General features: G+C 40.3%; 3 protein-coding genes and 1 long non-coding RNA gene across 5 annotated transcripts in view; 3 read left to right on the top strand and 1 right to left on the bottom strand.

The window, feature by feature from the left end:
* SLC34A2 (solute carrier family 34 member 2) overlaps window positions 1-7,667 on the top strand; it is a 17,927-nt gene extending 10,260 nt beyond the window's left edge. The window contains exons 8-13 of the mRNA XM_066549177.1: window positions 303-398; window positions 3,144-3,264; window positions 3,984-4,151; window positions 5,473-5,589; window positions 5,678-5,802; window positions 7,092-7,667. Of these exons, the coding sequence (XP_066405274.1) occupies window positions 303-398; window positions 3,144-3,264; window positions 3,984-4,151; window positions 5,473-5,589; window positions 5,678-5,802; window positions 7,092-7,667 (1,203 nt within the window). The remainder of the gene's footprint in view (window positions 1-302; window positions 399-3,143; window positions 3,265-3,983; window positions 4,152-5,472; window positions 5,590-5,677; window positions 5,803-7,091) is intronic.
* An 18,299-nt stretch (window positions 7,668-25,966) lies between these two features.
* On the bottom strand, window positions 25,967-55,208 carry SEL1L3 (SEL1L family member 3). 2 transcript variants are annotated; one of them, XM_066548527.1, is made up of 23 exons: window positions 54,669-55,208; window positions 52,988-53,114; window positions 50,091-50,212; window positions 48,642-48,757; window positions 47,837-47,892; window positions 46,705-46,837; window positions 45,946-46,078; window positions 45,099-45,245; window positions 44,465-44,670; window positions 42,746-42,925; window positions 41,525-41,644; window positions 40,788-40,928; window positions 39,652-39,714; window positions 38,057-38,233; window positions 36,416-36,543; window positions 35,673-35,756; window positions 33,367-33,457; window positions 33,171-33,255; window positions 31,384-31,493; window positions 29,982-30,109; window positions 28,152-28,254; window positions 27,985-28,057; window positions 25,967-27,257 (listed from the first exon to the last, which is right to left on the bottom strand). In XM_066548527.1, the coding sequence occupies exons 1-23, from the start codon at window positions 55,165-55,167 to the stop codon at window positions 27,088-27,090; spliced, it is 3,192 nt and encodes a 1,063-aa protein (XP_066404624.1). In that variant the 5' UTR covers window positions 55,168-55,208; the 3' UTR covers window positions 25,967-27,087. The 2 variants fall into 2 exon arrangements, with proteins under 2 accessions (XP_066404624.1, XP_066404625.1); XM_066548528.1 differs by having other exon boundaries at window positions 25,967-27,197; window positions 54,669-55,206.
* A 4,746-nt stretch (window positions 55,209-59,954) lies between these two features.
* On the top strand, window positions 59,955-65,533 carry SMIM20 (small integral membrane protein 20). The gene is made up of 3 exons (XM_066548529.1): window positions 59,955-60,102; window positions 63,752-63,808; window positions 65,098-65,533. Exons 1-3 carry the CDS (start codon window positions 59,994-59,996, stop codon window positions 65,133-65,135), a joined length of 204 nt encoding a protein of 67 aa, XP_066404626.1. The 5' UTR covers window positions 59,955-59,993; the 3' UTR covers window positions 65,136-65,533.
* An 8,164-nt stretch (window positions 65,534-73,697) lies between these two features.
* On the top strand, window positions 73,698-94,631 carry LOC136556127 (uncharacterized). Its single transcript, XR_010783579.1, has 2 exons — window positions 73,698-73,780; window positions 93,989-94,631. It is a non-coding gene; the product is annotated as an uncharacterized lncRNA (long non-coding RNA).
* The last annotated feature ends 47,514 nt before the right edge of the window (window positions 94,632-142,145 follow it).

Here is a 142,145-nt window from a genome sequence, read left to right as displayed (position 1 = left end):
AAGTGACAGTAAATACAGTCAGGGAGTTGTGTCAGAGCAGCTGATTAAACAGAAAGGATGAGATGAGGTAGTGGATGATGTGGGGAGAATGAGACAAAGCATTTGTTCATGTACAGTTGTACTTTTTTTTTCTGGGACTAACCCCCCTCCTACCTGTTGGGCAGGAGTTCCAGCACTGGAGTCATGCAGATTTTACATGGTTGAGCTTTCAAGGGGGCTTATTTGAGTAGAGCTGAACAGAAGTATGTGATATAAGCTGGAAATAAAGCATTTTTAAAAATCTTTTTATTCTTCCTTTTAAGCTTGATAAATCAGTAATAAATGCAATTGCCACTAATGATGAATCAGCAAAAAACAAAAGCCTGGTAAAGATCTGGTGTGTCACTGAAACCAATGTGGTGAGTATCATGTTAAATTAATTGTCAGGTACCTCAGGAAATATATTACTGATCTGTAGCTGATGCTCCTTATCACAGGATTGTGAAATTAGATTTTTTAATGAGGGTGGGGTTTTTATCAGCAGAAAAAAGAATGAAAAAAATTTAATGCAGTTTTTTTTAATGCTCCACTTAAACCAAGCATGGTCACCAGTGGTGACCTTGACCTGGCTGCTTTCAGTACTGTGCAGGACCTTGCCTATCAGAACTGGTGGATTGGTGCCAAGCCTTTTACTCCTTTCAAACCCAAATGCCTTTAAACTCTGATCAGGGAGTCCTACCAACTCCCTGAAAGTGGAAAAAGTCTGCACCGTAGGCCAGAGAAAAGATCGTTTCAACCACCATTCATCTGCTGATCTAATCAGCTTCAGTTTGACGTGTGTTGGGGTGATCTGGTGGCCGCTGGCTGCTCGCAGCCTTCTTGGAAAACTGCCCTTGGACAAAGCCTCCATGGGCTGTGTCCTGCTCCTCTCCACCCAAGCAGCCCTACAGCTTGGAGGAATCTCTTGCCCAGACCAACACCAATGAGTATTTTGGCAAACTATGGAGCTGAGTGTTTGGTTTGCATCGTTCAGCTAACCAACAATTACAGCATTAAATATCCTTTGATTCTCTAATTAGACTATTCTGCCTGCTGGCACATATAGAAAAGTAATTCCTGAAGTCCTGAGGCAGAAAATACTCAAGGAGTCCTTAAGTATTTCAGCCTCCACAGGTTGTGGAGGTTGAAATTCCGTGCCCAGCTGCTATTGAATGACGCTGTGGCTGGGCAGTGAAACGCTACCTGCGGAGATGGAGCCGGGGCAGAGCCGTGCTCACCCGGTCCCTGCTCGCGTTACAGCCCCGGGTGTGTCTGGGGCTGCGGAGCCCAGCCCGGTGCCCCTCGCTGCCCCGGCAGGCCCAGCCTGAGCTCAGCTGCACAGCCCTGAGCCCCTGAGCCCTGCACAAGACAAGAAACTACATGGAAAGAGCAGGCCAAGGGAAATGTTTATTTCTAGACCCGCTTTTTTCTGTGTTGCCTGTATTTTGGCTGGGTACCTGCTGCTCAAGCCTACAGTCAAATGACAAAAACATGTCAAACCCCTAGAATTTTGACTTGACCTTGGTGGGGAAAAAGGAAAATAATTTAAATTATTGCATTCCTGTGACCGTGTTTGCAGGGCTCTGAGGATGAGGGAAGAGACAAGGATTGACTCCATGTTTCAGAAGGCTTGATTTATTATATTATGATATATATTATATTAAAACTATACTAAAAGAATAGAAGAGAGGATTTCATCAGAAGGCTAGCTAAGAATAGAAATAAAAGGAATGAATAACAAAGGCATGTGGCTAGGACAGAGTCCGAGCCACCTGGACTGTGATTGGCCATTAATTAGGAACAACCTCATGAGACCAATCACAGATCCAGCAGATAACCATTGTTTACATTTTGTTCCTGAGGCCTCTCAGCTTCTCAGGAGGAAAAATCCTAAGGAAAGGATTTTTCAGAAAATATCATGGCTACATATTCCTACTGGGTTAAACTAATTTCTAGCAAAAATTGTTAAACAGACTCATGGCCAGGATAAATACATGCAGACCCCATATGTTTAAAGCAAAACAAACATTTTGATCTAGTGATGCTGCTTTGAAACTAAGATGCTTGAAAAAAAAAATTCAAGGTGAGAAACAAGACTGTGTTGTGTTTGTAAAGGTTTACCAGGTATGGGGTGCCTGGAGCCCAGGTGCTCCCTGGAGATGTGGGGGCACCAGATCCACTCCCAGTTTTGCCCACCTGCATCATCTGGAGAGAGGTACAAATGCAGGTGTTTGTAGGCAGTGCCCAGCAAAGAAATATGATTTCTCTTCCCCCATTTCTGCAAAAGAAAATCACTCAGGGATTTTGGAAAGATGCCTTGTGTTCAGGAGCATGGTTCAGAGTCCGTTTGGCTGTCAGCTGCTCTTGTGTGGAAGCACAGCTCAGTCAGCAAGCTGTTCCTTAGTCTGCATAATGACTTACAGACCTGGTGTCAGAATGCAGCATGTCTGGCCTAAGAGAGCTTATAAGGAAGCTTTTATTGTGGTGTACATGGAAATTCAGTAATTTGGTAATGGTAATCATAGTGCTTGTAATGAGCTCTTAGCCCTTGGACATGACAATTAAAGTAGTAGCAGCACTTCTGTTTCTACTGACATGGAAATTGAGGCACAGAAAATCAGCTGGAGCCCTTCGTGCTCATCCAGCAAGAGAGGCTGTACTCGTGTTGTAGCATTCTGACTCACAGTCCTGTAGTACTCATCAGACCATGAACTGCATTGAGATGTCAGGAAAGAGATCTTTCTTTCATCAAGAAAGCTGTGGCAGTGGCTGGAAAAGGAATGTCACTGTCCCACAACTGCAGCCAAACATGAACCTCACTCCTCAAAAACTGTCATCAGTAGTTAAGTTCCTCAGCTATTAGTGGATTGGTGCTGTGGTTATTAAAATGTAGAAGATTTTGGGAATATTTTAATCTTTACATGTTGTACTGATTGACATGGGTAACAGCATAATAATTTGTTTTAAGAATGCAAAATGTTACCATGCCATTAATGTGGTGCCAGCTTACAATTCTGACTTTTTAGCTGATGAATCTTGGTTGTAGTAAAATTTGAAAATTCTACATGAGCTCTTATAAAGGATTATAGGTGACTGAACTCTCTGCTTTGTCTGGCAATCTTTAGACACTGCAGAATGTCACAATTCCACCTTCCGAAAACTGCACATCTCCTGACTTCTGCTGGACTGCAGGAAATGTGACATGGACCCTCAAGAATATAACTGAAACAGACTATATCAGTAAATGTAAGTAGTAGAACTCCTCCTCTGCAATATATTTACAGAAGTATATATCTTTCTAATGGTGCTAACAGCCCCCTTCTGAGGTGGATCCAGGAGCCCTCGCCAGTGTGGGGACACATGGCACTGCTGCAGGTGCTGCCTGAGGAGCCTGTGCTCTGCTGTGGCTGCACAGCTGGAGTTACAGCAGCATCATGGTATCTGGCTGCAGGTGGATCTCTTTCCATGCTGCCTGATACCAGTCATTGAGGTTTCAGTATCATGTCACCCTCGATGTTCAGATGGCTTGGAGCTACGGTTACTTTGCTGTCATGGTTGCTAGGATATCCCATCCCTATGCATGCCCTGCAGGACTTTGAACTGCCCTGCTCAGGCATGCAGACACCTCTGGGAAAAGCTGACCCACTGTGCAGCTTGGAGCACCCCAAAAGTTTCTCCTGCCCTTGTGTTCCTCTCCCTTACACATGGTCACCTGGCTCCTGCCTGCCCCATAGGGGTGCCCACTGTGCATTTTGTAAGCATGGCAGTAGAAGCACCTCTCCTGCCTCACTCAGACATGGCTTTTGTGGAGGAGGGAAGGCGGCATTTTCCATCTTTGCATCAACCCCTCAAGCTGTGTTTGCTTTGGTTCAATTTTCTTAGGGAAGCGAACGAAAACCAGCGGTGGGCTTAGGATCACAGGCAAAAATGTGGGTAGGCTAATTCATTTTCCTTTTCTTTTTCAGGCCAACACATCTTTGTCAACTCAGACCTGCCTGATCTTGGTATCGGGCTCATCCTTCTGGCTTTGTCCCTGCTTGTTCTCTGCTCCTGTTTGATAATGATCGTTAAGCTATTAAACTCTGTGCTTAAAGGACAAGTGGCCAGCGTTATCAAGAAGACAATCAACACGGGTAACTATCTGCTTTTCCTGAGGATTGTTTTTAGGAATGACAAGGACACTGAGCATGTTTATTGATGTCTCCTGTTCTGAAAGACATTATGGAATATTTTAAAGAAAATACTATTGAATGAAAATCATGCACACTGCCCAACATTTTTTCTTCCAAGTATTTTTTTTCTTTAATTTAAAAATCTTTTAGTGAACAGCTTGATTGAGAAATGCAGCAGATTAACAGCATTAGAGACCAAAGTCCAGGCTCTGTTTCTAGATGTATAATCATTAGCTGTTAGAAATGTAGATCTCCCATCCTCAAAAGATAGCACCAAAGTGCTGAGATTGTGATTGCCTGCTCTGGCACAGGGCCTGCATATTCCTTCTAAAGTTGAAAAAAGATTCATGATCTTATCCTGTGCTGCTGCCTAACCCTCTCTTCAGCAGGATAAGGCAGCCTTGAATGGTGGTGTTTTTCTGTCTTTCCCTGTGTTGTCCAGCTGGTTTTTTTAAGCCTGGATCCATTGAGTGCAAATGTTCTGGGTTTTTTTCACCAGGCTGCTTTTCCTTCATATTCTCTTTAATGGAGAGATTAGGAAGTGTAGCAGAGAAAAGCAGTCCTGGCACAGATCTCAGGCTGTGGTTGAAGTGAGGGTACACAGAAATACAGAAGGCAACAAAGTGGTCCCCATGCTGTCTTCTCCTGGGCAAAGAACACTGCCCAAATTAAAAACAAGGGGTAGAAAGAAAACAGCTACTGCTTATTTAATTTGGGATCTTCTCTGTATTCCTCTGTGTCTTCCCAGCTGATTAAGTCCTCACTTCTCAGCTCTCTCCATAAATCTGTAGACTACAGGGGACATTTGTGCCTTGTTTCTCTATCAGTGTAGTTAGCTGTTCTCTGCAAGAGTTAACAAGTACATTTTTAGGGGATAATCCACTTGGAACTAGTTAGAGCAAACAACTTGGTTCTCTCAGGAGTTTTCTGAAGATCTGATCGGAGTGCCTGGTTGCTGAAACCAAGGCTCTCAAAACACCCAGAAGGTTTTGTGTTGACCTCTGAGGAAACATTTCTGGTACCTAATTGTATCACAACACACATGCCACCCTGGGTCAGGACAAATGTCTACCTAGTCTGGTATCCATCTCAAAGTGTATCCAGTGGTGTAGAAGGCACACAGCAAACAGGATAAATCAAAGTAGTAGAACTGGCCCCAAATCGTCATTTGAGACCCAACATGCAAACAATACATCTACATTTTAACAGTATTCCCTGCTGTGTTATTGCTACATGGATCACTCTGTTATGCTAACAGCAATGTTGTCCCTCTATTTTTTAGATTTTCCATTTCCTTTTACTTGGCTCGCTGGATACCTGGCTATGCTCGCAGGGGCTGGTATGACCTTCGTTGTCCAAAGCAGTTCTGTTTTCACATCTGCTATTACACCCCTTGTTGGTAAGTTGTAAATACTGTGCTCTTTATCCCCATGTTTCATCTTCTCCATCATCCTGAAGCCAACCCAGTCATGTTTCTTTTCTCGTAGGCATTGGTGTCATAAGCATTGAGCGCTCTTACCCCCTCACCTTGGGAGCCAACATTGGCACAACCACAACAGCTATACTTGCAGCTTTGGCAAGTCCTGGGAGTACATTAAAATATTCATTACAGGTCAGTATAAAACCATGCTTTCTTGACTTCATTTAGAAGTTGTAAGTTTTCTGAAGAAAAACCTGACAAAAGTGATGCAAATGTGCTGTTCATGTTGTGCCTGATTTTGTCTGTGCTATTAATAACAATGCATTTACTTCAACTGCTAGACCAAAGAGGTTGCATTAAAAATTCCCAGAATATCAATATATAGCTAATCTTGCTTTTATAAATTCTCTTGATCTGCATGAATTGATTCAGAACTGGGACAGGGGAGGTCACTTGACCCCTGAGCGTGGGGTCTTTTTTCTGCTTGGAGTTCAGTGCCCACATGCTGAGAACCTCTGAGGGTTATTGATTTCTGTAAGCTCTCTTCTCAGGGTCCAAAGTCAGTGAATTGATTGTACAGGGACTCCTGTAACCTAAGTGAAGGTTGCACAATCCTTAAGCTGGCAAGCTCTCTATCTACCCAACATTGCTATGAGCATCATGGCATCTATTTTTCTCCTTGTAAACATATTTTGACTGGGTTTTATTGAATTCCTTTTTGCCTCAAACTATTTAAAAAGTAGGAAGCCTGGCTTTGACTCCCATTTTCCACCCAGTAAAGAACCTGGCAGCAAATAACATTTGAATGAATGCTTTACAATTAAGAGTGAAAAGATAATGACGTTTCCTTGGTGAATAGGATGAATGTCTTTACTAGCTAAAATAAATCAAGAAAATTGCAGAAGTCATTTTATTGTCCTCAGGCAACAGATGTAATCATGAGAAGATGCTATCTTGATAAAGCTCAGATTTCATGATAACATACTGGTTTTATAATGTCCTTTATAAATAAACACCTGTACTTTCATATTTACTTTAGTCTGATAACAGTTACAAAATTAAAATAGGATAAGGTGAGCAGAGAATGTACTGTTTTGTTCAATATATGCTTATTCTGTCTAAGTGACTCCTGTAAGCTTTAGCAAGTCTCTGGCTTTTAATGCTAATTTTTGTTTAAAAAATTTTTGAAGTATGTGAATCAAAGGATTGTAAAGATCCAAAGACAAAGTCCCCTTCCAGGAATCTCCTCAGTGCCCTATAAACTTATAGCTAATTTTCTGTAAAATCCAAGTTTGTACCATTAAAAATTTCTCTGTAGCCAGTGTGCAATATCAAATTTACGTTTCCCATGTTTTCATTGAAAATTTCTGGATGTAGAACCCAATGGTTCCCACACCTTGACAACAGTACTGTTTCCTGAGAGCTGGAAGTAATTATGATGTGGGTAGGAGTATTTAATGGTGGTTTGTTTTTGCTTTCAGATTGCCTTGTGCCACTTTTTCTTCAATGTCTCTGGGATAATTCTGTTTTATCCAATACCTTATACCCGCCTGCCAATCCGCATGAGCAAGACCTTGGGAAATATAACAGCCCAGTACAGATGGTTTGCTATATTTTATCTTCTCCTCTGTTTCTTTCTGTTACCTTTGTTTGTATTTGCTCTGTCACTGGCAGGCTGGGGAGTCCTTTTGGGTGTTTGCCTTCCCCTGTTTCTTCTTTTTATTGCTGTGGTTGTAATTAATGTTATGCAGAAAAGGCGACCTCATTCACTGCCTGAGAAGCTCCAAAACTGGGATTTCCTACCTGTGTGGATGCACTCCCTAGAGCCCTGGGACAATATGCTTATGGCTTCCCTTGCTTTTTGTGGGAAACACTGCTGTGGCTTCTGCAAGTGTTGCAAAGTCAATGCTGAACAGGAGGGTGCCAAAGACAAGCAGCTAAAAACTATGGAAGTTTATGAAAACACCATGGCAATGGCTGATGATGAAAGAGGTGGAAGAAGGGCACCAGCAGTAGCTTGTGTTGACAAAACAGGCACGAACAACACAGCCTTATAGTATTGGATCCATGCATATTAGCAGAGATACAGCACAGGACAGCCAGGCTCATCAAAACCACCTTGGACCTTGCACTGAGGACAGAGTGAACATTTTGTTAGGTTTCTGAAGCCAGTGATACATCAACCATCAAGGAAGGGAGTCAAACAAGCTTGACAGAGTCCCTAGAAAACCTATGCTCAGTTGCAAAGCTGATGACAGATTTGCTCACAGAGGATCTACTATGTCGTACCTTCCTCCAATGTTATCAGTAGCAAACAAAAGAAATCCTGATGTAGTCCCATGAAGAGAGAGATGAAAATGGCAATCAATTAAAACTTAAAAAAACCCAATAAATAATGCACTTCTAGAACAGCCTTTCTGACCTACTGATTCAGCAGAAATTACATCATAATACCGAAGAAGTCCTTGAAATTTAAAAGAAAAAAAAAGGGGGGGGGGGGTTGGAAGTAAAAAAAAAGGGAAGAAAAAAAAAGGGAATCCTAGTGTTTTCATTGGCCTGTCTGCAGTGGTCAAAATGGAAAACAGTAGAATAGACAAAATCTATCCTATGTGTGTGAAGGAAAATGAAATGCTGGGACATCCTTCAGAAGCTCTTGGAGTCCTACTCTGACATAAGAGTGTACCTAAGCCCATTTGGAGCCCTCTCTGTCTCCTCTAACAGTGGGGACAGAAGCTATAACCTTTTGTTATCTCAGGCTAAAGACCACAGAGGTAATTGCTGCTCTCTCTGCCTGCTGAATGCTAAGAACTGTGTATGGAGACATTGGGTTGCTACCAAAGGTCTTGGCTGACTGAGGATGTGATTGTGTGACCATTCCTCTCTCCAGATGGTCCTCTGCAGTCCTGTCCACCATGTAATCCCACAGCTATGGACTGGTGCAGGAAGGAGGACAAGTAGGAGAGGAGGGAGCCGTGCCAGCCTGGGCTGATGCCAGGAGATCTGTGTGCAGCTGTGGCTGCATTTGCCTGAGCCACAAAAGGAGTTTTCAGGGTAGCAGTGGAGAATGACTTTAGACCTACAACAGAGGGAGCCTGCAGAGTAGATTGTGGCTAGCACAGGGAATCTGGCAACGTTTACTGGAGCCAAAGGGGCTTTCACCACCCCTTTGTGCTCTGAACCACCCTACTTGGAAATAATGTGAATTTTACTGGCAATTGTATGTAGCAATCCAAATCCCAAATAAAATCCATAAGGAGCGTAGTCACTACAATGCCTAGCAAGTCCATGGGTAGTGCAATACTTGACAGGGAGCTGCTTGTGCTCAAATTTTACCTTAGTGATGTTTTAGTAAATGCTTGTGAGACTGCTCTGAATCATGGGCTGACAGAAGGCATAATTTCAGAGTCAGAAGAAGAACATTTCAAAGATGCACTCAGTCCTTCTGCTGGTTTTCAACAGCTTAGATATTACTGAGTATGGGACAATATCTGAAGTCCAATCACTAATGTTCAAAAAAAAAATTAGATGGCTGAGTGTAAACCAAGTGTCATTTAAAGCCCATTTAAGTGGCTGAATTTTAAATTAAATGTGTAATGAAAATGCTGAGAAGACCCTTAGTGCAACAAAGCTACTCAGTGCTGCTAGAACACAATTACTTCTGAATAGTTGTTTTTTGCAGAGCTTGGAATTCAGTAGGTTAAATTCAGCAATCAAGTAAATACATACATTTTAGAAGTGAAAATTGTTTTCATTTACTATTTTAGCTAACAGTAAAACTGGCAAAATATGTGTTTGCAAATTGCATTCAAACTGAGATTCTAACTTTCTGTAATTGTGAGCCAGTGACAAAATGCCTAGAATCAGAGTGAAATTCCAAAAACATCTAGTTTTGGTATAGTTCTGCTCTTTTGGAGTGTAGTACCAAACAGCAGAATTATGTCAAATGTTCTTTTTATTTTCCTTATGCTTCATATAGTTGAAAAAATTTTGTCAGCATCTCATTTTTAAAGTGGAATTTTTATATTTTCAATAATTCTTCTTCATTTTATTCTCACAATTCTGGATACTTTTGGAATCTGTTTCTTTAAATCCCAATGTGCATTTCCCATGCCCTGTTTCTTTGGGAAAATATGAGAAAAATATCCAGAATTGTTTTCAAGTTATCTTACGTTTCCATTGACCACCCATCGAAAGAGGAAACATTTTAGTCTACTTTTACTCATTTCTTAAACAACATGCACCTTATTTTGCTTCTTGAATTGAAGCCTTCAAGAGCAGTGATAATAACTGTGGGAAAGCAATTCTTGCAAACGAGTCAGGGTAATAATTGTCAGGCATATCAGTACTTTATGGTTCCTCTCCGTAACGTCTCCTCTCCTTGCTCCAGGTCATACCATGCCATTGTGTTAAGCAGATTCCAAGGAGTACTTCTGTTTAATACAGCATGATTTGTCCTGGTACACTCACCCCCACACTCTTTCTAAAAGATATTTACTCTTTATTTATAATTGTTTGAGTGTACAGAATTTTTCATAACTTATAGAGAAAACGGCTGGTGATTGTGTTATATATTACATATTTGAAAACTATGCAATGTTTATCTATAAAAATGTAAAAAGGCACTACTGTATATTTTGTAATATAACTTTTCAATTGTTTGTAACTGTGTATACTGTGTATTATGGAGACTGTTGGCTCCATCAATAGGTTACTTAAAGATTGTTGGTAATGCAGAGACAGATTTCTTAAAGACACAAAACAATTATAGACTTTCATAATCGGCTTAATGCACAAGGATATAAAACACTATGTTTCTAAAAGATTCGAATTTTCTGTAATGAGAAATTTTGGAAATACAATGTTTCTAAAATACTTTTTTAAACTCTTAAACACTTTATCTTTTACCTGTTTCAAGGACAGTGTATGTCTTTATATTTTGTCATGAACGTTCATCTTGTCTGTCCTCATGCATTGAATGTAAAAATAAAGAGAAGTTAAAAAAATTATTTTCGTAATATCTATTTATATACATATCATGGAATCTTGCAGAAAAATAAGTATTCAGACAAAGTCTAGCCTGAGCTGATGAATTGTGCAAGAAATGAGAAGGTTTTTTTAGCACTGAGCACTAAAGAAAAGCACCTGTGTGTCCAATATTTTCATATGAATGAGGGATTTTCATGTGGAGAAAAATAAAAAAAAATGCTCCGTGCAACTGTGTGGGTCAAGGTATTTTCGGCAGAGTGCTACAGACTGTCCTTAGTGAAGGCAAGCATGTAAGAGCAAAGCCAATGCTATTGTGGCAACAGGATGCATGACAAGTCACCACAAACTATGTGTCACTGTACCAGGCTCAGATGCTTCCTGTATTCTCTGGCAAACAGAGTGTCTCTGTAATGCTCTTTATACCCTGTGGTCTGAGTGATGTCTGGCTTATAACTGGCAAAAATATCCATCTTACTCTTTTTTTTTTAATCACATATGACCTATGGAGGTTAAAATTAGCCAGACAAAGAGAAATAAAAAGTGCTCTTTAAATGTGTTAAAGAGCATTGGAAATGTTATTAGACTTCCTAATTATGAGCTCAACATTAGCTGAGGAACCAGCCCCAAAAGCACCTCTCATTCCCAATTACACCATGCTTTATTGAAATGAAGATAGCAGAAGTATTTCTTATAACACCAATATTAATGCACTAAGGTATAAACTGGATTCTTCTGAAAGTGCAGTAAACACTCTAGGCCCATGATTTAAATCTTAGAGCTTCTTACACTCGTGCATAAATACTGTAATTTACCACCTTCTATGACTCTCTGTCTGTGGGGAATCAAAGCACACCCAGGACACAGGCACATGTTGTGCCACCCACCTCTCTGTTTCCAAACTGCCTGGGACAAAGTTCATCAATGCCTATCACTATTTAACCAATACCAGTTAAGTCATGGAGCTCTGCACTCATCAGAATCTTTCAAAATGTGCAAACAATGCTTCAGCTCATTGCCTGTTCTCTGTCCTCTTCCCCTCTGCTTGCAACTTCACCATGTTGTCCACAGTTCCTTTTGGTGCTCCTCTGTTTTTTTGGTCTCTGCTGAAGTGCCACATTTGCTTCCCCCAGTTTCAAGCTCTTTATAACACTGCATTGAACTGCACCAGAAGAACTGTACTACTGTGCAGCGTTCTGGTCAGTCTGAAATGCTGCTTGAATGCTCCATCATCTCTACCTTCACCTCACCATGTGGTGGTGGGCACCCAGCCAGGCCCTTTGGACAGCCCTCACTGTGCCATTGGGAAAGGCTGTTCTCTGATTTACAGTAGATTGTTTGGGGGTGCAAGCTGGCGTGGTGCCACTGGCTGGGCCAGCACACAATCAATAGCACAGGATCCCATCAGGTCTTTTCAGAATAAATAGTGAACAGTGTGAAGCACAAATCCACTGTTTCAAGAGCTGCCTTGGCAAGGATACCACACAAGTACCAGGGAATGCCAGGCCACGTTTCTGTTGCATCATCTCAGTGGGCTGTGCTTCCATGCAAGCACTCTGTCTGCATTCGGAAATTTTTCACTGTCTAGTGGCCTCTCCTGGTGTTGCCACATGCCAGAGGCATGACACTGGAAGTGTAAACCCACTCATGATATTTTTACAGAATATTTTTTGGATCTTACTCCCTTTATGACAATTCTACTACAAAGATCTATATGGGAGAACTGAGTGTTCACTTTGCATATGGGATAGTAACAACACAGATTTAATGGAGTTGTCCCTAAGCAGGTCTTCCCTAACAGCTAAGATCTGAGTGTTTCAAGAAGACACCAAGAGAAGCAGAGCAAAAGCTAGAATTAAACTGTCCCAAGCATTGTATCTTACTCAGCACCTGATGAAATTCCCTAATTGCCATTTACACTTTTGGTGTATGAATCTTTTTACATGGCTCAACGTCTAAGGACACATTACCATGACATAAACAATCAGGGTAATTACAGGAGCAGATCTTTTGCAACCAACACCACAGCTGATAGACTGGGGTTTTTTTACACAATGCAAAATGCATAAATTATAGGACATGCAAACAATTTGTGGACCAAATGCTGCCCTTGGTGAGGCAATACATGGCCATAATTGACATTAGGAAAACTGGTGCTCATGTGAGTGAGGAAAACATTAAGCCTTATTTTAACTGACTAATGCAATGGCCTCAGGCACTGGATCTCAAATGGTTACCAGCTTGAAGGCTGGGTCTGGTTCTGCTACATAGTACAAACAAATGATATTGACTCTTGTTTCTTGCTTCCTGCTGTTATATCATCCGAAAATATATTCTTAAAGATACTTATCAATGCAATTTCCCTGTCTTCCTCAAACAGTGTGCTAGAACAGTCTCAAACACTTCCCAGCAGAATGGGATGCATATGGCTCCTCTCACCCCCAAGGTGCAGAGCACCCTTTGGCCTGTGCTTGAGGATGGGCATGACACAAGGAGTGTTTCTGAAGAAAATGACAGTACAATGGCTCAAATCACAGCCTTGTATGCTGAAAGTGGAAAGAAACTGAGTCTGAGTATATCCTGGGGAAATTTACTTAGCTGCCTTTGGCCAGGCTGGGCATGTCATCACTGCCCTCAGAGCTCACACTTCTATCCATGGACAGGGGAAAGAAGAAGTCCCAAGCAGCACATTGTATCTCAGGTGGGACCCCATCTCTGCCTTCAGCCCTTTGTGCCTGTGACAGCTCTTCTTCCTTCCCCTCAAACATATCAACACAGCTAAACCAAGGAATCCCCAAGCTGATGTTCACCCAGCTTTGGAAAAGGAGGGGCAGGGAATGATGTTTTGTTTTGTCTCCTCCCTCTATCACCTTGCAAGCTTGGGTTGCTGGGGATTGAGGAATCACAGATCAGGAGTGGGGCTGGAGGAACAGAGCTCCGAAACAGGCCAGGATTTCCAGGGGTGGGATGATGTGGGATTGATACTGGGGCTGGGTGGCTGGCTGGACCTGATGGTTAAATGACTGCATGTACATGGCAGCAGGCAGAGAGCACTTTGCATCCATCAGCAGCAATTTCAACACCGCCTTGAAACACAGGGAAAGGAATGAGATTTACTTCCCTTGGAGTAAAACAAAATGCCTGGTGAGCCAAGCAAGGCATCCTAAGCCCAGATGCATGGAGCTGGCAGTCCTTCTCTAAGAACCCCATGGTTATGGATGTGATGGGGCAGCTCCAGTCCACCCCTCCTAGTCAGGTGACCACCAGCCATGGATTCACAATCTCAGCAAAGCCCTAAATAAGATAGGCTGAAAGCATTTGCTGAGATACTGTGAGAAAGCAGCTCAGTGTTCAGTGGCACCCCATCCCAGGGGGCTCATCTGGGACTCTGCTGGGGAGGGAGGGATGGAGGAGACCTCCCTCCCTCTGCAGGACAGCAGCCAGGCCACTTCACCTGGGTTGTGCACACACATGGAGTGCTGTGTGCAAGAAATTCAGGTGGGTACACTTAGGACAGATGCTGGCAGCTGGAAGAATGACCCATGAGGGAAAGTAACCAGACTATAACCAGTGGCTATAAAACTGAGATATTACAGCTAGGAAAACAATGCTGTTGAAACCAGTAACTGAAAAAGAGTCTGAGAGATTGATCTGTGGATCATTCAAGGACATCATAAGCCCCTTCAGAGAATGAGGGGTCTGGTTCTTGGTGAATTTGGAGATTCTGATTAAGTGGTCTTCTACTGTTGCAATGAGCTCTCCTGTGGTGGATACCAACATTGCCTGAGAGCACCACACAGAGTCTTCCTCTATTAGTAAAACTAACTTCTTGCCAAGTCATATTCCGCTGCCCCTCTTGGATGTGAGTCAGAGGGATAATACCTGACAGGCAACTTTTAGAGCTTTTAAGATGTCTTGACCACGTGTAACAGGTGATTTGAATAAATTACATTGAGGCACAGCTTAGTGTAAAGCTTTTGGGCTTTCTTACACCATGTGCAGCAGTACCTTGCCAGGGAGGCTTGTCACACCATACACAGGCAGGAATGTTTGAAGTTACATTTACTCAGCCTTTGTCACTTTTAATTAAAACACAGTTCCAGGACAACCCATTGGGTAACTTTTGAGCAAGAGTAATTAACAAGATTTTTGGTCAATGAAAATGTTCCCACAGAGACACTATAGATGTTGTCACAGAAGGTGTTTTGGGGGTCAAAATCTCAAGCTAGTAGGAGCTGGAAGGACTACTCAGCCAGAGCATCCGCAAAGGCAAAACAAAACCCCTGGGTGCATTAGGGTGTTTGTAGGGCAGTGAAGACTTGAATGATGCAGCAGGATACAGGAGCCAGGTCTGCTTTTTGGGGTTGTCCACATACTCACCCCATCAGCCTGGTGGAGCTGTTGGGTCTTCAGGACACCCTGGTTCTTGGGGTTTGGACACCAGGGCTTGGGGCTGGCTCAGACACAGAGATCAGTGGGGGCTCCCCCCTCTTTTGTTCAGTCATATATCTAAGCCAAAATGTCAAATAAATGAGTTTTACAAAATGCTCTGTTCCTCATTTATTGCTTTCACATCAAATTTTATATTTAAAAGGCTTAGCAGCCTTTTAAAGATGACAAGGGAGACTGGATGGCAGAATTCCTGTAGCACACATAGAGCATTTTCAATGAAGCATACTCAGGTTAATGGAGAATATCACTGAGCTGAGAATGGATTTCACATCTCACCAGTAGAAAGGGCCATTCCAGCACCATCTGTTGACACATCCTGGCAATTCTCCTCATTGCAAATCCCAGAGGAATTTAAAATTTCCTCACCTGGGCCAGGTGCCTTGCTCACCTCAGGAGGAGGTATTGACCTCAGCCTCTGCAGGGCACAATTTTCAAGGCCTGCCTATGCCTGAATGTGCATGCTGTATGATGGGCAGTAGGATAACTGGTGCTGGGTAAGATATCACAAGCAATCAAAATTGTTTTTTATTTTTTAATGATCACATGTGTTTCCATACATGGAAATAAAATTAAGTTGAAATGAAAAATAATGAAGTAGCCTCCAAAATGTTACTTTATATCTATAGGATTACAAACAAATGCCGTTCAAGATGGGCTGGAAAACTTTTTTCCCGCTGAAAGTTTCAAGTACCTTTTCAGCTCAAAAAGGATGAGAAAAATTGCTTTAGAAAAAGAAAGTATCGGAAACAGCTAAATCAAAGTTCCTGGGGCACAGCTGGGGAAGCTTAAAAGCAAAATAAAGGGTTTGAAAACAGCTGAAAAGCAACTGAAGAAAAACAACTCTTGTTAGGGGCAATCAGATTTAGGCTTGCTGGTATGAGAGAGGATCAGCTCTGTATTTGTGTGTCTGAGGTTTTGCTTGTGGTGGGCAAGGTTGGTCTTGGAGACACATGGTCTAAAACTGTGGCTGTTTAATGAGCAGGTAAGTGTTCAATTTTTTTATAGTTTGGGTTCAAACCTGTTACTTGGTTTGAACCCACAGTATTATAACAGGAAGGAAAAAGGTTTCTATTCAGAGAACTTTCTTGAGCCAGAGGAGATGTGAGGGAAGTTTTTTCTTGGGGATGTCAGAAATATTGTGAAGGATGTACTCATTGAGGATCTTTTTGTTGACTTTTATTGTAGCACTGTTATTCTTTCCTTTCTCTTCCCCAGTCATGAGTTAACTTGTGTGGAGGTTTAAATGCAGTCAAAACTTGCTCTGTTGGCTGTGTGGTGGGTGTGATGGGACAATAGTTGTTGATTATTTATTATGTCTGTAGGAGAGAAAGAAGTCTAGTCTTTCTGCAAAAATATCCTATTTCTATCAGAAACAGTCCTTCTGGTTTTGTATGATATTTCATCTGATGTCAAAGGAGCAATCTAATTCTTCACCTTTTTTTGTTGGTGGCGCACAAATCCTGAGGATACTGTTATGTGTGCTCCTAGCAAACAGAGGTCTTGAAGGAGGATACTGAGAGAATGATTCTATTATGGAGGTATTATTATTAATGGAGGTAAAATGAATTTGTATTGCAATGTAGATTACACATCTCATGAACTTATGCCACCTGTGCCAATATATGTATATTGGGGTGGACTACCCTTCAGTGCTTGAGATTTATGCTGGGGCTGGTGACACAAAAACTATGGCAAAAATATGGAAAATTTACAGGGTACAAGCAGCAGACCCCAGTTCAGCCATGTCCTGGACCAGTTATGGATGTTCAGACTCGGAGATTGCTGCTCAACATCAGCAATCTGACATGGCTTGTGAATTCAAGCTGGGTTCAAGAGCTGTCACAGTCTGGACTTCACCCATTGCTGTTGGCTGAAAGGGGACCATTATCTCCTCACTAAGAGTAGAGATCAACTTTCTAATGGCATGTGGGATAGTCCATGCAAGGATGAATCACTCTGGGACTACTTTGTCTTCTGCTACACAGATGTTTCCTGGAGAACATGCTAAGATCTTCTGTGCTGTTATAAACAAAGTCACTGTAATTACCAGAGAAATACAATGAAGACCAAGAGAATTGCTCTTCTTTTTCTGTATAGAAGAGTGATAGAGACTGTAAAAGACTCCAGAATATTCTCAGGACTCCAGTGACTGTGGAGTTGGGGGTTTTTTTATGTGTCCTTTTTTCCTTTTGTTTTTCCATTACTTTCATTTATTTATTATTCACAGTCAAACAAAAATTGCTTTCTTTTACAACTACTCTCAATTTAAAGCACAAAACTCTGGTTTCATTTGTTGTGCTGGTTCTGGCTGAGTTAATTTTCTTTATAGTAGCTAGTATGGGGCCATGTTTTGGACTTTTGCAGAAAACAGTGTTGACAATATGAAAATGTTTGTGTTATTGCCAAGCAGTGCCTACATGGTGTAAAAGCCTTTTCTGCCCCTCACCCCATCCCACCAGTGAGGAACCTGGGAGTGCACAATGAGTTGAGAGGTGACACAGCTGGGACAGCTGACCCCAGCTGACTCAAGGGAGAGTCCATCATACTGAGCACATGGAGCTGGGGAAAGGAGGAAAGGGAGACATTTGGAGTGATGGTGTTTGTCTTTCCAAGTCACTGTTACGTGTGATGGAGCTCTGCTGTCCTGGGGGTGTCTGAACACCTCCCTGCCCATGGGAGCATTGAAAGCATTCCTTGATTCCTTGTTTTGCTTTGCCTGTACACAGGCCTTTTGCTTTACCTGTTGAACTGTCTTTATTTCAATACACAAATATCCTCAGTTTCATTCTTCCAATTCCCTCCTCCTATCCTGGAGGAGTGCATGTGAGTGAGTGGCTTAGTCAGCTGCTGGGGTTAAGCCATGTCATGTGTCAAGGAGATCAAGGGTGAGATAAATATCTAAGATAGTTTAGATCAATTATTCTTTAGTGAAGTAGCATTATTTTGTGTATCTACAAAAACTGCATCTTGAATTTCTTTCTCCTGGCATGTATTTGTTAACACCAGTGCAAACATTTAAATGTTTCAAAGAAAACACCTTAATCAGAGTAAGTAAAAGAACCAATTGCAGGTATCTTAGATATTTGCAGAAGAGGTCTTTATTAAACTCCCATCATCACCCCTTCAAATAGTTCTGGAATTATATGAGACAGGGGTAGATTTCTAAATCTACAAGGCACAGGATAGATATCTAAATTTCTGCTTTCATCTGCTAGTGGTAGTCGGGTAAGTGGGTGCCTGGAGAATTCAAATGTTATGGTTTTTATTGGCAGACTTATGGCCATAAAAATAATTTACTGTATCACAAAAGAATGTAAATAGTCCTGGAATAACAGCATGGGGGCACAAGGTAAATAGGCAGGGGACAAGGCAGGGGTTTGTGAGATAATTCAATTAGAAAGAAAGAACCAAACTGTCATATGGGGTAGCAAAGCTTGCTTGGAATGGTGCATAGGTATTTTTTTAATTGAAATGCTGAACAAGGTGGTTTCTATCTATCATATCAGCAACAGAGTGTAACCAACTCTGTCATGCACTATCCCTCTGTGGGGTTGTTAGTATCCAAGTGCCAAGGATATCCTGGCACCGGATATTTGAGATATGAAAATGAGGCTTTTTATCTCCTTTTAACACTGTAAAAGCACAGAGGGTATGTTTGCAGAGCACACTAAGGCAGTGTCATGCAGGATAGAAGATAGGAGAGATCTAAAAACAGGCTGAGCAGCAAGGCTGCTGCCTGACAGCCTCTGGCTCCTGGCACCAAGGGCTCACACAGGCACTTGCCGTGGTTATCTCTGCATGGCTGTCACTCCTCTGGTGGGTTTTGGCCTCTGTCAGGACATGCTTTTAATTAGTGTAGATAACCACTTTTAATCTTCTTAATTTAAATTGGTTATCTGAAGAATGTGGCAATTACTCTAAGCCTTGGAATATTTGGATTCATGTCACTAACCTATGGCAGCTTCTCAGGTCAGAAAATCAACTCTTAAATATTGGCCTACTAGTGCTTCTGAAGGCTGCTGATGATATGATAAAAACTTGATGGGGGTCAGACACAGCTGAGCAGTAAAGACTTAAAAAGATCTAGAGGAAAAATTTCTGATCAGAGAATGGGTAGAGTTGGAAGAGACCAGAGTTGTTTGGTTATCTGGTCCAACTTCCCTGTTCAGGCAGGATTACCCTAGAGCACGTGGCACAGGATTGCATCTAGGCAGTTCTTGAATATTTCCAGTGACAGAGACTCTAAGACCTCTCTGGGCAGCCTGTTCCAGTGCTCTGTCACTCACACAGTGGAGTTCTTCCTCATGTTCAGGTGGAACTTCCTGTGCATCAGTTTCTGCCCACTGTCTCTGGTCCTGTTGCTTGGCTCCACTGAGCAGAGCCTGGCTCCATCCTCCTGCCACCCCCCCTTCAGGTACTGACAGACATTGATGAGCTCCCCTCCCAGTTGTGTCTTCTCAAGGCTGAACAGGCCCAGCTCCCTCAGCCTGTCCTCACAACAGAGATGTTCCAGTCCCTTCAGCATCTTTGTCACCCTCCTCTGGGCCTGTTCCAGGAGCTCCATGTCTCTCTTGTACTGAGGAGCCCAGAACTGGACACAGAACTCCAGATGAGCTTCACCAGGGCTGAGTAGAGGGGCAGGATCACCTCCCTCAGCCTGTTGGCAATGCTCTCCCTAATGCACCCCAGGGTACCGCAGGCCCTCCTGGCCACAAGGGCACTGCTGGCTCAAGGACACTTGGTGTCCACCAGGTCCTTCTTTGCAGAGCTGCTTTCCAGCAGTTTGGCCCCAAGCGTGTGCTGGTCCCTGGGGTTATTCTTCCCCAGGTGCAGGACCCTGCATTTGTCTTTGTTGAATTTTAGATGGTTCTTTTCTGCCCAACTCCCCAACCTGTTGAGGTGAGAGACAGCATCAAAAGCTTTGCTGAAGCTCAAGTAGAAAACATCCACTGCTTTTCCCCTCATCCATCCAAGGAGTTGTTTCATCATAGGAAGCAAGCAGGTTAGCCAAGCATGATTTATCTTTACTGAGTCCATGCTGACTGCTCCTGATCACCTCTGTGTCATCCATGTGGATAGAGATCCTCCAGAACAGAGGTGCTCCATCATTTCTCTGGGGTTGAGGTGAGAGGCTAACTAGCTGGTAGTTCCTGGGTCCTCCTCCTTGCCATTTTTGAAGACTGGGGAGACATTTGCTTTCTTGCAGTCCTCAGACTCCTCTCCTGATCTCCACGACCTTTCAAAGATGATCACGGGAGGCCTTGCTATGGTGTCTGCCAGCTCTCCCAGAACTCGTGGATACATCCAGTCAGTGCTCATGGACTTGTGGATGTCAAGTTCACCTGGCTGTTCTCTAACTCATTCTCCTTGAAAGGAAAGTGTTCTTTCCATGATTCCCTTACCTTGGTCTCCTGGGTCAGAGATTCCTGAGGGCTAGTCTTGTCAGTGAAGGCTGATGTAAAGATGATGTTTGGTAGCTCTGCCTGCTCTGCATCCTCTTTTACCAGAGTCCTTCTTCATTTAGTGACAGGCACACATTATCCTTTGTTTTCCTTTCATTATTCATGTATTTGAAGAAGCCTTTCTTGTCCTTCACATCCTAGGCCAGATTTGATATCAGATGGGCCTTGACCTTCCTGGTCTCAGTCCCATGTACTCTGAAAATATCCCTATATTAATTCAGAGTGGCCCAACCCTGCTTCCATCTCAAGTATGTTTCCTGCTCACGCTTGAGTAAAGACAGGAGTTCTTTAAACATTCACACAGGTCCCTTCACACCTTTGCCTGACTTCTTGCTCATTGAGAGGCACTGCTCTTGAGTTTGGAGGCAGTCATCCTTGGCTATAACCAGCTCTCTTGAACCCCATTTCCTGCCTGTTGCGTGCCTGTTTCCAGGGGATTCTTCCAAGAACATCCCTGAAGAGGCTAAAGTTAGGTCTCTTGAAGCCCAGAGTTGCAATCTTGCTTCCTGCCCTGTCTCGTCCTTGCCCGGTACTGAACTCCATGGTCACTGCAGCCAAGGCTGCCCCCAGCCTTCTCATCTCCAACCTTGGAGGCCTTCCCTGTTTGTTAGGATGAGGCTGAGAAGCACACTATTCCTTGTGGGAGCTCCACTACCTGTGTCAGGAAGCTGTTATCAGTGCTTTCCAGGAAACTCCTGGATGGGCTGTGTGTGTTTTGCTCTGTGGCTTCTCCAGCTGATGTCAGGGTAGTTAAACTCACTCACAGGAACTAGTGTCTGTGATTTTGAGACTACTTACAGCTGCCAGTAGAATGCCTCACCCATTTCCTTCTCCTGATCAGACTACCTGGTCCTCTGCAACTTCTAATATTTGTTTAATGAACTAGCCTAGAGTTTTCTGCATTGGAGTAGGTGTATCTGGGTTTCCCCTACTGGTATTGTAACCAACTGAACTGCAAAGGTTAACTTGTTTTCTGGGACTAGTGTACTGTGTTCAACTCAAAAATTAAACTGGAAAGGCTATCCATGTGCAACTGGAGCTGGCTTGGAAGAGCAATGCAGGACTGATGAGAGATGAAAGCCTCTAAACCTTGTCACTTGGGTAGGACAGAAGACAGAGCTGATAGGGGACAAGGAGTGTTATTGCCACTACTAACTCTGCAGAGCAGAAGGGGAAAACTACAATTTGGTCTTCATGAAACAAGACAAAACATGAGTGGAGACACTAATTCTCATTCCAACTAGTCAGTACTGGTGTTTTTCGGAAGGACTGCCCTCTGTTCTACAAACACAGGCTGAGCACACTTCTCTCAAGAAAGCAAGACTTCAAAACAGCTCTGACCACGCTAGGGCTGCTGGAAGGCTCACACTGATCAACAGGCTGGTGAAACTGGAAGAACTAATCTCAATCATTGCTTGGGGGTGGAATGGAGCCTTTTATGGCCTGTAAGAGAGGCAAAGAGTCTTGGTTCATCTGCACAACTAAACTGAACAAGGTCTGGAGGATATGCATTGGCACTGGGTTATGATTATCTTAGCTATTTGGGGGTGTGCTGCTTGACCTAGCTCAAGCCCATTTGAGAAGAATCCTCCTAGACAATGGCTGGGCACCATCTGGGGGCTTTAAGGACCAAGACTGGTCCAAGAAGCAACAGATGAGATAAATGGGATAAATGGGAAAAGGTTAACTCATCACAACCAAACAGCAGAGCCTGGCCTTGGTTAGTTTATCATTACTAGTCTATCCAGGGAGATTTGCTTATAACTTGCACTAGCACTATTGCTGCGTAAATCAATTTCTCAGCACATGCTCTAATGGACAGGCAGGTATCTCAGTTCCTGCCTTGGCACACTATAAAAAAAGGGTGCTAGGTTTGCTAATGGACTTGTGCTTTTCCTGCTCACCTGGCATAACCGATAAGAACAAATAGCAATGCTAGGCATTAGGAGCTTTCTAGACAGTTCGCGAGTGATTAAGGAGAGGTCAGTGTGGACAAACGAAAGAAACAACAAGAATCAAAAAATGCAGACTGGGGGGGGAAGCAAGGTCAAGGAATACGCTAACAGAAAGATCCCTGAACAGTTATAAACAAAGCTGTTGTAGCCAGTTTTCTTCTAAGGTGCCCAAAGGTGGATGGGTATCTGATAGCACTTGTCAAATAACTCAAGTCCCTTAAGTCAACAGGCACTCAGCACTGTTGGTGCAACTTCAGTTTGGAACATCAGTGCCTCAGAATATCTGATCTGCTGCAGGTGATTTGGCTTCTGTTTGGTTGTGGTTTTTGGTTTTTTTTTTTCTTGCTTACTGTAACTGTTACATAAATATATACTGTAATAATGCAAGTACCTTTTCCATTCCATTTGGGTTACTCATGTCTCCTTATCTGGTCAGATTTTCTAATTAGCTATAGACTCACTTTCCTTATCACAAATATAATGAAGTCTCCTGGCACAGGAATTAATTATTTAGATAAATAATGAGGCTGTGATGCATTTCCAACACACCTATATTCCAGATGCTGCGTTTTCTTTATTTACAATTTTCTGTTGACTATTTCGTAATTGTTCTTGTCACCTACGTCTTAGAAGACAGCATAAGAAATTGCTCCATGATCAGATTCCATTTGATATTCTTTAGTTTTCTTACCCTTGGGCTTTTTCTTAAAAAAATCCAGCCTTTTATTTTTGTTCTCTTCCTACATGCAAGTCTTTTAACAGAGTTCCCACATTTATGGGAGGAAGGCAAGAGTCTGGATGGAATTCCTCTTCCAAAGCTTATTCAACTTGTTTCATGTCTTTGTGCTATCTTTCATTCGGGATAAGGGTCAACAGCCAGTGTTAAATATCATAGTCCATTAGTCAATGGGGGCAGCTTACACAGACAAGAATCTACTATAAATCAATTCTCTTCACAGATAATCCATGTTTCACATGTGGTTTTTAAACATCATCTATGCTCTTCCAGAAGCTCAAATGGGAATATAAAAATACCAGCAAGGGGTGTGTTTATAATATGTAATCAGTATACCAGGATTAATTCACAAGTGTCCCCTCTATCACTAAATATTGACATTGATATTGCAAGGTATTAATATAGAACTTTAAGTCTGTCCTCATGCTTATTTATTGGGATGCAAAGCTCTTCACTGTTATCTTCTGGGAAGCAACACCATGCAGCCAGTGGTCAGCCACCCCTATATGCATGCCCCCCACATTTGGTGCTGTCCTGCTACTACCCTACCATGTGATTCAGAGCTGAGCAAACTTCTCAGCATAGATACAAATCTTTCATAACTGGTCTGAATTGTTTTCTTCATAAAGCTGTAGTTGGTAACTACTCAGAACTGCTCAACATTGACTTCTTTTTCTTAACTTATCTTCACCTATCTGATTCTCCCTTCTTCCCACAGAGCTTTGATACATTGCAGGCAGCAACCTCTCTCCTGTCACTTTCTGTAACACACAAATCCATTTACTTGGTGTAAATTGTATTCATTTTAGATAAGTTGGCACCTATTTTGTAAATAACCCTTCTGAAATTCTTTCTTGTCCATAATTTATTTGCTAGAGGTGATTCTGAGCAGAACCAAGGGAGAAAGAAAAATGATCAGCACTTACTCTGCCTTATGCATGACCCGTGTTGTCAGATGGCTGGACTTCTATCAAATATGTATAGACAAACTATATAGAGCAGTTCAGCTCTACAGCTGTGATTTATTATTTCCTTATTCCCACCCTGAACACTCAATATGGGCTGCAGAAACTATAAACTTCAGTGATCATATTTCAATTTATGAAAAATTATTCTTGATGCAGCAACTCTTTTTCCCTTCTCTCCCTGCTTTCCTTGTGGATATAGCAAACTATGTAGCTGCTTTGTGTAAAGAACCATTCTCCTTCTCACTGGGAATTGGCTGATTCTCTAGGTTGCCAATAGCCCCCTGGCTTTTATAAGAAGTGAAGGACAATAATGTAACTAATATTATTTTAGCCTTCAGGATTGCCAGTTTATTGTGAAGAGCTGCTTATCTTAAAATAATTTGGTAGAACTTCTGATGTAATAGGCAACAATGCACAAAGATGGAACTATTAACTGCTGGCGTCACGAAATATATTGCAGCTTCAGCAATTGCCTTCTGAAATATAGATGTTGAATTGTGTTTCTGGCAGAACTCTTCAAATTAGTTAATTACTAGAGTTCAGAACATGGGCTTTAGTGAGGAAAACAGAGTGAGCTGGAGTGCTAATACTTAACTCTGACCTGTGTTTACACAATCTACACCACTGCTGCTTGGAGAACTCCCAGATTGCAACACATGGGCTGCAATCACACCACCACGGACAAACTCCTATGGGATTAGTATTCACCAGGGGCTTCGATTTTGCTACATGTGACATTTGTAGCAAAACACACCTTTACTGTGTAGCTAACTATAAGCAAGGTTTGCCTTATGCAGGCCCAAATAGTATTTTGTGAATATCTAACTGCGCATGCCATTTGCTACCTAACCTGACACTGTGCCTATGTTGTGACATTTGTCTGCTTGTCTTCAAGGGCTACTGACTTTCTGCAGGGCTTCTGGGTTTACCATCTAAACCTGCTCCAGTTTTAATACAGATGCACTGTCTTCTTTTATTAGGTGACAAAAATACAGCTGAGAGGGCTCTTGAGATAGCCATATCTTTAGGAATGTTCAGGAATTTGATATAATTTAATGTGTTAAGGAATTTGATATAATCAAATTTAGCTGCACAAGTTTTTGCAACTCAAAAACAGACTCAAAAATAACGGGGACCATTTGCAATGGATATCAAATACACATAATCTAACTCCAGTGAGTACAATAGTTTAGTATGTAAAAGTCAAGCTCCTTTCTAACGCATTAGAATATCCACCTATATATAAAAAGAACAAAGTATGTATCTACAACTGTACTAAGAACAAAAAGTATTCTTTGCACAGTTCTTGGTCAAATAAAAACTTGGTAACTTGGTAACGTGACACAAAATTTACTTTCTCAGAGGGAGGGGGAGGAGCTTCAACATCTTCAATTTTATCCCATGACTTGTCAAGGGAGCTGCTGCCTCAAAGCATCAACTCTTCTCTCAACAGTTTTGAATTTTCAGTTTTCTGCAAGCAAAACATGCCTTGATGATATGTATGTATAGACATTTATATATAAATATAAAAATCTTTCTTGAAGGTCAAAGATTTTTTTCCTTTTAAATCATTCTTTTCTTACTGAAACCTCCTAAGCCTTGCTCTTTTGTTTTGAAAAACAAAACAAAATATTCCAGGTTTGCTCTGTAAGAAGACTGTATTCCTCAGAGAAAGTGAAAGCTGATTGTCTCATTTGAAGCTAAGAAAACAGACATGTAAATAATGATCTTGAGAGATGGCACAGCAAGACAGTATTTCATCCAAGAGGTGGCTTAAAAGAAATTCCTCCACATACATGCTGAATTAAAAAAATATTTTTATTTACAAGAGTAAATAATGTAGTGCAAGGCAAGTGGATTTAACCCTCAATAATGCATAGATTGATGCAATTTATAGTCTGAGATCTACATTATTTTGCAGAGGTGACTGCACACCTGCTGTAAAGGTTAGACCCTTCCTACAGCTGCTTTACAGACAGCTTTAAATCAGACAGAAGGTATTTGCACTCTGTATGTGTTATCTGTATGTCCCATCCAACATTTATCAAATACACTGTCACTTAAATATGTGTCTTTTAGAGTCATTATAGAACATGAAATAAATCCTTGCCAGTGTTATCTACAGAAGAATACAAAAATAATTTTTTTGTTCACTTTGTGTTATCTGATCACACTTAAATATTCTTTTATTTATTCATTGGGGAGCTACTTTCTCTAATCAGTGGCTCTTGGCAGGAAGAGAAATATTTTGTTGTGTCCACCAGGAAATGTGGATGCTTGTAAAACTTTGACTAAAACTTAGTGATCATAACTAATATGTTATGACCACATTGAAAATATTCCTGGTGTGTTTTCTTTCAAAACAAAATACTTTCCACATTGAAAAATCAGCATGGAATATAAAATGCCAAAAAAACTCATTTTTACCATTGCATGTACTGAAGTCCTGGCAGGTTTCCATGGAACTTGGAAAGTATTGGTGACTGGGTTTTGCTTTTATGTAATTTCAGTGATTCAGACTTGGAAAACTGCAAATTTCACCAATAAATAAGCTCAATACAGTAAAAGCAATTTAATAAGAGATTAGATGTGTAAGTAAAACCTCATTAAAACCTGTGGGATGTTTGCTTATTTTTCAATTAGGTACAGACTTTGAAGGTTTCCTTCAGGTCCTTCCATGACATACAGTATGATCATGTGTTGGGTATAGTGAGATAATCTGCATCATCTCTTTGGATTTAAATAAATTATAGGGATGGTTTTCCTCTGTAGTGGAGAAGTCAGATCAGTGAACTTCCCTACAACGTCAGCTGTTGGACTGCATTATTAATGCCATGTACAGGCTTGGTTGCCAGTTCTTAGATTTGTAGTTGTTCTTATCCTGTCTTCCCAGTGGATGTCAACCTTAAGAAAACTGCACTTCAGCTGGTGACTAGAGGACTCTGAGGGTTTGACTCCTGCTGTGATAAATCATTTGAAACAGTAGGTTCATCTTGCTGTACTGCTCTGGTAGCATCCTCACTGTCATTCCCTAAGGAAGAAGGGACATCATGTGACAATGGTTCTGATCTTCTTCCAGGAGAATTAAAAGCTTCAGAAGAATGCCAAAAGAAATTATTTAAGAAAACTCCACTGTGTCTAGGAAGTCTACTAATCAATATTTAATTATTATGTGGATGTAAAATTACATATAAAGATATTATTCAAAGGTTTGGAAATACTGAAAGAAGAATATCTCTAACTATATACTTTATAAATTTGTTGCATGATTCCCAAGTTACATAAATTAATAGCTGGTAAGAAAAGAAAGCAGGATTTCACAATTATTACAACAGGTTCTGTAAATCCTGACTGAATGCATTTGCTGATTCTGTTACTGGTGTCAAGAGTCTGAACTGACTCTTACTAAGTTACTCAAATGTACCAGCTCTTGGAACCTCACTTTTTCTCCCACCTTGCATCTGAAGAAATCCAATCCTATGAAACAGGAAACACACTTTGACTACAGATTGCAGCGACTACATAGGGAATCAGTGTCATATCATTACTGTTGAGAGATGGGGAATAATCACATGCAGTTAGGGTTTTTATTAAGAATCTCCTTTAGCAAGAGAAGTTCTTCAGAAACCAGCAGGTTTAAAGTTATGCTTTGCTTCATCTACTCCTTTTTAATGATCAAAAAAATGACTTATGTGTTAAAGTAGCTACTGCTCAGAGGTACTTCTATCAAATCTAGATTTCTGCTTTCATTTTTGAAGGTTTTACTGGCCTAAAAAGATCACTCCTCTTTCTTCAATTTTACTATGACACATACTTACCAGATAAAGACTGAAAAGACTGCACTGCAAATGCAACAAGAATCGATAAAAGAAAGGTTCCCATGAAGTAGATCTGTGACAATAATTTTAAAAATATAGTTAGAGCAGTGCAAAGCCAAGCTAGAGTTCCAAACAAACTGTCCATGTAATAAAGGAGCAATACATACCAGAGTAGAGTGTAAAACATTGTTCCAGAGAACTCTCATGTAAAAATAAAGCAATGCTAATGAACATGGGCTAATTGATTCTTGGTTACTATTATTCCAGCACCTACAGCAAGAAGATAAAAACAACTAATTAGTCCTCCTCCACAATTTTGTGGCATCAATCATCTGGGGCTCTCAAATGAGTTTGCAGAACCAGTAATTCAGAAAAACAAATGAATATCATCATCACTTTCTCACAGATGGTGAAGTAAAAATTCAGAAAGATACCTTAAAGCTTAAACTTATAAGCACAGAGTACCTTACCCTAGAAGTGTGTCTTTTTATTTTCTTACTAGTCAACGATGGGTCTAAGCATCCAGGCTACACTTTCAAAGCAGTCACAGACCATCTCTGACTAATTTGAGTCAACAGCAGAAGGACTTGATTTAAAAATACATATAAAAAATTTAGTTGCCTACACAGAATACTGGTGCCAAAACTCCTTTAGAGACAATGCTGTCTAATAGAATGAAGTCAGACCTTGAAGAGTGTTCTAGGTGACTTGCACAAAGTACCCACCTCAGCTCACCTGTGGGGTGAGCTGAGCAGCTTTCTTATTCTATCAAATAGGACTTCATCAACCAGGGGAGTTTAGACAGCTAAATCACAGGCATCTATTTTAAGCTTCAACTGATTCTTTTCTACAAAGCTAAGGGAGGGAGTGATGATGCATATATATAGATATATACCTTTTCTGCATAAATTTTGTTATAAATATACACATAATTTAGTTATACATAGACTATGTGTATATATATATATATATATATATATATAAGTATAGAAAAGTATGTGCCCTTTTGGACAAAATTGTATGATGGAAAAACCCTTCAGTGCTGTCAACTCTGGAATTACTCTCCTAGCAAAGCAGGTGGATTCAGCCCAAGTGAAGGCAGAATTCAGACTCCAGCTTACAATCCCAGATGGTCCACAACCCCTATGTATCTGACTAGCAGTTTCATGTTCATTGGAAGCAATTTAGGGTACAAGTTCAGTCTAACTGCAGTGAAGAACAATTTCAGCAGATTGTTGGTGAAGAGACAAATGAGGTTTCAACGTTGGTGTCATCTCCACCCTTCTGGGTTCATTGAGTAGCAAAACAGATGATAAACCACACACTCATCCTTCACAGCCTCATGTATTGACCATTAGCTCCTGCTTCTTCAAATATTTGAAAGGCAATTCCACAAATTCACCAAATATTGTGTAAACTTCACATTCCCACTGTGCCTTCCAACACCTGTGGCTTTACCTGGGTAAAGGAAACTCAAGTTCTGTACTGGAACCAGAGGACACTACGTGGTTTGTCCATGAATAGTGCTGGCACAGGTCATTCAGGCAGCAGACCTGTAACATTCTCAGATATCTAACATTCTGTGACACAACATCTGTGCCAGCCTGGACATATTTGCAGAATCAATAGGGAGGATTTTTATTATCCCAGTTACACATTTTCGAGTTGTGTATTAAATTATGCTACATTTAGAATTGAACTATTGGTTTGGACTGCATACAAATCACCAGTGCCTAACTTAGGAAATGAAATATATTGAACTGGAAAAGACCTCCTGGATTATTGAATCCAGTCCCTGCTATTTTAGGTAACTACATATAATCAGGCAAAAACTGAAATATAATTAGGGAATTTAAGAATTTCAAGTATGTTGACTGTATCCTGCCTTAAATCACAAAAGTGAACAAAGTTAATAATTAAAGGAGGTGCTGTCCTCCAGAGTAAATGTTATTCACGTGGAAAACCAGAAGATGCTGATTAATGCAAAACAGACTCACCTGTAATACAGCTCCTGAAGAAGTGATGTATTACTAGAATGCAATGCTTGATCAATTTCCAAGTGATCCAGAATGTAGGATGGTATGGAGTTGCCCTCTTCCATGACAAGAGCCAAATTGAAGAAACCCTAACAGGAAAAAAATGCACACGTTTGAAACATTAAATTTTCATATCTGTATTTAAGCACCAAGTATCTAAATAATTATAACTGTCTTCCCTAAATTTGTTTAGTATAATGTGATATTCATTGAATAATTATGAGAGCCTTTTCTCCTAACCATACACTCAGGTAAGTACTGAAAATGCCAAAGAAGCATTCAGATGTTGTGACATTCTTTTCTTAGCTCCTATCTTTTTCCAGATGGTTTCTTTCTTATTTTGAATTGCTCTTTAAGTCCAGTCACCATATGAAACTGTAATTTTTTCTCCTAGGGAAATACAGAGTGAAAGCAGAAATGGATTTCTATTCTGTTACTGTTCAATTCCCCTTCACATAGCTCCACAGATCAACAGAATCTGAATAGTGAAATTGAGAGCAGAAATTTCCTCAGATAAGTCCTTTATCTTATGGTTTTGCTTATTTGGACAAGTCTTAGGCAACCCTGTGTCTCTTCAGAGTCATGAAGATGAACACACATGAGACATTTTACAGGATTCCCCATCACTTCGACTTTCATACTTTAAAGTAACTATTTATGCATCTCTTCTTTCTTTTGCTAGTTTAGCAGTGATGTTTTGTGCCAATAACCTCAAAACAAAACCCACCCATGCTACCTTTGTAGTTCACATACAAGAGACCATCTGAGGATATTGCCATAGGGACAGGGAGAACAGAATATTGTACCCAGGACACTTCAGGAGGGCCTGAGTACAAGAAACTCAGCGGTGAAACACTGCATGTCTTTGGTCATGTGACATGGTGTATTCTTTAATTATAAAGCATTTTAAGATGAAACCTTCATTAGTGAACAAAATTCACCCTGGGATTCACTTGGCATAATATACCAATAATATACCAATGGAAATGGGCTAGTCTTCTTTTTTTTTATCATAAAATGGCAGAGGATAGGACTGGAATACAACCTAGCAGTCTATTAATTCTTCTTGCAATAGCAAAAATACTGAGGTCACAACTAAGTCAATTGCATCAAGGTAAGGTAGCACCAAATTAGGCCATTGACCTTTAGCTTACAAAGCAGCCTAATTCTAAGGCCATTAATCTATGCTAAGTTTATCTTCTCTTATGAAACAGCAACTACTGACTCACAAGGTGTTTTGAAATAATTGTAACTTATTCTAGCAGGTTTCTTTTGTGCAGATGAGGCCAAACAGAAGAACCAGTCCCAGCTCAATTCTCTGATTGTTCCACACTCTGGTGTTTTGCCATGAGTGCAGACCCACCTGGGAATCCCCCTCCAAGGCAGCCTGGGCATACATCCTCATGGACAGCTCCAGGTCTCTAGATTGGTTCTGGTAGCCATAGTAGTAGAAATCTCCCATCTTCAAATAAGCTGTGGAAGAAATCAGCAGAAGATCATTTAGACTATTTGCAGCAATAGAATTACCCAACTATTAATGTGATGGAGAAATTTTCAGTAATTCTGTTTAAAGCACAATACTAAAAGACAAATATACTCTTTCTCTCTGGTTGTCTCTGTGGCTACTTTGTATCAGCCTCCCACTGAAAATAATTATTCTTGATGAAATCTCTCATTGTTTCTTTTTAATTAATTTAATGAATGACATTACTTTTACAAAATTTGAGGCTTGAGAGTCTTTATATTTCATTCCTTCTTCACTTGCTGAATCTGTCTTTGGACAACATGAAGCCTTATTTAGCCAGATTAGCCCTACTAAACTGATGAAACGTAAAGTCATGTCATCTATGTGTTTGCTCTGTACCTGACACTATGGTGGCTGAACCTTTCCCAAAAGTTAGAGAATGTTGCTGCTGACAATTTCATTAATTTCAAATCCTAATCAACCCAGGACAACAGCAAGGATACAATTCTCCTGGTCTAGAAGGGAGCAATGCCTAGCAAACATTTTACAAACATCTTTCTGTGACATTGCACCATAATGAAGTGCATCAAAAAAGAGGGCACTGACCCAGACAGGAGCAAGCATGATGATCTGTGCTACTGAAGTTAAAAACTCCTATGACTGTGTCTACACTTACCTGACCTAAACTTTCCTCCAATCATTTGAAACTCTTCTAGGCTTAGGCTTGTGTATCTACACAAGAAAATCCCACATGTTTTTACAGCGGGCTGAAATGGAATGACAGTTCCATCCTATGAGTCTGACCTTCAGAAGTTTTTCTAATGTGAGCTTGTACCAGTGGATCTACCAAAGGGTCAACCAAACTACACCTTGCTAAGTGTCTATAAACTCCTCAGCTCCTCTGGCTTCAGGCTATATCCACGTGGTACTCAGTTTCCAAACTTTAAATTCCCACACTGTGTATTTAAATGAACAGCATGAATTATTTTTGCACTCCACTTTTCCACATGCTTGTTACAAATGACTGAAGTGCTCCTGTGAGACAATCGGATCAATGTTTTCAAATATTCAGTAAAGCTTTCAGAGACACCAAAATGACTTAGTTATTGAAGCCCTAGGTGTAGTAAAATTTAAGGCTGCGGAATGTAACTTATTTGCAAATAGACCTTAGAGAATCCTTTAGCTCTCCAGGGTAAGCTCTACCAATGTTGATAAACTCTGTACCCTAAGAGGAAAACTAATAATAAATTAGATAAGGACTCCCTTGGCCTTTATTAGCTTCTCATGACTCAATTATGATATGGAAGTATATTTGCTTTTGGATTTTCCCTTTGATAAACCAAACAGCATGAGCTTCTAAAGTCACCTGCTTTTTTTCTTAAACTTTGAGTCAACTGCTCAGACTCCTAAATATCTAGCCCTTCCTCAGGGCTTATCTTTTTTTTTTTATTAAAATTTTACCCATTTAATGTAATAAAAAGGAAATTTGCAAAAACCTGTGCTGAAATAAAACACTTTAATTACCTTTAATTACCCTGATATTCCTATCAAAACATGAATGATTAGCAGGAATTTATCTTCCCTCCCTCAACCTGCTTACTCACATAGAAGTTGCGACAAACGCAGTCCTTGAAATTTAAAAAAAAAAGTAACCTTAAAATTTAGAAAAAATTCCTTATACATACCAAATGATGGAGCATTGACTTGAGAAACTGAGAAATTGTAGTATCTCCAGACACAATCAGTTGCTAGGTATTTTCTTGCTAGGTCCTATAAAGAAAATAATTGATTCATTCATATCCCAGGTAAGAGACTAATGGCACACATTATCATTAACAAAGGGTCCTCTCAGGATAATGAGTTGTGCATTCATTTACTCACTGGTCTTTCTTCACAGATGTGTGCTAAATTTGACTGTGACACTTCAATCCCAGTTTCAGCTGCTAAGATGTAATGCAGCAGAGCTTCATGCCTACAGTTGGATAAAATAAATTAATAAAAAAACCTTACAAAAATAACATGCATTTTACTTTCAGTTAAAAAAAAACCAAAAGCACTAAACAAATGCATAAAATTGCCTACGAGCAAAATTTTGGCACAAAGTTTCAGAGCAAGAGGCTGGGAAATCCATGCAACAGCGACATATACAGGCAATGCTTGGTGTAACCTGCCATGCTTCATCTCAAAAATTTGCAGCCCATTTCCTCTTGCATTGAAGCTACTGGCTCCAGTGTGTGTTTACTCTAAGTGCCAGACTGATGGGAAAGAAGAATTGATACTAAGCCCAATTCTCTATTTAAATGTTTCTACTTGACTCTACTTAAAAAATGTATAATTAACTTAGCTGTGTATGTATCTGTCTAACACTCATCTGAGTATTTCTTTGGTATTTATGTGACTTGTTTTTTTCTTGTCTTTTTAGAAAGAGCTTTTTGAAAAAGAATTTGTCTCTTCTTATATTTGAATGTATGAATAGAAAAACAGTCTCTGTCCCTCTAAGGACTTTATGCATCTCACTGACTGTAAAGCAAGTAGTAAAACTTAATATTGCATTTGCAGTATAGCAATTCAGTATTCTGATACTAGATGAGAGCATCTTTCATATTCTCTGCCGCTCATCTACTCTATACCATGAAGACCACACATTTAAAATTAAGAGGAAGACTTACAAATAGTGTGTAGTTTTAAAATCCCAAAACAATAAAAAACCCCACTTGGTGTACTTTTTCCTTCTGAAGTTTCCTATTAAAGAGCAGTGCTGCCAATGATTTTATCCAAAACACAAAGGTAAAAACCATGGCAAGTTTCAGGGTTCAATGGCTTGTTTAACTGGAAGCTAACTGGAAGATAAGGTCAAATACACATTTGACTTCAAGAGTAGCTGCTTAAGCAAAACCACTTCAAATCAAATTGTGAAAGCAGTTGCCCTTACAGAACTAGCAGGTGTAACCTCCTGTTATCCAGATATTTCTGCATGATTACAAATTATTCCTTGTACTTGCCCTGTAAAAACATCTAGTACAAGAGACACCTGGGACTACAGAAGGAATTCAAGGGAAAGTTGGGAAATTGGTTTATCCTTAAGTGTCCAAGGGCAACTAAGAGAAGAAATTACATTTACAGCCTTTGCATCAGTCTTTGAAGATCAAACTACCATGACAGACAGATATGTAAAACATGTGTCTGCAAACAATGACTGAAGAACACATTACTTGGATGGATTGCAGTGCAACAATTTATACCTAGGCAATTTACACCCTGGCATCTCAAGTAGGATGCCAGGAGATTTTCCCTCCTAGCTGTTGAGCCCTGATTCCTTTCTAGAATCTTTATGCTCTACCTGTCATCTACTTGTGGACTGCAAAGCGAGCTGGGCAGAGTCACAGGCTTGCACAACAGAACACACTACAAAAACATCAACAGAGTTTTTCAGTGTTCAGAAGTGGGTTCAAGTCTGAGAAGAAATGTCTGTGATGGACTGAGTGAAAGAACACCTTCTAGGAATGGGTTACTCCAGAACAGTCCACTGACAGTTTCTTGCAGATCTCCCTAGCCTGAAGCACTAATTCAGTACTTACAGGGGGAAGCTGCAGGACTAAATGAGCCATTGTTTTGATCACATATGACAGTCTGATGTTTGCATACAATATCTGATGCTCATGCCTACAGAGGCTGCTAAGTGGAGATTAACCTGGACACTATTTTGAAACCTCTTGACTGGCTCATTGGATATTATAGCCCCCTATTATACTTACATAAAAGACAATACTAACCATACACAGAAAACCCTACAAATCTAATCCAGCAGCTGGACTTTTCATGACACAAAAATATACAGAAGAGAGAAGGTAAAATACAAGATTTGTAACAGAGAATAGGAAAAGTGAAAGGTGCTCCTCTGGTTAATCCAGTGCACATTACACAAATATTATGGGATGAGAACCACAGTTGATGCAACTATTTCACACTACAAACTCCTTGTTTTTCACTTGATTCTGTCAAAAATGTTGAGTTACATTTTGGGTCAACTTCTCCTTCCCTTTATGTCAATGGATGTTTTGCAACTGATTTTTGTAATGCTACTGCTTTTTTTTTTTTTTCTTTGCAGTGATGGCCCATTATTAATTATTTTATCTTGCTATAAAGTAAGTGAAAAATAGAAAATATAGAGAACAGAAGAAACATACCATGAAAGCTCCAGATAAGCATTGAGAGCTTTTCTGATTACATGACCTAAGTAGCCATTCTTCTCTGCAATGTGTTTTGCCCAGCTGTGGAATAGAACAAACAAAAAATAAACGGTCATGCTCCAGAAATGTTATCCCAACTCATGTAGACTCAAAGAACACAAAAGGATATGGAATCACCATCTAACTTCTTCTCTAAGACAAACTATGGGATTTAACAGTAGTCACTGCATCAATCCTGTGACAATTGACTGAGAACATGAAGTCCATTAATCTCTATAAGTGTATTAGAGACATCCTATGTTTTTTTCTCTGCAATGTTTTTTAAGAAAACAAACGTAAGTTAATAGGTGCTACCCAAAATTATCTGCCTATTTTTGATGCAATTCTACCACAATGCCAATGTGCCAATTCTACCACCAATATTTCATCACCAATATTTCTTGAAATTAAAAAAATAGCAAGGCTTTGTTAGATACAACCTTTCAGAATTGTTCAATACAATCTCTCTCAGTTGTTCTGGAAAAAAAAAGTTGTAAAAGTACTCAATATCTCTTAAAATCTACTGGTCATCTAAATAGTACACATACTCATGCAGATCCAATATTATTGCAGAAGAACTTTTTGCCACGGAGGTAAACACTGTGAAGTACAAGATATTTAGGCCATTGACATCACCAAAAATCACCAATAATCAAAATAATCACATCAGAAATATATTCTCCTTTTATTTCCTTACTTACATTACAGCTTTTTCTGGATCTCTAGGGAAGTCTTCCATATTTCCTGTGATGTAATACAGAGAGCATCGCAAAGTCCCTTCAATGTGTCCTCCTTGGGCAGCTTTATAGAAATAGCGTGCAGCAACTGTCTGCAAAGAAACAAGACAGAATTAGCAACGCTGCATTATTAATCTTTATTGAGATTTCTTCCTCAAGACCCTTTTCATCAAAGGAATAACAATAGGTAGCTGGCTAATGAGGGTAAGATAGTTTAACTACTGTTAGTGTACTTAGATGAAATTAATTCTTCTAAATTTTTAATAGTTTAGGCTAGAGAAAAGTTTTGAAAATATATATTTGGGTAATATATGGAACATCAAACAGAAAAGTGTCTAAATGTTTAACTAACACTTACACAAAAGTCTTGCATGCACTGACAAAGTAAAACTGGTTATTCACTGGTAGGAAGATTATTAAGGCATCCTGGAGAACAGAACTTGTGATGCCAAATAAGGCTGCGGTCAACAGTGCTCAAATCTTTCAAACTGGTTTATAAAAGATAACAAAGATGGAGTAAGCAGGGCCACAGCTACAGAAGTGGGAAGGCTGTGTGTGACTCCACATTTTACTCCACACATAAATGTGTGACTCCACATTTTACCCTCAGGAATAGTAATCGGTAAATAAACCAAACCAGCATACAAACAGAAATAATTTATTTCAGGACATTTTTAACCATCAGTATATGCTCGTTAGGGCATGGACTACACACTCCTTCTTGCCATTGGCTTTGATGAATAAAGAAATCTGGGCACTTTTAGGTGTACTCTTATAATCAGTCCACTCTGAAATGTGGTTTTGGGTCCCTGGGGAAGGAAAATGTGTTTGCCAGACGCACATGTTGGTGAGCACTGCTGCTGCTGACAGCAGAAATGCTCACTGTCTGGAGTATATCCAGATCTCAGAACTCAAAGGCCACACTGGAAACATTTTTTAGCTTTAAGTATGAAGTCTGATGACATTTATTACAGTTTACCTCACTATATTTTTGCTGCTGTTCATACACTTCAAAGTTAATTAAAAGAAATATAAATAAAGTAGAACATTCCTATTAGGGGAAAATCTATTTTGCACTTATGTTAATGGGTTCTGTCACAGAAAAACAAAATACTGCTGTCTACCAGGACTGTATTAAATAGTTCCATTTTCAAGTCTGGATTGGAGGCCTCTCACTGCAGCTCTGAGGCTCACAGAAGCTATGTGAATGTAGCATAGCTGTTCATGGGTTCAGGGACCAGGTTGTGCGTCTTTCAGTTATTGTGGAATCCCTTCCCTATAAACTTTCGAATCCAAAACTGAACCTGAAAGGTCACATGATGTGAGAGCACACACTATTCTTCCTGGCTGCTGTCACTGCAAGAAGTAAAACCTGTACCTGTTTTGTTTCTAAATTAAAAGAATACAAACACATGCATATAATTTTGACTGAGATATCTGAGCAACATTGCTTTCTCTCAGCAATCTGACTGAATCCTCAGTAAAATCCTTCTTTATGATAAAAGGTATCAAAATCTAACTTAGGGTGAACAGAGCAATCTCTGAGGCAAAAACTTCTAAATTGGGCCCTAATGTAAGAAATAGTAACATTAAATATTTACTCACTTGATTTCTACCAGGTACTCCAGGGTAAATCCCATCTAAATATAGGACACCAAGGTTGTATGATGCATCTGGATTTCCCAATTCTTCAGCAATTAACCAGTGCTTGGCTGCTTTTTTGTAGTCTCTTTTAAAATTGTGGTAATACCATCCTAATCCATTCACTGCCTGGGGCAAGCCCTTAGGGAAGGAGAAGAGTAGTCTCAGATCACACATTTGATTCTGCTTTATTGTCATTTGTGGGACTAGGGGTTATAAACCCTTTTTTCCCCCACTACTTTTCTCTATGGCCTTGTATATAGAGTGAGAAATAAGACTCCCATGTCATCTTATTCTACAGAGTCTCATCCATGACTTTCACTTGTTGACAAGAAACTGTGACTATTTTTCCCTGTCTCCTCTTCCAAGGCAAACAGGACACTTGCTCTTGTGAACACTCAGAAACTGCTTGACAGGATTAGCAATCAAAAAACCCACTTCTTTTAAACTAGAACATTTCCTCGAAAATAAATAGAAAGCAATGTACACAGAACTTTGTAATGCTGCTTTCAAAATGCATTTCACCAACATAAGATATTCCTACTTGCTATTTAGCTTAACATATTCCTACTTGCTATTACTAAGTTGCATCTTTACATCTTGGCTCAAGAGAAAAATCTTGAGACAGTTTTTATTGTTGTTGCAATGAGTCACCACTTCCTTGCATAAACTGGTGGATCATATGGGGCTGTAAGTATGCCAGCAGTGTTACTAACTTGCACATTAAAATGCAAGAGCTGGTAAACTTTTCAATAATTATGATGTTGTTTCTGTATAGAAAATGTGCACTGGAGCATAAGAACCCAAGTGATTGAGTTCAAGGAGAGTAAGACTCTAGGAGTCTTCCAGGAAGCTGTTCCTCAGATCCTGAATCAAAGGTATTTTGATCACATCATAAAAGCCTCTCAGTTTATTTAAGCCTTTCCCAAACAGGCAGTAGAACAGATTGTCTCTCTTGTTTCAAAGGAATCCCAGAATTGGCACAAATCTTTTCTGACAGTGGTCAGCAGTGAAGTCCTACTGTCATAATCAGTCATTTAACTAATTCCAGTTCTAAGAGCTAGGAATGTATTCAAGTCTAGGCACTCTTTCATCTTTATTCTAAGGACCAGATCATGGCCTGGGTAACCTGGCTGTCCTAGATCATTAAATGGAGCAAGGCTCCTCTGCTCTGTGGTGCTCAATATTTCTCCCTATTATAGAAATAAATCAGGAGACTTGGGGACATACAGGTCTTCTCCCTTTATGCTTGGAAATATGAGGCAAAAACATACTCCTGGATCAAATATTCAGTCTGTAAATCACTTAACTAACATCAAGTTCCAAAAGATGTAAGTAGAGAGAATTTTTTTTTCTTTCACAGAAATTTTGGCTGATTTTAAGTGGTCTAGTCTCCTAACTTGGGCAGACAATGGCTTTCACCATTCATAGTGATAACACAGGAAGAAGCAAAGAGTATGACCCAGAATTATGGTAACAGGCATTTTATATAAATCAGAGTTCATAGTTATTAGCACCTAGTACAGAACTACTACAGTAAAATATTTATTGCATTTTACCTTGGCTGCTGCTTTCTTCATCAATTCCAATGCAAGTTTTATATTCTTTTTCACACCTTGACCCTAGGAAATGGATATGTGAAACAATCATTGTTTACAAATGCAGGCTGATAAAAATTCACTTATGCACATCCAAAATGCCTTTTAATATTGATACTATTACCTACTAAGTGTCGTTCAGCTTTAAACAGTTACAACAAAACAAGCAGTTTTGTGTTCATCCTTCCTTCACAGCTTTACAAAATCTCCGTGATTCAGCCTAGAAACAATTTCACCAGTATATTCAAGTGATTTTTATGAGTAAATAGTATCACAGATCTTTAAGTGTGAGCAACTAAGGAAGAATAAATAGCATTTAAAGGGGCATAGGTTGTGCACAGTTTGGCAGTAAGAGCTCTCAGCTTTCCTGAAAAGATGTTAGAGTGTCTCTAGAGGAAATACACAGATGTCATGCTTATGATGTCCACATAAAATAATTCCAGACACAGGTGAAACAGATTATGTGTGCTCAAAATTAATACAAGCAAAACTTAAGCAAGGATTTTTGAGAGAAAAGCTTTCCACTGTCAAAGGAATGAGATGAAGACCTAGCAGTTCCTCACCACCCAAGCTTTAGTGCTTGAATGTCTTATGGGTGACATCACTTAGCTGATACACCTTATTTGACTCAGGTGAGGTCATGCTTCAGTTTAGCATCTTCTGTCTACTGCTTCTAGCAGGGAAAAACTAACTGCATGCAGAGATAACTTAATTCCAACTAAAAAAAATCCTGATAAAGGGCATTCTAAGAAAGGATCAAACTTTTACTTACACCTCTACACCAAAGCCTATGCCTACTAGCTGGTTGGATTCTTGAGGTGACAAGACATTAGGAAAAATTAGGATCCACAGTTTGGGTGGTATTTTGATCCTGAATATGGAGAGCAATAAAATAAGATTGTTTTTAACTTGCTCTTTTTAAAATTTTTGTGCCTCTTTTTGGTAAAAATCAACATTAGCTTCATACCTATTGATTGATTTTCAGAGTGAATGTAAAAGCACTTGTATACACTCTTACCATGTGTCACTGCAGATAACTTAAAACATCATGTTAAAGGGACAACTATTTTGAAGTGAAAACATGAAATATGACTTACCTTAAACAACACAATGGCGTAATCATATATCAACACTGGATCTTCTGTTTCTATTGCACCCTTTGCATACCATTCTATTGCAGCTTCAGGATTTTTTGCCACCCCTTGTTGGCCCCAAAACAGCATCTGAGCCAAACGTTGCTAAAAGAAAACAACTTAAGTAGTAATGCTATAAATGCTAGTATTGAAACTGGAATTGCAGGAACAGACTTTTGCAGGCTTAGATGCATTTCAAATATGAGAAGAAACTACTATACACCCTCAACAGTTTGCAAACAACTGGTTAACAGGAATATGCAGAGAGCTTTTCAATGGTGGAATGTACTGATGCTAACTATACAGCAGGCTTATTTTTACAGTATCATAGAGTCTGGATTGACTGAAGTGCAGAGGTAAGTGACAGATTTGATGCATGTAAATGGCTCAGTATTACAATATACTGATACTGGTCTCAGATCAGCAGCAGAATTGCATACAAAGCCAGGGAAAAGGATCAGAGAAGGAGGTTGCCAAGACTTGAAGACACTTCCCTTCTGCCCTGCATCATTGTTATGGCTTTTGCATGGATATTATTGAACAGGAACATGAGAAGTAGTCCAGGCTAAGAAAAAAGAAGCAATTCTGGGTGGAAGGAGGAAAGTCTGTCTGCTCTCCTCTGCAACTTTCCTACATGGTCTATAGATGTACATTCCTAAGTGTGTCTAAAACCAAGAATGGGGAAAATTATTGCTTTATACCTGTGCAGCTGCATTTCCTCTTGTTGCTTCATGTTTTAACCACATAAAGACATCACCATTTTCTTTTGTTTGAGCTTTTAGCAGTTCATCATCCATCAGTCTTATAGTTTCAACAAATGCCTGAAGAGTAGGTGAACAGAAAAAAAATAACTTCCACATGAATTTCACAATGGATTTCTACATCTGCAACCAAAATGAAAATGTTGTCCATGTCCTGCTTATCCCTAAAAATGATTAGTTCTGGATTTTAAAATTCTCATCACTCCTGTGTTGGCCAGTGCATTAAGAACTATTCTTACATCCCCTGTAAAAAACATTTACTGCTTTGTTCCAAAACTGTAAGTCCATTCTACACTGGAAAGATATGCCAAGACACTAACAACTGAAAAAAAACCCTCAAACCATCTTTTGGTTTTAAAAATGACAAAGAAGTATATTTAAGTCCTTCAAAGCTTTAATATTTCTATAGAAATTGCTTTCAAAAGATTAAAAAAACTGGCAGAAAGCTTGATGAAGACGTGACCCGCAGCACTCTTATCTAGGTAAGTCTGCCAGCTTTTAGTTCTTCAGCAATTAGAATCTCTCTATTTCTGTACAATAATCATGCTTTATGATAAGCCAGGATTCTAGCACTATTCTTTACAAATAAAGTTGTGCTACCTCCTGTTAGCAGCCTATTCTGAAATTATTTTATTGTAACTTTATCAGATAATTATTTAACAACCAAGTAATTACATTTGATTATTGAAAAGGTTAAAGTATGGAGAGGACAATTCATTTTTTGCAGGAACTTCATGATGTCTGTCTATTGAAACAGCAGATCAATTGCTTAATAAACACATCCAATTATATTAATAATTAAAAGTCTGAGTGAGGATTCAGGGGCCAAGACTAAGGCTTGGACTTTAATAAAAGACAGGCTTGAGGACAATTCTGAGGATTTGAGTCTGATATTGATTTTGATTCCCCCTTCTTAAGAAACACAGTAATGATACCTACATATAATTTGGGGAATTGTGTGACAATTATTGGATCATAGAATTATTTGGGCTGGAAGGGACTTTTGAAGACCATTTAGTCCAACCCCCCTGCCACAGGCAGGGACATGAATCAGATGAGCCAATATTTGTAAATCACGACAAAAGTCTTCTGGTCACATAACATGAATATGAAAAAGAACTTGCACAGAAAAAGATTCAGATACACTTCTAATTCTTTTACCTGTTCCCCTTTTATATTGTGTTGATCCAGGGATGTCTTTATTGCAATATTGCTGTAATAAGCGTAAGAAAGCTCCAAATCAAGTGGATAGTTATTAATCCCTTGGTAATGTTTATAGCCAAGATTCATCACAGAAAGTCTCTCGTTCCCCTGAGCACCAACCAAACTATATAGCAGTCCCTGGCAAAATCAACAGATATAAACAAGAGTGAATTCACTGCACATCTCACAAGTTAAGCACTTCCCAGGAAATTTCCAGGGAACAGAATGTTCATTCTGGTAGCTGATATACCAGCTATATTATGTAAACACAGTTACAGAAGCAAACACAGCCCATAAAGTAGTCAAAGTGTCTTACGTTTGCACAGAAACATTGGAAAGAAAAACTAGGCTCTAAATACTTTTCAAGTATTGCATTTATTCTGTCATCACTAAATGTGCAGCAGTTTTTCAATGTCATTTTAACTATGGTGTTATTTATACTCTGACACTTCTTACGCTCAGCAGTGATTTAACCAGTCCCACTGAAGCCAGCTGGAGTTTTCACACTGAATTCTGTGAAACATATGGAAGCAAACAAACAGCATTTGAGAATCTTACCCTAGGGATCTGACAGAACTAGTAGGATGGAATCTGTGGCTGATAAGGTTTCAGCACAAATCTCCCTTGAGATACATGTTAATTGGCCTATGCACCACACATATGCCAAAAATTTTTTGCCAAAAAAATTTTTTTGCCAAAAAAAATTTTCAGCACTACTATTATTTTTCAACTGTACAGTAAGAAAAGCAGTGGTGTCCCATCTATGCTGGATATTAAATTGTTTCCTTCACTACCTGAAGCATATCCAGTGATGAAATTACTTAGCCTCCATAATAAGCACTGTATACTCTATAATTAGGGAATAAAAAAGGTTCCTGTCTAAGGTTTCTTGTTTCTGAAAAATTGCAGGTGAGCTTTGTCTCTGATTGGCCAGTAAGAGGTTCTTCTGATTTTATGTCCTCTAACCACAACAGTGTTTTATATTTTACTATTATACCACAATTAAATATCTGTTGGCAATTTTAGTGTTGCCTTCTTCCCCTGACATATAAACACGTTCCCTTTATTTGACCTAGAACACATTGAAACATTTCAGTTATTTGCAAGCTGCCTAAGAGGTCAGGAGTTCTCAAACTCCGCAGTTGCTCAGTTTGAAGCACTGTCACTTTTACAAAAGAAAACTGCTCTACTTTGGTTACCCTTGCTCATTTGACTATAATATACTCAGTGTCACATTTTTGCACACTCTAAAATCAGACTTCTTCCCTGACTGTACTATGCAACCTTTCCAATTTAGATTTGGCTGATCTGGGACTTTTTTCCTACCTGTCTTCAAATCACTGTGGGTGATTCAAGGGCTCTTACTCATCCTGGCTCTCCAGTAACTAGGAAAAGCAGTACTTTCTATGCTGTTCACTTTACTACCAGTTTTAGATCTTTACTATATCACTGATGTCCTTGTTCTGCTTGAGCAGGATAAAGATTACCACCACCAGGCCTTCACAAAGATATCACTGCCATCAAGGTATTTATTAGTAGCTTTATTGGAGAATCCCTTCAACCACCTGGATCTGAGGGCCATTTCACTTTTTTTAATTCAATGGATCATCCCATTTCTTAACTGTCTTTAAAGGTAATTAATTTCACAGACATAAGAGCACATGTTAAGTATGGTACCTTTATACGATCCACAGGCACACCAAGGCCTGTTTCAAATATAACTGCAAGGAAATAGGAAGCCTTATGGTATCCACAACAACTGGAATCCGCCAGGAGAGGGACAGAGGAGCCCAAATTGCTGAGGCCATTGGCACTGGACAGACCTTTCACAACCTTCTCAAATATCCTTCGGCCAACTTCTACAACAGTATCACTTCCATCTTCTAACACCAAAAATAAAATATAGAACACACAGTTGTTTTAAGAGTTCAGATTAGGAACCAATTTCCCCAGAAACTGAATAACAGACAGACTAATAGATTCTGTTATTTCTCAAGCGGAATGGTATTCTCAATGCAGACAAAATTCCTAGAGAAATAAGGTATTACTGAATATGAAGGGTGAAAAAAATCCAAAAGATCATCTCAAAGTAACCACTAAAAAAATAAGGATATTTCTATGATTCTTTCTACCTAGTAAGACATCCTTCCATCTGCAGCATATTGCAATATATAAGCCACTAAACACTCCTTTATTAAGTTAGCTAATATGAAAAAAAAAAAGTATAACAAATTAAGTCAAATGATACTAAACTACACAACAAATATTGTTGAGTTATTTAAGAACAATTTAAAAAAAGAAACATGATTACCATCTGGACTACTGAAATCCATCTCTTGTAACAGTTTGAACAAAGTGTGGTACTTTTCCCTGAGCTCTTTTCCCCACATGAAAGCATCACATTTGGATTTTTCTCCATATTTGTGAATCTGCTCCAAATAATAGTTTTCATAGTAACCTAGAGAAAGCAACATATTTAAGACATGAAAGCTGACTTTTTGGTCTTGAAAAGAAGTTTCTGACAGAAAAAAAATTTTCTCGTGAACTCAAAATTCATGGACAAGATGAACACACCCTTAACACAAAGCTAAAAACTCACCCAGCTAGCACAGGCCACTTACAAATACATTTAGATTTCTTCTTCCATAATCTGGTGACAACACATTCAATCTAATTCAAATTAGAAACATAAGCTAGTTTTCAGCACACATTTAAGCTATGTCATTCTCCTTTTACCAAAGTGGACACTTTGGTAGAAACCTGTTGATTACTGAATGTTGGGCAACTGTGGCAGAAACATTCTAGCAAAATCCACCCATTTTCCTTTAGGGTAATTTTGAAAATGAAATGGAAGAAAGGAAATAGCATAGCACACATGAAAGCTTGAGAATATTTCTTTGTCCCTTTAGGCACCTGTCTTATTAGAGAAGACATATCAATATGTTTTAAGTTTTTATTCCATGACACAAAAGTATTTGCAGGGACAAAACCCCAGTTTTAGCTACCAGTAATGAGACTAAAGTCTTCAAATTGCATTTTTTCTTTGTTATGGCTGAATTTAATTTTACTTTTGATGATCAATATCCAGATTGTTAAAGGAAAGAAAACAGGTCTCCAAAGATGACAGTTTAAAATTCATGTCATAGATCAACACTTACAACTTCTGTGTGTTTTTTCGCCTTGCCTTACAATATATCTGTAATCATAAACTATTTCTTGAATATCCATACATCTCTCATAGTAAAGTTCAATTTGTTCCACTGTGTCTTTGTCATGAAGAGGATTAGAAATCTGTAAAAAGGCAAATGATGGATAAATGGCATCCCCAGTATCTGTTGTTGTGTATGCTCAGCTAGAAAGATGCATTGTACACAAATAACAAAAGGAGACAGATTGTTCACTACAATCAGTTTATCTGGCACACCCTATTAGTGTGTTAGACAGCCTGATGCTGACCCCAGTAGATCACTGCCTATTTAAATGGTCAGCATAATCCAAAAATCACAGATGAATTTCCAAAACTGACCAGACCCATGTGACTTTTACCATCAGTTTCATCAAAACCACAGATTAATCAAATATATCCAACACTGTATCATCAGAAACTCTGGGAACAAAGCAATAGTGAAAATATTACATATATTAAATATATATAATTATTATTGTACCTATATTATTAAATATAGATCTACAAAAACTGCTTTACACACTCACTTCCCAAAGTATTATCTTTTAGCATTTGAAATTATAACTAATATTCCTAGATTTCAACAGAAAATGATCATGTATGACATATATTCCCAGACACTATTGTGCTTCATAGTTAATTACTTGATGAACACTCCATCTGAAAAAATAAAATATAGTCATAGTTGGCTGCTAATATTTCAGCATTTCCAAGTAGTGCTGTTTCTCACCTGTTCTGTTTCCAGCACATTGAGGCGATAGTACTTCACAGGTCCAAAGAAGGCTTCAATACCATTTACGTACCCACTGCCCCCAAGAACAAAGTATCCAGCAGTGTCATCATAATAGAAATCTTCCCTAAAACTTGAGAACATGAAAGAGAAGTAAGCTGACTATCTAGAGGTACTGTGAAAGAAGAAAGAAAAATTAGTGTTTCTCAGAATTTCTGCAATGATGGTCTTAAGCTTATTCCAAGTATCTTTTTCTTTTGTAATTTGTTTATTCGCAAAATTGACTCTGCAATTTAGTGTGACAAATTATGGAGTAAATTTAACAAATTCCTTGTCTACAGACATATTAAACCAGCAGGGGTGTTTTATTTTTCTGACCTGTAAGTATCTTTTGATATTTCATGCATCATTACTTAAGCTCATTTTTTTCAGTTCCACCTTTCCCTTTCACTTTTCTAAAATCAGCATATGAAAATTTAAGTTATTTGTCTCCTAGAGTTATCATCTGCAACTTATCAATTTCTGGATTTAAAGCATAGCAGAGAAGGAACAATCCTGAAGTCTGCCATGCAGTTCACTGTTACATAGTTCCCTTATTAACAGTGGCATTTTTAAATTATTTGCACAAGAAAGAGTCCATCTTAAATTATAGTGAAAGAAAACAACTAAAAATTCATTTTAAAAATATTCAGTTGCATAGAATAAAGGACAGAGAGTGAATTTCTTTTGGTAGAAATTTTGGTCTCTAACTAAACAAAGCAAGTAAGAATTTCCCTGGTGAAATACTACCTCTCACAGTAACAGTAAAACTAGACTTCAGTAAGGCCAAGAGTTCATTTGAAGACTGATCTTAATGCCACTGACCTGCCAATCAGTTTTTAGTGAGGGTTATCAGACTCTAGTACTAGATCATGCACCACATTAACTCATGGCATTAACAGAAATACTCAGCTCATGCTTAATCCAAGCACAGTAAAGCAAACTGGTTTTGAAAACATAGTGCAGAAAAAGACCACAGACATTTTCAAAATCAATTAGAATCTCAGTTATAAACTTGTTTTATCCTTCTCCCATTCTCTGTATCTGAACATACACACACATATTACTCCACGAAGGGGAAAATGCTGCTTACGTAAAAGATTGATGATGATGTCTTTTCAAATTCTTCCCAACACTGCTTACTTCGATCTAAAAGAGCACAAAACATTAATTACAATGAAAGAACTGTTATAGGGTACATTTATTACACTGTCTAGTTGCTCCAGGGGAGGTTTAAATTGGATGTTAGGAAATATTTCTTCACTGAAAGGGTTGTCAAGCACTGGAACAGGCTGCCCACGTTAATTGTGGAGTCACCATCCCTGAAGTGTTCAGGAAACAAGTGGATGTGGCACTCAGCACTGTGGTTTTAACTGATGTGGTGCTGTTTGCTCAAAGGTTGGACTCAACAATCTTTGAGGTCTTTTCCAGCCTTAATGATACAATGATTCTTCTTGATCCACAGCCCAAAATCCTTCTCCCCAGGGCGTTCTCAATCTACTCTCTGCCCAGCCCGTGTTTGTGCCTGGGATTCCCCTGACCCAGGTGCAACACCTCGCACTTGGATTTGTGGAACATCACAAGGTTCACATGGGCCCACCTCTCCAGCCTGTCCATGTCCATCTGGATGGCATCCATTCCCTCCAGCATCTCAACTACACCCCACAGCGTGGTGTCATTGGAACACTTGCTGAGGATGCACCCAATCCAACTCAATTAATCAATTAATCAATCAATCAAAGTTGATTTTCCAAAGCTGGATGGTCCGAACATCCCCTCATAACTTCTAGTTTTAGATTTTTCATTCTTTTGCTATGTGAGCACGTACAATTTACAGTGTTTCTCTCAGCCTCACCTATTAAGGAGTTTGTCAGTTTGTAATTCAGTAGCAAGCATACCTGTCCACCCTTAAAGGAGAGATCCAGTCGAAACCACTGCTTCAGAGGAAGGCTAAAGCTAGTTTTCACTGCAAGATCATCCCCTCTCATGAGATGCATCTGAATATGCACATAACCTGACAGCAAAAAAGGAAGAAAAAGGAAATAAACACCATAGAAACATCAGCAGCAAGAATGGGTTTACTAATGCTTTGTTCACAGTGATTCTGTCCTCTTCATCCTCTTCATCACTAACAACAGAAATCTGGCACTCACCAAGCCATGCATCAGCTCTCAGAGTCCCACAGACAGCGCTCCACATTTCAGTTACACAGCTCAGATGCTGATGCTCAGGCTCTCACATGAAACCACAGGCTGAAAACCAGGGTTAAACAGACTAAACAGACTAAACCTAAGGGAGGCTGTCACAGTTGATCTCAAACATCAGAAAGCAGTTGTGGCTTGCAGCAAACAGCACAAGGGACCAGTAAACAATAGCATCCATTCAGCACTCAACTGGTGGCACGTGACTGCAATGATCAAGTACAAGATGACTCTACCCGCCACTTCTTGGACCTGCAGAAGCTACACTCATGGTCTGAGCTTTTAAGACCAGAACAGGCTACTATGATAATCAAGTCTGACACTGGGAATAAAACTGGCCCCAAAACCTCGCCAAGAAAATCTCATATTAAGCTGGTAACTTCAATTTTTTTTTGTTCTTCATAGAAAAGCATCCAGTTTATAATGGATACAATAATTATTGACATTGGCTACATGACAGAGAAAATGAAAATGACAAAAATAACAGTGAGGAAGAGGTCAGTTGTCAAACTCACAAAGAAGGAGATAAAAAATGTATTATGAGAATGCCAGGTGTACCTTTTAAAACTCTGCATGCTTATTTCCTCTGTGAGCCTGTTAGCCAGCTCCCAGCCCTCTTCTGACAACAACAGACCCCCACTGCAAGCGTTGCAAGACTAAGACAGTGCTACCTCTTAACTTTCTTCTGGACCAGGGAAACAGACTGGTTCTTGAACATTGCAATGTAGGCAAGACCTTGAATGACTTTGACTTTTTCTGAGGCTACTTCCAATTATCAAAAATTTTCATGTTGTATATATAGGAATTAAGATCAATTTAAAATAACACTTCAGTAATAATAAGAAAGCTTGTTCATTGAGGCAAGACTGTTTAATCTCAGTGGGCTCCTGGCTGTAAGATTCAGGCTATTCTCCTGACAAAGCAGTCATTTCTAAAGTTAGTGAAGATTAGATGCTATGCAACTACTACATTTTCTCCTGTTAATTTAGTGGCTACTTTCCCACTGAGATGCTACAGTTAAAAAGAAGCTTTTTGCAAGGGATCAATTTCACAAAACAGGTCTGATAATATATTTTTATAAATGTTATTCCTAGGCACAAATCGATAAAGACTGTATCTCTGAAAGCCATTAATAATATCCCTTACCTTCCTCATTTAGAAATACAGCAGGAGTACCATACATTTCTTTTGAATCAATAAAATAGAGTATACCACACAGATCCTTTTCACAGTGATGGAGTAGATATAGCCAGATTGAAATGGTGAACCTGTATGAGCAAAAACAAACAAAATCCACTCCTGATGACAAAGCTCGCTATATAATTTGAAAAGCATGCATTTCACTTTAATTTAGCAGACCTGTGTCACACATGTAATCTTCAGAATAAAATAGAACACAGTAAAATCCTCTACAGTAAAAATCTTCAGAAAAACCACACTTAAGACTTTTGGATCTTTGATCTCTAACCACGGACTTTTGTGGTAACAAACAGGAGAAGAGAGTAAGGAAGTGCTATCTGAATCAATTCCAGAATGCCAGGTCAGAGCTACTTCCAGATCCTACACCACCAAGGAACACACTGAGAACACAACCAAGACAAACTGGAGCCAACCTCCCCCACACAGACTCCAGTACCAAACCCCCAGATGCATCTTGACTGTCGAAGCCAGTAAAAACTATAAGCTCTGTCTTCTGTACTAAAAGTGAACTGTGAAAATATGCTTGGGAGAAGCAGTTAAAAATGAGTGCATCCTCTGGACAGTACAGATAGGTATGAATAGCTGTCACAGAAGTACCACAGGATGAATAAAGGTGGAGCCTCTGCAAACTATGGAACAGTGCTAAGTAAAAAACCAAACACCAACAGCACTATGTACTTAAGAAATTTCTGTTCAAACCTGGCTGAGGCACTAAAAGCAGAATATATACCACAATATCTAATTTTAAGGAGTTCCTCTGTGCCAGACTAAATCTGCTTCTGTGCTCTTAACAGAAATTTGATCACACTTATTTCTGTAACATTGCCACAGCAGTTAGGTCAATGCTGAATGACTTTGAAAATCATACCTCCAGTGTATAATTCAGCAAAGCACTGTAATTATTATCATATCCAATGAAATAGTTCACTTTTCTAAATGACTTTTAGAAAGAGATAGTAATTTTTTGCATTTCTGTAATTAATAAAAATGGTCAATATTTGTTTATAATACTTTAAGATTGGGTCAGCTTGCCTTGCTTCTCTCTCAAAAAATTGCTTAACATGAGTACCTTGTAGCTTTTCCTAAACTAAACCACTGTAGGTCTGAAAGCTTAACACCTGCTCTCCTTGCTCTAAAAAAATTGCAAGGGTGATTAAGTTTTTCCTAATGGAAACTATGCCTTAAACACCTAACAACACCATTTTCTCCAGAGATGGTACATGGGTGAGTTAGAAGGGTTTGTAAATGACAATCACTTGTATATTGATTGCTAGGACCTACAGGCAAACACTGTGCTTCTAGAAATACTGCTCGTGTGTTCATGCTTATATATTGCTCTTTTCAACTTTCACCTCTGCCAATACAGCAAACTCAAATGCCTCAGTCTCCATTTAATCCTTGATTGCCAGTCTGAGACTGTGTTTGTTCTGGACACATTTCTTGGGACAATGCTGACTCATTTCATATCCCCATTGCCGCAGAATGCCAAACAACGTGAGCAGTCCCTTACAGTCCCAGCTTGTCCTTGCTGCAGGCTCAAACAAAAATTATGTATCTCGGGCTCTCTTTCTTTACAAATCCCTGACTGAAGCAAACAAGTATCTCAGTTAGATTCCTCTACTTCTGTTAACCTTTTGTACAGTGGGGAACCACTGCTCACATACACAGAACTGAAAAAGAACTGAAGAGAAGAACTCTCTTCCTAACAGAACTACCCCAAGGCTGTCACACAACCACAACACTTAACACACTGAAGACATCACTTGAAGGCAAGAAGTATGTGGAGCAGATAAAAAGATGCATAAATTGATGCCATTTACTCTACACCAGAGCTTAAGTGCCTCCGTACCAGAAGCAGAATGCAACTGTGTTGGTGGGCAAAGAGCAGCAGGCTGTCACTCATCCAGAAGAGACCAGGAGCTAAAAATTGCTCTGTATTTATGGCTTCAGTTATGGTTTGAGAGCTAGGAATTTGCATGCAACCTGTGCTCTCTGGCAAGTCATCTTGGCACTCTTCTTGAGGCCATAGGCCAAATACAAACCAGCAGGCAAGTTCCAGCTCCTGTAATTATTTCCTACTTCTGTAATAATGTTGCCAGGGTGAGAGCATCTGGTGGAAGGGAGGTATATTTATGTATCTCTTTTCCCCTGAAGTTGCAAAATATAACTGGACAGTTGTGACAGTTTTGGGAAGGGGGACCAGAGCAGAGCAAGATGACCTTACAAGAGCGATTCCTCTGTAACTGAATAGTGTGCAGGGGCTAAGGAGTTGTACTCCTGTCAAAATAGGAAAGATTACACAGCAATGGTAGAAGGAAATGGAGTGAGCTCAAGCTGGAAGACTTATCTAGGCACAGGATTCTATCAGGTTGCTTGTCAGGTGCAAAATAAACTAGAGGGGCAATTTATAGGGATAAAGCTGCTTCATGCTGCTTGCCCTTGCAAGAAATCCTACTCTGGTCTTGGTCTGCAAACAATGTTAGAAATGCAGATCTGTTTGTAATGCAGAAAACCCCAGGCTAGTTAGTCATGAGACAGCAGTCTGATCATGACAGCAGGTAACAGCCAACTCAGCCTCCTAACTGAAGCTAATTCAGTTACACCTTCAGTGGCATCTCTTACACAGCACTGCACTAACACACACTGTAAGTATCTTCCTGAGCTTCAGCTTAAGCCTGTCCAGAACTGCAATCAGAAGGAACTGCTAACTAGGCTCCTTTTGCATCTTTTCTGAAATTAGTAGGAAGTATCCCTTTAATTTGTGGTAAAGTCCAAGAGTTTAAGTAGCTCTATAGCCTTCAAAAACCAAATACAGCCCTGTTCAGTTACTCGCCTATACTTACATGGGATAATCAATCTGATGTTGTCTGACTGTCTCAAGTTCTCTGTTTTCAAACTGTTCAAATTTCTTCACAATTCCTGTTTTTTCCCCACTGGAAGCGTATATAAATTCGAGAACCTGGACACCATCTGCAAAATACAGTCTTTTTTAATCCGACAGACAGAAAACATAGAAACTAATTAATTAGCTCACATTCCTACAGTCAAACATTTAAATCACACAACAGATTCAAAATTAACATAAACTCTCAGTAAGTCCTTAGACACAAATTCACTTGCTGCTGTAAAATACATTACAGTCTTGGACAAAATAACCCAAGAAAAGTGAAACTGAGCCTGTCTCCAGATGGAATTAGAAGCAGGGAAAGAACAGACTTATTTAAGATACTTAAAGAACCAGTTAGTAAACAAGAAGTCCTACTTAATGTTATTCACTTAAATCTCATCCTATCTCTTGTTATGCCTAAGTGACATTTCTCCACATCTCTTGGAATTGCTCTCCATTTGTGCCTCTCTATATTATATGTATGCATAGATAACAATTCTGTTCTTAACTGATATGGATAATCCTGTAACAAAACTGCTAAAGCTGCCCTTTCTAAGAAACAGGAGAAAAATTTTCAAGGTCGTGATATATCATCAGCTTGCCTAGAGAAACCCAAAAACCAGGCAAAAAACCACCAAGAAAACAATCAAATAAACCAAACCCTGAGAAATTGTTACAATATTATTTTAAGAAACAAAATTTCAATATTATTTCCTCCTATTGTCTATTAAACTGATTTAATCTGTAATAGAAATAGATAATACAGACAATAAGATGTTTCACAGTGTTGTCAGATATCACAGGCTATCTCCAACAAGTATTTTAGAAAGCCCTTAAAGGAAGCAAGATGTTCCCTGTTCTTCTTCAGAGCACTTACACGCCAGTGTAGTGAGAATAAATGACACAAATACCATTATGGGATTTTCTGGGAGAGAACCATTTAGAAACAAATGTTCTTTTTCCTTCTAGGTTCTGCTTTGAGCATGCACTGAGGCCAAAAGAATTGTCAGCAAGTGCAAAGCTAGAGATAGGGAGGCAGAAAAAAAAAAGAACTCAAAAAATCTAGAAAGCAAAGCTGTTTCTGTAATATGTACTGTTGGCAAGACACAAATTTTTATTTAAAACTACTAATTTTTCTTAAAATGCTTTTTCATAATGGTTCTAGGAAAAAAAAAGAGGTGCTGTAAAGCTTAGCTCACTACAAAGACTTGAAAATATGTTTCTGAGTGTGAGGCCATCACTTTAAGCAGAGGAAAACTACTTGTGTGAAAATTATGTGTGCATGAACTGCAGAACTGATTCTGAATTAATGCAGTAAGGGACTGAACAACTCTCTCTGAAGATAAAGGAATGATGTCTACTAACTGGTGGGTTTTGACTAAAATTGTTTGAAAATGCTTAGAAAATAGGGGGCCAGGCTGCTACCAACCTCCAGGCTGGCTGTAATGAAACAATCCGAAAAGCAGGATGGCTTCAGCAACTTGCAACTCTAACCTTACAGTTATGGAGATTACATGCTCAACAATACTTCCCATGTAAACCACTGTATGTAATATTTATTATTTACTACCAGTAGGCACTTTTTAACAGCTTACCAGAAATGTTTCCTTGGGGAAAAAAAGTGACATTGCACCTACCAGTTTCATGAGGGCACTGAGGTATCCTATTGGCCTGGAGCATCCACAAATAGTCAGCACCCCACTGAAGACAAACTTTGTGGTCCTTATATGGCCGTTCAAAGGGTGGAACTGCCTCTAAAAATGTGTAATTCTTGGCAACTGCAGCCTGGTAGTCTTCATTCTGTTCATCACCATAGTTGCTAGCTGATCTGTGGCTAATCCATGCGTACAGTATCACACTGTGCACTATTATTGAGTTTCTGATTATATAATCATCTCTGTAAACCATGATGCTTGGAAATTTCAAGTGTACTCGTCGAGTTCTGCTAACATAAAGGTTCTTCTCATCCTTCCATCTCCTTCTATACACTGGTACACCAGTCCTGAACTCAGAGGAAGCTACTGCTTCTAAACTGACAATACAAGGCTTAGAACATAAATACTGAACTGAAACCTCAGAATTGTTAAGAACTTTCTTTTCTAAAATGTTTAAATAGATAAAATCTACATAATCCATATTCTTCTGAAACTGTGGAGTAACTGCTGTTGTCTGTAATGTCTCCTTTCCAAAGGACAGCACAAAGTTCTGGAAGAAAACCCAAAACACAAATATGTTAACCAGAGAATCTATGTGATTATTCATACACTCACGATAATAACAGAACACTGCACAGGCATGTATATACCACACTTTTACTTCAAAAGATGAGGTTCCTTTTCCCAGCAAGTAGACATGGATTACTGGAGAGCCACCATCAAGACTTTAATGGCATCAACGTCCCTACGTCAAGTTCTCAAAGTTACACATGCTTCCACAAACAAACTGTATTTACAGGGTGTATCCTGCAGCCCTCATGCAAGCGGAATCCGGTCTAAGATAGCGACTTAGACGTCACGTTATTTAAACATGCTCCTAGGATCAGGCCTAAGGAGTTTGCACAAAAATGTACAGGCATACACTCATTATGTATCATTGTTTGCTAGGATTGCTACAGCCTGATGTTTCTGCTTCTTCTAAAAAAAGTTAGCTAATTTTGTTACCTGTCATGAAGGTCCCTGAAGGATAAAATAACAACAAAGGCTTCCTGAGAATGAATTAATATTCATGAAGTGTTTCATTTTTGACATGTTTCTATTGTGAAGATGGACTTGGAAATCTGAGCAGCAAGACCAGCAGGCTGAATTTGCTCAGCTCTCCACATTATATAAGTTGGAGAGTGAGTGCCTGGACATACAACAGGATTATCCCCTGTGCTGAAGTTCTTGTCTCTAAAGCTTCAAACAGCTTCTTTTCTTTCTGCCTAGCAGCCAGCATCCAGCTTGATGCACTGCCAAGGATAATGGGGATTACTGAGCTCTGAGGGCAAGCCACCAGCACAGCAGTTCCATCATGTCCCCTGGTCTGTCTAAGATATTCACAATTGTCACTTAGGATTACCAGGGAAGATGGTCATTAAGATTGCTCAAAATGAGATCTGTCTTGGGCAACTTTTAACTTTGCTAAGATTAAACAAATTAAAATAAAATTTATCTTGGATACCTATCTTAGATTGATACCTTTTTCACTGTGTTTTTCAAAATATTTAAAGGGTTTGGCCTAGTCATTAGTACATTTCTAATGATAGAAATTATGTGTTGTGCACCTGGAGGACTAGACCTTGCCCACAATCCAATATGGGGATCAGTAAAAGTCCCTAATGATAAACTATTTTGCTTCTTATTTCTTGACAATATGTTTGCACTCCTTGAGAGCTACACTGAAAAAACATCAAGCCAGTAAGACCTGTGAAGGTGTAAATATTAGGAAAAGTCAGAACTCAGTCCTATACTACTTCCTTGCTCCTACAGATGAGGATTTTTGGATTTTTTGATCACCTGTGTGATCAAATGGTATTTTTCCCCAGTTCCCTGCCTCCTTAGAGGTGCAAAAGAGCTCAAGGTTTGTTGGTGGAACACAACTATGCATAGAGGTGCTGTTTACTTCAAGACCTTGACTTTATTAAGGTCAGACACTGGAAGACATATCTGAATGAGGGAACTTTTGGACAAAAAAGCTAGATACCATTGTGAGCAGATGGGCAGCTCTAGATCACTTTATTTAGTGTTCCTAGGGAACTTGTCACTTAAACCACTTTCCATACTTGCAATCAAATGCTCTTTATCTTCTTGAATTCGACAAGAGACACTGCAAGTGAGATGTGCAGTGATGTTGAACACTGATAAACACATGCAAGCCCCAAGATATACACCTCAAACAAATAAAATGCTAAAAACCCACAGAACACTATGCAACTCTGCCTATTGTAGAAAGCCAAAATACTGTCTCATGAGAGTGACAGCCTTCCTCTCTGCCTTATCTCCCACTCCACAAAATGCATATTGGTTAGAGTACCGTGCTAATAATGCCAAGGTTGTGTGTTTGATCCCTTTATGGGCCATTCACTTAGAGTTGGCCTCAATGATCCTTGTGGGTCCCTTCCAACTCAGAATATTCTGTGATTTTATATTGTCAAAACTAGGCAAACTGAAGGGGCTAAAAAAGGAATAGCAATAGGAGGTTGGTGTCCATTGGAACACATGGTATGGTGTCTATCATATGCTGGAATAACACATGTACACAAATACTAAGACAAAAGTTGAGGAGAGAGCCTTCATTTTAATACTAATTTGAGTACCTTTCAGAGCTTCACTTCACAAAAGATACTATTCTTTTACATTTCCAACACAATTCTTCTTTGGTTTAAAAGTATTAAAAGCTCATAGCTGCAGCAACAAATTATCCTAAACCTCTTGTATTTGATGGTTTTAATTAATATTTCTTGATCTTACAATAAAGAGTACTTGTAAGTAGCTTAATCTTTGTGATAAGGGTGCTGTGTCATGAGGAAGATGGTAATATACTATGAACACAATGCCATATCATTATCACAAGATGCAAAAGTCTACCAGGTAGATACTAAAAAGCATAGGGGTGCTAATGTGTGCTTACCACACACACTTACTGTCAAAACACACACAGCCAGCTCTCAGTTTTCTCAGTGGTTATCCAGCACAGAGCAATGGGAACTAGACTCCAGCAAGGACAGCTTGGGTCTGGCACAGTTCATTAACAAAGATGCAGCAGTGTATGAATATGTCCATCTGAATTCCAGTGAATGGCAGAAACTTTGTGGTGGGGGATCCCAAAGCAGTAAGCTTTCAAACCCAAAGCCAGGGCTTTGCAGAACAGTTTCTATGATGTTCCTAGAGCACTTAAGCACAATGCAACACAATTGCTGATGCCTAAGTTTAGCTTCAGCTCTGCTGATCTAGTGCCTTTCCTGTAGTGCCCAATCTGCTAAATGGCTCCCCATTTTACTTTGCATGCTTTGGTCCCTGGGTATTACTTGAGGCCCGTGCTGCCAAAATGCATGAAGTGTATTTGAGTCTGCTGTTACATTCCACCTAACTAACCCTTCTGGAGGCTCATCCAGTAAACAGCATGGAGCAAAGAACCCTGAGCAACCCCATATGATGGAGACCTGGCAGAGACTGCAGACCATAAACCTCCAGACCATGGCCAAGTCTCTGTTACCACTACACAGTGCACAGAGTGTGTATCATCTCAATGTTCCTGCTTGGTAAGGAAGCCTCTTCCCTTCCTGTTATATCAGACAAGGCAGAGGTAAATGTGCATCACCTCTGAGAAAGAACAAAGATGAAAAGATTACACATTGAGTGTGATTATGAGACTTAAATATAAAAGTTTTCCAGCATGCTAAAGAGGCCAACTACGCTGATTCAAAATATTATCATGAACCAGGCAAAGTTCAACAAGACAGACATAAAGGTTTTGTTGTGGAGGGTAACTTAGCCATTAAAGCTGTAAATGTTTTTGGTTTTTTTTTCCTTTTCTTAAATCCTGCGGAATCTGAATGAATAAGCCCAAGTCATCCCATCAGATCTTGGGATAAAAATCAATGTGGGAGGCAAATACTGCAAGCATTAGGAAACTGAACATTTTCAGTAGTGTAATAATACAGAAATGATTGAGCAAGTATTCTTTCATTTGCTGGAGGTCTCAACAGGACCCTCCATGAGTTCAGATCTGCAGAAATTCCACAAAACCCTATGAAACCTGCATCTGTTTGCACAAAACCTGAAGATAACTGCAGTTCTTCACCTGCAAATGTCCAACACGTCATGCTACATTTTACGATGTGTGAAAAGAAGACATGACAAAAAAGGGTGTTAATCTGCTGCTCTCCATCAGCACCAACATGGTACAGGCACACAAACACTTTGACCACAACTTACGCTTAGCAACAGAAAAGATGAAAAAGTAGTTTAGTAACTGGCCCTAAACCACACTTATTTCCATAAGCCAGTGCAGCACTATGTTCAGTCGTTCATCTGTACGCAGATGTCAAAGGCCTCCCCATTTTTCCCACTCTAGAAGTTTATCGTCAGCCAGGGCAGAAAGCCCAACGCTTGGCTGTGACGGCTCGGCGTCCCCAGCTCAGTAAGCCAGGCCCCAGTAACCGCGGGGCTGGCAGGGGGCGCGGAGCCAGGCCGGACAGCCGGGGCGGGCTCCGAGGGGCAGCCCCGGCCCGAGCCCCCGAGCCCCGCCGGACCCGGGCTCGGCTCCCTCCGCCTTGCGGGAACGACCCGCGGCCCCGCACGGGCCGGCCCTGCCCGGGCTGGGTCCGCGGGGGCAGGTGCGGGGCCGGCGGCACTCACCGTGAGGAGGACGAGGAGCAGCGGAGGGGCGCGGCGGGGCTCGGCCGGGGGCCGCATGCTGCTGCTGCTGCTGCTGCGGCGGTGCCCAGCGCGGCAGGGACTGCGCGGCCGGCCCGGCGACAAGGATGCGGCAGATCCGGCTTCCTGGAGGAGGGGCCGCCGCCCTGGCAGGGCAGGGCAGGGCAGGGCCCCGCTCCGCCGCCGCAGGTGCGGAGGGGCTGGGCCAGAAGACGCCGAGCTCCGGCCGTGCTGCGCAGCTCCTTGGCGGCTTCTGGCAGCTCCGTACAGTAGGCGCCGGGCGGCGGCCCGGGAGGGATCCCCGTGCAGGGCCGTGCCCGCCCACTCCCTTGGCGGCTCCGCGGCCGCCCCCGCTCTCCCGCCTCGGCGCTGCGCTGCCGGCGCGGTCCCGGGCCGGGACAGCTCCCGCTGCCGGGCGAGGCGCTTTAGGGCGGGGCGGCGGGACTGGGGCGCATCGTCTCGGGCTGCCCGGGCCGGGCTGGCAGCCCGACCGCACCGGCCCCGTGCCCGCGCTGCGCCCCGCCGGCCGCGCGGGGGCGCTCTCCCGGCGGGCCGGGCCGTGCCCCGGAAGGCCCCGCGCAGGCCCCGCGCCGCGTCCGCCCGGCCATGGCCGCGCTGTCCCGCACGATCGGCATCTTCGGCGCCTTCGTGGCCATGGTGGGAGCCGCCTTCTACCCCATTTATTTCCGGCCGCTGCTGCTGCCGGAGGAGTACAGTGAGTCCGTGCGCGGGGAGAGCTGGCTGGGCCATGGCCCGGTCTGTGCCCGGCCTTGGGGGAATGCGGGGCTGCTGCTCGGCGAGTGACTCCCCAGGGGCTTTCTGCTCGTCTAGGAGACACCTGAAAACTAAAATAATACAGCTCGCCGTTGCTCTTATTTCAAATTATTGGCCAGCACGAACATCTTTCAGCTGCTCCTTAGAGGATTGAGACGCAGTTGAAGAAATTGAGATCAGAGAGATGGAGCCTCTCCCATGCAGAAAGGCTGAGGGAGTTGCGGTTCTTCAGCCTGGAGAAGAGAAGGCTTCAGAAAAACCTTGTAGAATACTTGAAGAGAGCTTGTAAGAAAGTTGGGGTAGGCTTTTTAGTAGGCCCTGTTGCAATAGGACTAGAGGTAATGGTTTTGACATAACAGAGTAAATAGAAGGAATACATTTATGATGGTGGTGATGAACCACTAGAACATATTGCCCAGAGGAGTGGTGGGTGTCCCATCCCTGGAAACATTCAAGATCAGGTTGGACAGGGCTCTAAGCAACTTGATCTAGCTGAAGATATCCCAGCTCAGTGAGGAGAGGTGGACTAGATGACCTTTAAAGGTCCCTTTCATCCCAGACTGTTCAATGATTCTATGAGCTGTTCGAGTTCTGTTTTCCAGCTGCATTTGAAAATCTAACTTAAAACTTGGCAGCCAGTTGTGATGATTTGCTAGAACTGGTCTCCGTCTGCAGAGTCTCTGAAACTGACTCCTGAGGAAAATCCCACTTTCCTGCCAGGAAAACCTGCCAAGCCCCGAAGGCAGCTGCAGCTCCAGGTGTGAAGCCTGAGCAGCTCCAGGCTGGTGCTCTATAGGGGGAGCACCCATTACTCCTCCTCAACTTCTGTGAGATGAAGGAAATGGGGGGAAAGTGCTGGTACAACCAGCCTTGCACCCCCACTTGAATTTTTATGAGACTAAGCAAGCCGATACTGTGAAGATATGTGTGGTTAATCTGCCAAGAGAACTGAAGATTTCTAGGAAGGAAAAAGAAAAAAGGATAACAAACCTAATGGTTTTATTGGAGAGGCTTTGGCCTGGCATCAAAGGTCAAGGAAAATTTAACTTACAAGCAAGTTTTTATTCAAGGATACTATGTTTGTGAAACTTCCTACAATTATGTTTCCTACTCTGTGTTTCCTTTGAAAACATTATAACTAAATTTTTTTGCTTATGCTATACTTTCCAAAAATACTATATTTGAAATGTGTCTTGGCAGTAAGCAAAGGACAGAACTAGTGGAGCTATGTCCTCCTTTGTACTTATGAATTATGTGAGTAGATGTTTTCAATCAGTTTAGGGATTTTTAATTTCTATTTAGGACATAGAATTATTGAATTGATGCACAGTTAGCAAGTGCACAAACTTATGATTTGATACCTGATTCTAAACTTACTGCTTGGTGCTGAATCTCCATCTGATATCACCTTTATTCATTTCTAAGGAGCTTTTCTTGATCATCACTGCAGTATGAGAGGCACTAGCATTTGTTATCACAATACTTGAGGCAAGATCACAGTTGTGGTGTTTGAACCCAAGTATTTAACCTTTGGAGTACAGAGGATTTTGTGAGTACAGTCAGCTGTATGACAACTTCTCTAGAAGCTCCTGCCCTCTGTTGGCTTGAGCTCTGGGAGAATGCTCAGTATTTCTGTGTTTGGTGATGCTGTGTCCCAAAAATTAGGTGTTCTGATTAGCATCACAGAATAATCATGCAAAAGGCAAGAATGAATATGAGTTACCCGGAGTGACATTGAACTATGTAAACATGAAGTGCTGTCTTTTCTTTCTTCACTCTTGTTTTTCTTGTGTATCTCCCAAATTCTATACAAGTGAAGTACATTAACGTTCTGGAAGAAGACTTTACTGCACAATTCTCAAAACATCTTCAGAGAAGTTCCTAGCAGTTTAACAAACAAGATGAAAGCTACTTGGAAAAACTGTATATAATCAAATTGTTGATATGAACGGTAAATTATGCACAAAGGAGTTTGACCTAATTTTATACAGAAATGTTATAATTCTCTAGGGTTTTAGTACTTCAGTTTTTTGGCTTTGCTGTTTCTAATATTTTCTTGCCTGTATCTAGTTTTAAAAATGACTGCAGTTTAGTGGCAATGATGAAACTTTGAGGCCGTCAGCACAGGCCTTTTCCAGATGGATTAACTAAAACAGTGGCTTGAGAGCTGCTCTTTGTGACATTTTCAGAGATTGCCTGATTTTCTGAATTGTGAGACTGTTTCTTCCCCATCCTGGGAGGTGGCTCTCCTGTCACCAAGACTGAATCTTCCTTGTTGTTCTTTTCTGTCTTACCTGTCTTCCAAGTTGTTTGCAGGCCCAGCTGTCTTCTTATTGACTGTTCTGTGTCCTATCTGTGTATTTATCATCTCTTAAGTTTTTGCACAGGTTTCTTTGCCTGACCAGTTAACAGCTCCTGCTGTTCAACCCAAGTGTGTCCCCAGAACTCTCAGATTGGTTCATGTTTTTCCTGCCTCTCTTCTAATCCAAGTTTCTACTCAAGACTGAATATCGTTTTCCTTCATGTCCTACAGGAAGTCTCCTTTGTTGCCCTAATCTATTCTGTTCTCCCCTTCTGGATTTTGTGCCTTTTCCTTTGAAATTAGACAAGTCCCCGTGATTTTGTCTGCTAAAAAGGATGAAATGGAATTACAGTGCTCAGTGAACAGAATGGGAGAACCTGGATGTGCCTCTAGTGCCTGTCCCCTTGCAGGGAGAATCAATTACTGTGATATACTGCAAGTCTCCAGTAGCATTAGGCTTGTACCTAACCAGCCTGGTAACATGTAGTGCCAGTGCATTCCCAGTGAGGTAGGGTAATGAAAAATACCAGTTTTAAGGTGAGCTTATTTCTGAGCTTCCTTTGGGAATGTGCACCCTGCAGGTTTAAAGGCCTCCAAAAGTTCAGTGGTGGGGGCAAAAGGTGAATCCACCTGAGCTTTGACTTCCTGCTTCAGAGTAGCAATGTGGTGGTGAAGTGCGTGACTGGAAATAGAAAAAAAGGAGGGGCACTTAGTAAGGGAAGTAGTATAGTTTTCTCCATTTCTCTATGTGGAAGTGGTTGAATCATTCAAAAAAAAAAGAAAAGCCTGAGACAGGCCCAGTGTATGGGAAAATATCCCTCAGATGCTGAATTTCACAAAGTTTACAAGCAGTAATTTTGTAGGTACCGTTATGAAATCTGTTTGCAAGATCTTTCAGGTCTTGAAAACAGGAGTTGCCCAAAAGAAAAAAAATACTTTGACTAGTTTTATGTTGAGCATATGAATGAGCTTCTAAAAGTACTGGTCATTCCTTAAGTGCTGGGACCATGGCAGGTGTTTTGGCATCTGTATTAAACAGTAGGCATTGTTTGAGGATGATTATCTTGTTGTTTGTAATCTCTCAAAACAGACTAGCTATTGATTTCTCAGTGAAGTAGGAAGACTACATTTGCATTTTGTAGGTAGATACTTGTAGGTAGATACTAAACCAAATTTTACTGTGAAGCATCTCAAATTAATAAAATTTTCAAGATTATTTTATTGGGTGCAATCAAGTTATCTGGTATTTTCTTTTTTTTAGTAGTGTCCTTTCTGTTCTGTTTTCCAGAGAATGAGCAGTCAATAAACCGAGCTGGTATTGTTCAAGAGGATATTCAGCCTGCAGGTACACTTGGTTTATGTGTTTGCATCAATTGTTTTAAAGATTCTCTTGAAGTAAGGCCTCAGTATTTATATGGATTTAAATAATACAGTGAAGAATACATTCAGTGAAAGCATATTTAATAAACTTGCCATTAAATTATTTTTTCAGGCTAATTCCTCACTGAAAAATTATGGTTTTAATGAAACTCATCTTAAAGTGACTTAACTGGCCAAATAAGTTGCAAAATTTCTGTTGTCTTCACACTTTATTAAATAGAGGCCAGTTTCCACTTCTGAACCAGCTCAGAGTGAGCAAGAACCATGGATAGGCTGAGCTGTAGCTATAAAGAACAATGTTGCACCCTAATTTTGTGGAATACCAAACTCTGCTGAAACACAGTTCATCAGCACTTCAGCAGTGCCTTCTGGCTTCATGGATGGATGGGCCATGCAGAAGTCCACTACATGTGAAGGAAAATTTGGAATGCAGTGCTAATAGCTTTTGGATCCTTGCTGCTGACAGTGGAAGGCTTAGAAAAGCATGTGAGGGAAGTAAAATTCAAGTATAGCAGACTAGCCTTGATAGTTCATTTTTTTATAATGTTAAATGGAGTGTTAAATCAAGGCTGGTATTTCTTGATTAAAGATGTGAGAGTGCCTGTCTTGATGAAACATGTAATATCTGAATATGTTAAAGGGTATTTTTGTTTTTGAAAAAGCCTAATGTCAGCAGCAGGTGAAAATCAAACAGGATTAAAGCCATGATCTTATTACACGCATTGTTTAGATCATTACTGCAGGACTTGCTTTCCAGGGAAGTGGAGGAAATGCTGAAGAGAAGTAGGAAGGGTATTGTGAAATAGAGGTCTTGTAAACCTGTCTTTTTTACTAAACATTCAAGAGGACTGGACTGGCTCATTTATCCAAGATGCAGGTACTTAATGACCAGTTCTTCTTTGTGTAAGTTCTCCTTTTCATCTGAATTTAGCTGCTGATGAGTTACGAAGTCCATTAGTTGAAAAGGAAACCTAGACAAATTTAAGTGTAAGGTGCAATTCTAAATGATCCAACAATTTTAGAACACCTTGCCTATGAATGTCATAGATTTTTCCATTATCTGAAGTGTAAGATCAAGATGAGGTTGTTATTCTGTATATTTTTGCAAGTTTAAGCAGAGGTGCAAATTCAGTGTGGAAATTGTTGTCTTCTTTCATTGTTTATAATACACAAAGCTGGAGTAGCAGACCTGTTTGTTTTTTTCTCCAACAGTCTAAATTATCAACTGCTGCTATTCTGATGTTTGATTTGTAGGGTTAAAAGTGTGGTCGGATCCATTTGGAAGAAAGTAATTGGCAGCTGGGTGGATTGCAGAACTGAAGATGGACATCTTCAGCTGCTGCTTCTTTCACTGAAGTGTGTCTTTAGGTGTCGCTGGAGCAGAATTCTGAATATGCTGTGTGGGCACATGAGGAGCAACAAAGGCTACTGGTTGGAATCCCAAGAGATAAAAACATGCTAGTTTTGAGAATGCTGGTGCATAGCTCACAGCCTGTTAGAAAGCTGAATGATTATTGAGTATAGACATGAAATACTTATTTCCTTGAGAAAAGGAAAAAGGATTTTCTTCTAATCTGTACACTTGTAAATTATGGATAGAATAAATCATGCAGACTGCTGCAATTTCCTCCCTAGTTTGAAAGTTACAACATGGTGAATGTAAATTTGTACATTAAAAAATTTAAACCAATTTGTACTTTTTTTTCATTGTTTTGCAAGTGTGTGTGGAAAGTGCCTTGGTTGCCTGTCAGGTGTGTCCCCCTGGGCATTCTTACTCCTTCTCCTCCAGTGGACAAGGGGAGTAAATAGAGTAACAGAGCCCGTGGGTCTGGATAAACACAAGGAGATTTCTCAGTTACTTTTGTAGGCAAAATAGACTCAACTTGGATAAAATTAATGTAGTTAAGTAAGTAGAATTATGACACACAACATTTTAAAGATCATTGCAGGATTCTGTATGTGTTGAAAAATGTATGGGCAGAGTGTTATTCCTAATGTTAGCAGATGTTTGTCATCTTTTTGGACATCACACACTGTTATAGGACAACAGATGAAAGACTCCATCTTTACAGTGTTACTTTCCAAACTGCTGTTCTGCTACTTGCTATTCTATTTCTGCCTGTCATTGTCATTACTCTCCCACTCAGACACACCTCTCCTCCTATGAGTTAGTTTTTATTTAGTCTTCTATTATCACTCTAAGCATTAGAATATTTTCTGTTTGCTTGTTGGTAAAATGTGGCCATGTTTGATTCCTTCGGGTTCTCAGGTCATTTTGCTTGATGTTTGGAGCCAGAGTGAGTGTACCCATTCACTGTAGGGATCATAGATTGGTTTGGGTTGGAAGGCACCTTAAGGCTCATCTAGTTCTGATGCCTTGAGAGGCTACCTGGAACAGAGGCTAGACAGAGTTAAAGGAATAAAGTAGGTATTAAAAGGCCTTCAAAGGATACACCTTGGGCAGTACAAGAGCCTGGCTGTGCCTCCACCCAAGATGGATGCCTGGTCTGAGTTTTCACACTTTTATAGGTTTTGGTCCATTTGCATATTGGGGTTAATTGTCCAATTACAGCTTCAGTTAAGAAGTCCCATCCTCCCAAATTGCTTTCTTCAATTTGCTGTTTACACTTTTTGGGCCTGAAGTGTCCTTGGTTCTCAGGCTGGAAAAGGATTGTTTTGCCTAACTAAACTGTGAAGAGAACTTGCTAACACTTCATATGAAGTTCTGAGTTATACTCTAAGGCAGTACAGAATCTGGAAAATACAAAAGCTAAAACTTGGGGCATCAGTTCCAACCCTGCTGCCATGAGCTGGAACACCTTCCAATAGACCAGACTGCTCAGGGCCCCATCCAGCTTGGCTTAGAACACTTCCAGGCACCCACAGCTTCTCAGAGCTACCTGTTCCAGTGCCTCATCACCCTCACAGTAAAGAACAATGTCATCATATCTCATCTAAACCCACCCTCTTTCAGTTTGAAGTTTCATTATCTAGAACAGTACAACATTGTCACAAAGCTAATTGAGTGTTTGCTGTGAAAACAAGAATAGAGCTGAAAAAGAAGTTTTTATAATTTAAACCTTTCTTCAGTGAGACTGCAGAAATGAGGGAGCCTTAGGTTTTTGGTTTTCTTGAACAAAACATGCATCAGACCATTTCAGCAAAGTTCTTTCATCTACAATACCTCCTCAATGAAAATAAAACTGCTGAAATGCTCCATCTATAGAACATAGTTTAGATACTCCATCTATAACTGACAAGCTGCAAACCAAAGATTTTTCAGAGAATGTGGGAATTTCTGGATTTCTCCATTATGCAGCTTCTGTCACTTGGTGACACAAATGCTTTAAAAATCATAAATCATGGTAGTGTGGAACCATCAGTATAAATGATGTGACAGAGAATGTGAAATTACTTAGTTTGGGGTTAAGAGATAAGACAATTTCTGCTACTCATTTACTTTGTGAAGTTGAGCAATTTGCTGAGTCTGGTCTTGCCTAGAAAAATGTTAGATGGCTTCTGAGCAGTGGCTGCTGGTGGCAGGTGCTGAGCATTTTGCCTTCATATTACCTAAATGTTGCAAAACATTTGAGTACCTGAACTCAGTTATTTAGCATTTATAGAACTAAACATTGGTCATGTTGGTCATGTTCACAGATTCCTTCTGGTGCAGAAAAGCTTGGTAAGTTTTGTAATTGCCCATTTGTACAGAATTTACAGCAGTTTATATCAGTTGAACACTACTGAAGTGAATCTAAACTCTAAAAATGGTGTACATTGGTATTAATGAGCATCACTTCCCACTCATGTTCCACCTAATAAAGTGGGCTGATGGACCATGGCTTTGAAGCATTGGGATAGTGAATGTCTTTTTCAGATTTTTGCTATTCTGTCTGGATAAAACCAACAAGGTATGTACTGCAATAGTTACCCAGAATTTACACTGAAATGTTCTGATTGCTCTGGCATGTGCCAGTTGCCTGGAGACTTGCCCAGTTCTCCTGTGTTCGGTTCTAGTCCTGCAGCTGGCTTTGAGACAATGCTTTGTTCTGCTCATGGATGTTTGACGTAAGCCTCTTCTTCCAGGTACCCAGTACCAGTGAAGTTCAATGTAGTGAGCTTTGCTCTCCAGGACTCTTACCTTGCTCTGGAAGTAAGAGCTCTTCACCACTTTCATAACCTCCAACTACTATTAATTTGGTGACTGGGAGAGACTAGGCCTGCATTCTGCAGAGCAACTAAATTTCCTAGTTTGGGCCAAGTTGTTCTGATTGGTAAAAATGCCTTAGAATATTATTAAAGCAGTTATCTCTATCCTGTTACATGAATGCATTTTGCTTATTTATTATAGCTGGATGGTGAACAGCAAATACACCTTCAGCCCTTGAAGGACTGAAGGAAAGTTTTAAACAGTGGTTTAACGTCCCAAGAGAAACTGGTTGTACTAGGTTTTGGCCTGTTGCATGCTGATGTTTTGAAATTATTAAAACTTGTTCCATAAAGAGCAAATCTAGCATTTTGGTCTAAACACATTTTAGTTTTGAAGCACTGCAGATTGTTGATGATGCAATGAAAACCTCAAGTACAAACACATGAGAAGGAATAAATATGGCAAAAGATATGAGCAAATTGCCAGATTATACACATGTGGGAAAAGGAACAATCTCAATAAATGAGTATAATATTCAGCAAAAAAAAATCCCATGGGATTTTGAAAAAAATCAAGTGGGATTTTTCTTGCTGAATATTGTAATTATTAATTGAGATTATGCCAAATGATGAGAGGGGATTTTTTATCTGTGATACTCAAAGCATATCAAATACCTTCCAGTTATTGTGAATTTTACTCTACGTATGCCCTCCTATGAAAAAGCAGCCCAGAAGAAGCAGTTCTCATGTTTTGCTCCTTTCTAAACCAAATTAAAGCATGTGTTTTCCCTTCTTGGAGTCTAGCAATAATTAACTACTCATTTTCTTTCTATTGTGTACATTCCTACTGACCTTCATGTTAACATGCAGATGCAGCAGTAAATGAAAAGCTGTATTGGCTTTTTCTGTTGTGCCACACAACCCAGAAAGTATGTTTGCTAGTGGAAGGAAATTATTCTCCAGCTTCTGAGAAAGTACTGTGGAATATACACTCTTTCTGTGTGGACAATTTGCAAGAGGTGAGAGCAAAACACAAAGTTCAGGTCAAAGCTTAGGTTGGACTGTGGTCCGAGGTCTCTCTTTCCATCGTGCAGACAGTGTGGGCCTTGCAGGAAAAATGGTGCAGTTTAAGGCACTGTCTTGGAAAATAGGACTGTTGTAGTCAGTTCCATATTCCACCACGCTTTTGTCTGGCAGCAGGTAAGTAATTTAGCCTTTGAGCTTCAGTTCCATCTGTAAAATAGCATAAGTAGTGCTCCCCTTCTTTGCAATTGAAGGTAAATACAGAAGTGTGGGGTTTCTTGATGCTCTAGAGAACATTTCTCGTCTGAGAAGTTTTCTTCAAGGTTAGGAAAAATGGATCTGAATTTGTGTGAGAATCAGATATTTGGGTTCCAGAAATTTAAAATGTTTTGAAAAATCTTTTCCGAAAGAAAATAGCAATGAAATTTCCCAGATCTTTGTACTGCTGAAATACTATGTTATGAGAATAGAAATTTTATATTTTGGGAGGCAAACAGAAAACTCATCTGTTTTTCACAATACTAATATTTTTTGGAAGAACTGCAAATATGAATGAGTTGAAATTCAACCCAATGTGAATGTTTTGTACAGATGTACAAAAAAAGCAGAAAATTGGTCAGCTTATTTTGGTGGTCCAGCTGCCTCAGCAATTTTTTGAGACTCAGAAGTTTTCAATATTTTGAGTTGCTATTTCCCTTATTTTCTGTAACAATGGGTCCTCCCTTCTGACCTTGGCATGTCAAAAAAACAACTGTAATCCTTTTAAGAGTTACAGGTGCTAAGTGGAGGAGATTGGGGCACAGTGAAAGGAGATGAGAAAACTTGACATACTGCTGGGAACAGTGTTCCTCCTGTAGCCCCAGAGGAGCACTTGGAAATGGAGTGGTGGATATGAAGAGGAGACAGCATTCAGTTGAGTGGGAGCATGAGGAACACAGGACATAAATCCATTGGCATATACAGACATGTAGGCTCTGCAGCTCACAGAGCAAATTGGGATACCTCTTGACCTCTTTTCTGTTTCCTCCCCAGCAGATTGGAAGTAAACCTTTATAAAGAAAGTTCCTAGGCAAGACAAAGGTTATCAGAGAAGAGAGCATCTGAGGAGGAATTGTATAGCTGTCCTTTGTTCTAGCTTACCTTAAGAGGCCAAACATCAGAGAATCATTTGTGCTGGAAAGGACCTCATGCTGAAAAGTGTCTTTTAGGCTCCAGGCTGCAGGGAAAGGTGCCTCCTATCAGCTTCTTTCCATAATTCAGAAGAGTGAGTATCAGCAATGCCAATCAAGGTAGGGGAGGAAGGTGTTCCCTTTGCTTCAGAAATTCCTGTGGGAGGAGTTCTCAGCAAACCCACAAATGGATGGCTCAGATGCAGTGTAGGAATGTATTCTTCCACTCTGAATGAAGAGAAACCACTATGGATATAACCAGAAGTATTTGCTCCCTTATCTATTCTAGATGAATTTTCAGGTGCCAGTGGCTGTGGCAGGCCAGCTGTAGACTCCTCACATCTACAGATATGAGGAAGGTTCACACAAGAACTCTAACTTGTGCCATTTCTGGATGAGCAGGACTCCAGTAGGAGTCCTCTGAAGCCTGGAAAGCAGATAATCTTAGTATCTTCCCTGTCTGCTTCTGTCTTCTTCTGGTTCTTACAGTTATCCTGTGAGTGGCTGATGTGGGCTTGCTGGATGTTCCACATAACAAAGAATTTCTTATGGTTCAATCCAAAATCCTATGTCCCACCTAAGAACCTTTGGGAAATTTCTATTCCTTGCATGTTCTGTATGTTTTTAACATGGGTTGTGTGATTTTGTGGCCTCTGCTGCCTGCCTGCCTACCTCTCTGTGCTTCTGGATCAAAGCAACAATGCCAGCAACACCACTAAATGAAGGAGCCTGTAAGGAACTGTGAGGATATGAGTGACACATTCCCATACATGAAGTCTGGCAATCCTAGCAATATGTCTCAGAGTTCCTCCTGGTTGCTTTCAGTTGGCAAGCTTTTGGTTCATTGCAAAAACTTTTTATTCCTTATTGCACTTAGCAGTTAAATTTTGTCCCATAGCTACCATTCCAGCTACTCTTTTGCTCTGACATTGCCTCTCAAGTTGTTTAATCAGAAAATTTCATTAGTATACTTCAATTTTTGTGCCAAACAGTTATGTTAAATTTGTCCTGGGACAGTCTTTTGAGGAATGCTACCAGTAAAATCCATCCAGGCCAATGACTTCCCATTTGTCATTTCGGCTTTTAGCTACTTTCATGCTTGGCTCACAGTTCTTGCAGCTACTAATTGTTTCCCATGTGACATCATTCCAAATGCTTTGCTAAAGTCCAGAGGGAATATATCCCCTGAATTTTGGTCAGGTTGACAAGCTGGTTACCTGATTAGGTAATACAAGTAATACTTTGACATATTCTACTTTGGGACTTTTCACTGTCCCCACTTTTCTTTATGTCACAGTTTGCTATGATTCTTGTGTACTTTTCTGGAAAGAAGAACAGGTAGACAGATGTTTTCCAAGGAAGTACCTGGACATTCTCATGCTCCATCTGTTTGAATGCATTGTGATGCACATAAAATTAACCATTCTGTTAGAAGTACCTAGACATCAGAGAGTGACCTGCCTCCCCAGTCCAGGCAGGAAGGAGAGATGTTTGCTGCTATCAGTTTATTTCAAAAGCTTGGAAGTTAATAATCATCCTATCTTTTGTCACTGATTATTGACTCATAAGAACCAGGCTTGGCTAGTAGAAAATTGCTGTAAATAGTACAAGAGCACAAGGATGGATTTATTTCGTCAGAAAAACCATCACTCATCAGACTTGAAGAAGAGGAAAGGCAGTGATCAAGTCCAATTGACAAAATGTGATTAAGTGAAATGTCACATCTGCATTCATTAGCAAAATTATTTAGGGGGGTGCAAAAGTGTTCACACCCAGTTCTGGTTTCCACAGGTCTTTGGGTGCCTGTTGCTTAGAAAGGCTCTGACAAGGCAGCCATGCCAACCAGATAATGACTGCTTTGAAGAACATAAAAAGTTTCCCTTTGCTTCAATTCTTTGGAATCACAGAAGAGACACAGATAAAGGTAAAAATATAATTTTTCAATTGTGCCACCAGTTTTAGTTGAGTGATGCTGATGGCACTTTGTGATTCATTTGTGAAGTGTCACATCCTTTGGGAGCTATTTGGATTATGATCTGTATGCCCTGTTGGATCCTAGAAACTCTAAAGATATCATTATTCCATTTCATGCCCCATTTACCATCAGTCACTTTGCCCAGCCTTTTTCAGGAATATTCCTGTGATGGCATGGTCTAGCTAAAATTCTGATCATCTCTAAGTCTCAGCAAAAGATGTTTTGTTTGTGTTACTTTCTGTCTTCCAAGATAAAATAAGTTGGCATGCAACTTTCTGTTGAAACTACCATGAATCTTCACAACCAAGCTCTAATTCTAGCCCTAAATCTATGGAAAGTTTCTCATCTTCTAGATGATTTTTTCTACCTATGTTTGCAGGCCGACGGTTCCAGTACCAGAAGTGTCCGTGTTAAGTGGTCTGCTGGTAGTATAGAAATGCATAACCACAAAACCAGTTTCATTCCAAAGAGACATTTAGGACTGCCTTGCTTAGGAACATGGCTCTTAGGGCCAATATCTACAATAAATAGGAGGCTTCAACCACTTAATTCTTTCAAGATGCAGCAATTTTCTCTCCTCTGCAGTTTTTGAGATAAATCAAGGAAAAAAACTGTAGTTCCTACTTACAGTATAACAATCTTCATCACTCTGTCCTGAAATAGATCCTAAGCAGGGCTATCAGACCCCAACTATCTGAAAATAACTTCTGGAATTTTCAGGATTGTGTTCCGGGTAAATAGCCTCCTTTGTTTACGAAACACTTATAAAAATGTACCTCTACTGTATACAAGAGGTATGATAATATTTATGTCTGCTTTGCTAATTTTACCTGGATGGACAGAGGAGTCTTACCCTCTGCTCTCTAGTGTTAGTTGATGTGTTGACTATCCTGTTATCATTAAACTTTTCTTCTTGAAACACAGCAGGGGATAGCCCATAAAATCATCTGCATATTCCAAGTATGTATTCTTTATGGACAGCTTCCTATGAATATTTCTCTGTTGAATGCTAGCTGTTATGTTGAAAGTCTTCCTCATCATTCTAATGGCTTTACCATCTTGTATTGTTGTAGAAAACATCACAGTGATACTTCATATACAATAAGGAATACATACACTTATACTTGCAGATTCTGGATATCTGGGGAAATATTATGTTTAGTACAGTAGTTGCTGTATATTTGCTGTTGTAGAAAATGAGAGGGAGTTTCTGAAGAGGAATTATTCACAGGAAAGGAGATCCTTGCCTCAAACAAAGTGAAAGCACAATCCCACAAGTCTTTGAATGTTAGGCATCTGTCCAGTGTTTTTCCACTGTGTTTACATTGCATTGATCACAAGAGTCATCAAAAATCTTTGCCAGGATTATGTTAATTCTAATTGAACCCCCAATCCCAAATCTGAGGTCTTTCCATTGTTTCTTCACAGATGTGCTGTCTCAAGAGCGGTCATATCACAAAATCACAGACTATATACTGGAAATGACATTTGGAGGTCATCTAATCCAATTCCCTGCTCAAAGCAGGGCTAACTCCAGAGTCAGATCAAGGTGCCAAGGATTATTTGGTGTGAAGGTGTCTCAGGATTATGTGCTGCCTTGTAGCTAGTTCCTCAAGCTTAGGTAAGTCAGTTCACAAGATCATTATCTCTGGGAGCACTGCAGAATCAGTGCCTACTTGTCTGAAGTGTAGGTGGAACAATCATCATGTGTGTTGGTGCAAAGCTTGTTAGAATATACCAGGGACTATGGTATATTCTTAACATGCCTGCCCTGGAGAAAAAAACATCCTTACAGTGATTCAAGGATTCACTTTTGTCCCTTTTCTGTGCATTACTTAGATGACATAATAAACAAGTGCTAGAGTAAGTCTCCGTTCTCTCTTGAGGGCACCAACACTGGGATCTGCATGCCAGTGCTGGCTTCATCTGTCTTGCCAGGAGGCTCCATTCAGCCTGCATTGTTTTTAAGGAAGTGGAAAATCATGGTGAAGTCTCAGTCTTTACCTGAGCAGGACCTGTTCAATGAACCTTCTCGTTCAAAGCAAAGCAAATCTAGAGAGCTCTATTTGCTTTTCCCACTGCAGATGAAGGAATGGGCTCCTAGTGAAAGTATGGCTGGAACAGGCTTTCAAAGAGGTGTTAGGAGAGGGGAAGTGAGGAGCTATTTCTGGGTGAACTGGTCAGCCATGCTCCCTTTTGAAGGCTCACTGACAGAAGGGCTTTGGCTGTGGGACGGCAACCATGCAGTGGGTTGTAGTCACATCTCTCTGCACCCAGCAAAGCAAGAGCCACAGTCATGTTTGTGCAAGCTCACCAGCAAAGGAAGGGGGGCTGCTCAGCCCAGCCCAGCCCAGCCCAGTCCACAATAAGAAGAGAATCATCCCTCCAGTACACCTCAAACAGTCCACACCATCTATTGCTCTTCAGCCCAGTCAGTATTTCTAGTTCTCTAAAGGGGGCTACTAACATTTGGAAAGTCTCTACACAAACACTCCTCTCTCATTTCCCTTGGGCTGGAAATCATTTCAGATGTGCCAGCTGGTGCTCAGCCCCTGGGCTGATTCCAGCACCTGTGCCTAGTTTTATGTCCAAGTGAGCTGGCTGAGCCTGTGGGACATTACAGTGTGGCCTGATGCAGGTGGTGCTTGGAAAGTGCTGCCTGACTTCTGCCAGGAGGAGGAAAGCAACAGTGTCAGAGCTGAGTGTGGCAAAGCAGTGATTTCCAGTTCCTTCTGATGTTTGTTTCTTGGTGAGTGACATTTTTAAGAATATTTTTAATGCCTGTGGTAGTAGGAAGAAGTTGCTTTACATGTTTCTTTTGTCTTGAATTTTAGTATGTCTGCTGCTAAAGATTTAGTTACTCTGCACTCCAGAAGAACCCCCAGAACAGGGACTAGTCAGATGGATAATTGCCTACTCCCAAGGCTCTAGATGTAGAGTGAAACTTCTCGTTTGGTATTTTCTGGACTGCTTATTTTCCAGTGAAACAAATTTTCTTTTGATATAAAATACGTGGTTCAGTCTCTAGAGAACCCTGTCTTTGTCTTCTTCTTGTGCATTATTCGTATTACTAAATAAAAAAATGAAACAAAACCCCCAAAACAGAGCAGTAAGCTAAGTTCACAGCTGAAGAATGTAGACTTTCTTCCCAGGAAAAAGTTAATAGGAAACACAAATTGAATTTAGTTCTGTTAAGTAACTAAGAAAATTCTTTTAGAGAACAGTGCTATGTTTTGTTCCTCAAAGGTATTGTATGTAACTAGCATAATTAATTATGCAGTTATTCACAATGAGGAACAAGTATATTTCATTCACCTTATTTTGCAAAAAGAAAATACAAGGGTCCTCAATCTGTCAAGTGCAATATAAATAAGAACTGAGGATTGTTTCTGAGCACTGAAAATGGGGCAGAGATGGGAAGTTGTGGGATAAGGATTGTCTCATGTACCGTGATGGCAACAGTGAAAGAAAGCATAAATGGTTTATTTGCAATCATCATTGTAGCTTTCAATTAGAGACTGGTTTATAGTCAAAGCTCTTGGCAAACATTTGCTTTTGCAGTTTCAAGATTATTTATCAGCTTGGATTGACAAAATAAGCTTGGGGCCCATGATGTAAGTCAGATGTCTAAATCTGGTTTTACATAGGGAACAGAGTGGGTTTTCCCAGCCTAATAAGCCAGAACTCAGTCTGTCAAAGGTGTCTCCATGAGGGACTAGAGAATTAATGAAGTCTGACTCTTGTGTGTGGAGGTTGTTTTTGAGAGCAGCACTAGTCTGTGGCCATTGAAAATGGGCCAGCATCCTTTCATTGTCTTTCTTCAGCAGGGTTGCCTCTTTCACAGCTGTCTGCTATGGCTCCTTTTCTAGCAGCTTCCACATGACCTCAGGGGATCCTCCCAGCACAACAGGATTGAAGCTCAGGGAGCTAAATGTTGTGCATCCTCTCAGGAGAGAGGAATCCTGAGCTATTAGGAGTTATATTTCTCTGGGTGGGTCTTCATGCATGGAGAGTTGTGCATGAATTCAAAAGCCCAGGCAGAGTTGGCACCTGTTTTCTCATGTGTAAGTACTGGTCTTTCTTCTACTACTTAGTGTTTTATAGGCTGAAGAATTGAAGTACTCTTGGGTGGTGCTACTTGTACCTTGCAGATGAGGAATTATTGAGGAAGTCAGATGAGCTAAGATACAGGACTCCCAAAACTCCTGCTCTTGAGGAAACCAACTTGCACTGCAGGCAGTTCTGGGCACTGCCTGTAGTCCTCATCTCTGTGCACTGTCCCTGGTGACACCGTGGCTGTCAGCTGTTTGCTTCCTTGCTTCCCCTGATGTCTAGTGCAAGTATGCCAAGTGGCTGTGTGCCTGTGAGGAAGCTCTCAGCAGGCTTGTGATGCTCAGAGAACTCAGAGAGGCTCAGAGAGCCCTCAGGACCTGTCTTCAGTGGGTTTTCCTTGCAGATACTTCTGGACACTGACAGTATTTCTTTTACCTCAGTCCCTAGATAACTGGGATGTTAGAAAATACATGCTTCAGCTGAAAAATCTCTTGGCCCTTTTTGTGACCTCTAGGAATGTCATCTAGAAATGCTGGATCCCAGCTTACACTGTAATTGTGAGGTTGTGCAAGCATTTGCACCAAGGCACTGTTGTCCAATTTTTTTGCGTTATAGAGTTTGGACTCGAGTGATTTCTGAAACATTTGACCATCCCCTTAAGGCAAAACTCATCCTGAAATATACTTCTGGAAGGGGGCTAAGCAAACCTTTTGTGATGACCCTCAGAGTAGTGCATGTACTTTATGAAATTTCACGTACAACCCATCATTTGGTTTACCAGCAGGTCTAGATCTACTGCCAATGATTTCTTTCCCTGTCTGGTATAGAAATGATATATTTAAATGTAGTCATAATTGCTTCTCAGATTTATCCCCTGAGTTGAATGAGCCACAGTGGGGATGGGATGCTGTTCCCTCTCCTCCTTTACAGTCTGTTCCCTGCTGTGGCCAGTTTACTCTTACAGAGTTTCCTGGGTAGGTAGGGTCAGAGCTCCTCAAAAGAGAAGGTTGCACCTGTACTTCCTGAAGACAACGTTGTGCTCTTCTTGCTGATGAAGATGGTTCATCATTCTGTTGTCGTGTGACAACAACTTCTCTCTGAGCCCTCATGCCTGGGCCTAGATAGACATAGCTGATAGTTTCTGCTTAGAATCTGCAAGACCCAGAAGTCCTTTGAGCTTGTGTGCCTTGCAGGAAATATAGTTGCATACTGAGTATCTGCTTAAGCAGAATGTCAGAGGCTTGCTGGGCTCACATGGAGAGAGGATGGCTGTGTGTAAGATCTCATGGTGAGTCAGCTTGCAGGTATATTGGGTTACCTGGTGGGAAGCTTGCTGCCAGGGTGTTTGATGGTCATTTTCTTGGCTGCAGCTTTTCTCTAGGTACATCTGATTGCACCTGCAACCAGCATGGGAGGTCAGGGAGCAGAGGGATGCTACAGTACTAGCACAGGCACTGCCCTTGAAGAACATGATGAGAGTGAGGCATGTGCTAAAATAGAGAAATCCAGCAAGTGGTCCTCCTAGGGTAGTGTAAAATGTCTCATCAAGTCAACCCAAACTTTATGTTTTCCCTTCAGACATCAGCCTGTTCCTCAAAGGAATAGACCCACTTCAGAAGGATGGATTCACTGCATGCAAAGAAGAAAAATAAAAGGTCAACAGGCCTGTAGGGAACTTAACTTTATATCTAACTATTTGTTCAACAAATGCTTATTTTAAAAATCCATAAAATGGCATGATAACCTTGTGATGACCTTACTGAGCTGCAGTATGTATGGCTGCTTTGTGACAGGGGGTCTGCAGGCTGCTATCTTATAGCATTAATTTACTTTGGCCTACTTCAGAACAAAAGAAGGCATATTTATTTAATTTTTCAAGGTGAACAAACTAGTGTTACTGAATAGACTGCCTTAGTATTTCCTTTGAAAATAATACATTTTTCTCTTTGTTTGTTATTTCTATTTCTGCCATGCTAAATAATTGGCCTCGGGCTCCAGTTCCGTAGAGCCCTTCTGTGCTTAGCACCTTCAGTAGCACTTATTCATGTGTTTAAATTTAGAGTTGATAACCTGAGAATTGACTGAACTGTGGCCTCGGTGGTAAGCTTTTAATGGCAGTGTAAATCCAGTCTTCCCAATGGCCAGTAGATGGGGCAAGTGGGCCTCCTTAGAGTTATGGTTAAATTTTTGGGGGTTTTTTTTTGAATGCAGGGTTAAAATGTAGCCGTCGTTGGCTCTCAGTTCAACAATCTAGTTTGAAGGCTCTTTACCTTTGTACTGTAAGGGTAAATGACGAACTTTGACGTAACTGCAGTATTTTCTTTACAAACATGTGTCGTAAACAATCGTTCTGTTCCTTGAAATTCTGAGATTTAAAATTATGTTCCTTTCTTTACACAGGGATGAAAACAAATCTTTTGAAGGTTTTGTTTGTGCAAAGATATGGAAATGTGTGTTCCCTCCCCAAAACTAGCCAATCGTGAGGTGTTTACAGCACTTGTGGGGATGCAAAGGATCCAAGTTTTAGTCCCTGGTAGTCTCCCATGGGCCTGTAGAGTGTACCAATGGCAAGATCACCTTACTTGCCTTTGGGTAATCGATCCTCTCTTGCTAAAGCTGTTGTCACTTTTACACATTTATTGGTGCACCAGACTTGTACAGACTACATGAGTGGCCATGGTTGCTGGCCACATTTGCTCTCTGCCCACACTTCTTGCTTCCTGTTAATACTTCATGTTACATACTTATCTAAAGAGAGGGTGATCCTCAAGTCAGTCACTGAATACTGCCTGTTAAAAGGAGTAAGAGCTTTTTCTGGAACACATAGGTACACATAGGAATAGAGAGTTCTCAGCATCCCTTTAGCCACCGTCACACTTCTGTTTGTTGTTCATCACATCAGTTCCTTAAGTGTGCTCTGCTTTGTCCCCACTTCTTGGAGCTCAGCTTGGCACTGTGAGTCCTGGAGCAGGCTGTGTTCTTACAGGCAGTGTGATGCAGGTGCAAGAACTGTTTTCTGCATTGCACTGAGGCAAACAACTCTCAGGTGTTTGCCAGGTGCAGAGCCCAGGGACAGTGGGGAGCTTCTGTGTCACATAGTGCAAGTATGGTTTGCCCGTTTGAGTGTATCTTGCCCTTGTGGAAGCAGCTCCTACTGTTCAGCCTTGAATAAAAGGTAGTGATATTTCTATTGTTTTGTTTTAGAGTGGGGCAAGCTGGCTGAGATAGTTCAGTGGCAGGGGCAGGTGAAGAAACTAATAGTGTCTATATACACAAGGTTTAGTATCTATACTAAACTGGCCAGGCAAATACAGCATGTTAAAATAAAAGAAAACAGTTTGGCTAAAGATTAAAAAAACAAACAGTCATCAACCCCTAGCTCTTTCTTCTTGAACTTTCAAAAACTGAAATGGAGGAATAGATGTGAGCCCACCTTCTTAGATACACAGGGAGACCCTCAGCTGCTGGGCTTTAGTTTAGCACAGGGGTCTCTGTGTGCCACCATCCGTCATTATCTGTTTGTGATATCCAAAACTTCTCTGAGTGGGACGGAGCACAGAGGAATTCCTGTCTGGATTGGCATGACTTTCTCCTCTTTCTTGAAGCTGCTACATGGTTAAATCTAAGATGGGTAATACTGAGTGCAGGGTGGGGGTACAAGGCTTAAGCTGGTGTAAACTGAGAGCAGCTCTTTTGCAGACAATGAAAGCAGCCAAACTCTACAAATGTCTAAACCAGTAAGAGTCTGGCTTATCTTCTCCAAAAATACATTATACAGAATCTAGGCACTGCCTTAACCTATTCCATATTTTGGAGGAGCAATGTGTGCTGTCTATTTCAAAGGTTGCTTCAGCTTCTCTCTCTTTTGCAGCTTCACGATGTCCTCAGACCTCATCTCTAACACTGCCCCCTATGTGGTGAGCAGCATGATTCAGACAGGACTTCTTGCAGCCAAATTCCTGCAGCCTGCAGCAGTCCTGCTTTCTTTACTTTCCATTCTGTCCTCTGACAGCAAAAATTCCTTTGGCTCCTGCCATATCTACTTTTGCCTTTGAATATTTTTATTGGCTTACTGTGTTTTGAAAGAAATGTAAATTCCTCAGTGCTTTTCCAGCCAGTGTTTGCATTTTGTTCATTGTGTATGTCTTGACTGTCCAGCACCCTTTGACTTCCTTGTGGTCTTCCTCTATTTAAAATTTTCTTCATATCCTTCCCTGTTCCCAAAGAGATGTTCTCCTCATAAGATAAGCAGTGTTACAAACTCTCAGAGCCTCTGCTTCCACCCTGTTTTGGGCCTTCCCTGAAAAGCTGGTCATTTCTCTCTAAACTTTCTGGTTTGTGATATGGAAAGAACTGCTTTAAAAGGAACATATTGCTTCTGGGGTAGGTATAAAACATGGCTCAGACGGCACAGGCTCCTCAGGAACATGGGTTTTGACACAAATACCTCATGAGGCAGCTGGAAGCACCTACAGCATGCAGTATTTTAGAGTAAACCAACTGTTCAGTGACATGCTGGCCTCTGAGGAAAGCTATGCATGCTGTTAGCCAGAGGTATCTCAGGAGGACGGAGAGTCTGTCTGCTGTTTGGCTCCTTGCAGCCAGCAGCTGTTCCACAAGAAGGTGAAACAGGCAATAAATGACTGCATTTTCTTGAAGCAAATCAGAGCTCAAACAAAGGCAGTGGTCCAGCCAAGTATGTTTACTGCTCTGGGAATGCTTTTGTGCTGAAGCAGCATCTTTCACCCCAAATCTCTGAACATTTTGAAAACATTAGGAAGGATAGGATAATGCCTGTGTTTGCAGATGCATTTGAGCCAGGTTTTGGATGCTGCTGTCCATATAGCCTACACTGAGTTTGGTACTGCTGTGGCTGCTTGGCCAACCATTTCCTTACATGCAGAGATGGTTTCTGCAGCTAGTGCCAAGCTGATGCTGATGCAGTTGCATTGGTAACAGGGCCTGAGCAGGCTGCTGTGTGGCTAGCTCAGGTAGGTACACAGGAGCTGTGGTCACTTGAGTATAAAAATACATTTGTCTTATTTTTAGGAGGCAAGAAGATCTGTGACCTGCTCTGAAGACAAAAGATCAGTCCCAAAGATACATTTCTCTTTTCTACTGCTGCTTTTGAGGGGAGAGAAATGGGAAAAGTGAAATATTGTGTAGATTGTCACTAGTGAGAATAGGTTCAGGCTAGGTTGGGCCATGTCTAACTGCTGAGTGAATGTTCAGAAAATGTCTGATGTCCAGGAAGATGTCCAGTGACCCAGCGGGGAGAGAAGTAGTCTCTTCATGTGTGTGCATAGTTTCCTCATGGGCCTCATAGATATATCTTTGGATGCTTCTTTTGAGACACAGAGCTCACCAGTTAATCTGCAAGGGCACACAGAAGAGGGCTCTGTCTTTGGCCAGCAGGAGGGTGTTAATGCAAGGATCCCATGTTGTTTTCCTAGAAAAGAACGTGCTGCCAAATAAATATCACCTGCTTCTGAGTATGTGCCAGAGGTTTGGCAATGAGTTAAGAGCCAACAGAACTGCACAGCCCTGTACTATTTCCTGCAGAGCTCTGGAGGCTGATAGCTCCGGAATGATTGGAGGATGGCTCTTCCTTGCCAGACTATCCCCAGACAACTGGGGTGAGTGGCTCCTCTCTGATGGTCTGGTGGTCCTCTACTCATTTTTCCTTGATATACAAAAGGGGGCAATATGAAAATTCTTGGAATAGACAACCAGTTCCTTCACACATTTTACTGAGAAACTTGCTTGTTCCCTTCTCATTTGCTTAGCTCACTCCTGGTGGTTTGCTGCAGATATTTCCCCCAGATGACTTTGCTCGAACTACAGTGAAACTGAAGGCACTACCCATGTTCTACTCTGAGTCCCTTAACTACAATTGTTTTCAGTCTGTGGAGAGGGTTTTTTCCTCTCTCTTTCATTCTCTCTGCTCCTTGGCTTCCCACAGTGACAGCCATATCTGTTTGATTTGAGAGAAGCTTTGCATGTGCTATGAGTGGCTCCTTCTGCTAACAATTTGTCCTTTGGAGCCTGTTGCTGCACAGTATAAATAAATTTCACTGTTTAGTACTTTTCCCATTCTGTTCCTCTGCTGCTGGCAGTGAGTTGACCTACCCTGTTTTGTTTTTCAAATTTATCTTTCTTTGCCCTTCTTATATGAGAAAAAATCACAAGATTAAATTAACAGGGATGCATTTTTGATGCATACTTTTCTGTTGTTGTTTTGTGCTGCACTAAAAGTTCTGCATAAAATGGGAATTAAAATGCAGATTACATTCTGGAATAGTATTCAATTTGGGTTTAGGATGAGAAATAAGACTTTATCCCTCTTCAGAAAGTCTAATGGTATGTGCTAATTAGATACCATGGACATATAAAAAGCATTTTTCAGTCATCCTGCCACATAAACTCCGTGTTTTCATAAACAGTCTTCATTTGGCCGATTCCATGCATGTGTGCTGCTAGAATGACCAGGATGTTTAGCACACCAGACCTTGCTTTGCAGGGGTGAATGCAGGTACTGGAAGTTCTCCAAGTGTAGTACTATGCATGCCCCTGCAACCTCCTGCTCAGAATATGGTAAATATTTAGAGTGGCTGAGCCCAATTTGGGCTCTGTGCTGTTTTAACTAGATTGTTCCTGCCTGCTTTAAAGCTGGCTTAGGCATTTATCCACCACACCAGAATCACTGTGGATTACATGTACCCCTAATTGGGTATGATGAAGGCCACAGTCATGTTTTCCATGGTTCCAAGCCTGAAGCTTAGAGCACTTAAGGTTGTTTTTACTGCATGAATGTGACTGCATGTGGATTTTAATACAGAGAAAAACATACTGGGACCAGCTAATGAAGTCAGTAAAGTGGTTACATTTGCCTACTTTCTCGGAAATTATCATAATTCCTGTCTTTCTTGGGATGAATAAAAGAAATCTATCAATCTAGACAATATTATTTTTGTCTATTTTTACATCTTATTATAGCAAAAATAGGTTTTGAATAATACAAATCAAGTGGTTTTTATTTTCTCTTCCACTGACTTCTAAGCAAAGAAGGACAACACCATGCACAGGGTAAAAAAGGCAAAGAGAAGCTAACCCATTACCATTTGCATTTTACAAACCAGATCTTAAAAAAAAATACTTGAAGGAGGGGAAATTTGTCACCTTAACATTGCAAATTATGTGAAACCAGTATGTCCTCCCACTACAGCATATGTTTGTGGTGGGTGGGTGGGGGAGATGCAGGGAAGAGGTGATGGTATAAAAATACCTTGTAAAAACAAATGTTTGGCTAGGGGAGAGAGTTTGTCACTTCAGCTAGACTAGAGGGGGAAACCAGACAGACAGGGGGCGGATGGGGGCGTGGGGGGAGGAACTTAAGTCACTTCAGTGAGGTAAATAACTTGACAGTGTCTCAGAAATAGCAGTCAACTAATTAGCTGGAAAAGATCAGATATTAAACAAGAAGGTAGCCTAGAAAGTTAAGGAGTAAAAGCTATTTAAGTGAAAAATTAGGACGTTAGGGGAGTTAAGCATGTGACAAATACCGAGCAGGAGGGTGACAGGTACAAACCCCAAGGTAAAGGGCACAGTCTTGCTGGCAGCCACTCTTCCTGAACTTTGAAGAACAGAGAAGCAGGATTTTTCTCATCTATCTTTCTAATAGGCATGCTAAGACAGATACATACCAGGGGCTCTATATGGTAACATAAATGCAGCTTTGTAATGCACTGCTAGCATGGCTCTCTCCCTCCACAAGCCATATGGAACAGTTTGTACACTCCACAGCATCCAGTACCATGCAAATGCGAGCAGATACAAACATGACCACCCACAGTGGCAGCCAGGGTGGAAAATGACACTTGCCTTGTCATGCTCATGGGCAGTTTGTGTGCTGTGCTGGGAAATGACATCCCCACATCGTGGCACCTGGAGGATGCAGGAGCTGGGGGGAGAGAGGACCAGGAGGGACAGCACTCAGTGCCCCTGCACAGTTCCAGCTGGAAGTAGTAGCTGTCTGAGTCTCCTTCCTATCTGTGATAATTATAGTTTAAATTTGGTTTTAATTGACTTCCCTCAGTGGACAAGCAGGTGCCCGGCCCAAGGAAGAGTGGGTGAGTGTGTGAGAGAAAGAGACATGAGGAGAGAGCAGGCTGGTGAGTTACCCTTACATCTGCTGATCTGTTACCCACTCATATCCTGTTTTATGGACAGCTTCAGATGCTGCTTTCCTTTCTACTTATTCCCTGTTGCTTTAAAATAGGGAAATTTAAAAGTGATTTGAATGGACATCTCCGTGAAGACAAGGTGTTTTGATAAATCAGACAAAACCTGCTCACTTGCTCCCTCTCTTCTTTCACTTGGAAGTATGTCTTTCTCCTGCCTTGGTGGGTGACTTCTGGGGGTAGGTCAACCTCCTCCCCCATGGTGTGGGACCTGCAGGGTATTTTAGCCAACCAGCTCTGTGCTGACAGACGGACTAGTGGGGCTTCTGAGGAACAGGCATGGCACTGTTATAAGTGCAGGACAGGTTTGAGGTTGGCATATGCTGTGGAAGCTCCTTGGTTCTCAATTTGCTGTCAAGGACAGAAGAAGATTCAGCTCTCTTCTCCTCCCCTGACCTAAACATATTGCTGATGTCTGTTCTGCAGGGTGAAACTTTCCACTAGTAGGTGTTCACACAAATTTGGCTATATCTGGCTATCTTCATATGTTGGTATACAGTCATTTCATACTTACATTCCCCTGAAAAACAATGTGTATTTTCCCCCTTTAACTGATTTCAAAGAAAATACGCCAACAGAACATTGATGGAGAAATTTTGCATACTTCAGTCAGGAAACTGAAACCTAGAATACCTTCTCAGCCCCTGTCTGTGCAGCTGTGTTGTTGCTTTGTCCTTCAGGGCTGATTTAGAGTAGCTGTGGGGATTAGTAGTCTGAGTTCCCTGATTTACATGCATGTAATATTAATGAAATATTTTGGTGAAAATCTAGCTTTTACATTTCAGATTTGTTTCGTTGCACCAGTTGGTGGATTAAAACTGCCATCACAGCAGCTGCCTGAATATCATGTAACACAACATGCCTTGATGCCTTGTCATATTTCAGTGTTTGCTCACAGCACGAACAGTCCCAAGTATTGTGTTGGTTTTTTATGAAGGTCCAGAGTTAGTGAAATAGAGAGGATCTCTTTTCCTTCACTTTCTCACAACCCCCCAAGCTCTCATGCCTTTCTGCTATCCCTTTCACTGATTTAGTGATCCACCCTTCACTGTGCCAGTGCTTGGGGGTGCTTGCACCGTGATAAGCAATGCAGTACAGAAAGCCTTTGCAGATGCTTCTGCATGTGGCTTCCTGAATATACTGAGGTCTTCCTGCATATGGGGAGCAGGTAACACTACAATAACTGAAGAGTGGATAGTATAACACTCACAGCTATGAGGTTTACAATTAATTAAGAACTTTTCTGCTGGGGATCTTAACACAAAACCCTAAAACTTTTCATAGAAATTCGGTACTTGTGATGCAACTCTTTGGGGAGTTTCTTATGTGTAGAATGCAATTTCTGATGAAAAGGAGAAAAAGATGGTGTTCAATATTGTAGGATGTTCAATAACCTGATCACGAGGTGATCACTGAGATGTACAAGACCAATTTGTTAGTTCTCTGGATGAATAAGAAGAAATAGCAATATCAATTAATCTTTCCAGTACTGTAGATAAATGTCTTAACTGTCGGGCTTTTGAGGATACATGAGTCTGATTTCTGTGGGTTCTTTGTGTGAAAACTCTCAGAGTCTTTATCCAGTTCTAAAATTCCTCTTTTTCTTTTTTGCTGGTACTAAAAATTTATGGTTTTGCAAAATGAAAACCTTGTTATCCATCCAGATAGAATAATAAAAGTTGTAGGTGTTTTGTGAACGTGAAGCAAAGAGGAAGAAAATGTGTTAATTTATTGGCTCTCTGTGAGAGGAAAGTCTGGGCATCATTTAAAAGTCAAATGTAGATATCGTTTTTCTAACTTTGGCTTGTGACAGATCAAGATTTGACATATTCTCATTTTTCCTAGCAAGCTGCTAAGGATTCAGACCAACTTGATGGAAATATACCTTTGACAGATGACAGCAGGATTTCATGAGTGATTTCTATCTCAAGGCTGTGCCCCTCTCCACAGCCAGCAAGTAGCACTAGCATTTTAAAAGAACGATGTCAGAGAGCAGCTTGGTTTTCTCAGTTGTCATCATTATTTGTTTCTCTCCTGGCCAAACCACCAGAAGCAGGTTAAGGATGACACAAGCTAGCAACAAATCACAGGGTGGAGGACAGAGCATGTGACAATGCCCTGGCTATGGTGCAAACATCTGAGCTACGTTTCGAAAGCCTGGATTTGTGTTCAGCAGAGTTCATGAGTGAAAAATAAAAGTCTCTGACGATAACAATCAACAACCTCAATCTCATTAGTGTCTACTCTTCAGAGAAGAGGCTGGAGTGGATCCCATCAAGCTGTGATTTGGTTCAGTGCACTGGGGAAGGTTCCTAGAAGCATTACCCCAGCTTCTTTACACTGTGCACTGAAGGGGAAAAAAACAACATTTGGCAATTTGTTGTCAATATTTGTATAACTCCTGATGCCACTAAAACTGCATATGTAGGCTTTAAACTAACAAAAACAAAGCCATGGCCAAGCTGGAGAGCTGGATTTGTTTCCATGCACAATTAGGTTTATTTGTTTAAGTCTCATTTTATTTGCTTTCAGATGACTCAGATAGGAGTATTGCAATCCTTTCAAAGTGAAGTAGTGTTCTGTGTATTTTGGGCATTGGGCTTAGCCAAATGTGGAAAGAATTGGCTGCTCAATAGTATTTTCCTATCCAGAGGTTTTTTTCAAACTTTTGAGAGGAACTGAAGGAATGTCCCTTCCATGCCAGGCTTTCCCCCCCCCCCCCCTTCCCCTTCACAGCGTCTCTCCACATTATTGTTAAAGAGCACAGGAATTTTAAAAAACTCCTCTGTTGTGCAACTGTTAGCAACTGCTCTTATTAATTGCTTTACCATTATGCTGCATATTTAAATCCTCACTGGTGTCATCCATACCACGCTGCTGTGAGTGTCTTTTAACCCATTCCAATAGAATGTATCAGTGGGGCCTTGCTCAGAATCTCCCATCCTGCTTGGCCAGCTCTGGGTTTGCTGAAAATGATTTCCTGCATATATGAAGGGGTATGTACATTTTGGCAAGTAGCCAAGTTTTCTGTTGGGAATTAGTCTCTAAGGGCAGATTATTTTCCAGTGGACATGCTGGCACGCTATCAGTGTTAAGAGAATTGTCTTAAATCTCAACACCATGGTATTTCTTTTATCCCCCAGCCCACCAAAAAACAAAAGAAAACAAAAATGCTGGGGGGTTTTTTGTATCTTATATGTGTAGGAGGCCATGGCTTTTAATTAGTGCTTTAGGCACCATTGTATTTTTGGGGGATTTTTTTTCCTTTGATTTCTTCTGATAATTTTGCTTCTAGAAATACTTCCTTGGGTGATGTTTAAAATGTAGACAATATGAATAGATCCACATTTATTTCTATTTCTATGAAACATAAAGGATTTCCTGCACTCACCAGAAGTATGCATTTGATTTATAGCCTTCCTTAATGCTCTTCCCACTCACACTCATAAAGGAAATATTGTAACAAAGGCTATTAGACAATCTATTTTAAAGTTTGCCCTGATAAAACCAAACTGGAACTTTATTCAGTCTTAAATGTCAATTCTAAACTTTGTGATGTTTTTCTAATCAAGAACAATAAATGTGGAAAGTGTCTCTGTGGAACAGAGCCATGGCTCAGCACGCTGCTGGCCCGCTGCTGCACACACACTTCAGAGGCAGGTGGGGTTTGCACATCACAGACTCCTCCCCATGCAATAGCTTGCTCTGTGAGACTGCTTGACTCTGGGAGGGACTCAACAATGCTTATGATAAGGGATTTGTTGGAGTTTTTTGCTTTTTAGAGGATAGGAATCCAAAATATATCTATGACAAATGACCCCATTGAGGAGGAATGTAAATCTTCAACTATGATAAATAAGAAAGAAATAATATAAATTTCCAAGCCTGTGTTAAAAAAAACAAAAACCAGGAGAAGTAATAAGGTGGACAAACTGGATGGTGCCTGGAGATCTGTCCATATGATGCTTTGTTTCCCTCCCTCTAGCTGTGGAGAACTGAGGCTGTCAGAATAGATGAAACCCATTTAGTGTCCTTACTTAGCATGGGATCACTTTATAACACCTTCAGGCATTTCAGCATTGTGCCTGGAAAGCTGTCAGACAACACAGCCCAGTGTGCTGGCTGCAGCTCTCCTGCCCTTTCCCCACACAAACCATTTCCTGTGTGCAGTTCTTCAAGTTTAATCCAAGGCTGAATGAGACTCTGGATTTCACTGGAAGCTGAGGAGGCTGGATCAGGACCTGACAGAGCTTATATTCTATGGGCTAGTGTTAAATATGTAATTTGGTTATCAAAGCATGGTTTTGATGTAGGATGCAGGAATTAGTTTGACTTCTATTGACTAATAAATATACAGTTAGTTTTATAAGCTGAAAATGTGTAACCATTCCAGATGCATATCCTTTCCATGCATAGGAAAATATAAAGACAGTGCACTGTATTATAGGTCCCTCATCACATAAGACACATATATTAGGCTGATTTTTAAAGTGTTTGGGCTCCCTTAGTTGCCATGTACAATTAAGTGGTTAGACAGAGACTTTTTTTGGCAAGTTGTATGTATCTTTTGCATTTTTACTTACAAGGCACTGTGAGCTACAGCCGGGCAGGTTGTGATTTCAATCTAAGCTGGTTTCACCCCTTCCTTCCTGCAGATGTGTAGTTGTGTGTAGGCAGATACTTGCTGATGCCTGGCTAGTAATTCAAGTATTGAGACTTGTGGTCTTACCACCACTTCCTGATGTGCTTTACAGGTAAGCCTGAAAGAGGAAAGAGACTCTGGAGAGGAAAAATAGGAGAAAAGAAGTTAAAGATTTAAAGCATCAGCCTTGAAGCTACAAGGCAGTCAGGACATGGAAGGAATCACAGAAAGCAGACTGTACTTCCATGTGATGAGGGACCTGAACAGTTTGAGAAAGTAAAAACTTATGGCTGTGCCAAGCACAAGATAATGCACATGTTAATCCTGTGTTATCCTGTCCCTCTCTTCCCTAAGACAGAATGAAGTAAGTCTGTATCCAAATGTCTGCTCCTGTTTAACTTCAGGGTAAAATAAAATACCTCACCCTGAAACATCTCTGGGGCATGTAAGTAAATCATAGCCCAAACAAGAGATACATGCTTTTCATCTGTTGAGAAGTATTACATCTTAGTTGAGGGTGGGAAGGAGGTGGCTATCAGCCATGAAGGAGTAATTTAAGTCACCTGAACATTAAACATATCCTAATCACTAATGACAGCACCAAATGCTGGGAAGCATGAGGTGAAAGAAGGGTGGAGTAAGATGAACCACCAATGAAGCCTTGAGATCTAAGCATGGCAGAATTCAGGAAGGCTCCAAAGGCTCACAGGAAACTTTCCCTGTTATCCTCTGAAAATGGATTTTTTTTCTCCACATCTGAGGCTTGGTACACATAGTCTGATTTAATCTAATAAAAGAGAGGATAAACTGCAGTTTTGCAGTTGTACAGGTGCTGCTTGTCAAAAACTACTTTGATGTACAGGTGCTGCTTGTCAAAAACCACTTCTCTCCCCCACTAATGCAGATCAAGCTGTCATGTAAGAAATCAGTTATTTTGATAACCCAGCTTTTTTGTGAGGTTTCACTTTCCACTGATAGTCTTTATTACCTTGTCCTGCTCATTTTAAACAGGACATTCAGTCTTCCATGATTAATAACCTTATTATAGTGATACATGTTTATTTCCTCGTTGCTGGGTTTCATAAAGTTGAATTTCCCATCTCTGAACTTCATCAAAGTGAAACATACCAGGTATCTCATTCCAGCAAATTTTTGTATGTTCCTTTTCTTATTGTTACTTCCTTATACTGTATCTACAGCTGTGTGGTCGCTCACCAGCAGATAGGTGCTTCCTCTGCATGTGCTCTCAGCTGTGCCTGTAATTAGCAGGTTGCAAACCCCAACTCATAAACTTGCAGCTGTGGCTTAACACTTCTCTAAAATGGCCATGTAGCTTCCAGTTGGCCCTGAGTGCCAAAACATCTGTCTGCAATGGACCTTGTAATAAACCCTGTGAGTCAGTGTATTGGCTTCCTGGACAGAGGAGTGCTGGTGTGCAGTTTAGCAGCCTATTTATGCCAAGGTGGCACAAGCTGGAGCTGGAAGAGCAGTGGAGCTAAATGTCATGTAGGCAGGTCAAGTGAAGAAGGGAGTGTTTGCAGTGCTGAGCAATAAGACACAAGTAAAGGTAAAACTGCAGGTGGTGAGATCACAGGATTGCAACTTGGGACAAACCTACAGATATGAATGAGGAGAAAATGGCACTGTTTAGGAGAGGAAATAATTTTCTAACTTCTCTGAACTTACATGCAAAGCAGAATTGCTAGAAATACTCTGAATTTGCCCTTTCTTCTCTCCTTTCTTCTCTCTACTATCTCTCAGAAAAGTGGGGGTAGGGGACTAAACCACTGTGGAAGTACCCATGCCATTATGGGATCTGCCAGCCTTGTGGAGAGAAGCCAGTGTGCCAGAGAGCAGCACAGGCCTGTGGTACAAAACATGCTTGGATGAGTCTGGGGCATATGAAACTCCATGACAATATTTGACCATGCATGGCCAAGCTCTCACTTCCACATGAAAGGAGGAAACCTCCATGTTTGTACATCAGGACAAAAATCCATCTTTTCACCCTGCTTTCATTCACCCCCTGTTAAGGTTTCTGACTGTGAGTCTGTTGTGTCTCCTTCTCTTTGTCTCGTGCTTTGTTTCTTCCTCCCAAGCACCCCACAGAGGAGCCATGCAGGGTCTGCACAGAAGGTGCTGCCAGAAGCTGAGGAGCTCCTTGGGAGTGGGTGCTGTGCCTCTTGCTTGCCCTGTGCAAACACTGGCTAAGCACAATCTTGCACCTTGCTTAAATGCCTGTGTGCTTGTTAAGGGCCCAGATTTCCAGAGGACCATGTATGACAGCTTTGTGTTGCTCTTGGGAGTCAGACATTCTCTCACTATGTTTCAAGGGGACAGGCATCCCAAGGAGTGTTATTCCCAAACTGACACTTTGCTGCAGGGTTTCCATTGGGATGACATCTGCTGATTTCATGCAGGGATGCTGGCCCAGGCACCATGGACCATGACCACTGGAATGGCCATTTTCAGCAAACTCTAGTTAACCAGACCCTCTGAAATATCCAAGAAGTTTCCAGCTAGAGCAGAAACTGAGCTGTTCGCAATGAAATGTACCCCTTGCATAGTAATAGCTGCATGTAAGGACACTCTCAGAAATAAATGAAAGCCATGCTGGTAGCTGTGGGTGCTTTATAGCAGCTCCAAGAGCTCTTTCTGTTTTCCTCAGCTAAAATGGTGCCAGAATGCTTTTGTTGCCTGACGGGCTGCTGGCAAGAGCCCCCCTTTTGGCCAGTGCTGATTGTGGTGCTGCTGACTGCTGTGAGCCTGGCAGCCAGGCTCTGTCCCACTGCCCCTGCCAGGAGCAGGAGGCCTGGGGGCACCAGGCACCCTCCCAGGGCTGTGGCTGGGCAGGGCAGGGCTGTGGGGAGCTGGAGACCCATCCTGCTGCAGTGTTGCTGGGGCAGGGACCAATGAGCCCAGGGGATAATGAAATGGGGTCCTGGACAGGATGAAATGTGGGAGCCCTGGGGGGTGGCAGTGCCCTCAGGGCCACTTTGGCTCTCCAGCACCAGCTCCAGCCTGTGCAGGGGTCCTGCTGGCAGCTGCTGTGTGGCTGTGGGCCTGGGGATGGACACACCTGCCTGCTCCCTTCTTCCCCCAGGGCCTTCTCTGGGTCATAAACCTGGGATTTAATCCAATAACAGACTGTAATGCTTCTGCCAGAAGAGGGTGGCTGCTGGGGTCTGGCTGTGTTCCTGGACAGCTTCAGGTGCTTCAGGAGCACTGATGTCCCTTGGGTGCAGCCAGACAAAGTGATCATCTGGCCAGGCAGCAAACAGAGCCATTTGTTAAAGGTGAGTGCAAACCCTCAGCACCAGCCTGGCCTTCTGGATATATCAAAATGCTTGTGCTGGTTTGAATTGAGGTCTCCCTGCAAACCCAGACTGAGTTTGCCCCTCAGCAGAGCACATTTAAATGTAAAGCCAAGCAGAATGTTGAGCACTCAGTATGTGAAAAGTGATCTCACAGAGAGCCAAACATCTTTAGAGAGGTGAAAGGATCCCAATGCCATGGTTAGGTCAGTAGGACCCGAGAAAAACGTGCTGCTTAACAACTGCTAAGGAAAAGAGGGCAGGATGGGAGAGGCTTCCATCTGTTTCAGAGGCCTGACTTTCACCTCTGTGCTCATGGCAATATTCTTCATTTGTGCAATATTTTTCACCCAAGAAACAATGCTGTTAATGATGAAATGACACTGCTGATGAACTATTTGGTGTTAGCTTTCCACTCAGAAAAGTGAAAGGGTGATGCATTTGTCACACTGAAATGATGTCACCTTGGGAAGGGAATAATGTTTTTGTACTACGAGATAATTTTTTTTAATTAACATCTTCTATCCCTGAGGGTTTGATTAAACTATCAAGTACCAAGTGACATCTTTGTCATATGACACTTCTTTGGAAACCATAAGTGCCAGAACAGCATTTCAGTGTATACTTTGGCTAACATAGAGCCACTGCTCCTCCCCAGGGCTGAATTTGTCATGACTCCTGGGCAGTGAGGAATCTTTGGTCTCTTGAAATAGGTTATTTCCTTTTTTGGAGAGAAATAAGAAGACAAAAGCAAGGGATTAATAATTTTTTTAGGTACTATTCCTGTAGCAAGGAATTGTGATCAATAGGAAAAAGCAGTAGTTCCAAGACCTTGGGCTGTGTTGCTCAGGAGAAGTACTTTGCATTTCACAATGGGTACAAAGGGAGATACTGTTAATATTATTTTTCTGTAGATGTTTTAGATACAGTTAACTAACTTTGCACCAGTAAAGTTGCTTGTATTGAAGGCATTACACTGATAACATGTGAGGAATGCACATCTGAGACCAGAGAGGTTAGGTAAAGAAAAGGTAGCAAAAAGGAGAAGAACATACAGATGACAGAAATAAAATATGACACAAACATGAGACAAAGCAATTGTTAGGAAATTAATCTAGGAATTACCCCAACACACTGGAAATCTGTGGGGCCTGGTGGTCTGGTAGATTACACTATCCTAGCTGCTACCACTTCACTTTTAAAATGTAAAATCTGTCCTGATCCTCCAATGTCTTCAGCCATTATGTTCAAGTTCTTGCAAGTGCTGTGCAAGAAAAATGCATGCATGCCAGCTCTGACAGAGTAGTGAATACAGCAGGTAAAAAAAAAGAAAGCTAATTAAAACTAAATCTTAAAATTCTGTTGCAGTTCCATCATGGGCTTTGACATTAAATGAATTTTCATTTAAAATTAGGGGCAAATATTTTGTTTTGTATTCTTATTTCTTTCCTCCTTTTAAGAAAGTGTACCATAAAATTTTATAATGTTCAGTTGTCATCACATACAAAGAGCTTATTTCCTGTTCTATAACTTCATCACTATCAAGGACACCACAGTCATAATGCTTTGTTGCTCCCTAGGTCTTCCAACTGGAAGGAAGTTTGTTGACTAAGTTAAACAACAGACATGAAAAAAGTAAAGGAAGAAACATCCCCATAATCCTACTGAATTTCTTAAACTCCATTGCAGGATGAAATGGGCAAATACCCAAATGAAATTCAACTTGAAATCTTTTGTGGGACTTTGTTTTAAAACTTTCTGTGTAAAGATTCAATGGGTATTTTAACTCAATCCCTAAACTTCTTTTGGATGAACCTCTGTTTTTAAGATCCAGACATTTTACTGGCAGTAATGTTTGGTTGGTGTTAGAAGACTTCAAGCTTGGATTCTTCAGATTATTTCATTCACCTATGTCAGCCAAAATGCTAGTGAAACAATTTGGGCATGCAGGACTGAAATGGGAAGCTTTTGAATTGTTGCCCCATCATTCACAAACTGAAGATCAGAATATATTTCCTTCTTTTTCACATGCAGTAGAAATTGTCTCCAGTTTCAGTGATCTTGAATAAAAATTATTTTGCTGTCAGAATGTGGAAAGCAGAGAAAATGTGAAACAAAAGGTGTTGAGTCCAAACACATAGTTAACTGACCACGTTACTGCAAAACTCTCCCTAAGAATCTCAGATTTATTTAAGTGTTTTATTAAAGAATTATGTAACTTGATGTCTCTTGTTTTATTTGTTCTAAGGATTTGTGTGTTTCTTAGCTTGCAAGGGCATGGGACTGGAATCTCTCATGGCTTCAAAAAAGGAAGTAGTTTTTTTCTGGGGTAAATTTCCTTGCTTGATAGAAAATATTTGTATATTCTCTCCTTAAGTGAACTTATTTGTGTTGAAAAAGAAACCAATTAACTATTGTGGCTTCAGCTAGAGATATGAACTTGTACTATTAGACAAGGAACAAGAGCCATCTTTATTCAGTTGTCCCTGTAATTTATGTCCCTGTCCAGCTCACTTTGTCACTATATTGCATTATTCTCTAGGAACCTGGTTCATAGACCTTCAAACAGCTCCCAGAAACTGCAAGTTATGGTGGGTCCCAGAAGATTTCAGAAATCTAAGAATAAAGTCCCACCATTTTCTGGAGGTAGACTGAGTGTAATATCTTCCACTAAACAAAGGCTAACCTTAAGTTTAGTGTTGACAGAAGCTGAATTTCTTGCAGGATAGCTGTGATTGAAGCAAGTTTTTATGCAGTACCTGTGGAGATTCAGTAACACATAGGAGAAGGTCATGATGCCACTTTGGTGGCACTGGTGTCATCATTCTAAGAACAAGAAGACCCTTGTGCACGGATGGAAGGAAAAATTAAAGTTCACCTGAGCAGCAGCTTTTGACTTTTTCTTATGACTCTCATTAGGTAGGGCTGAATGGGTTTGGAGGTTTGAAAGAGTAACTGGGATGTGAGACATCAAAAAGAATGAGGAGTTGTTTATATACTTACATGGTGAACTTGTCCTGTTATTGCTGTGGGTGAGTTATCTGACTTTTCATAAGGAAAAGAGAGTGATAATTTGGGCTTTTTTTGAGATTGATTACTTTTCAATGTTAAAGAGCTAAGAGCTGACAGTTTTCGCCTCTGGATGTCTTAGACTGTGACAATATGCAAAGTTTTGTAGGACTCTTCGTGATTGCCTCTAGGTAGCCTGTTGGAGATCAATGAAACATTTTTAATTATCTGAGTTATTGAAATAGGAAAGAATTATTTGAAGTAGTAAGATATCACTTTTGCACTTTGTAGGCTTGCCTTAGTAAAGCAGAAGTGAAATACACATTGCCAGAACTTTTAAGAGCTCGGAACTTTTCAGAATCAACCAGGTATTTGTTCTACACATATGGCAGACCTGAGGTGTGTCTGTGTGTCTGCTTTTGCACTTTTGAAAACATTCCCAGACTTCACAGAGACAATCACCTGGTCTATAATATTCTCAGCAGAGGGCAGACAGTGGGATCTGATGTTGCACAGTCTATTTGCTACGATCTGTTACTGCTGGCAGCGGTGTATGTGGGATTTATAGGTTAATGTCCTACTCAGAGCTTTGGGAATTCAATCTTCTCATGCTTTTTTTTTTAATAAACTGTCTTTTGCTGAAAAAATTTATAGCAGTATGGCTTCTTATTGTTGGTATATTGAAGAGCACTCAGACTTTTGAAAAGGACCCACATAATTTATTAAGTGATGAAGAAGAGAGTGCATTGAGAGCTGGGGTGGAAACTGAGGCTAAAATTATACCACATTTGAATTTTTAATTTATTTTTTTTTCTGTGAGGCTTCTTGTGCCCTTTGCTGAAACTTTTCCTGCTGGAAATGTTCTGGTCTAAATGGACCTTGTGTCTAAGTGAGTCTGGCAATTCTTATATTAAACAGTTTCTAGAATGATTTAATACAAATAAAGGAAGGAGGTGACAGTTTATAGAATTCTATTTAACTTATATCCATTTCTTCCCATAATTCTTTACACGTGTGGAAATGAGGATACAGGTATTCATGGAGTTCATAGTTTATTTCATTCTGATCCATTATTATATTGGAAAGACAAGTTACTGAGTCACTGTTATAATTTTTTTTTCCTTAGCTGCTGATAATTTCTGGATCATGTTAGTTTTGGAAATTTCTATTCTTCGATTTATTCTCACAATATGAGAATTTTTCTCATGTTCCAAATTTCGGTCTCAGGCCGTCTTGTTTCTTTAAAGTGTTGCCTTGCTTCAATTTGTTCCTGAGAATGATGGGAGATGTTGAAGTTCTCCTTTTGGGGCATCTCCCCATTGTCCTGGTGTATCTGTATTCTTGCACCACCACACTGGAATATAGGAAATGGTAGAACCATAACCAAAATACTTATGTGTTACAAATTGATACACAAAGTAATATGCCGAGGAAAGAATTTTGGCCCCTTTTTTAAAGGTCTGGGATTCTAGCCAGCCATGCCACTAGCACTAGAATTAGTTAGGATCATAAGATATCATAACACCAGATTTTTCAGTTGACTGGATGCAGCTCATGTTGGCACTTCATTTCAAAACTGTTTGGTTGAATCTGTTTTCCTTTATTAGTTATGTTGCAACAAAGAATACTAAATATTCATCACAGAGCAACTGGAGACCTGGACAGAGGGTCAGGAAGAACAGATGTGGCTTTGTAGATGCAGGTTAGAAGTTCATGCAAGTGGGAGGGAAAATAGCTCTGTGTCTCAATAGGGTGCTGGAAAATAGGAAAGGGGCAGCAAGGCATACATGTCTCCAGAAAGCCTTGCATCTATAGATGCAGCTCTCTCAGAAGGGTGGCTTTTTTGCTATTCTGAATCTCCAAAAGGCACAGAAAGCATTAATCTGAAACATGAAACCAGGCCCAAGGTCTTAAGCCACACTGAAATAGCAGTGTTGTTTCTTTTTCCAGATGAGTAATTACTCTTTGGAGCCAGGGAGGAGGGGCTTGGAATATCCCTGGAAATTACTTCCCCACACACACACCTCCACATTTTTAAAAAGACTTTCCATGCAATGAGGTCAGTGCTTAATTCTTAGGAGCACAGAAATGGTGATTAGTACACAGTGCAGGAGGAGTACCTCTTGAGAACTGCTGGGGAACTGTTTAAAAAAAAAATAGAAGGGAAAGGGGAAAGGTCAGTTGAGATTCCAGGTTGTTAAATCATGGAGACAGATTCAAGGTCCATTCCAGCCATTCTGTATCACCAGAATGGCAGAAAAATGTCCCATTCACTCTGGCCCAGATACACAGGCTGTTGTTCCTCTATTTTTATTATTAGGATGGTCCATGTTAAAAGTGATATGAGCTATCCAAGTTTCCTAGTGGAAACATAAAATTTCATTATATCTGCCACAAAATTGAGCAGTATTTAGGACACTCAGCTGAGAAACCCATCTTCATAAGCTTTTGCTTCTGCCTTTCTATTCTTGCCCACCTTCCTTCCGCAAGAGTAAAAAAAAAGCTTTCCTTTTCCTTCAGCTTTTCCCATGTTTATTCTGCTGTTCTTGTTAGCATCACTCTTTTGCCTGACTGCCTATATTCCTGTTTTCATTCTTCCTCAATATTGAGCTTGGCTGTTTATGGGATCAGTATCACTGTCTATTATCATGATGTGCAAATGCTATCTCTAAAAGTTATCAAAGTACCTAGTAAATGTCATGGTACATTGCCATACTCATTAGAAAACTCTAAATGCTTGGGGTACAGTTCTTTGCAGGGCTGTAAACTTGTTTGGGTTTTATTTGAGACGAGATCCATGATGGGGAGGAAGGTTCTGATGCATTGATTTCATTGGCCCAGAGGATAAGGCAGCTGCAGAGTCTTGTTGGTCAGAATTAATTTTAGTTTGTGGAGTTCAGTCCATCAACTGCTTTAGAAATTAGGAGCAAGTTTTCAAACCAGTTTCAGTTTTCAAACCAGTTTCCACAGCTGTTGGAAGGACATCTTGACACAGGGGTCTGAGTCCATGAGAAAGAGGACAGAGAAAGTGTGTCAGTGCTTAAAAGTTGTATTTGTTTTGCTACAGCAAATGGAGCTGCCTGATTTTTGATCTGACCAAAGTATGGGTTGATCTTCACTAAGTAGTAAGGAAAAGGTTTTCCAGTAGACCAAAGGAGGGAAGAGATGTTTCTAGCCATCCACACCTATGAGGGCATCACTCAGTATCCTGTTTTACCGTATGGCAGTGATAGCTCTTAAAGTTTCAGAAGTATTTTCAGGCCCTTAAAGTATTTTTCCCAGTCTGAAAAACACTGACTCAGTCTTGTTGGAGTTCAGCATGAGCCAGTCAGCCATACTTTACCGAAGAGCTGAATTCCTGTTGGTGTTTTGTCTTTTCAATAATAGTAATAGCTGTAACAGTTGAGAATGAGTGTCCTTGCAATGTTATCCAAGGTGCCTCTGTCACCTTGGAGTATCCAGCAGAGATTAACAAAAGGGGTATGTGTGACCCTGCTGGTGAAGGGCTGGACGGAAGATACAATTACACACCAATCTGAGCTCTGCTTCAAACAAGACATTGCAGGTACCAGGAGCAGGGTCACCTTTTCCTGAGTCCAGCATTTTCATGGCTTATTGCACTCCTACATATGGCTCTGTATGGGAGTATCAGGGTTTTTTCTATATTAGTGATGGCCAGAGTGGCAATAAAGACAGTCTCCATTCTGTGTCCTGATGTGAACCCTGACTGTGAGGCCTCCAGAAAGCTGGCACTTATATGCTGCTGGCATTTTCTGATTACTGTGTTTTTAATCATTTTGCCCAGAAATGAGATGGCAATTGCAGACATCTACAGGGATAATGTTTCCTTCCTGAGGAGTGGAAAAACTACTTACTTTTCGAAGAGCTTGATAGGTGAATCTGACTGAGGCACTGACTATTTCCATCCTTGGCAGACAAACTTCTTCTGCATTGTTACCAATACAGAAAGCCACAAAACTGATTCATTTTTTTTTAATGGTTCTACTTTTTTAGCACTTTTCATAAGCTTTGCCATGTGGATATGGGATGGGATGAAATAGATAATGGTATCTGTTGAAAGATGAAGCATTTATTCCCTATGTGGATTTACTTGATCTTACCAGTCCTGCGTCTTGATGATTCTTCACAGATTCCAGGGCTTCAATCTAACACTTTAATTAAACTGCCTGGCTTGATGAGCTGTTTTCTGTAGTGAACTTCCTATGCTGGTTTTATTGTGCAACACTTTTAAAAGAATGATTTCTGTCTCTCTGATTTATTGGCCTTGAGCCACCTCTGAACTAGGTGAATTACCTATCAGTGTATGCAGGTTGGAATTTACATGTTGATGACAATTAACATCAAGGCATTGGGCTGCTGGTTAGGCATTATTCGTACTCTGTTTGTGAGTGGCCTTTCCAGTGATGAGATTCTTTTCTGAAGCAGACCTGTTTGGTGAGAAATCTCCAAAGCACTGAGAAAGCAGTAGTGAAACTTTGGCTTAGTAGCATCCTAATCAAACCAGAAAAGTGGTGTGTTGGTTTCACTCCCATCAGCAACTCCAAAGTGTTCTGTCCCATGCATAAGATCTGTAGGGCACGTACTTTGTTCAGCCAGAGTGCTTTCTCTGTTTGACCATTTTCAGTGAAAACCTTACAGATTCTGCTTTCTTATTGGTCTCTGTCCATTAGAAGATTCTGGTTTTAAAGAGCTATGCAGCCACCCTCTATTTGTTCATTCTGTGATTTGCTCTCAGAGACAGAGTTGTGTAGACTCATAAATTATCAGAAATTGTCCTGGACAAGGATGTCTAGTCCTTACTCACCACTCAAGCTCCCTACATATCTAAGACAACTATTAGTGTAATAATAAGGAATTAGTTCTTGTGCTTCATATACTACAATTTAGCTTTAGGGTTGGGTCAAATGGTTGCTTTATTTATTGAGTGGGTTGGGTTTTTTTTTGGTTGTTTTGTTTTATGTTGGGTTTTTATTGTTGTTTTAAATGAGAACTCTGACTCTATTTCTGGAATATCTGAAACTCATTTCTCTTTGTTGTCATTCATAATCAATTCCAGAGCTACCAAGTATTTCATAAAATGGTAGCTGCAGATTTTTTCCGACATCAACCACTGGGACTAAGAAATAAATGCACATAATAGGGCCAGAATCTCAAGATACATGTGACACTTTATTAAGCCTGTGTATATCATAGTTTACAGCCTCAGAAAGTTCTTGTTCTTTTCTCTGATTATATTCTCAACTACTGTTCCATTCAAGTGTAGCCAAAGATATGTCGTTCTTGTTCTAATTCCTATGAACAAAGAACACATCTTTTAGTTTTCATTCTTGGCCTCATTATTAATGATGATGCAAAATTACAAAACCAAAGTAAACAGCAAAGAACCTCTAAGTGATTGTCAAGTTCCACTTGAAGGTACACATTTCAGGAGCCCCATATATTCAGCTTATCTGACAGCCAACCAGTTCTTTCATGATTCATTTCAAACTGCTGGAAAAGGTAATGAGAAGCATTTCCCAAATGAAGTGAGAAAAATAATGTTTTACCTACCAAAAATCTCCAAAGACTTGTTACTCAGTACTCACACGTAGAGGAACATGGCTGTGCATCTGTCTCTAAAATATGTGTGCCTGAGAAAGGAACCCAGTGGTATTCTGGACCAGCAAAGGCTACTTAAGGCTCTATAGGTGCACTTTTTGGACCATTCCAGAAGAAGTTCAAGACACACTGGTTCTGAAGCCTACAGCCTTTCTTCCTTTTCCTTATTCCATCTTTTTTTGTGTGTGTGTGTGTATGTAAACACAAAATGCTGTTAAGTACTGCTTCCAGAGACAGCTTTTAGGTGAATGAAAGAATGCCCAGTACAAACTAGTTTGCTTATCTCCAGTGTGAGCTTATAGGTGTGGGGAGAAGATATAAATGGAAAATGCCATCCAGGCTATTATACTCTATTTTTATTGTATTTTGAAATGTTTACATAGGAGTCTTTAAACATAATTATTGTGAGTAATGGAGCCAGAGAGTTGTTCCCTCTTATGGCATTAATTCTCATTGTCACTACTGTACATATTATCTTCTAAAACTGGACTTAATCTGTGGTTTGGATTTGTGGGAGCTGCTTTTTTTGGCCTTGTTATGTAACCACACTTACAACTGTGCCAAACAGCTTGCTTGTTTCAATAGGATGCTAATTTGTTAAAGCAGGAGGGAGGAGAGAGGCACTGAAGTGCCACGTCTGCTTGGTTTTGCAAATATGGTACCTCATACCCACAAAGCATTTGCAAACATATAGTCAGCAGTGTAGGTGGAAGCTGTGTAGCATACTGTAGGAATTACCTCTTTTCAAAGTCTCAGAAATCTTGTGGGCTCAAAATATTCATCAGCATACTGATGTTTAATAAGTTGCCATCTGTCAGCTGAAATGTGTGAATCCAGTAAATCCAGTGTGAATGCTTCGAGCCCACAGAAAATGTAAGGCAATTTGGTGTAGCTTTGCCTGCAGGGCAAGATGGCTAAACTAAGCTGTACTACCCTACATTTGGCCAAACTAAAAGTGTGCAGCCAGGTATTTCCAGGGCCTCAACTGATTTACAATAACTTGACCCTTGATTGAGAGTCCTTCTGCACCTCCATTTGCAGCCAGATGATACTCAGAAACTGAGATCTGGAGGGATGGCTAAATTTAGCTATTCTTAAATTTAATTCAACTACTTTGGCACCAGAAAGCCTTCCAGAATTTGCTCTGGCCAGGATGCGTGGAAAGTACGTGCTCTGAAAATGTAACACTGATTATTTTATGGATTTCTACAGTTCAGTATTATGAGCATCCAGGAGCTAACCCCCTCTCCCTGCCCCTGCCAAAATCTTTCAAGTGATTTTGTGGAGAAAGGTTTCAGAGAAAAACTCAAGAAAAAGGAGCCATGTGCTTGGGTTTTGCTACCTATCACTGACTATTGAAAAATTGCATGGGGATTTGTGGGTTACAAGTGTACAACTCATACTACACAGTGTGTTACTAAGTACAGCACTGTCTTGCAGGAAGTAAGGTTTAAATATCACTCTTGGGCTTTGAATGCATTGTAGTGGGAAATGAACAGGAATTACCATTTCATCACACATCAACTGACAGTTTGCTTTGAAAATTCAACTTCTACTTGACTGCCATATTCTTAAGGCCGGAAGAGACATTATAATCTCCTTTGCTTGTCCTTCCATGTGACACAGCTTGCAAAATCTACATTAACAGTTCCCAACTGAACCAAGCCTAGAACTCAAGCAGGCTCAACACTGCAAGTATTTAAATGTCCATTTTTAAAAGGAGTCAGCTGGAAACCTCAAACTGCAACACATTCTATCTTGAGAGGAAAATGATTTGATTTAGATATGAACTTTGTGCCTTGGCCTTGACTCAGATTTTTTCCAAGTAAAATTAGTATCTGGCAAACATACTCCAACCCCCTTGCTTATTGGGTAATATAGTTCACTGGTCATTTAAAGAAGCGTAAAAAGATATACCTGGGAGACTGCATTCCTTTGGAAGGATGCAGAGTACCTCAAATGCACAATAGCCCTCACTTGGGTATGAAGTGTAGAAAAAAGCAACTAATTGCAAAAATTCCTGATCAAAATCAAGATGCAAATAGTCCTCATCTATTCAATCTGCACTGAAGTAATGACCCATTTGGAAAAAAAAGTTTGGATTTCACTTCTTTTTTTTATTTAATGACCAAGTGTAGACACTAAAGAAGGGAATTGACTGTTTTTACGAGCTGATTCCCTTTCCTTCCTCCTTGGCTCATGTGTCTCTCTGGTGACTAATGGGGAGGTTGCTTCTCTGGAACACAAGGGGAAAGTTTCAGTAAATTGCAAAAGCATGTTTGTTACTTGGAAGTCTTTTGGCACATTTTTGAGCAAAGTTCATGGAAACCGTAAAACTGTTCTGAAGAAAGACTTAGAGGCCACATTATCAAAAAATGCACCTACGCAGAGGGACCTGCTTGTGAAAAGTTCATTGCAGTGGTCAGATCAAGAATCTGAGCTGTTGTGCAGTCAAACAGGTGTGCATAAAATACACAACTGCATCTGCAGATGAGGCAGTTTCCCTGTCATGAAAATACATATCTCAGATTTGCAGAGTTGTCTCTATGTTTTATAAGGGTGAATTAAGTACCTAATTTTGTCTGACAATTAAACTCTTTCCTTACCTCTTTTCTTGACCCTTCTGTTTTCCATGTGCAAAAGATAAAATTTTCCCCTACAGAACAATGTAAAGCTTCTAAAATGTACTGCCCTCAGAGAAAAAATCTATATGAAGCAAAATTACTAATAAGGTTATATTGGAGACTGGCTTGTTCTTACAGTAATTTGATCTCAGTAAGCCTTCTAAGTCTTCCTACCAGTAACTTGAGTTTTATTTTCTTATGTGAGGAAAACATTATGTCAGAATCTTTGGAATTGTAGGGAAAATAAATAGATCTGCAAGACAAGGAGAAGGAGAAGGAGAAGGAGAAGGAGAAGGAGAAGGAGAAGGAGAAGGAGAAGGAGAAGGAGAAGGAGAAGGAGAAGGAGAAGGAGAAGGAGAAGGAGAAGGAGAAGGAGAAGGAGAAGGAGAAGGAGAAGAGAGGGTGTCCTCTGGCAGGCTTTGAGTTCTGGAAGAGTAAGCTCACACTAGTCTTTTGGCTGCCTGGATTACATCTGCAGCTGTTCATGTGCTCTCTTTTTTTATATGTCTGCTTGCTGGCTTTAGTAGTCATACTCAAAAAACCAATAGATTTTTCTTTCCTTAAAATGCCCATTAAAAATGGATCTTGCAGTCACGAAAGCTGTTAAGTAAGCATGCTGAGACACCTGGGAGCCATACATAGGACAGGAATAATTTTTGTGTTTCACTACCAATATCTTTCCAACTCAACCTGGAGCAAACAACTCTAATAGGAAACGGAAGCTTCATTTTCCATAGTCCCTTAGGTCTTGGCTTCTCCAATAAGGAAGTCATATTAACATCTTCTCTGATGATGACTTAGGTGATGCAAATAGGCCTTTACTGAGAATGGAACTGAAACTACATCTTCATTTCATACAACCCATAAAAACATTATTTAGGTCATCATTGGCAAGGTTTTAATTGGAGGCCAACATAATTTTCCTGAGCTCCTTGTAGTTCTTTGAACTTGCACTTTCTTACCAGTCCTGTACCCATCTTGGAGCAATCTGCAGAGTGTCTAACAGGAATTTTGTTTGCATGTTTGCAACTGACTTTAAAATACCTTGCTGATATGGCTGTTGGCAGCAGCGTGCTCTACCTTCCTTTGTCCTTTTCTTGCACATTCACATAACCTGAAACACACTGGGCAGATTTCGGTTTCATTTGTGATTTACCTAAAATTCCTTCCTTTGGTTGTTACAAGTCATGTCTGATATAGCAACATGGAGTTTCTCTTCTGCAAAAGGTGAGCACACACACGCACACACACACACACACACACACACACACACACACACACACAGAAGCTGATGAAAATCAGTAGATGTAACTTAAATACTGGGAATGTATAAAACATAAACCACAATTCATCATTCAAAATGTATTAGCAAATGAGAGCCATGGGGAGAGCTGACATAAGTAATCTGCCCAACATACAAAGCATTAATTTTCTGGAAATGCCCCATATGTGCTGACTATAACTACCTAACCCTAAAAACATTCATAGACGAGATTTTAAACAACTATTCATAAGAGTAACAGCTCTGACACTGGGTGTTGTCTGAGAATTAATGACTGCCCACAATTAATGGCCCTCAACTGTGTTTGAGCCATTAGATCCTCTCAGTCAGTCATTAGCCCCTACACACAGTTCTCATACTCCTGTCGTCCATTCAGCATTGGACCAGATGAAAATACATTGTCTCCAAACACTGAAAAAGCTTGTAGCAATGTAAAATTTCGGCAACTCTATTGCTTGCTTGACAAGGTTTGCACTAGGGAAATTTCTATGCTGAGTTTGGTCCTAAATTATATCTTTTACATATCTTTTGATTCCCACAATTAATCATTGCACAGCACCATAGGGAAAGAAGACTTCCATATGCTGTAGTAATGAGAAGCCTCCAAGAAATGTGACTAATAGAGGAAATGTGCAGCCTAAGCTGTGAATTAATAATTTATGTGAATTGCAAACAAGAGTTTGCATATGGTGCAAGTATGATTACAGATGAAGCTGTTCATGCAAATAAAAGGATCTGAGAATTAGTTGCATGGCTCAGGACCCAACTCCCTTTAAAACCAGCTCATAATAACTCTAGTGACTTGGAAAATGCAGGGCTTGGTTACACAGAATATAAAATCTTGGGCTGTGATTTTGGCTGTAGAGTGTGATTTTGATCTGATGAGAGACACCTCCAAAAATATGGCGTGCTCATTTTATGAAATCTTCCTAAGCCTGTACTCAGAATCATACCTGCTAACCTTGGAGACACAAATCCTCTGCTGAAAAGCAACAGTAAGTAACGCAAGAAGTGGCACTGGGGTGAGGAGTGAGAGTGAACCCACACAGTTCCTTGCTTTGGGACAGAAATGAGTTAAAAGCTGGGATTTCCCTGTCATGGAAAATATTGTCGCTTTGCAAATTGCTCTCCTTCAGAAAGAAAACAGTTTGAAACTTCCTGTAGAATGGAAATTCTGTTGAAATACTCTATAAAAAATGTGTCACAGGACAAACAGAAGGCTTCCCAATCTGTAAAGGGTTTCTCCCTTGGTTTAGACACAGCTGTCCACTTATAAAATAAAACATGAGAATCAACTCATAGAATATTGACAGCATTGTGCATTACACATCCTTTTAGACAGCATTAGTAAACTACTGCATAAAATGTCAATAACAATATGTTTAAATCACTAAAAATAAATTACTTTTCATAACAGATTTCATTTTCAAATGTTTGTAGATTGTCTGGATTTGGTTTCAGGGCAATTTGAAGTCCTGTCGAAATTTTGGCTTCAGATTTAAAAAAAATTCTTTTTTAATCTCCTAAAGAGCAGTGCTTAGAAAAGATAAAGCCGTGTCCATGCTGTGCAGAGCTGCGGCGCTGGTGCCTCACGCAGACCAGCGCGCCCACACTGCCCAACACAGCGCCGTGGATCTGCTTTGAATTGGCTCCTGTCGGGGCGTCCATCAGAATGGTGTCTGTAAGTCTGAGAATGTAAAGCTCCTTGCTTTGTGGCCAACCTCTAACTACTAATGAGGGTTAGGGAGAAAGTTTCCTTGGAGGCGGTTTATGGCCTAACTGCTTGCACAGATCTGCTAAAGCCCTTCTCAGAGGAGCTGGCACTGAGGCCTGTCAGGGCCCAGGGTTCGGCCCACAAGGAGAGCAGCAGCTCCCCCCTCCCACAGCCATGGCTGCCAGTGCTCCAGGGCCACGCTCCTGTCACTGCTGGGGGCACTGGGGACCCCTTTGTTTGCAGAGGGCTTCAGTCAGGGCCAGGTGACAGCACAGGCAAAGCAGAGCCTTGTCAAGGGTGGCAGATGTCTGGTGACAGCAAAAAAAGGCTCTGCAGCTTCCTCAGTCTCTTGGAGGTCTTTGTCCTTGGCCTGTCACTGTGGCTCTGGCAGGGATGAGCAGGAGGGCAGAGCTGTTGAGCTTAGGGCCCTTTCCAATGTCAGGATGAGTAATGAGGGCTCTCACCCTCCGTCTTTGCCACACCTCTGTCTTTTGCCCTCCTCTCCAATGACAAGGAGTCTGACCTCTCATCCAAAGGGAGGCAAAATGCATTTTTGTCTTCTCTGTTGAGAATCCATGAATCCATTCTGATGCAGTGACCTACCCAACTAGGACTGTGGGGAAGTGAATTTGTGAATAAGGAAAAATAGGGACCTACTATTTGTGAGATGCAAAATTATTACACTGAGTGGTTTAACAATAACCATACCATCCTGGAGATGGGGAATATACTGGATATATGAGGAGTGGCTGAGGTCACTTGGTCTGTTCAGCGTGGAGAAGAGGAGTCTGAGGGGAGACATAGCAATCAACAACTTCTTCACAAGGGCAAGTGTAGGGGCAGACACTGATCTCTTCTCTCTGGTGACCAGTGACAGAACCCAAGGGAATGGGCTGAAACTGTGTCAGGAGAGGTTTATGTTATGTATCAGGAAAAGGTTCTTCCCCCACAGGGTGGCTGGGCACTGGAACAGGCTCCCCAGGGAAGTGGTCACAGAACCAGCGGGACTCCAAAAAACATTTGGAGAATGCTCTCAGGCATATGGTGTAATTCTTGGGGCTGTCCTCTGAAGGGCTAAGGACTCAATGATCCTTGTTGTGTCCCTTCCAACTCAGAACATGCCATTATTTTCTAGGATTCTATGAATATTTCCAGGTGTCTTTGTGCCAGTTTAGACAGCCCAAGAGTCCTTTGATCTAACTGAAATGGCCAGGCTCCTGAAAGCCCTGGCCCATGCTAACACAGGGTATCTCATGTTGGACATGGTGGCTTAGCTTGCAGACCACAGCTGCCCCACAGCTGGGCAGGTTGGAATATGAGCAGGATGGGCTCAGGTTTCCCGGAGTTCAGCTACCCTGGGCATGAGTCTATCAGATCTCTAGGTAAAACACATAGATCCGAGGTAAAACACAGTCAAACAAATGAAGGTCTTAACTGTGGGGTTTGGTAGTGTCTTCTAAACCCATTATTTCAAAGCTTTTCACAAACATTATGAAGGTCTACAAAAGTGTCATTTCACAAATGATGAAACTGAAGGATGCAAATGTTTGAAGACTGGCCCAAGTCAGAACAGCAGGAATGAGTGTGAGAATACAGATGTAATTGCCACAGCGTTTGGGTCCTAACCAGAGGACCATAGGGAGATGCTGTAACCCCTTTAGACTGTGATAATTATTTATTTCTATTTGCATATCAGAAAGGTTACTATCATAATATACACTGGAACTACTGCAATAGTACTGTAGTAGTAACTGCTATATTATGGGCAATTCATAAAAAAGGCAGCATTCTAGAGATCTGAATGGCAGCCTTTGTTGCCACACAGTTTGGGTGACAGTGGTTGAGAACTGGCAGTGTCAGACCAAGAAGGGTTTCAAAGCTGAATGCCTGAACTGGCTGTAGGTGTACATAACAAGAAGAAGAAAGAAGAAGAAATCCTTTTACAGTGAGAGAATTTAATTATTCCTATGAGACCTTTTTAAAAAAATCTCACTGTGGGCACAGTTAAATGAAGTAACTGGCAGCAACATTCAGCATTAAGTCATTTACTGTTTATTAACAACAATTCTAACTAATCTAAAGTCAGATCAATCTAAACAAAAAAATTATTTGCAATCAGTCTTTGAAGTATTCTGGATTATCTGGTAGACTCTCCCTTCTGAAATATTCATATCTGATTATGAGGCTAGAATTAGTAGTGAGCTCCCCAAAACAAACTGTGTTTTCTGTAATGAGAGATCAATATGCACAGAAACTTAGAAGATGACATGAGAAGAACTGCAAAGTAGTATGAAATATTTCCTTCCTGAACTCTGATATGTAATCAATAAATCAAGGCAAAAGTCAAAGAGGTGCAAGGGAGGTGAAATGGTCTCTCTATGGTGATTCTCTGTATATGAAGGAGAGTGTAGGCTCAAGCAACCTCAGTGAGGTGGGGTTAGTGGGCTGGGATTCTGTGAGCCTGGGGACATGATGCTGCTCACTGGGAAGTCAGAAGTAACTAGAAGCACTAGTGCTGGAACTGGTTTTGTCCACCTTCAACTGGCCTATGCATGTGCAACAAGGAAGATGTATCAGGAGTATTTCAACCTAAGAACTGACTTCCAGTGGAGAAAGGAAGCTCTTACCTAGGCATTGTAGAAATGGCTGGGTGGAAACAACTTGGACCTCAAACTGCCCAGCACTGATGCAGGATCAGGTATCCATACACATTCCTGACAGTTAATTTTTAACTTACCATTATGGACCTCATGTGAAGGAAATTTTACATTTTTTCAAGGAACTTGACACACAGTTCTTCCTCAGCTTGACCAATTATGAGGAGGCTTATTGTAAAACTGCTACTGGAGAGAGTCCAGTGAAAGACTATGGATTTGATGTAGGGACTGGAGCATGTATCCTAGGAAATAGGAAAAGCTGAGAGAGCTGGGACTGTTCAGCCTGAAGACAAGGCACATAGGGTTCTCATCACTGTATATAAATACATGATGGGAGGGTGCTAAGGGTAGGACACCAGGCTCTTTTCAATGCTGCCTACTGGCAGGACTAGAGACAGCTGGCACAAACCCTCTGAACGTCAGGAAATACTGTTTCACTGGCACAGTTTGCCCTGAGGTTGTGGAGTCTCGATCCTTGGAGATATTCAAATGCCATCTGGACATGGTCCTGGAAAACTGGCCCAGCCTTGAGCAGGTGGGTTGGACCAGATGACCTCTGGAGATTCCTTCCAACCTCAAACATTCCAAGATTGTGTGACCTTGACAAATACATAAAGTCTGTATTTAATACAGAAGAATCTGCAACACTGAGACGAAGCATGACTATATTTTTTGTTATTTGACTTGCTGTCTTGTACCTGTATATTCAGGACTCCATTTGTCTAAGTAACTGATCAAACAACTGCACTGACTCCTTACAATGAAAATCTCAAATCCCAGTGTCATGCCAGGGTATAAGCCTTGGTATCACATTTCAGCTTAAATCAAAATTTAAAAAGAAGAAACTGCTACATAAGTAGGAAAGAAGTTTCTTGCATGGCTACTCAGAAATGACTCAGCATCCTACATGTGGGACTGCCATCCTCTGGAAAGGGCCTTCTGAACAATTTTGAAATAGGGGCTAGCATGAAGTGACATAGAGGCCTTCAGACTTCATTTGAGATAGATCACAAATGAGTGTCTCTTTTGTTTTCATTCTGTCATTTTACTGTCTCCTGAAGCATTTTATCAAAATCATATGGTAGCTGTGATTGTGGTAGCTGAGTGTCTACTTCCTCTCTATTTAAGTAAATGGTTAGAAAGAGACCTTTAGTGAAGTTACCTGCCTTTAGCTGCATGGCTTTCTTTGTTATTTCTTTATAATTGAAAAATCTCTTGCCCTGCCTAAATCAAATATTTTCTTAAGGGGAAACTTATTTTGCCAGAATACTATATTACTCCTGACTATGACCTATTAATACTCATGATGCATAAGCCCACACGTACCTTTTTATTGTAAATAATGATTTTCCCTGTTCTCTGTTCTTTTGTTTTCTGTGGAATTAACAATAAATATTTTCTGTCACTGTGCATCAGGGATACTTCAGCTAGACAATAACTACATGGAGTCTTGCCTTTGGGAACTCCTTCATACCTAGAACTGAGAGGAGTGTGGAAATTAAGGACATGATTTATGCCACTGATGGCTCCTAGTCTTCCTTGTGCAAGCATGCTTGTTTTAAAGGACTTGTGTAGAGAGTTTACTGCCCTCAAAAACAACAAAGATGGGCCAGAGAGTATTTTTCCAATGCTATTTTAAACATGTGGTTATGGCTCTGAGAGACAGGGTTTCACCAGCCACACCCTTCTCCATTTCCCAGCTTCCTCAAATGGCTCCTCAGTGCTAGGGCAGACTCACTCCACGTGGAGCAGTTGTGCAATCTTACATCATTCCTCACTCTTTGCCTCTCCATTTTCCTTATCTATCATGAAAAGTGTTGCTCCAATATACTCACAGCTTAATCAGAGCATTTTTACTGGAAACTCCTAAAGTAGGCATCGCTATAATCTATTTACAGGTTTCCTACCTATTAAGTGACCAACAATTTAATCTCTAACATATCTGAATTTCACATTGGACAAATCAAATTTACAGCAATATATTTATCACTGGCAAAGATTGTTGAAGGGTACAAAGTTTTGTGGGATTATTTCCTTATATGATACTTCATTTCTTAGATAAATAGTCCTTGATGATCCTGTACTTTGATATATTTTTTCATTTCATTTGTATCCACAACATGTTGAAAGAAATAGTAAAAAAATTATTCTGATAAAAGACTATCTAGACAAACAAAGTGTTTTTGTAATGTTCTCTTGGGAATTAAGCAGAAAATGAGTAAGTTTTCCCATGGGGTATTAGCAGAGGTGTGCAGAAAATGTGGAGGGGCCTGAAGTTAGGAATAAATTACAAATATGAATACAGAGAGCTTTTGCTCTGACACTTTCCTAATGGCCATTTTAGAGTTTTTATTGCCACTGTACCTGCTCATTAATGCATGTGTTTTAATAGACATTCCTGTGCTACAATGGAATAATTCTGTTTCATGGATGAGGAGTTAAGAAACAGTATTAAGCAATTTATAAGAAGTCACACAGGAAACATGTGGCTATCCCTACATCTCTTGAATGGCAGTCTGGTGGTGCAACTACAGCAGCAGGTCTCAGCATGCAAAAAAAAAACCCTAAAAATCAGTATGAGTTGTGCTCCAGCCCTACATTTTTTATTGTATAAGATCAAGATGATTATTAACTTTTAATATATTAATAATGTCACAATGCACAGCCCTTTATTTAGTATCTATGAAGCCTGATTTATCTATAAATCCTGATCCTTAAGTTCTACCAGTTATTACAAAAATTGCTGCTGTTCAGAACACAGGATTTCACAAGGTCTACGAACACTGACATATCATTATGAAAAGAAGTAAATGAATGATACTTGTTCTACTTATGTGATTAAAATTATTTCCTTCCTACCATGGTAAAATGCAATCCTGTAGAAAATTGCTTAACTCTAACTCAATTCCAGTCCCCAACTGTGGTTAATGTGTGTTTGTGAGCACCCACTGGTGCACAGAGTCCAGATTACCTCTACCCACAATACCTTATATTTCTTTAACACTCTTGAATCTGTTTCAGAAATACGATGATAGAACAGAAAATTGTTGCTTTTAAAAGATAATTTTTAATGGCTTTAGACAGATTGTGTTGCTAAATTCAGTTGAGAAAATACAGTTGCTCATACAGCTTTTTTAGACTTAGCATGTATCTTTGATATTCTATGAAAATGCTTCTATAATGACACAGGCCACTTTGGAATTTGTGTGGGTCCCCTGACACATCCTTTCTGTGGCAGCTGGAAGACCACAATGTTCAAGCATATTGAGTTCTCCAGGTGGCAGTCCCTCCTAAAGCTCCTTCAAAACATCCAAATCAGGTTTTGGGTTCAGTTTTCTCCTTGTATTTTTATTTACATGCCTCAACCCAAGATCAATTAAGTTTTAGGACACCTTGCCATTGTTTTCCTCTGCTATGTTTCAGTTGCTCTGTCTCTGCCTCAGGAAGGGATGCCTGATGGTGATGCTGTGCACCTCAGAAAACCTACACCTGCATTCTAAGCAGAAAAAGCAGAACAGCAAAGACAGAATTGGAAGTTAATTTGCCTTTTTATCTTTTTGCTAAGTTTTTAAAATTTACTGATGGAAGAACTCAAAGACTAGAGACCTCTTGACTCAGAAGAAAGAGACCTAAGTCTAGTCCCTGACTAAAATCCTTTGGATGTTGGAGTAATTTGAATTTTTCATTTTCATCAATTTTTACCTGTGACTGGGCTAAAGTAAACTGGTTGAGGCTTAATCTGACACAAAGGGGCAGGAGTGGTAAATTGACAGGCCTTGATTTGTCCATTTGTTTAATAAAATGCTAAATGGACATTGCAAGGATACACCAGATCCAGCACTTGCTGATTCTTATTTCCCATTGGGAGAGTCCTTACTTTGGAGCTGCCACCTCAGAATCATCCTGTATCTAATGGGGGAGGAATGAGAAGAGGTAAAATAGATAACTGAGGCAAAGATATGTAGAAATTAGTTTGATACTGTAAATTAAGTATTAATGGTTTTTGTCCAACAAAAGAATACATTTTAAATTGTGGGAGTTCTATGAGGTCCTCTGGAAAGTTGGTGAAAAAGTTCTGAGGGTAATTATACATGTTGTGAGAAGGAAATTCTGCAGTTTACCAAAACCTCAGGAGACTCTAGCAAATTTGCTTGTTTCTTGCTTCTACAAGACCAAATAAAACTACAGCATGTTGTCAAGTCCTTGAAATCTCTCTTTTCCACTGAAAAAGGATATTAGCCCTAAGTAAAGGCCTAGTGATTAGTCAAGGACTTAAAATATGTCTTAGATTGGCTGAGTCAAGCAGGTTCTCTATTTCATCACAGGGGCAGGACACAGTTAGAAAAAGGTTGCTCTTGAAGTACTGCAAGCAAGACTGAATAACAGTAGTAAATGAACACACAACATGAGAAGGGATACTAAGCTGTATTTACATTTTCCACTCAAAAAAATGGAGGAAAAAAAGGAAGGGTGGTGGCTGGAGAAAGCAATTCAGTGTTTATAAAATTCATCCATGTGATCAAAACATGTAGCTAGTATTTCAGCTGCTGCTATAATAATTGATGACTTTAAGTGGGGCAACATTATATAGCTCATTTCTAAATGACCTTGCTTATTCAAACAAATCTTTCCAAAATCTATCAGTTAGATTAGCTCAGCACATCAATCAGCAGCATTCAAAATTGTGCTGACTTCAGTTTTTGTGGTGTCTTCTTTACAGTATTGTTGCCCTTATAAAAATTGTGTCTGTGGTCCTTTCAGATTTCCAAAGTTGGCTGCCTCCAAATTCTTTTAGCAGTGGACATTTTGGGTAGTGAGGGATAACTATTTCCAAAACCACATTTAATTTATTTATTACCTCATCCCAGAACTTATTTTACCCTAGGGCACAACCCAAACATATGTAACTAATTATCCTGAGAATGTCCACAGCTCCAGTAAGTATGATTTTATGCTTTTTTCATCCTGCTATTTTTCATTCTTCCTGGTGTCCGTAAAGTCCTACCAGGACGTTTCTGCTGGATAAATTCAGCTTTGAGTTCATGTGCAAATTTGTTTATATTTCAGAATAGTCTGTTTCATCTTTTGCTGTTCAAGTAATAATCTAAATCTCGGCCCACAGACTTTTAAGTGTCTGTCAAACACTTTGGGGGTGTCAAAAAAGAAGTCACAAAATGAAGGCATCATGGCCCAGATTTATTCAGTTAAATTCAACTAACATCCCCATGGCTGGTGATTCCTCTTGGCTACACACAGCTGAAGATGCAGGGCTAGCCAGAGGGAAACATCAGGCAAGAGAAATACATTGGAATTTAGCCAATACAAATCAGATTTTGTGTATCTGATTTTGATTTAAAAACAACCCCAAACCATAAAAACTCTGAATTCTTCAGAATAGAAAGCTATCTTATGAGCCTGAAGTTTGTTTAAATGCAGATCTTTTCACTATCTTCCTTCCAAAAGAGGGAAAGAATAAATACAAAATAGTTATTGAATTGCAGTGGAGTCATAGGAAGAATAAATTCAGGCCATTCTGATTAGGACCATGATACAAAGTGTTTAAAAAATAAAAAACAAACCCAAAAGTCTATAGTATAGTTTGGAAAAACTTTCAGGCAGATGGCTGCTAAATCTCTCTCAGGTATACAGATTTTCTTCATTGCCACAGAACAGACTCTTCCAGCTTGCTCATGGGAGTCAGGAGAGTTGCACATTAAAAGTATGCTGGCCCCAGTTCAATGCAGTGTAAAAAACCAAACCTGTTCAGTCTAAATATTAGAAGCAGCTTAATTCTCACAGAGATTAATTCCACCTATGCTAATTCATCTTACCAGGAAGCCTGGTAAATGAGCCTGAAGCAGCCATCACACACTGTCTAAAAATTGAATGTGCAGAATAATATAGAGGAGGTACTTTTGGGTATCATTTTCTTTGCTGAAAATGTGGGAGCTCAACACATTTAATATTCAGGCTCTCAACTAAAGGTAAAATTCCTGTCTCAGTGAAGGCAACATCAGAACTCCCCTGAGTTCAGTGAGGCAAGATTAGCCTGATTGGGCTAATAAAGGACAGGTACGTCTTCAACACAGGAGCTGTTTGACTGCAGCACTTGGTGTACCTGACAACAGAACGTGGCTCTACAGCTGAACCACATGGAGTTTCCTGGTAGCCTTGCCATGTGGGAGTGAGCCCTCATTGGAAATGTTTGGTTTTAATCCTGAAAGCAAGGGGATTTAATATCTACTGCTCTACATTTCTAAACTCCCTCATAGTTTGCTTTTTTTTTTTGATTACAAGAAATAATGTACATGCCTGCTTTTTTAAATTAGTCAAATGGTAGCAGTATGCTTGGTTCCATAGAACACTTACAAGTCAGTGTGGCCCCTGAAATATTAATCCTCCAGACAAATATAGCAAAATCAGGTTTAATGCAAGACATAGAAAAATAAAAACTGCTCCACTTTTCTGAACTGATTTTGATGCTGAGCTTTTATTTATTGTGTTTTCTGGACTTTTCAGGGACAATTTTCTTTGGAATGTGAACTACATTTGAGAGATTTTGTACAGAACCATGTCCTGCATGGTCTTACTCTGCCTGTGCATGTGTCATGTGTTTTTCTTGTTGCCCATTGAAGCTAATGAGCCTATCCACAAGAGTAAACACAAGATGACCAAAATTTCCCCATTCAGACCTTAGCTAACATCTCAAGATGTGTGACCAAATGTCGGACATTCCACTCAGAAGTCCAGATGAGCTCATCTCAGATAACTCACTGTGTTTCCATCTGGTTCAAATTTGAAGAAAACTATTTAGTTGGAAGAAGAAAAATACATTTTGTATCATTTTAATGCTGAACAGATTTAGTGACATACTTGCTTATTTAATCTACAGCTTTGGAGAGTCTAATGAACTGAGTAAGATTCATATCTTGGCTCCAGTTCTGTTCTAGGATACACCAGAGAAACCCCAATTGACTTAAATGGAATAGCATCTTTGTTAACGAGGGCAAAATATATTCCAGTGAAAAAAAAGTCTACAAGCATGGTATGAATATAAGTATTTCAAACTATTGCAAATTACTTAACAGTTCATCTGCATTTATGTCTTTATTTATGTCTGGTGTGGTTTTTTAGAGGAACAATACTGTTTAGTCAAAACTAAAAGAATAGTCTGTTTTTTTTAATCTGAGAAACTTAAGCATGTAAATCCCACTCCCAATAGCTGAAGAAATAATAGCTATGTGGATTATCTGAGTTCTGATGGGAGAGTGAAATCCAGTGTTGTGCTGCACATCCCATTCTGCGGCGTGTGTGCCAGAGGTTACCTTTGATATAATACAGCCCAGCCTGGGGTGTGCCAAGCATCTATTAAAGAGTTCAGGGCCATCTGCTCCATTTCAGGAAGATGGGTGTTCTCAGGATGGTCCAAATATGCTTTCTTTTTGTTGTAGTGCAAACAGAGAGGCAATTGTCATAAAAACAGATCTCCCCATAACCCAAATGTTACAGCGAAATTCATGGCTCCTGGTGACCTTACCTGAAACCACCACGTAGCAGCAAATGCTGTAATTCTGCTTAAAATGACATCACCATTGCAATAAAAAATATTGTTCTGTCCTTCTCCAGCAGCTTATTCATTCCCAGTTCTGATCCATCCATTTTTCCTATCACATGTGATGAAGAAGATCAAGGAAGAAGAAGAGCTAAAGCTGTCCTGTTCTTTGTGCAGGAAGGGGTCATATAGAAAAGAGATGAGAGGAAAGAGAAGGATACAGTGCATCAAGTGTGAGATCTGTGTTTTCAGTGGCAGTTCCATTTTATGCTGATTAAAGCATTGTCACAGTATACTTGGGGGTACATTTTCTGCTCTCAGAGGTAGACAGGCCATATTGCCAGTTCAACAATAAGATCTCATTTTACTGTCTCTGCCCCAAGTGTCACCTACAGCTCAGTTGTTCACTTTTTTTTCCATGCTAAATTATGCATATGAAACTCAAGTATTCTGCAAGTATTACTGCAGAAAAATAAATAAAAAAGGACTCGGAAAAAAAAATTAGTCTAAATTTTGTTTATGAGTAGGGCTTATTGTAGAGTTCAGTTTTCTAAAAAGTTACGCTGACAATTTATTTTTCTTCGTTTGTGTTGTCATCAAAGTTGTGGCATAAAAGCCTTGATTCTTAAGCACCAAGACTGGAGTGCTGTTTTCAGTGCAACTGATGAGAGAAAAGTTTAGAGGGCTGCTTCTTTTCTCAAAAGATTATACAGTAATGAATTGTAGAGAGAACGTTTTTTGGGCACTCAGCTATAAAACATTAAGAATCTTTTGACAGTTCTTTTTTTGTCCAAAAATGTCATTTTGTTGCAGCAGTCAAACATTGAAATGTCGGTTCACCAAAGTTTGGCAAATTAGTTTCTCCAGATGATATATAGAGGGAAGGAGAGACAAGCTAAGAGAAAGGCCTTGGCTTTCTCCCAGCTATGGAAAACCAAGTTTGCAATCCCAGTCTGGTTAGTGAAAGCTCTCCAGAGGAGTCTCGTCCTTTCCTGGGGAGTGCAGCCACAGTGAACCTTCTCTGGGGGCTTTGTCACAGAGCAGAGCTTTGTTTTCAGTGGAAAGGTCGCGGATTGCATTCGCATGAACACAGAAACAAATTTTGAAACTAGAAGCAGTTTAATGAAATGGAATTCCAATTTTCCAGTCAGCCTTCCTTACTTCGTTTTGTCATCAGCAGAACTCGATGAAAAAGTAAGTAAAATGAAGTGTTCACTAAAAGGAAACAGACTCAAGGGAACATATTTGAACCAGGTACAAATGCCAAATTTCCATTGCCATAAAATGTCACTTAGTGGCTGAGAAGTTCTGTCCTCTTCATCATGGACAATCTGAGGGTGAGAAATTTTCTTATGAAGATGCCAGAGCATTTAACTGCCTTTTAAAATATCATATTGAGGCAGAAGCATGCATTCTGCCATGGGCACTGGTTTCAGCAATAACAGGCAGTTAAGAAGGCAGCAGCAGAGGAGGGACATTTGCTCTGAGTTCTTTTCAATGAAGCACTTGGGCATAGAGATTCACAGGTGTTAACATGATCTTCTCTTTTATGATGTGGTTACAAACAGTACCACTAATAATCACTTGGACATTTTTGGAGACCTGGGCAAAGAAGGAAATGGAATTAACCCTCCCTCTTTTTTCCTTTCCATTTAGCTGCAGCAAGTTATGGTGAACATTCCTTTACTCCCTTTTCCTGAATTTTTATGGTGTTAACTCTCCCTTTGGTGGAACAGAAAAGAGATTAATTTTTTGACTCTTACTTAAAACTGACTCCTAGTTTCCTGAGGACAAGACAAGAAAAAAAATCCTATGAAGGGAGGGAGAATAGGACAGCAAAACAGCCACTGAGTGTTTTTCTTATTCTACTTCCTCCGAGCTTGCTGCTAGACAAAGAAAAAAATGTATCAGAAAGCTTTATCAGCCACTCTGAGACCTGGAAAATTTACACTAGTGTTGGGCTGCCAAAGGCAGCTCTTGGTTATCTTGCTGGTTGCAGGATTGCAGCCGTGTTGCAAAAGAAACAGTTTAGGACAGACTAACTAAACAGATGGCAAGAATAGAGAAAGATTAACTGAATTAAAGAAGGAAAGAGAGATAGCAGGGAGAGCCTGGGAACAGTAACCCGAGCCTGACATGCTGGATATCATTCAGAAGTGAACAGAAACTAGTAGAAATGGGGCTATCTTTTGGATCCTTCCCATCAACTCTGCCTGCCCACATCATCTCTTAACATTAAGAGAATTAAGGTTCAATAATGCCATAAAGAACCCCCAAGTCCCTGCATATAGTGGGCATTTTGTGCTACAAAGGTATATCTCACTCCTTTCAGCCTTCTTGGAATCAAATTATGGACACAGAAGTGCAATAAGCACTTCAGGTTTACTCTTTTGTTGTTTGCCAAATAAGCCAAATTTACTACTCACCAGTTTTGGAATATTTCTCCATTTTTTTAAATGTAATCTCACCAGCATTTCACTCAGCAAACATTTTTCTCTGAACTTTAAAGTCCTTTTGTCTATAATCTTTCCTGACTTTAGAAAGTCAGGAGGGGGAGACTTTTGTTATTTTGACATTGATATGTCCATGCAATATATTTTGTCAGTTTTGGATTAGTGGACTTCGTCCAATGACTTAGTCACTATTAATTTCCCTGAAAAAGAAATAAACTATTTTACAAAATGTTTTTCATTGTCTTGTAAAACATCTAATATTGTCAGCTATCAGTAAGGGCCACTGAATGCTGAAATGCCAGCAACCCTACAGCTTCTGGGATAGTGGTTTGTCAGTTTTTAAAGGTCTATTCCTCTCTCAAATATGCCTTGCAAAATATCTTGAGGCCATCTGATGGAAGTGGTGTCAGTGTGGAAGTGTCCCTGTGCTATGTGCCTGTCTCCTTAAAGATTTGTGAGAAGCAGAAATAACTTAAGGATGTATTCAGACAGTAGTCTCAACAGAGTCAGTTTTTGGACTCTGCCCTTGGCAGTGTATCCAGTGCTCACAAAAGTGAGTATGTGGTACCACAGGGTTCATCCTGGGCACTACGAAGTACCTGGAACCCTGGCTAAAAACTCTGCAGTTGTGTCCTCAGCCTCTATGTTGCTCTTCTTTCTGCAGGAAAGCAAGCATGGGCACATCAAGGCTTGCAGGGACCAGTTCTTTCTGCCATCATGTAAAAAAAGGAGTAGAAATGAGAACATTATGCAAAGAACACTACAGGGAACACCAAGCAAAAATTGTTCTTCAGTTGGAAAAACGTCATCAGCAGATTTCCTCTTTCTGCTTCTGTAAATTGCAGCACCAGGAGAAGGAGGGGAGGGGGGAGGGAGAAGGAGGGAAGTGGGCTCATGGCCAAAATTTTATTGGCCATTTAAATGGTAGTCCAAACATACACTAGGAAGTCTTCTGTTAAGAAACTATTTTTTTCAGAGTTGTCTCAAGTTTATCAAAGTTTAATGCTGGTTTTATTACACTATTTGCCTCAGTAATAAAATTCTGAAATTAAAATAGGCACCCTCTAGTGCATATTACCCCTTCAAGGTGCAAAGGACAACCCTGATGCAAGAAAAGATCTATTTGGCAGTATATAAGAAAAAAGATCCATTTGGCAGTATATGAGAAAAAAATCTTGTGTGACTTCAGTTTGGATTTGTGAGTTATCTAATGCTGAACTCTAAGAAAATCTAAAAGTAAGAGCCAGCTTTTAAAAACAGAAAGCCTTGCCCTCAGGAGGGGTGACTTGAAATAGTAGCTCTGTTTCAAATCTTACAGAGGAAGAGAAAGGCTCTATGACTTTCTTACCTTATGCAATCAGAATACTGCATGAAATGATTAAAGGAAAAGAGTGAGCCAATTCTCTAAACCCTAAGTAAGTAGACATAGTTTCTTAGGAACAGAAACTAGAGAACTGTTAATGAAAATTGGGAACTGTTCAAGGACCTACTGCTGCTTTCTCTATGCACAGCACAAAGGAGAAGTAAATGGAAACAAGACTAAGTTACAATTCAACATATACAGGTGACAAATGCAAGTCAAAAGAATAAACAGCCTATTTAGAGACAAGTCTGTTCTGTGTTTGCAATGGAGCAGGAGCACATTCTTTTGGCTGGGCAGCAAAGAGTGTCACACTGTACCCCCAGCTGCCTGGGCACAGATGTGTGAGTGCCTTCGGCACAGCGTGTCAGTCACAGGGACCAAGCACGAGCCTGGCATGGGCTGAGTTTATGGGAGGAAACCTGAAAACTAGATTTCAATTCAACATATAACCTAAGTCATATTTACAGCCCTGTCACTGCAAGATACTTACCTATGTATCTAGTTAGCTGGATTACTTGCCACCTTCCTACTCTCTTCTCTTGCACCAGTAAAGTTGAAATGGAAGGACAGCAAGAGGTAAAAAACACAAATCAGAAAAAAAACTTGAGAATCCAAAAGCTGTTGCAGAAGGGAGATTATTTTGAAATGTTTTCTATGAAAATATTAACACTTTTCACTGGCTCTAGTGAGTGCACGAAACAGAACTGCTGTGTTCTGGTGCTCCTACTCCATTCAGTTTGCAGCCAAGGACAAGTATAGGTGGCTTTTTCTGCTTATGGATTTTTTGACAGGTTCTGTCTTCATCTTTTTATTTCCATAAGAAATCCACACAGAGCAAACCTTAAAATTTCCAAGCTTTTCTTGAGTAACTGACATTTAAAACACAAAAATCTCAACACCAAACTCATTACTTGCTCTCTGCCTTCCCAAACTCCCAATGATGCAGAGGATTCTAAGAAAAGGAAGTGGAATGTGCTAGGAATGGTCCAAGAGGTGGATCAGCTCCATGAAGACCTAAATCTAGGAAAGAAGCTGATCAAATGAAGGTCTGGCAGAGGAGCTGTCTCTCAGCTGCTGTGTCCATACTGTTGTGAACACCACTTTTTCTTTCATTGCAAGAAAGCTCTAAAAGCAGTAATATCTAACTTCCACTTTTTGTGTTTTCATTGGAGAAAAGAAAATGCCAAAAGGAAATTCTTTTGCCTAGGGCCAAGTAGTGTTTTTCAAAAATCCTGTGTTAGAAGAGGGTTGCTAAAATCCCTTTGGAATCTCCCTTGTGCAGTGTTTCTGTACAAACACAGCACGGCATTATGTTAAATCACCACAGCCGAATGATCTCTGCAATCCGTGACAGAAGGAAAATAGATTGATCATATGGGTTGAATCACAATAGATAGGAAAGACTAATACAGAATATATCTTCTTTAATTAGGAATTTTTTCTGTCTCAGGTACTCAAAAAGTCAAGTTAATTAATGTAAACATTTTACATCTGGGCAGACTTAAAAATGTATCAGTACAGAATATTTTAAAGTTGCAGCTTCCTAGGGGAAAATCAATAATTTTCAAGGGTCAAAGCCTAGTGTACTGAAGCCAGTAGGATTTTCCTCTGTAGAATCAGAATCAAACAAAAGAGCCCTCAACTCTTCCCCTGACTATTGATGACAGGCACCAGAGCTCTGCAAAGGAAAATAGAAAAAGAGCACTAATGAATTTTGAAGTGAACTTGCCAAGTTGCAATACTGTCTTCATTTATGTCTCTTCTAAAAATTTTTCCAAGGTATTAACAGGAAATAAATAGCTTATGAAAACAGTAATATAATTTCAGTGGAGCCATTGACATACCCAGGAGCCCAAGTCAAAGCTTTTTCAAGTGAGTGAGAGTCTCAAGTGAGTGAGAGCCACTGGCAGAACAGCAGACATTTCATTGGTTTGGGGGTTAGTTTGGCAAACACTTGTGGCTACACTTGCTTTCTCTGCCCCAGCTTCCTCTGAAAGTCTTCACTGCTTTTTTGGATGATCCTTTCAGTTCCTTTGGGTACCTTTCCATGCAGTGATGACCAAGCCAGCTCTGAACCTTTTCATACCAAGACAATTTCTAAAGCCAGATTTCAGATACTGAGAGTCCCTTAATGAGAAATCCTGGTTTCTGGAAGCAGGATAATCTCATTAGCAAGGCACAGGTTGCTTTCCAGCAGGGCTGACTAGCTAAGCAAGCATGGCTTTTCTTTTCCCAGGGCCTGTTTTGCTGCTACATGATTGAACTGGGTTGATTTATGTGTCCTTGCACTGGGCTGTTTAGTTATAAGCACTGAGTCCCAGTTCTTAATGTGTAAAATGAAAGCTTCCTCCTGCCACGCACACACGTAAAGGAGAAAATGTCAGAAGATGGAAGAGCATGTGGGTGTTTCTTGTAAAGGTTACTAGACCTGTCTAGTATCTCAGATCTCTCTTTCTGACAACTTCGTGATTTTTGAATCCGATCAGTGCCAAATGGCCATGTGATATCATAATTTTATCCCCAGTCCCTCTTTTATCCTGTTTCTCTTCTATTAGTCACATCCTTGCTTGGAAAGCACAACAGTCCTGAGGGATGATGAGAAAGGGGAAAGACAGGGTATCAGAGCTGGTGCTGGAGCTCTGGAGTTACAGAACACCTCAAATGCAGTGGAAAGCTGACTGGGTCAGAAGCTTTCCAGCCACTTCCTTTTTCTGCTGCTACCACAGCATGGTGTGAGGTGGGATATGTTAAGACCTATCTTGAAACTCAGATGAACTGGACCATTTAATATGTTTTTACTGCTAGGCTGAACTGGCAGTGCCACTCAAAGCAGTGACACCAGACAGGAAGATGTAATTGAATTGCTTGCTAATTTGGGAGGTTGGATACACATAATGACTGCTTCTGTATATGAACAAAGCAATATGCAGTCCTGCAAACCAAGGGGGAAAAAAAGCTTCTGAAGATTGCTGCAAGTGCAGGCAAAACTTCTCTCTGTATCTCCTCTCCCCTTGCTTGGGTAAGATGTCTCACACATAATATATGTTCCACATGCTACTGACTCATTTTCCTTCTCTTAGTAAGATCACTTTTAAAGCAAAATTTCAGTCTTTGAAAGCAAGTCCCTGCCCTTTTATATTTAGCTAAAGCGAACTACTTCTCTAAAATATGTCTGAATTTCTCCTGCAGTGGGTTTGTGGAGGTTATATGACAGACCTGACAGTCATAGTGAAAGAGGAATATGACCTGCTCCATACATGAACCAGGAAGTCTGCTCTTTAGGTAGCTGCTGAATTTCAGATGAAAGAGCTGAATAAGTTCCTTTTTCAACTTCAAGCTAAAAAAACAAAGTTCAACCCAAAAGCCAGAGGAGTACAGAGGAATGGGGATAAAGTAGGAGACTGTCAGTTCTGTGGCTCAGAAGGTCAAAGCACTGCAAGATCATTGCAAGCTGATACCGTAAACCAGATCCAACAAAAGTCTTGCAAGTGCTTATCATACTATTTAAACATACTCTTTAATGGCTTTGCACTTCCTCTGCTTCTGACCCACTTTGTAATAGCTCTTTTAGCAATACATTTTCTAAAGAAGAGGCCTTTATATAAGAATTGTTAATTTAACAACTCCAGCCTGGTGCTTTAAAAAAGCAAAACTATGTAATTTTACATTTTCCCTGCCCTTCATGCCTAGTTTTGAGAAATCTCATCTCAGAAGGTGAAAAGACTATTTATTTTCTCTCTATTTCTAGCCTTTTTTTGCTCTGGGAGACCTATGGCTACAGTTTTGGGCCTCTAAAGAGAGTCTGAAAGTCTCTGTGGATATGTTTACATTGTGCATGAGGTACATGCTGTGAAGAAACTCAAGATAGCTGTTTTCTAGTTCTTCACTTCAAGCATGTGGCTGAAGTGTGTGTTGGCTCCCACCTGCCCATGACTCTCTCCAAGGAGCTGGCTGTGGAGACAGTGAGCACCTGAACGTCTCTGAACTGTGACCTGGCATGTGTGTGCTGGTTGACATGTCTTTAGCATGGCTGGGGAAACAATGTCTCATATTTGTGAGCCTTTGATGAAGATCTTGAGGTTGAATGATAATCTCATTTGTTATTTTGGCCTTTTAGCAGGAGGATGGAGCTAAGTGGTGGAATTCAGTATGTAAAACACCAACCTGAGAACACAAGTAATTGAATTGGCTGGGAGTTTCTGTAGCTGGCATTGCTTCAACAGCTTCTACAACAGGGCAGTTCTTGTTTTTACCTTTCAAGACTGATCTTAAAAAAATTGGAGGGAACTCAAAGAGGATCCAAAGCAATGGTTGAAGACCTGGAGGATATACAAAGACTCAAAGGAGCTCAACCTATGTATTAGGCATTTAATAAAGTTAGGAGAGAGTCTGCAAGTTGTGCTCATTGAAGAAGAAAGAATTGGATGATAAAGGGCTTTCTGACCCAATAGACACAAGTACAAGACCTAGATGTGATCTGAGGCCTCCCCTAAAAGTCCAACAGAAAAGAAAGTTTTCCCCACCACTTTGGTCCAGCTGAGATTGTGGAAGGAACTTCTGCTGCATGCAGTTCAGGCACTGCCTCCAGCAAGATGGGCTCTGGCCAAAGCCCTGCTTGGACCTCGGTGGCAAGGACTGCATCAAATGCACTGTCAAATTAGAGAAGAAGCCAGACAAGATTCTACATAGCTGACAAGTCACCTGCGAGTTCCTGGGGGGTTCTTAAGAAGTCTGGATTGATTTTAGTATCATGGACTGGGCCTGGAAAATAATTAATTTTTTTTAACATGCATCAGGATTGAGCAAACAGGGGCTAAAGAAGTAAGGTCTAAAAGGGGAAACATTTAATTTTTGCCCTTGGAGAAAGAAGTTGTTTTTTCTTTCCACTTTTGGGTGCTCTGATAGTTGAATTTGGCACCCTAGAGTCAGAGACACAGAAATCCCATGGTACAGCTTGTTCCTACAGGTGTCTGACAAATTCTGGAGCAATAAGGAGATTATTTCTGTTCTCATCATAATTTAGAAGCACTGTTACAGGTAAAAATGGTTAGAGAATTTCATCTCTCTGGTCAAACTTAGAATAAAATGCTGAAGAACCTTCTATCACATTCCACTTCAAACTGATAACAGATCCCACCATCAAAACTAGCATTGATCAAACCTCAGACAGCATACTCTGAACTACTTTAGCAACATCTGGACTTATCAAAGTCTGAAATGACTGACATTTTTCTTGTACAGTGAAAAAAACTAGCCACTTACTTGTAGAATATTTTCTCTCCTTTTCTTGAAATTATTAGATTTGGCAATGCATAAGATACATTTAACTGAGTGTACACTATAAAGGATTTCTGGAATAATGAAGGAACTTACAGGAAAATGCTATCACAAAATCCTTAAAGGAACTCAATAACAGCAGCTCTAGTGATGCATCCTTTTACTCTGCTTATCCTAATGTATGTCAATGCAGAGTACAGTTTTGTGTCTTTTGTATTACCTTAAGAAATAATTAATTTGGATGTTAAAAATTAAGAAAAAATCCTTGGTTCTGGGGAGGCAGGAGTGAGGGATGATTCCCAGATGATACAGATACATAAATTATAATTTTAAATATATATAACATCAAGCACCAAAAGTAATGACCAGAAAGAACCACAGACAATGTATTTAGTCTTTATTAAATGAAAATGAGAAATAAGGAAATAATTCAGAAAATCTAGAAATGTCTAGTAAGTGGTTTGTTCTTTTCTAGGGGATGGGGAATGCAACACTGTATTCACATAATCTGTTGATGAAATACTACACAGTATAGCAGTTCTTAAGGCATTTCTATTCAACACATAGAAATAGGAGCTTTTTACTGCTCATTTATCCCACCTGTCTTGGACTCCTCTCAGGACACACTAAATCATTTTCCAAAAGTCCCTAAAGATACAGGAGCTGAACTCCATCCTCTGGGTCAAAGAACATAAATTTCTGTTGTAAAGTGGCATTCCTCATGAGGGCACAGTAAAAAACCCCATAAATGAAAAGGCTAGTCAGCCACAGGATGCAGTCAGAGGAACAAGGCAACCTGAATGCAAAAAGGGACAAGTAATCTCAGGATGAATCAGGTGAGGAAAGTTTTTTCTTAAAATTGGGAAAATATTAGTGCTATTTGTCAAGAGTATTAGTAAGATACTATCTGGAAAATTTGTTCACTCATTGAGAATTCAAACTTGTTCATGAGTAAAGCAGGCACCTGGATGAAAGATAATTGCTCTGGTAGAGCAGGCATGAAGGAGCTTGTCTTGTTTATCATAGGAAAAAAAAACCTGGGATGTGATGTGATTGCTTTTTGGAAATACATCAGAGGGCTGAGCACCACAAGAGGAGAAAGATATGTGAACTAACAGCATCGACAGGAAATGGAAGATGGGTAGGTAGATGGATAGATGTGTAAATACATAGTCACTTTCAGGGTGACTCTTTCCTGTAGCACTCGTATCAGAGGCTCAAAGAGCTGGAAGCTGAAACTAGAAAAACTGAATTCAAAACCAGATGAAAATTTTAGCTGTGATGATAATTGATCAGTTAGCTGTGGATTCTGTTTCAGTGGAAACTTTGACATTAAAATGGCCCATTTTCTCTAACAGATACATTTTTGTTCATTCCTGGTGGTACCCTTGAATCAGAACTGATTCATGTGCATCCTATGGCTCTTATTTTGTTGTGTGTCAGCTAGGTAATTCTCAGAGTGCCTAAAATCTTCTTGCTATTACTCTAAGTTTTTACTTTAGAGCTCCTTTTAAATTGCAAGAATAATGTAGATCAGATTCACTGGAAATAAAAATAGGGTTCTGTGCTTTAGCACTTCTGTGAAACAGAAATACAATTTTTTAATCTGTCTTTAATCTGCCTTCTTGAATAGTTTTATTTCATACATGCTGATAGCTCAGCAGAAGGCTGTTGTTAGCTCACAATAATAGATAGCCTCTAGGTTAACTTCTGGAAGTAACTTTGGAAACTATTTTTCAGGCAACGCTCCAAGAAAAAGAGGCACATGTTGAGGAACTGACATAACTTTTTAACACCACAACCAGCATATTTTTTCATGCAAACCCAGCCAAAACAAGTTGCCAAAATCAATATTGATCTAGTCCTTCATCCAATCAACAAATGCCATTGTTTATAAGATATAACTTTTCTTGGTTAAAGTTCAAAGCAAAATGCCAAGGATTTGCAAAACTATTAAAATGAGAGGACTTAGGTTTCCAGAAACTCTGGCTTGCTTTCAGTCTCAGTGGGTATTCTGAGCCATCAGAAACTATCCAAAGAACCTCTGCAGTTTTTATATAGAACCTAATGGTGAAATGACAGCAAAGAGAACGTGAGTGTATGCACATGTGCATATGTGTGTGATATATATATACACACAAAAAAGTATTTTACAAATATTATACTAAAAAATGGTACTTTGAATTTTTCTGCATCACTGAAATTTAGTTTGAGACTAAGGAAAAATAATTATGCAGTATGATTAAAAGAAATTTGGAAGTTCTCCTGTTTGTTGATAAAATGTCTGGTCTTCCAGTCCATCAAAATAAAAATTGTGCTGGGTTCAGAATTCCATGAATGTGGGTTTTATAATTATAAATACATTAAAATATTGCATAGGCATGGGATTTATTTAACCTTTTCCTTAAGACGTTTCTTTAACAAAACCGGTCAAATATTCCTGAATTTTCCATGGTAATAATATGTCCAGAACTGCATAAACCCAGAACAGGAAATGCAAATATTTATTTCTCTTAAGAAAAGATTTTAACAATTCCAGTAAAGGGTTATATTCCAGAATCTGGGCTTTATTTTGTGAGACACTCTATAAGATCTTTAGATAATAGACAGATAGGCCATAGGGCAAAAAGACAAATTTTCAACTAAACTTCAGTAACCTCAGCAAATGAGGCCTTCATATTTCAAAGTTTTCCGTACTAATTTGTGTTCTAATAGCACTGTCAAGGTGCTATTTAAATATTACTGCATACCACTATCTAGCTTTGCCTGGCCATTAGGTAATGGTGAAGCTTCTTGCTTAGATATTGAATAGTAAAATTTGTTGATTTTCACAATCTTTAAATTCTTGGAGATGTAGTGTAGGCTGATTTTTAACAGGCTTATATGATATTCTGAGGCTGCTGCTTTGCTTTTTCTTTTAGGATTTTTGGTTTCCTAGCTTGAGGGTGAAGTGGTTGGAGCTGATTATATTTTCCAATGTTAACTCCCAAAAAACACCACATGTGGCTATTTGCTAAGAATTCTGGTTGTTCATTGCACTGGGTGGAGCTAGTGCTGCCATGTCCCCACTTTTACCATTTCAGTGGTCCAAGACAGTCTGTAAAGCACTTTAGCAGCTCCTCTTTGTGCCTCCACATACTTTATCTTGTGGCACAACCGAGAGCTGTGGCTTAAATCCCCTTTTATGCCATTTTCTTACTTAAATTTCTTCTTAAAACTTAAAACTCCTGGTTTTGTAAACAGGCATGGCTCTGGTCATGACAAAGCTGATGCAAATTGCATTAGTTTCACTTAGGTTTTTTTTTTGTCTCCCTAGAAAAGATCATGGTGGATGTAATCCAGTATCTGGTAATCAGGCTGTAAGGTTAAAAACTCAGTTTATTAGAGAGTGTGAATTTGGTACAAAAATACAAAAAGGCTATTGCCTTTTTTAGGTATTCTGAGAGTCCTTCAGGTCTTCTTCTATGCAGAAAAAAATATGAATTCATGCTATTTATTGATGAACACTCTGAGAAAGATAGGTCTAGTTCTTCCAGACATTGTGCCTTCTTGTGGTCATGGTTTTGGGTTTTATCACAATTCCAGGACAAATTCTGTGGCAGGACATACATTTCAGGCAGCTAGTGTCACGATTTGCAAAATATCTCAAACATTTTCTCAAAGAAACACCTTTGTCAACCTAACTGTTTTTGTGTATCTCGAAAATGAGCATTCCACTCAGACCCTGGTAAGCAGAAAAATACCTACTCACTCCTAGTGTTTACCTGCAGGCCAGTCATCTTTTCTTTATTAGAAGTAACTTGTTTTGGGTTTAGAGCAAGCAAAGGTAAGATCCCTTCCCCCATCCTGCCAGCAGAGCCAGACCTCTGCACAACATCATAGGAGCTTTCCATCAACCTCAGCCCAGAGCTCCACCTGATCCTACAAATAAGGAGTAGGGTGCAGTACCATGAAAAGCCCTGAGCAGCACCTTGGATACAGCAGCACCACCAAGCTTTCAGAGGGGAAGGGACACAGGCTCCCACTTTGGACTGGTCAGAAAGGGGATTCCAGAGCAGGAGGGGCTCCTACAGCCTGATGGGCTGGTGGGGGCAATCAGCCTTCTGCTGTGGCCGCCTGAGCTGCCTTGCACACTGAGTGGCTTGCACTGTGGGGGCCTCATCTGAAAGTTTTGGAAGCTTGAAGGAGATGAGCTGCTGCTGTCATTCTCCAGCCCTCACAGAGGCAAGGTGCTTTGAGCCACGGGAGCTGTGGGAGCTGGGAAGCAGTGCTGGACTGGGTACATACTCCATCACAGGGGAGTAGCATCACTACACAGTAGCATCACTACACTCACAGGGGAGGAAGTTCATGTTTATCTGCTAATAGCCTGCTATGAGTTTGTCTACCTGTTCTTGATTCACTTTAACAGAACCCTATATAAATGTTTCACTGTGAGGATTGTCACTGTGACTTACAAGACTACATTAGGTTCATTTTTTCAGCATGTTAGGTTCAGCTATGTCCATACAGCAAAACCAGAAAACCCCACCCTCCTCCATCATTGCTTTTTTTGAAAATCTTTCTGGATTGTGCTTAAAAGTAGGTGTTATTGTTCACACTTCTTCTATCAGATACAGAAGACCATTCTGGAGTGGACATCCAAGGATATATTTTGTTTTCAGGGAGAAGTTTAAAAACATTTGAAATTAATTAATTGCCAGTAAATATTCATACTATTCCCTGCAGAAAAACTTGTTCCCAGAAGTTGCCATAGGTGACATGGAAGTTCAGGAATGATAAATGTTTCTTTTTGCTGATGATTTCACATTTTCTTCTTGCTGCTGACATTTAGACAAAGTTTTCTGCTGACATTAGAAAAAAAATTATTTTTCCTTTCCAGACATTCCTGGCCAAAACATCACTTTTGTGCTTGCTTTAACATTCTTAGGTTCCCAGTTGTCCTAAACAAATTCCTTTTTATTGATCTAATGATTACTATGTTCAAATTCTCCCGGATTATTCTTTCACTTTATGCCTTATATCTGTAGCTGTAATAGGAAAGCTGAATTGCTTCATTTTAATACTTTCAGTAATCTTCCTTTCTGTCTGCCTAGCTGCACAATAACTTTCACTTGACTTTAGGCAGGTGGCTGCACAAGTTCATATGAGGTTTTTTCTAGCCATTGTGCAAGCCAAATGAGCAATACGTTCTTCATGCACAATTCTCAAAAGTACACCAACCCCATCCATTTGGTGCCTTTGTTTATGTGTTGTTTCATAGCAATATGGTTACAGTTTCCTCACTGCTCTTACATTATCAAGCATCTCTATTTCCCTCATCACATCTAGCATTGTCCATCCTCTTGAGTTCTGGGCTTGGTTTCTCTCTTACCATCATACATGATTTCTTCAGTTCTGTACAAAGTCAACTCAGGCCAAAATCAAGGCTGCAATGGCCACAAATGAATGTATTTTGACATGGCCTTAACTTTCTAGAACAAACATTCAGTACAAGCCTTATGAGTTCCAGATTTGCACAGATTTTTAAACACTGCTAATTCAAAACTCTTGAATTTACTTTTATAACACTCAGACAATTAAAAGCAGGCTGGACATCAATGAAAAAAATCTGTGACTTGTTATGACACCATTGTTGTTAAAACAGTTCTGGCTGTTTGTATTTTGAAGCGAGAAAATTGAAAGTTATTCTGAACAAAAACAATGCTTGTGAATGCTAAACTTTTAAACTCAATTTCACTGCCTTTGGTTTTTCTACCATGGAAAAAACATTCCTAAAAAAAAAACACAGCAAAAAAGTCTTATTGAGTGTCATTATCTGGCTGCCAATCAATAAATAAGCAAGAAGGGAACACTCTGGAAAAACACAGGAAAAGGAAAACAAAACATGCAGGCCAAATCCTAGCAGATCTGAAAAATTAAACCACTTTTACCTCAAAAGCCAAAACAGTCAGGGAGGGGCAACAAAAATGTTCAGCAGAAAAGCCTACTGCACCTCAGTAAGTTGGAAAGATTTGTTCCATCAATTGCTGCCAAGGAAGAGAAGAAAGGACACAGTTTAGCAGGAAACACTTGTGCAAGACTTTGGTACTCTTCTTGTTTATCACTTACATTGATAGGAACTTGTACACAGCTGTTTCCAATGAACAAATCTCTTATGGTGGTAATAGAGACCAAGAAAAATATCTCGGTATGTGTTCATACCTTTACTCCCCAAATAAAAGCCACAGCACAGATACCTGCTAATTGCAGTTTTCTAGAGTTATGGATTCCTTGGATCTGCACCAGTAAAATAACTGTTTGACTGTGGAGCCAGATTTCCTATTCCCATGCTTGTACCTTTGCACATTCAGATGCAGTTGGTACCAGGAAAAATTGTTTGCAGCAGTAGAACCTACACTGAACTTTCTGTCCTGCTATTCCAAACACTCTCTAATAGCCTTTATCCTACTTACCATACAGGGATGGACACACTTGCCAAGAAAACTAAAATAGTAAAGAATAACACAGTCCCCTAATTTTCAGCTCCACTGTCTCATTGTGCCAAATACCATTCTGCCATACCACACTGCTCTTTCTACCTTAACAAGCAGAAGCAATAATATAATAATACTCTACCACTTCTTTTTTTAAAGCCTTGAAGCTTCAAATAGCTGCAAGGTTGAAGGCCCTGTTCCTGGGTATTTGGCTGGAGCCAAAATAGACAGCTGAAAGCACATGCAGTGTGATGAAGGTACACTACATAAGAGACTCTCCCCCTTCTGCCGCTCCAAAATTAATTTTAACATAGGAACAAGAATTTCTTGCAGAAAACAGTAATCCAAAAACTTCCTCATTTTGCTTTTCTGTTCATGCCACTCTTAGTACCCATGAGAACAAAGCAATAGAAATGAGAATTTGTTCAACTTCATGGAGGTATAATACTTGACACATTTTTTTCATTTAAATACATTTCATTTCACACCTTGCCTTAGGTGACAGAGAAGACTATATAAATAACAGGAAGTTTCCTGGTAAAGCAGGAAGCTATTTTTAATTCTTTTCAGAAGCCCTGCAGAGAGATATGGGTAGCAGTGATGCTGTGCTCTATCTTTCCTACTCATATGACCAGCACAAAGGCTGAGGGACTTTGTTTGGTAACCATAGCACTACAGAAGGTAGATAAACCAGCACTGAAACCAAGGTGATGCTAGATGCTCAGGCAAATGTCAGCTTTGGGGCCCTCTAAAACTGGATTGAGGTGTATCTTTAAATGGTGGTGTAATTCTTAAAGCTCCATGGACTGAGAGCCTGGAAACCCTGGCACCGTCAGCTCAGGTCAATCTGAATTAACAGTGCAGTGCCTTCTTTGGTAGGACACCTGGCAGGCAGGCAAATTTTGGCTTCAGCTGGGGTTGCAAGCTGACTGCTATAAAGACGGAGATCAAAATAAAATTAAAAGTCAGAGCTTTCAAGGATTCCTTGCTCTTGGCTGGAGTAGGATCACAAAGGATCCTGGCCCCAAGGACAACTTGAGCAGTGGGATCTTTTGGAACTGTAGGCTCTAGGACCACAGGCTCCTAGACAGAACCCTCAGAGCCATGCCTCTGCAGCCCAGGAAAAGGACTTCAGGTCTGACAGATTTCACAGATTCATAGAATGGTTTGAGTTGGAAGGGACCTTAAAGATCATCAAATTCCAACCCCTCTGCCGTTGGCATGGACACCTTCCCCTACACCAGGGTTGCTCCAAGCCCCATCCAACCTGGCCTTGAACACTTCCAGGGATGGGGCATCCACAGCTTCTCTGGGCAACCTGGTCCAGTGCTCACTCACCACTCTCATGGTATCAAATTTCTTCCTGATATCTAATCTAAACCTACCTCTTTCAGTGTAAAGGCATTACCCTTGACCTACCACTACATGCCCTTGCAGGGAGTCCCTCCCCAGATTTCTTGTAAGTCCTCTTCAGTTACTGGAAGGTGCTATGAAGTGTCTCCAGAGCCTTCTCTTCTCCAGCCTGAACAACCTCAGCTCTCTCAGTGTGTCCTCCTAGGAGAGGTACCCCACACCTCTGATCATCTTCATGGCCTCCACTGGGCTTGCTCCAATGGGACCATGTCCTTGGATGCAATACTCCAGACCGGGTTTCACAAGAGCAGAGTACAAAAATTTATAGAAAAGTTTTCCAACTTTCTTGTTTAAAAAAACTGACTTGCTGACCTCTGAATGAATTCTTCCATCCTGGCCATAGGAATGCATTATGGAAAAGGAAAATATAAATGCTTCAGACTGTATCATAATTTCACAGAGTTAGTAAATGTCTCTAAAATTCCAGAAAAGTAATTTTCTGTGATGCCATCAATCCTACGACTTTTAATGCTACGAAATAAGATAAAAACTCTTCCTACTCATCTTAGTTACCTTGCTATGGCCAAGACTGAGATTTTCTTTCTAATCACACATTAACAACTATTTATATATCATGTGTCAGCTGGAAGTACACTAATAGAAGGACAACAGTGCAAGAACTTGCCTTAACCAGAAACTTTAATGGGTCATTTTGCCCTTGACTTTACTACAACTATATTTAATTCTTTTTCCATGTCACTGTTCAAAGGACCCAAGTAAAGCAGTCCATCGTGGGAACTGAACACAAACTGAGAAGCTTGTACTCCTGAAACTAAACTGCAAAGTAAGTTGAAGCACAAAGTGTCTAGTTTTTTAAGACGATACAGTTGTATCTGTACACTGACACAATAAAATATGTGTATCAAAAACATTACAAAACATCACACTGAAACACAATGATTCCACTTCAGACCCAGATTGGCAGAAAAAAAGAGCAGACATTAAAACTGCATTCTTGTGGATATTGCTTGAAGGCCCAGGCAGTAATACCCTTATCTCTGAAAGTAGCCAGTGTAAGTTTCCCTGAAGGTATAATATTCCAGTGCTTCTAATTTCCTACCTCTGTAAATTCTGTCTTCATCAATCTAGTGGTCAGCCTGTGCAGAAGGACTGATGCTTCTAAAGTCTCTCTGCAGCTGGTTATGTAGCAGTGGAAGCAGATGCAAAGACATTACAGAACATAGCACCCTCTGTTTAGTGACTCATCTATTCCTTTGATGCAACATATGAACAACTATGCAAGCAACTTTGCCCTAACAAATAGAACAAATAATCAATAGGCAGGAGGAAAGCTGAAGTTCACATGCAACCATAGTTTGTTTTTTTCTCTCTTTCCACAAGACACTTTCTTTAAAATGTGGACTAAGCTGATCATTCACATGCATCATGAACCCCACACTCTTCTGCTTCCCCCATCTGCCTATAAAGCAGGAAAGTGGTGGGAAAATACTGTGACTGCTTCTTACTGATTACAGTACATTTTTGTGATAAAGTGGTTTGGGGAACTATCAGGATGAATTCCAGCTGACTGCCTTCAGTCCAGCAATATTCCATATAGTCAGGAACTAACCCTTGAAGCACTTCCTTCTTTCCTAAACTCTGCAGTGAGAAACACTGCCTAGTTATCTGCACATCTTGAGTGCTTCTCTGTATTTCTTTAAAGCAAGACAGAGAGGCATTCAATAGGAATTTGCCTTTATTATATGGCTTCTACTTCTGTTTCTGCCATTACCACATATCAGCTCTGTTTTTGTTCCCCAGCCAATTCTTTTCATATTTTCCAGACCATTCAGGTGCCTGTGCCCAGTGCCACAACAAATAAGTCAGTATTACTTCTTAAGAAAGCAATTAGTTTTGATTCATCTCTTTTCAGATCTGTAAGGGAAATGGTCAATTAAAGAAACCAGTGGAAAGAAGTTGTTGCTGCCACTACCACATGCTGGCTCTGAGCCACAGTCTATCTGACATTTGCAGGAGTCATGAGTGTGAAGTCAAGGTGGATGAAGGTTTTTCTGTAAAAACAGCGTTGGTCCACTTTCACTCTTCTCCCGGAAAGAAGTCAGACAGCTCTTTCAAAAGAGCTGAACTCAAAAATGTTCCAAGTCAGACTGTCTTGGAGAACCAGGGTAACCTCAAACAGGATTAACCCATCCAGCCTTTCACCCTACTCCCAAACCTGTAAAAAGTTCACAGACAGGGGAATGTTTGGGAGTCTGGCACCAATGACTGCTGCTCTCAAGTATCTCAGACCAGGATTAGGTCTTTTGGATGGAGATTTGGACAGGAAAGTCCATTTATTTCAAGCTTGTTTTCTTTTCCACTTCTGTTGGTCTGGAGTACAAAAGTTTTGCACACCAATGCCCTACCATTGCCAGCCTTTAGGAAACAGCATCCTTCTCCCTCTCACAAGGATAATACAGCAGAAGATGATAGCTTCCACCAAGTTCTGACTGCACAGAATCTTTGGTTTTCTTTTTCAGCTGTGGTTTTACTTTGATATCTCAGCTGAAAAGTATTGGGTTTTTTTCCTTGTATCATTGACAACTTCTTATGCCTTGCATTTTTGTATTGGAATATGTGACCTATGAGCCAGAACCTCTGACATGATCCTATGACATGATTTCCAAGTGGAGGGCAGAGGGAAGGAGTGTATGCTGTAACCTGTAAGCTACATCAGCATCTGATAGGTGCTGTTTGGTCTTCCCTTCTCTAGGGAAGGAAAAGTAACACATAGTGAAACTAGGGTGCTAACTTTAGTCTTCAGTGTATCTCATTTAGATGTCAAAAGCAGATAGCTTTTGTCACTTTTCTACACACACACAACAATAATCCTTCTGGTTTGGTTTCACATCTGGAATCAGATGCTAGATGTGAAGTGATTGTATCACTGCCCTGCTTCCTCTGGAGCATTCACTGCCATATTTTTGCTTCTGATGACTAAGATGTCAGAAGAAATGCTGATGCCAATAACAATGCATCTTCTCACATGGACTTTGTACTAGAGCTCCTTATCTCTGTGACTGCTTGCATTTGAACATCCTTTTTTTTTTTCTCTCTGGATAATGCTAATATGAATGGCTAATATTTATGCTCATATTGAAGTTTACATTTTATTTTTGCTCAGGTTGTATGTCTTTGGGCAGAGACAATATTAGGACTGTTATTGTAAAATGAGTCAGCATTTTCAAAAACTGTAGTCTTCAGTCCCCAAATACTTAACCCTATGAGACCAGTTTTGTATAAATAGTATAGGATTCCTAAGGCTTGGGCCTGGACTAGCTGGAACTTGTAGGGGGATAGAACATAAGTAAATAAAGGGATTATAGAAAGTAATCTTACCCCTAAAGAGTTGCAGCTGAGCCAATTATTAAGGATTAGGAGCAGGCCTTATTTTAACAGGTCACAGCTGTTAGCCAATCAGAAGAGTGTTATAAAAGAGTGGATTGGTTGGTTGAGGGGAGTTGGAGTCAGTTGGCTGCTGTGAGGATAAGGAAGAGTCAGTGCCCAGAGGAGCTGCCTACAAGAAACATCAAGGAGGTACGAAACTCTAGCAGTATGGAACCCTTGCAGTGTAATGACAACAGAACCTTTGTACTATAATGACAACAGGAACTGTAGTACTTGAGATGCTGATGTAAGTTTGTGACTTAAATTTCACCCTAAAAAAGTCTCTATTATCACATGTACGTGTGAATGGGTGCAGAATAGTTGAAAGAAGTCAGATTTAAACACGCTAACTTAGTTAGACATTAATTAAACTTGCTTTGGTGCCTATTGCCTCTGGTATTTTGTTTCAGAGAAGCAGTGAGCTCTTCTGGCTTAGCGGGCTAAAGGAACCATTCTCTCTGCTACAGGTAATTCCTGGGCACTGGAGTCCCAGTCCTCCAGTGCTCATAGTTTTTAGTCCCAATATGGAGCTTGACCCAAAGATGAGAAATATACCCAGGTTCCAAACTTTATCTTCTTTTGGTATCCATTTCTATTTGCATTATAAGTCCCTGACTTCCCTATCATTAAAAGACCTTTGTCATACTGAGCCATAATCACAGCTCCAAGCAGTGTTATATATTTTGAACTGGTATAAAGCACATTCTCTTACCACACCTTCCACTTTCTCTCTGAAAACATCTCCATCTTTGGTTGTAAAGACAGGAGCCATTGCAGGTATTCCTCTGGACTGACAGTAACAGAGTAAAAAGAACAGTGCAGCAACTTTCTAGGAAGGGTTTTTTTTAAAAATGAAAACAAAATCTATTGACTGGAAATGAGCTAAATGTGATTATAGCCACTGCCAGGTCTCTTGGCAGTGTAAGCTGCCAGCTTTTCTTTCCTGTTTTTTTTCCCCTCTGATAACATATGTAAACAATCAGTAGTAGACATCAGAAGGTTTCTCTTAGGCTTACGCAGGACCTGCACACACACAATATGGGATGGTGAAATCTTCATCAGGCAGAGGACTCATTCTGTCATAGGGCAAATTTGCATTTGTAGGACATAAAACAGCATGATGGTAATGGAACTATTTCCAATTCAGAGAAACAGATGCTGAGGACAGGGTCAGATGACTGGAAGCTTCTGCCCAAGGCACAGCGTGATATGAAAATTGCGTGGTCCTGGCTTCTCATGCCCATCCCATGGTTCAATCCCATTTGTCCCTCATAGGCTGACAGAGGCAAAGAGATCATTACTGCAAAAGCCATGGTTTTGGAGGGTTTAATAAGGTCTTCATATTTTTCTCATCCTAGTACATGGGGTCATTTGATAAAGTTGTCAGGGAGCCCTGAAGCTACTGAATACTGTTGGACTTTATGATGAACATCAGCGTTGCTCACAGGTACTGTTTCACACTGTACCTGCAGGCACCAGTAGGGGCATGAGTATCTTTTCAGAGGGGGTTATTTTTACGTGAAAACTGGGATTGTGATACAGTCAAGTGAATCCCAGAGTGAGGTGGGGGGAGGGGGATCAAAAATATTTTTTTAAAAGTTTTGTATGCTTCCAGGTAAGCCTTTCCCACTTTCTCATCTTAAGTCTTCCATCAGTTCTACACACATTTTTAACTTGGGTGAAGCCCTTTAAATGTCATTGTGCTCACCAAACTACTTATTTGGAGCAGGGACAGAACATGACATAAAAAGACAGAAGACAACAGAAATTACTGATGAAAACAAACAAAAAAAAATATGGACAAAAGTGTACCCCAAATCTTCTCCTTCTGAAATGAAATTTTGGGAACAGGGGTACAATGAAACTTGTGTTGGATAACTAAACTTTCTGCCTTGTAAATTCAGACCTGGGACGCTCCAGGGCAGCTCTGAAACTTACCTGGTTTGATCACTGAAATACTTCACTGGCACTGGAGAGTGTGACCAAAATATATGTTGTGTTGCCCTTTTGTGTTTTCTTCACCAATGTAAACAACACAGAATTATATCTTTCAAAGTATCCTTAGAGACACTGACGTTGTGAATACTCTTGATTTTAAAGGAAATGTGAATGATGATTTTAAATGAACCCCGGGCTCAAACAGTTGATCCTTTGTTATCCTGAGTTTTAATTAAGCAGAAATGCACAGCACCATTTAGGCACAGCAGAAACCTTATTAATATTCCAGATAATTCTCACTGAACTATTAAGCAGCAAAATATGTTTCAGTGTTAAATGTAATTTGCTGGAATATTTGAAACTGTGATGTTGGACAGAAAGCAAGGCAAGTACATGGCAAAATGATATGCCAAAGTGATAATTCACAGACAAAATGTGCTGTCCCTGTGCCAAGAAAGTAGTTATAAGTCATCTGTTGCTTGCTCCTCACAGCACTTCTGTATTGCAGACTGGAAAAGAGAGGTATAAAAAGGAGGCTTGAGCATCCAAAAGGACATGTGTAATGTGTATTTTCCTCACTAGAGAGAGCTTTGAAAATACTTCACCCACAATAGCTGCAGAGCACACCAACTTTTTTGGTGTGACTGTTGACTGTAGCAGCGGGAGATGGGATATCCACAATGCTGTGCTGCTCCATATTCAAGTGCACTTTTCTTGGTCACCGTATCTTGTCACAAATCAGAAAGCCAAGCTACTCACAAGTGCACCTTCACTCCTGTTTTAAAACCTGTCAGGCAGTCAGATTTCTGCTCTTTGTACTTGATGGCCTGCTCTGGTCCAGCAGGTAAGAATAAGTCACTAAAAGCTGGGCTGTTTTTATTTCATTTCTTGAGACTGACTCATACTCTCCAATTCCTTATCCTTAGGGAAGACACAAGGAAATTATGTAATTCTTTTTTTGGCTTATTTTCACGCTTTGGACTTTTTTATTTTGGTATAATTTGTACTGGGCCTGTTTTTTAATTAATCTGGATGGATTGTGCCAAAGTAAAAACCTGGGCTGTCTATCTCTGCATTCTCACTTGTAATAAGGATGTAATGGTTAATGGTTGAGGGTAAGAAGTATTGAGCTATATGATAAACCAGATGATCCATTAATAATTACTAGGGATTTCTGCAAGCCTTCTTCTGGGGAAGAAATTTTAAAAGGATAACCAAACTGAAATTTTAAAAGTGTACTAAACTTAAAAAAACCCTCTGTTTCAGAGATGCAGTTGTAATAATTCCTACAGCTCTTGCTATAAACCTGGGGTGGAAGGGGAGATACTTTACATGTTTGTGTTTCATTAAAAGAAGAAAATCAGAAAGACCTTGAAGATTAAACTCCTGGTATTTCATCACCAAACTGAACTGAGACCTTATCTCTAAACATTCTTGTGGAGAGCCTCCAGTTCAGATTAAAAACCAGATCTCAAGCTATCTGTAGACCATCACGAAACTTTTGGTTTTGCAAAACTGAAGTGGAAAACTTTACTAAAGTATCTCCTTATGAGAAGATATAACCTTGTGTTGTTCTAGGACCAGGACTACAAAGGGAGAAAACATGCCCAGAGGCAGAGGATGTCCAGAAGGTGAATATAGGTTTGTTTTCTCCCAGACTCAAAAAGGAGCTGAGCATGGCTGTGTCTGAAAGTTTCCTAAACGAGAATGATATTTCAAGGCATGAGTGAAAAAGGCATTCTAGAAGCTGGTTTTAATTAGGGAGTGACGTACCAGGAGTTTGGAGTCACAGCTGACTGACAGCTCCCCAGGAAGCAGCATCTTCCAACTCCCTGGGCAAACTTAGCCTCTCATCTGGGGATAGGGAAAGTACAGTTTGGGACACTACCCTCAAAATAAAATTGGCAAGAATATGGATCAAATTGTATATTGCACAAAAGTGGATGGCAGCCTTTTACAAGGAGAAATCTTTCCTGCTCCTGAGCTCACACCAAACAAAGCCCTTTGGAGAGCCCCAGCATTGCTGTGTCAGAGCTGGTCTGTCAGGTCTTTACAGCAGTAACCTGCAAATTGTCAGACATACCTCTGCATATGTGCAAATGCACAATCACAGGTGGCTAAAGAGCCCCCAGGTCAGAAGAAGGAGGCTTCTGGTGAGCTCAGGCATACTGGTGGCAGTACAGCACATTTGCTTGAATTTGCTGCAGTGTCTCATTTCAGGTGCCACCATTGCCTTAGGCAGGTAGCAAAGCAGCTTCAAAGGCACATCGTGGGTATAATCTGTGGTGTGAACATGGGTGCACTCCATTAAGCTTAAACAGAAGCTGAGATGAAGCTCTAATAGCCCATACAAAGAACTTTAGGACATAACTGCTATTTTAAGTAACCAAATCCCTTTATGGATCAGACCCCAGTGGAAGAAATTCAAGAGCATTAGCACAAAATCACTGGAGTACACTACTGTAGGATTTCTCCTTTTTTTGCGATCAAATGCTTTTTATCACTCACTTTACATTCCTTTCTATTGGATTCTGGAAATATGCATTCACTTAAAAAATGCCTGATCACTTGTTGAGAACAAATGCAAAAAACATATATGCAAGAATTAACTGAAATTAGATTTTGTACTTATACCAGCAGCTGCAGAAGAACCTTGTCTGAGCTCTAGCAATCCAGCCAAGGAACTGAAATTACACAGATGAATGTGAGTAATCAAAATTAAAACATTTAGTGCAAACAGCCAGCAATAAATGAAATTCAGCAGCCTTTTAAGAGCAAAATAATGATTCACTCAAATAAATAAACTGGAAATCAGATAGGTAAACTGTTAAGTATTGAACTTTTATTCTGCTCTTTGAAACATTAACATTCCTTTGCTCTGTTGGGAAAGTGCATAGTAATGAATTGGCAAAAGCTGAATTCACTGACAAAGTCAAAATTAGCATGCAGAAGTTTGGAGTTCTAATCTCATCA

Source organism: Molothrus aeneus, chromosome 4 (genome assembly GCF_037042795.1).
Source record: "Molothrus aeneus isolate 106 chromosome 4, BPBGC_Maene_1.0, whole genome shotgun sequence".
In the NCBI taxonomy this organism is placed as follows: Eukaryota; Metazoa; Chordata; class Aves; order Passeriformes; family Icteridae; genus Molothrus; species Molothrus aeneus.
Note: the sequence above shows the minus strand (reverse complement) of the source record. Positions and strands in the feature narration are given on the sequence as shown.

Excerpts from the sequence above, each read along its gene's own strand:
- SEL1L3 (XM_066548527.1), bottom strand. The coding sequence starts at position 55,167 with ATGGATTATGTAGATTTTATCTATTTAAACATTTTAGAAAAGAAAGTT. Across the intron at positions 53,115-54,668 it reads TCAGTGCCCTCATGAAACTG|ATGGTGTCCAGGTTCTCGAA; the intron begins GTAGGTGCAATG and ends TGTATTTTGCAG. Across the intron at positions 45,246-45,945 it reads CGAAAAAACACACAGAAGTT|GTTACTATGAAAACTATTAT; the intron begins GTAAGTGTTGAT and ends TGCTTTCTCTAG.
- SMIM20 (XM_066548529.1), top strand. The coding sequence starts at position 59,994 with ATGGCCGCGCTGTCCCGCACGATCGGCATCTTCGGCGCCTTCGTGGCC. Across the intron at positions 60,103-63,751 it reads GCTGCTGCCGGAGGAGTACA|AGAATGAGCAGTCAATAAAC; the intron begins GTGAGTCCGTGC and ends TCTGTTTTCCAG. Across the intron at positions 63,809-65,097 it reads AGAGGATATTCAGCCTGCAG|GGTTAAAAGTGTGGTCGGAT; the intron begins GTACACTTGGTT and ends TTTGATTTGTAG.